Here is a 144179-nt window from a genome sequence, read left to right on the forward strand (position 1 = left end):
AAAGGCATTGGAAAGACCTACTATGGATAGCCGAATATGCCTATAACAATTCTTTGCATTCAAGCACGGGACAAAAACACCCTTCTACACCCTTTATGGCAGACATCCACGTACCTCTGAACTAGACCTTCCAGCCAGCTTGGAAATGCCAGCAGTAAAGACTCTACACAAAACCATTACTCAGGCTTTCAAAAGGGCTAAGGAACATCTTATTCATGCCAAAGAAAAACAAAAGAGATTCGCTGACCAACACCGGAAAAAAGCCCATGATTATCAAGTAGGAGACAAAGTTTGGTTAGCTGCTAAATTCGTACCCATCAAGGGAACCCGGACCTTTCATCCCAGATTCTTAGGACCCTATACCATTAAGGCAATTATCAACCCAGTAGCCGTGAAACTGGATTTACCACCTAATCTACAAATCCACCCGGTATTTCATGTGTCCCTCCTGAAACCAATGCAACCCGGCACACGGATTGGGACAACACCTAAGCACCTACTTGTTGACGGAGAACCAGAATTCGAAGTCAAAGATATCTTGGACTCTAAATACTCTAGGACCAAGCTATATTATCTCGTTGTTTGGAAAGGATTTGGACCACAAGATAGATCCTGGGAGCCCAGTGAGAATATCCACGCACCACGTCTAATCAGGAAATTCCATCGGAACTTCCCAACCAACCTGGGCCAGACAGACGGAACACCATGGAAGGGGCCTTAGGGGGGAATGCTGTCACAACCCTCGCCCAAAACCCCCTCTGGCAAACCCATTGGCCAGGTGGAGTCAGGACTCGGGCTCTAGAGCCTGACATCCTCTTCCAAAATCCTCTTGGGCCAGTCCTGGCACCTGTGGCGCCAGGCTCATACACCATGAAAAACAATGTGCTTGGGAACTACTTTATTGTGTTGTCAGCCAACATGGAGGCATCCACATAGCTTGGTTACTCGGAACCAAGCTATGCGGTCTAGTGTTTTGGGTGTGGTAGCCTTGGGACTACTTTACCTGGACTATTTTGTTGGGGCTATTTAAACCACACCTGAGCAAGACAACACGCTTCGCGTTATTTTGCAGCTTGCAACGTGACGCTCACCGTGTAAAGCTATACTCCCGAACCTCGGAGAAGCAGAACCGGCATGGAGACAAAAGGAACTCATTAGCAGGAGCATCTTACCTGCAGTCTTCATCTTTAGTTACTCGCAGCTCCTGAGAACAGCTTTCCTTGGATCTGCACGCCTCCCAGACTGCACGACCTGAAAGAGGAAGATAGAGGCAACATTAAGAAAGCAGAAGAGACATTGCAAATCACAAACTGCTCAAAAGGCTTACCTGGCTGGTCGCCTCTCGGCTGGCACCACTCTGGAAAATTCCACATGCGCTGAAGAACACTGCAACCTGCAAGGAAAGAAGACAAAATAGGTTGGCAAAGGCAAGCCATCGCAGCGCTGCTCATAGCGCTCATAGCGCTTACTTACCGCATCATAGCGCCATCATTTACCATCGGGGCTCAACCAAGCCAGTTCGCCGCGCTGACGCTCCGCATACCTAAGAGAGAAAAAGAGACATTATTAAACAAGAGAGGCATGCAGGATAGCAAGAATACTAAAGAACAGCACATACCTGAGCGATATCAAACGGGCCGGTGTCAGTGAAGTAACTGGACCGCACACGCCCATGAAAGACAACGCACCCCTGCAAAGAAGGCAGGACGGAGAGCACGACTAACTCTACCACAAGGTGAGGAGAGGGCCCCTGAGGGGCTGAAATCATACGGGGGTGGAGAGAGGATACTTCCTCCGGTTGGCCAGTCTTGAACACAGTCTCCTGTATTTTCAGGCAGAACCTTCCCCGCAGACCACATCTGAGCAAAACTGAGAAGCATACCAGCGAGTAACCCGGCTGGGTGGTGTCCCTGTTGATACCAGGTGAGCGTAACAGGAATGTAGTCCTGCAGCCGCGGGCGGTGCCAACCCAACAAGGACGGTGGCTCCTTGGGCCCCACAGGTGTCAAGCCCAGCAATGCGGGGTGGCCGCGTGCCACTCGGGTATACTGAGTGGTAGCAAGCCATGGTTGCCAATTCCAAACACCAGGGGGCAGCAATTGATAACATCACTGAGAGCATGGAATGTGTGGCCCAATCCGTCCTCCCCCCTGCTAGGCAGGTGGATCTCCAGCAGCTGGCGGCACAGTCCATGGCCCGCTAGATCAGGCTGGGCATGGCGGCCTCAGACAGGGCACGCCGGGCTGAAATGGTGTCTTTGCGTCAAGCAATTCTTGCTCACGCAGAGGCACACATGGAGGCCATGAGGGTTGACTATGAATCCCTCATATCTACTCTGGGTGTGCTCTTGATGTCCCAGAGGCAGCGCTCAGATGAGAGGTTGCAGCAGCTAGAGAATACCATCTTGGCTGAGCTACGTGCTTGCCGGGAGGTGTATCAGTTGTCCAGCCAGGCCATGCAGGAAGAACTCTGTGTTACATGTGCTACCTTGCAAGAGGAAGCAAGCGTATCACGTGAAGTTCTGCATGCTGACCTACGTGTCATCGGCACACAGAACCAGGCTCACCCGTCCCGCAGACTTGCTGCCGACAAGGGGCAAGCTGCTAATAGGTGTGGTCAGGGTACTGTGCCACGTATACCATTTCAGCCAGAGGGTGAGGAGGACGACAACTTATCTCCCACACAGGTCGGGCTGTGCAGGTGTTGAGCCCATGGAGGTTTTTTTTTTATCTCAACATCATCCCATGTGGGTGTTGAGGTGCACCCTGTACCTTCCCCCTCCTGGGTGCCTTCCCCCTCGGGGTCCTATGTGGCTATTTTTGATTTTTATAGTTAGTTTAATTAGTTAATATGATTTTTTATAGTTAGTTTAATTAGTTAAAATGGTATTCTATAGTTAGTTTAATTAGTTAATATAGTTTGAAATTGCTAGTCTATTGTGCATATGTGTGACGGTGTGGTGCTTTGAGGCTTTTATAAGCATCCACTGTCTTTTCCAGATGGGCCCTTCAAGCTTGATTTGTGTATGTGTTTGCAGCTTGGGGTCCTGACTCACATATGCCACTCCTGCTTCCTCTATCCATGGGCTCGCAAGGATGGTTCGGTGTAACACAAGGGCATTGGACTTTCGTCATATCTGTGGCCTGTCTGCTGCTGTATTACTTGTGTTAACACCCCTAGTGGGGATTTAGTAGGATTTTCTCCACGGCATATCTGCAATCAATTTTGGTGAGTGCATGATTGATATGTCCATTTATTGATCTTGATTGTGATGTATCTTCTTTTCTTGCCTGTATATGTGCGTGATGCACTTCATGCTGTATACAGGAGCCTGCACCCTTTGGCTGTCAAAGTCACACTGATGGTGGGAGGAGTTTGGATGTAGGTCTCAAACATGGCCCAGTGACAACCAGCATGCAGACACACACACACAGGGAACTTTCCAGCCTTATTAATATCTTGTATGCCCTTTCTGCAGGAAAATGAGCATCCAGACTACCTTTCCCAGCAGACACGGGGCCAAGAACTACTGAAACCTGGCCACGTTGGGTGGTGCACGCGTGCACATGCGTGCACAAGCAGAAGCACAGGGCTTGTGCTCAGATGTCCGACAGAAGCAGACGTGTTTCCAGGAGCACCAAGCAAGGTGAGCAGCACAAGGGGCCACACCCCAGCCAACCTTCCACTAGGCCCCTTGCACATGCATGCTAAGTAACGCCACTGCTGGGGAGCTTGGCTAGGCATTGGGGAAGAAGCGCACAGTACAGCTAAGACGCGTTGAGGAACAAATGCCAAGTAGCTTTACAAGTTGTCAGTGCCACACGCAGGGGACGTCGTCCATATCCTCGAGTCCCACCTGCTCCATAAAAGCTGAGTTATTAGCGCTGTAGCGTTCCTAGCCAGAAACTGATAAAGCAGAAGGGGGCACCCAGCGAGGCACAGACTCGAGTGCAATGCATATCATTTGCATGTGCAAATTGCCATGTGCACTACCTATTGAAGCCCCGTGGCTGCCGGAACACGACTTGTACTGAAGTCGCACCTCGCCATACACGTCTTGCAGCTCACCCAGGGACCATTCTATCATGTGTGATTCTTGACACACTGGTCTTCCATTTACCGTGCGGCCATGTGCGCCTGCCTTACTGCATTAACAGTGTATGAACCATCACGGGGGCAAGCTAAAGCATATGAACAAAGCAGTAGACAAGAGTGTTTGTTTGGAGATAAGTCACTTAGTTTGAGGCATGAATTGTGTTGTGTGTGTGTGTTGAAGACACACACAGATTAGTAACTCTCGCTGTCTTTGCAGCATTGAACTGCTCCTGTTACCAGACCTGAGAGTGTGCAGGCAGGAGGCCAGCACTCAACCCAGAGATACGTCTCTCTTTGGCTTGCATTTGACTCATTTTGTACAATGTGCATGTAGAACATGTTTTCTCTGATTGAGTAAGTGTTATTGTCAATAGTTGTATTTTGTATTTTGCATACTTTCCCTTGACCATCCAACTCCCCTCTCCTGCCCCTCTTTCCGGTTATCCTGAATACCAATGCCTATCCAAACAACGGATGCCTGCCCTTCTTTTCCTGCCGGGGTCTCGGAGGCCTGTGTAAGTTTTACCTTGCAGGCGCCCAGACCACTGAGGGGGTGGTTGGTTCATGCCACTCCTGCGCCTGTAGACCGGAGCTGTGACACTACCCATCAGTTGTAGCATCCTCATTATGTATTGTATACTGAAATTGGTACCCATCCTGTTGGACCATTCTGCTTGGACATGTGCTTGGACATTTTGTGCAACTTCAAGTCATCTACTGGAGACGCTTCCAGGGTTTTTTGGTGGCTACAGCCTTTTTCCCTGGTTTGAGGGTTTGGCTCCTTGGAGTTCTCTGCGATTTGGTATTTTTACCAGTCAAGGTGGCCTCTGAGGAGGCTGGACCCTATGTACATGCAAGGTGGAACATGGAGTCCAAGGGGTAGGGCGATCCTGTAGCCAGGTAGACTAGAAGGAAGAAGGCTACATACCCCAGACACAGTTGTTCAGAAGGTCATGGTGATGTGTAAATGAAGGAGGGCCTTTTGTTGTTGGACAGTAAGCTTGGGCTACAGTGTGTGGGCACTCTCTGGCATTGTCATTGTGGAGTACTATGTACATGATGTGTTCTGCTGGTCAATGGCTGTTCCTGTGTTGTGTTTACTTTTCAGGTGTCAGGGAGGGATTGTTGTGGTTTGATATGCTGAGGTGTACACATGGGCACTGTTCGCATGTGATGTGTACAGGAAACTGAGGGTCACTTGATTTCATATGCATATATTGAGGGCATGTCCCTACTGACACACACAGTTACACAATGCTCCACCACATGTAGAACCACCCTTCCATGACCACATGTGCACACAGATTGCCTTCTCTGGCACTTTGTGTCCCTGCAGTGCATGATCAATTACCATTCGGGGATCGTGTACATGCGTCAATAGGTTATTCTTTTGGTTTGTCCTTTTTATGTGATGCTCAAGGTGTATCCCCAAAACAATGGCTGCTCACTGTGCTATGTGCTGAGCAGCGTGTTGCAGGAGACACACACAACACACGGGTTAGAGAGTAGCGAATTTGTCTTGGCCAATGTGCATGTGAACAGGCATCCAGTCTTTTGATGATGCTACCACTGGTGGAAAGCATTTGAGTATGACTTTATATGTGTGGGAGGTTGTGGGTCAGTCATTTCATCTGATTCCATGTCAGGCATGATTGTCTCGGGCCTCTTTCCATTTATAACATGTCACTTTGTATGTAATTGGCCATGTGTTGGGCTTTTGCTGTTGCATGCCATGTCATGGTGTGGCCGACAAGGGTGATGTGGGTTGGGAGGGTTGGGGTGACATACCAGTGATTGTCATGGCCTGCTTTGCAGGGGGTGGTGTGATACACACCTTGTATGTGTTCCTTTTGGTCACACAGGATTGGTTATGTTTAAGTAGCTAGGGATGCACACAATGTAGCGCTTCTGTGGCAACATTCTCAGGGTGGTAAGGTTGTGACAGATGACTGTCTCTTTGTCATCATCGATTGTCACTTGGTATGTGCCAGGTCTGTGTGCACTCCGCAGGGGTGGGAGTTTAGGTGAAAAATGTGACCACAAGCTGGGGCTGGGCTGCCTTGCCACGTGCCCTTTCCCCTCCCATGGGCAGCGCTTGTACATGTGGTTAGGGATGTGGGGGCACCACCCTGTCCACTGGTACGTCCCGCCTGTTGCAACATTGTGCATAACACATGCTGCCACAATGATCCTGCACACTACTGGGGGTGCATACAGTAGCTGGCCGCCAGAGCGGTAAAGGGAACGGAAGCGTGACTTGAGCACTCCAAATGTGTGCTCCACTATGCTCCTGGTTGCAATACGGGCAGCGTTGTATCTTACCTGGGCTGGTGTGGTAGGGTTCCGGATTGGCATCATCATGTGGTTGCTCAGAGGGTAGGCACTGTCCCCCGGGGAGGTATAATGGTTGTGATTAGTTGGGTTTGTGTATTTGTCTGTGTGTGACATGCATGCATGTGCACAGGCATTTGTACTCATCTAGGATCCATGTGTTGCCAAGCTTCCAGCTTCCAGGGCCCGGCTCAGGGCGGACATTCTGTATATGAAACTGTCATGGGTAGACCCAGGGTAGTTTGCATAGACAGAGGTGATGATTCCCTTGGCATCGCATCCAACCTGAATGTTGATGGAATGCCAGTGCTTGTGGTTTCGATAGATGTGCTCAGTGGCCGTAGGTGGACGTAGCGCCACATGGGTGCAATCTATAACACCAAGCACTTTGGGGAAGTGTACCACCTTGTAAAAGTCCTGCACCACTGCCTTCCTTTCTGCAAGTGTTCTGGGCATATATATGTGCCTGCGGACTGAGGGGTGCGCAGCCATGATTGCCAACACCTGGTGTAGGCAGCGTGACTGCATGGCCTGTGAGAGCCCCCTGACTATGGCAGTTGTCTGCTGAAATGACCCAGTGGCCAAAAAATGCAGGACATTGAGCACCTTCTCCAAGGGGCTCAATGCTTGGGAGCACAGGGTGGGTGATGTAAGGTCCTCTTCCCACTCCCTGACCAGGTCTAGGATGATACGAGATGGAAACCTATGCCTGCTATGGACCTGGTCGTCAGGCATCCCAAAAAGGCTGGCCGGGGCAAAAAAATGTGGGGCCTGGCTATTCTGCTCCTCCTGCGGTATCCCACGATCAGTGCTGCGACAAATGGGGCATTCATCGTAGCTGTATATACGTGTTTGTTGTTTGCGCAAACTTTTATACTGCGCGCGGGGACACTTTCGCCTGCCTTCATGTGGCGGATGTGTTGATGCCTGTGCGCATCTTTTAGCATGCACGTGTTTCCGTTATTCGATTCCATGAATACGTGTTGTTCGCGTGCGTGTGGGCGTTCCGTGTATTTCCCTACAGTACTTCCCCAGTTATGCCTTCTTTTTCACGCGTTGTTCCCCATTCCGCCTTTTCCACCCATGTCCGCCCCTTTTTTGGTGTGTGCGCCGACGTTGTGCGCTTTCGCTGTGCACGTCGCGCACGGCATCCGGGATGTTGCTGTGACATGTGCCAAGCTCGGATTTGGTGGACATCCCAGTGTAAACATGCGCAGGCCCTTCCACTTGCTTTTTCACGCTTGCGCCAGCGTGCACCAAGATTTTCGGCGCACATTTGTTCCATGAATCGGCCCCAAATTGTATTAACTATGCAATACCATGTGTTTTATGAGATTGGTGACAATTGGGAGGCCGATTATGTGTTTGAGGCATACCCAAGGGATTGATGAGGATAAGAGTAGTGACACTGCCCCCATTTGACCTTCCTTTGGTTTATTCAGTATATGTATTTTCTGACTTTAGGAAGGTAGTGTACCCCTTAGTGAGTCCAGCAGTGGTAAGATTGGTGCAGGTAGATTATACACCCATGTCCTCAGAAGGGCATGGGGCATACTCCACTCTTTTTGATTTGATGTTAATTGGCATGACTGCCATAAATAATTGTCATCGTCATTAAGGATACATGGATGACAGCCATATGATGTACCAGTGAGTTCATGTTGCCCTATGGTAATATCAGTCTCATACAGTATATTACACCTGTTATGACAGTGTAAAATGGTACCAAAGTGCAGTAGCGTGAATTCTAGTCTGCAATATTTTCCGGGACTGCCTCTCATCCCTGCTTGCACACGCCTGGTGATGCTGAATCATGGAAAGACTGTACCAGTTGAAGATGAAATTGAAACTGCACCACACTAAAATAAGTCATTTAAAAATATATTATTAATACCAACTGCGAACGTCCACCATTTCTGGCATCTTTACCCTCGGGAAAGTGGTCAAAGGTTCAGCTATTTACGGTCTTGTGAACATGTATTTAATACAAATTGCAACATATCTCACACCAAAGTCATGTGACCATAGAAGAGGTTGGTATCTGCCATCTTGTAGTCGACAGTCTGGAATTCTACAAAAGAAGGTGTAAGAACGGATATCTGACCCAGAAGTGTCTTTATGGATATTTATTAGAAGTGCTCTTGTACAGACCCCCCAGCACTGCCTCTCTATTTGCTGAGCAGACAACCGCTGAGATCAGGATCATTTCAACAGATAACAATTCTAAATCGAATATTAGCTACATCACACTACCACATCACATCCTAGTACAATTCCAGTATACACAGGACACAATATAACACATCTCCCATCCTTATCCAATACAACCCCTGCAATCTTGTTCTTGTTCCAAACGTGAACACCACTTACTCTCACAACACCCTTCATAACAGCAATCACATGCACGAGATCAGAAAATAACAAATCTCCCTTCCTCTTAGCCAAACCCTGTTTTGTTCTCACGCATTCACCAAGTTCCACCCTGAGCTCTTTCTTACCCCTTCTCCCATTTTCTCTCATCACCCATTTCCCTTTCTTCTTCTTCAACTTCCTTCTCAATTCATCGATCATGCAATCTGACTCTCTTTCTCTTCACAAACAGGGAGGGCTCACTTAGTACTTGATTTACGCCCCCTCATAAGTTTAAATGGTGTCACCTCCATTGTGACATGTGGAGACATTCTCAAGGCGTACACTCTTTCCTGAATCACTACCCTTCTATCCATCCCTCACACCTCAACCATTCGAACCACCTCCATGATACACCTATTCATTCTCTCAACCAACCCGTTTCCTTCAGGATAATACAGTGCCAACCTCTTGTGTCTCATGCCACACTTCTTTGCATACTCCTTGAAACATCCACCGGTAAATTGTGTACCATTGTCTGTCAATATGCTACCAGGAATTACTTCCCTCGCAAAAATATTTTGTAGGAACTCAACAACAATCTCTCCACTTATCTCTTTAACAATTTTGAACTCACACCACCGCAACAACAAATCTACCTTTATGAGCCAGTTCAATTATCCTTATCTTAATAGATTCAGGAACAACTGCTCATTCCCACCGGAAGATGAACCCATCCACTATATTTAATTCATCAGGCCCCTCCCAAAATGCCTTTTCATTCTGCTGCAATTCTCCCTTCTTGGGCCATCCCAACTCTATAAACAATGTCACCTTCCCTAACACATCATCCGTTTTGGTGGCATCCATCCACTCTTCCTTGCTTACAATGCGCTCATAGTTCACAAAAACTAATTCTGAAGGTCAATCTTCTCTTTTATCATATTAAATTCTATCTCACATTCTTCATTCCAACTAAACTGTCTTGTTTTTTCAATAGCCTTCTCATCTCACCAACCTTATCAGCATAACTCTTCACAAATGTTTGGTTAAATTCCAACATCCCTAAAAATAAATGTAGTTCTCCCTTTGATTTCGGCCTCTGGACCGCCTTATGGTTCTAACCATGGCACTTTTGAGCTTCACTACCTGCGGCGATATTTCATGGCCCAGATACACAACTTTACTCGCCCTGAATACACATTTTTCTTCCGATAAGGTTTAGCCCTTTGACTCTAAAATCTTAAGGACTGCATCTTGCACTATGTCATGTTCACTCTCATTTTCACTACGTACCAGGACATCGTCCTGGAAACAGAACACCACATGCATTCCATGAAACAGTTGGTCCATTATCTTTTGGAAAACAGATGAGGCTGACCAAGTCCAAATGCAATTCTCTGAAATTGGAATACACCTTCATGTGTCACAAACGCTGTTCATTTTCTGCAACTCTCCTCCAACTCCACCTCGTGGCATGCAGATGCCATGTCCAATTTTGAAAACACTTGCCTGCGACCATTCACAGCAAACATCTCTCCCACAATGGGCGAAGGATGGCGGTTTACTAATACACATCTGTTTAACTCGCGTAAATCTACGCACAAGAGCAAGTCACCAGATGGATCTTCACCAGCACCAACGACAATGTCCATTCAACGCCACCCGCCCTCTCAATGATGCCGATTTGTAACAACTCCTTCAGCTCTTTCTTCACCCCTTCTCTTAAAGCAAGTGGTACAGGCCGCAATTTGGCAGCAACTGGAACACTCCCTTTTTTAGAATGATTTGGTGCTGCATACCCTTAACCTTACTAATTCCTTTTTTAAATAGATTTCTGTGCCTATCACCAAATGTTGAGCTCACATATAACACTTGGTCCTCCTTATTAGGATCAAGTTTAACCCTCAGACTCTTTTGATCGCGCAAACCTAGAAGAGTCATTCCCATCTTTGTGATATATACCTTCCCTTGAGCACACCTCCCTTTGAGTTCAAATTTTGTCTCAAAATAACCTAATAAATCAATCTTATCCTGTTTATAGCCCCCAGGATTTATGTCTGGTTCTAGTAGATTACGGAATGTCCCCGTCCATATCATGTTCAAACATCACACTGGACATCAATGATATCTTCAACCCTGAATCTGCCATTATTGGAATCATTTTTCCATTCACACATACATCTGCTTACGGATGTCCACATTCATCCTCATCTGCATCCTGAATAACGTTTACAGTAATGTTCATCAGAGGACCTATGATGATCCTCATTGTTAATGTATAAAATCTTCTTTTGACTAAATTGATAGTTCTTGCAACAGTTTGCAAAGTGGCCTCTTCGTTTGCACTTGGCACACACAGCCCTTCTGCCCGGACATGCCAGTGATCAGGCAAAATGTGCATTGCTGGCACATCTAAAACATAGTAGTTTGCGGTCGTCCCTCCTTTCTCCTCTCCACTTATTGTTCCTGAAATCACTTTTCTCCTTCGTCAGCGGTTTCTCTTTCTTCTTTTGTTCACCCTCAGCCACACTCAAAACCTCGACTTTACTTTCATTGTGATCTTTTTCTGTTATCTTTGCCCCACAAAGGCCAATGAGTGTTTAACTATTTTTGCTATATTCTGAACTTCCTCCAATGTTGGTTCGTCCTTCAGCCACAATTCTTCCCTTACCTTGTTGCTACTGCAGTGAATCATAAACTGATCCCGAATATGTTTGTCAACTGACTCCCTGAATTTACACGACAAGGCCAAATGTCTCAAAGTAGTAACATATTCCTCAATGCTTTCTCCCTGTTCTTGGATACGAATACCAAAGTTATATCTCTCTAAATGGTGCTCGTCTTGGGATTGAAGTGTAAATCTAGCTTTCTTAGAGCATTCTCGAGTTCATTTATGTGCATCAATAAAGACACCTTTCTATCCATGGGATACGAATTTACGCATGCTGACTTAATGTAAAGAACAAAACCTTGTTTCCATTGGGCTCACTTTACCTTAGCTGGGCCTGAAAATGCCATGAATACAGGTGGGCCAAGTTATCCTGTCATTGCCATTGTGGCACGTGTGTAACCCCCCTTTTTTTGATGCTGGTTTGAAGGAACTAGTTTGGCATTCTACTACTTCCCTTGTGGGCTACAAACGCGTAACCTGTACTGGTACTTAAACACTTGTGTCGTATACCCGATGTTTAGTTTCAAATTACCTTGGTAAGAGATTTTGAGTCTCGCTTTAATTTCCTAATTTCACGCAGGCGTGGAATACTAATGTCCCACTCTTGTTGATCATGCAGCTTAATGCGCATGCGTGTTTCTCTGATGCTCCTTTATATGAGTTGAATGCGAGTGCTATTTTCGGATGTCCCTTTCCTGTTCCCTTTGCTCGCCGCTCCTGGTACATAAAAAGGACACACAGTGCAGATACTGATGGATCCCGTGGCTAGAGGAGCGATGCGCCGGCGGTATCAGAATCTGGCACTAACCACCAGTGATTGCGAGCTGCATCCGACGTTGGTTCCTTTCAAAGGAGGAACCGGAATGCTTCCTGGGCTCAAGGTAAGCCCAATTTCTCCCTCGTTTACCGCTACAACGCCCCGGGGCAGATGGGGCAGATTAGCTCATTTTCCATTGCCCGCTACAACATCAAGTTGGCAGAGCGGCTTAGGTAGGGCTGTGCAGCAGAGGCAAATTTACCACCACTGGGCGCCCGGGGTCTGCGCCATCCTCGTCGCCACATGTAAGAACGGATATCGAACCTAGAAGTGTCTTTTTGGATATTTATTAGAAGTGCTCTTGTACAGACACCCAGCACTACCTCTCTCTTTGCTGAGCAGACAACCGCTGAGTTCAGAATCATTTCAACAGATAATAATTCTAAATAGAATATTAGCTACATCACACTACAATATCCTAGCACAATTCCAGTATACACAAGACAAAATACAACAGAAGGATTCATTTATTCTTTGATTGACTCCACCGTTTGCAAGCACAGTTTAATGTCAACACAGTGCTATACTGGGGCTGAGTGGTAAGTGATAAAAATAATATAGAGTATTTATTTACTGGGATAATGGTGTCATTCACTATTTATTCTGATATCATACCTGTTTACTAATGGCAATGAAAACCACAGCAAGCGACAGATGATAGTTTTACAAGATGGCACGTGTGGATATTTGATTTTCCCAAGACATGGCACAAATGAAAAATAGCCACTCGGCCCTGAATGTCAGAATGGTGGTGCAGAATAAAACGTTAATGGGGAGTGATTTCCAAAGAAGTCACTGTAGCAACTCTGATTTACAAATCGGTTACCAGGTACACACACTTACTCTTGGGCAGAGAAGTGTCAATCAGGAGTAAGTCAGCATTACCATGGTAACTTCTTTGTGAATCCAATAGTCTTTCTACAGGAGAATTTTACAGTTACTCCCAGGAACTCCTTTGTGAATCAGTCCAATATTTTCTTACAGTAGCCCCATATCTTCTCATTGGAATAGTAACTACCCACACAAATGCTTAAATTTCCCATAAAACCCATAAACAAATGATAAGGCATTAATACAACGGGCCTCCTTACAATTGGTTCATAATAAGGGGCAGTAAGTGTTACCAGTCACCGTAATTCCTCCAAATCTCCCATGCAGTACAGAAATGGGGATTAGTTCTGCCATTGCCCCACTTGTAATCTGGTGGCAAATCCAGCTGACCACGTGGCGGTTAATGGATATCTTGTGGAAATGGCGCCAATCTCACAATGAGTGCACATTTCTTTGAAATGTCCATTTCATTACAACAGGTCGATTGTCTGATAGTAGAAGCACAAGTTTGGGGAAACATGTTTACAGAGCGCCAGACTGAAGGACTTTCCTGCCAAAAGCGACCACAGTTGATAGACTGTGAATCAGCTTACAATGTAAAACGAGAGTGGTGGGACCAGGTCAAGGCACAGCTTTGCAAATATCTTCCGGAGAAGCCTCAGTCCTTCCTGCTTGGGAAAGTGAAATCCTTCCGTCTGTTGACCTCCTTTTATAGACGATTCTTTCCACTCCCAGAACGTTTGGGCAAGTCAAAGTAAGCAGAGATGAGCTTAGCGAAGCCTGGTGCAAACAACAATGAATGGAGTGCGCGACCATATAACCTCAAGAATGTAAGGCCGCCTCTGATATTACCTCTTAACATGTATGTTATTTTGTTTAAGCACAACCCTTTTCGCAAGTTTGATAAGGCCCATACATGCCGCTCAAAGGATTCAACGGATTCAATGATCTAAAGTTACTTTCAGATCGGTTTCCTGTTTTGCTGTGACTAAAATGGATGAATGCATCACAAGAGTCAAATATTCTCATGCAGGGGCTATGAACGTGCAATACTAATCGCATGTCAGGCATGCTAAGCCGGTCCTGCGCATCATGTCACACTTCTGCATGGAACCTTTGATCAACAGCCGGGCAAGGACACTGGCAGAGCTGGCCTTAGGGGTGGGTGGCCCGGGCGACTGCCCGGGGTGCCCTGCCATTAGCCCCCCAGCACGCCAGCTCTGGGGAGTCTTCCATGGTCTCCCCCGAGCTGGCGTGGTGGGAGAAGGCATGGCAGGCGCCCTATTGCAATTAAATGCACACCGCTCTCAGTAGCAGAGCGCATTTGATAACAATAGGGAGCAGCACCTATTGAAAAAGTTGGCACCCCCCGCATGACATGGGTCGCACATTTTTGTTTTATCGGGCAGTGGCGCTGCGGCCACTAAGGCTGGTGTCATCAGCTTCTCTTCATAATGCCCAAGGCATGTCTTCACGACGGAGCATCATCTGCCAATATGATGTAACTCATATGTTGAACTAATATAATGAAGTAATGTAGTCACTGAGAGCTTTAAGATACCCCTATGTAACCTTTGCAAACTACTTCCGTTTACACAGGAAGGCTGGAGGAGTGCGCCGGCTACCAACTATGTAAAGGGTGTGCAATGTCTCTGAAGTCTGAAAAGCCTGGTTAGGATGCCTTGAAAAACATTTCAGGGTGCGGGACACCCTTGGGAAGACAGGGCATAGGATTAACGTTGGCTTGCAGAATTCGTCTACTGCTCTTCCTTACTCTCTGGCTGGTCTCTCAGAGTCTCAGAGTGCTGGCAGGGTGAAGCAGGCACCCCTGGATTCAGAAGTTGGCACTTACACCAGCTCACCAGCGGGGCACTGCCTGGACCTTCTACACAAAGCTACTCAACAAAGAGGGGAACCCGCGCCCTTCAGTCAGAGCAAGAAGAGGACCTCTTGGCTGCCCGGTTGAAACACACCTCCCTCTATTCTGGTAAAAAGGGCAAACTGTGCACGGCCACCCATGGTTGTTGCGTACTCCTTCCCCAGAAGTCCAGGCACAGTCTTTAGAATCCTGCTGCAGTGCAGCAGTGTGGGTTCTGACCATGCACTGCAGAGGAGAAATTCATACATTGGGGCCCTTTCTTTCCATTAGCATCCCAGGGCAACATGGGAAATGGCATACCCTGGCCACAGAGGTCAATACAGGTTCCAAAGTGTAAATCACAATGGTCCCATGGAGCCAGTTTCACATTCAAGATGGAGCAATGAAATCCAAAATGAAGAGGGTGGCACTAAAACCTGCTCCATTGGACAGGGTTCAGGGGTTTCCTTGTACAGAAGATGGGTAGTCCAAATGATAAACACCTGTCTGACAGTTCTTATTTTCATTTTACCAATGTACTCGGTTCCATATCGCATTTGGTTTGTTCATCCGTTCTGGTTCTTCCATTCATCTATGGTCTGCAAGTCTTCCCCATGGTTGTCTAGGCTAAGTTCCTGTCTTAGAGAGACCACCTACTCATGGTATCACTGATGGAAGACTTTGGTTTCTTTCACGGGTTTGTATCTCTGTAGGATGACGTCTTATGTGGCACTTTTGAACTGATCTCTTTTGTAATCGCTCATTGCACGGTGGTCATTAAGCAAAATGTTTCCATTACTCTGATGTGTCCCTTTGCTTATGAGGCATTTTCGCAGGGAGGCACTTCTAGGCTTCTATCATGCCACTTGGGAGAGGCCCAAGAGCTGCCTTAGTCTGGTACCTACAACCTCCCCATCCCTTGCACACCCATCTTCTCCCAGCTCTGCTCTTTGAAGCCCTCATTTGGGGGCTGCCCCCCCCCACTCCCCACCTCAACTCCTCCACTACAAACAGAACCTCTTTCCACAAACCCATTCTCCACACTGCCTTCCCTTCTGCCCTCTCACTCACTGCTAACCTGCACGCATTGCCTTCTCTTGGGAGTCGATTTTGCCTCCAGTGAAACGCTGCTGCCTTCTGGAAGTCATATAATTTTAGTTCTCATGTTGTCAGATTTTCTTTTTCATCCTCCATGTCCATAACCTGGTCCCATTCATCATTCTTCCAGTACCTTTTGCTGAGGTGCCACCACCCATACATGCCAATTCAGGGATTGTGCAATATTTTGTCTCTGCACGCATGAGACTGATGCTTGTTTTTAGGTTCTTGGAATTCAGGTGGTTTACCTAATTAGGTATTATGGTGACGTGCCTGTAGAGAGATACAATTAGATTGAGTCTGCCTTCGATATTCACCAACATATGAGCAGACCTATGGGTCTGCGGAAGAGGGAACATCTCTAAAAGACTGGAAAGAGGACATCCTGCTGACACAGAAGGTCACTCACAAAGAGCACCCACTGCCTTCCAGTGGGAGAGCTTGATATCTGCAGAACTGTGAGCAGGACCGTCCCAATACACCAACAAAGCTCCTCCGTATACCAGAGGGATTTGCCACTTGATGTCCGTTACCAAAGCCATCATCATTGATAGGTAGAGAGAATCTGTGAAAGCAGGAGAACGGCAAAGGGAGAATGCTAAGCATCCAAGAAATAGGCGAGGATCCTCCAACTTCTCTATCAAAGAAGCTTCACTCTACATCCTGGAATTTGTGGTTAATGTTCCCAAGCATGCCACAGTAGGAACATTGTGTCAGATTGAGAAACCTTGTGCTGCAGCCTGAAACATGTGGTGAAGGTTACCAAGCACCCAGCAAAAGTGAGCACTGCGTGTGTGTTTGAGTGAGAGAGCGAGACAGAGAGAGGGAGAGCTAGAGAGAGAGCTAGACAGAGAGAGAATCGAATATGGAACCTTGAGTGAAGCTTCCCAAGAGTTCAACATCAGAAATGAAGAATGAGAGAGAGAAAACTTGGCTATATCCTGGAAATTAAGGTGATAGTTACCATGTGAGCAACATTACAAACAGCAGATATTTTGAGGGAGAATAGAAACTTCACCTTGCATCTTGAAATTTTGGGGACATTCCCAAAAGCACAACTATTGCAACAGTGAACTTTATCAGAGTTAGTTAAACACTCTATGGATCATGAGACATAGAATAAAGTTTCCAAGTGTGCAACACCAACTGTGAACTCAAAACATAGATCCTGGACGAAAGGTTCCCCTGCAGTCCGGGGAAAATTGAACATTAATTAAAGCACAGATACTGTAAGAGCATTTCCCATCTGCTTGATTGAAAATATGAGAATCTGGATTTCCCCATTTCAAGTAAACAAATAGAAAATGTGTATGACTAATCCACACATGGTGTTTAAAGAGGCATAACTTTGATTTGACAATGTCCAACCCATCAAGGAAAAAACAACTACCAAGGTGAAAAGAAGGTGTGGCAGAAGTTGTTTGAATTTCCCAAGCATGACTGGATCGAATGATGTGAGACTCATAACTCTGAAATGTGTGAAGAAAACACCGCTAGCATTCAACAAAGGGAATTTGTAACATGACTAGATTAGTTTAATATAGCGCCTACTGTTCTCACATACTAGTCTGAGACCAATTGCTGGTACATTTTTTTTTTCAAATCACTAAATCACCCTGCTGCTTGGGATGAATTGCACTCCCTATAGTCAGATTTAGCTCTCCATAATATTATTGATGTGAAAGGTGGAGTAATTGATGAAAACAATGGTGGAAATGTGGTGTCATGTTCTTTAATTCCAAAGAAGTAGCTCTTGATGCACAGACAGGCAGCAGCATGTTTATATGGGAACAGGTTGGTTACCTATAGTTACAAGAGGTGGATATGCTGAAGTTCAACAAGCATGGGAAAAATGTTTTCAGCTCCAATGAAGTTGGGTAAAAAACCCATGTAAGACCATCTCAATCTCAGGCTTCAAACCGCCTCCTTTATCACCCACAAAATATTAATATTTTCTGACTATTCAAAGAAATGGTCCCCTTATTAAACATCCTTTGTTTAAAGCCCCACCATTAAGAGGAACAGAAAAAAACAGTCTCCTTCTTGGAACAAAGAGGTTTATTATTTGTATTGGAACCAACCCCAAAAGGCGACAGACTTCTTTAAACACAGTTATTTGTACCAAAAACATTTCAGAAATATGGAATGGATCTGGCTCATGCCAACCTCACAGATGTGCATTTGTGAATAGTAAAATTAGATCGTGTCTTTTTATTGTATTACTTTATTATCCCATTTGGGGTTTTGTAACACTGGTTAAAGGACACCAACATGTCTATCACTCTGTATATAAGGTACCTTTAGGGAAGATACAGCAGTGTCTTTGGAACCCACTGACAAAGCAGCTGGGGTTTCAAAGAGGGATTCACCACCTGCTGTCCAATACCACAACTATCAGTGGTAGCAGTGGTGGAGAATCCATGAAAGGGGAAGGGGAGAACATCATCGGATCCCTCTGAAGTGGGAGAGTGGCAGATCAGTTCAACTAGTTCAGGTGAAAAGGAGGCCACGGAGTAGCTACAACCCAGGGAGGGAATCATACAACAAGAACAGCACTGCTGAAGTAGTGAAAGGTGATACAAACATGAGGATGGAAGAGGAGGAAGGAGGGTGATGGAAGACAACCAAGAGGTAGGTGAGCAGGCCAACATCGCCACTGAGTGGCAGTTGTAGGAGCAAATGCAGCGCTGATAGTTATCTTAAAGTGAACTGGTGCCAGTCATAAAATGATGACTCCTGTTGGACTGGGCACATTGTTCACTGCCATGATGAAAAGCATGTCCCTGTAAAATCGAGATGTAAATAAATGTACGCGCACTCAAAAACACTTATCAACTAAGTAAATAAAACTTTCAAAAACTGCAACCATTTCTATGCCCTCTTTAAATGATTGCAGAGACTTGCTTGTCAATGCTAAATACATGCCGAGAGCTGTGATCATAAACAATGACTGAGGCTTGATTCCGTCCTTAAAGACACAAATGTACATTAAGTATTTAATCAACTGTTGCCTTATCTTTTTTATTAATTTATTAGTGTTTTGAAATGAAATTAAATGAAGTGATATTTTATTTATGTCGCGCTTGTACACAAGTGTTTCAGAGCGCGACCAGCCAAAAGGGAGGGGAAGAAGGGAGGAAAATAAAAAATAAAAAAATAATAAAAAACTTGGATCTTACTAGGACCAGTGACATTAAACAAGCGCACATGCATGGAAAAGGAAAAAGGGGGAAAGTGCATGGAAGGGGGGAGAAGTGGAGAGTGCAGAACAGAGGAGAGTACAGAATAAATACTAAATAAAATAGATGAATAAATAAAGGCGATAAACCATGGCAGTGCAACCAGCAGGTGGCAGGTGATGGTTTAGTCAGATATGGTATATCTGATAAGTACATAAGAAAAGTTTGAGGGAGAATGTATGGGTACAGAATACCGAACCCCAGTGCAATGGGTGGCCCGGAGGCAGTGCAGGAGGGTGGCAGGGTGAGCAGGTACCTGGGCCCGAATGACAGAGGGTGGCCAGGTGCAAAATTCCAAGAGAGAAAACAGATCAACAGGGGAGAAAGGGGGCAAGGGCAGAGGCAAAGAGGAGGGTCTTGAGGTGCTTCCAGAACCGGAGATGGTTCTTCTCAAGTTTCAAGGTGGCCAGAAGGCTGTTCCAAAGGGAGGCCCCAGCTGAAGACAGAGATCTACCTCCAGCTTGTTTCTTTGCAAAACGACTCAACCTGAGGGAGTTAGAAGTAGAGGAGCGAAGAGCTCGAGAGGGGAGGTATTTACGGAGGAATAGTTGAAGGTATTTTGGACGCAGGCCCCAGAAAGTCTTGTGGGCAATGCAGAGGGTTTTACATGTAATCCTTGCATCCACTGGGAGCCAATGGAGGGATTTCAGGGCTGGAGAGATACGATCCCAGGTCTTCAGGCCAAGGACAAGTCTTGCAGTGCTGTTCTTGATTAGTTGTAAAGGGCGGAGAGTGGAGGCAGGTGGATTTAGAAAGAGGCTGTTACAGTAATCTAGCCTAGAGAGAACCAGAGCTTGGGAGACAGTGAGCTTTTGAGGGAAGGAGAGGAAAGGCAGGGTACCTCTAAGGAGGTTTTGGCTTGGTTTTAAAATAAACCTTTTCACTATATAAAATAATACAAAAACATTTACATTTTCAAATGCATTTTATACAACAAGGCCAAAAACAATGCAAATAGAAAAAAAAGTATAGATCAATGAAACAAACAAAACTATTTAAATAGTTGCCTTATGGCCTATATCAAACACTCTAAAACATGTCCCTTTATAATTGAACATTCAGCATTTCAAACACATCTAAAATAATCCAATAGAGATGAAGCACTTTTGCTATGATGTTGCCCCTCGTTTGGTTTGCCCAGAGGACATGATCTCCTTCCAAAGTCCTTAGGTCCTTAAGGAATTAAACATTATGATATTTTAAGTGAACAGTTGCTTCACAAGACAGAACCAGATGTTGTGTGGTTTCTTTCAAATTGGCACACTTACACAATCTGCATATTCTGTTCCATTATCAATAATCTGGGCCCCATGATTTCTAGGATCGGGAGAAGATTCAGTCTAAATATCATATAAACTGATTGTGCTTTATAGCACACGGGCACAACTATATATATTTCACAAGTGACCTTCTCTTCCTCGGAAAGTGACCATACTTTTATACAAAGAATAGGCATCCAATCGATTGAACGTCAGACACCAATGTAACCCAAAACGTTTACTCTTCCCCGTATCAGGAGTTTACATTTAATTGATTTCTTCCAAGCTTAATGTCTGAAGTATGGATTTCATACCCATGCCAAAGGTGTTTCATGATGCAATGCTCTTTTCATTAAGAATGGCGTGTAGGAACTCGAAGAGGGAATTAGGGGGAGGAACTACTATCTTATAATATAGGCACAATTCGGACCAGGAGACCCTGGCCGCCAAATATACCAGCCCAAACCTGAAGTCAATTACACCGTTTGGAGCGCAGAGGGACCTAGCAGAGAGACCTACCCCCTTCTTCCAAATGGTACCCTCCAAAGAATTCAAAAATGTACCATGATCATATATGGAACATTCCAAACTTTAAATTAAACAAGGCACAACCTTAGTCAAATAATACTCATGAAACAGAAGCAAAGAAAAACCACACATGGAGATGCATAGTCTCTTAAACTGAGCAATAAAGGATTTTGATTTTACTCTGAAGAATTCTTCAACTTCCCCTCGTTGCCCCTTCTATGTTAGACTGAAGCCCAAGTATCTTATTGAGGAGGTCAAGGCCAAGGGAACATACCACACCCTATCCCATTACTTTAGGTTTGCATTTTTTGGAAAAGATTACTATTCTTGACTTGCTAGCATTGATGGTAAGATTTTTCTCTACTGCATAGTTAGTAAAATCTGTCAACCTATGTTGAAGCCCAACAGGAGTCAAGTCAAAGAATAGTAAATTGTTGGAACAAGCCAACCAATTAATTTTTAGAGATCCAAGTCTGATGGGATGGGAATTTATAGAGTCCCATAAATTGTCTATGTCTGATAAATATATGTTGAAAAGAAAAGGGGCTAGCAGGCATCCCTGTCTCAGGCCCAACATGGTGTTAATAGGACGGGACAAAGAAACATCTTTTGAGAGCCTAATCTATAAAGATATATTGTCATGGAGTCAAAATAACAATTTTAACAATGGAAGGGAAAACCTCTTCTTTAGGAACTTGTGCCAGAGTAGGTATCTACTCACTGCATCAAAGGCACTCGTGAGATCTAATGAGGCAATGTAGACAGTGCCAACAGAGCCTTTCACGTAGTCCAAATGTGGGAAAGAATAGTTCCATTGAGAATGGTTCCCACATTTCTCTTGTAACCAATTTGGCTTGGAAACAGAATTTTATGTTTTTCAACCCAAAGATCTAACTCCTTCAAAACCACTGCCACAAAGGTTTTGCCGGTGGCATCTAAAAGGGTGATAGTTCTATAGTTGGACGGGTTAGACATGGGGCCCTTTTTTAATACATGGGAAGTATATATGCTACACGCCACGTAGCCGGAGTCAACCCTGTTTCCAGAATTTCCTTAAACAAATTAGCTAGAATGGGGGCCCAGAATACTGAATCATGCTTTAGGGTAATCAGGGCCAAGTTATCAAGTCCTGGCGCCTTCAACCCTTTACTTTTCTATATAAACAGATCGATATCTTCTGGGTCAAAAGCTGTCTGTGAGATGGCCTGTGATATGTCGCTAGGTAAGTCAGGCATCCCGATTGTCTCAGAGTCCTTGAAAGTGACAGCATAATATGCTATACAATTATGCTCACTTATAATGGACACTTCCCGCGCTAGGCCTCTTTCTCAACACATTTGGTAGAGAATTTCCAAAATTGCGTTACGTCTTGTTTTAATAGATGTTCAACTGCCAACTGGCCATCTTTAACGTGCAATTGGAATTTCATACTTTTGACAAAATTCCTATATCACTGCTTAATTTTCTTTTTTCAGTGAAAACATCTTCCTTTGATAGATTACAGTAGCAAATATTACAAAGTTGGACAATTGTTTATTTGTTTGGCTTTTGTTGGTCTTGCATCATACTAATGTACGTGATTATTCTGATTAAATATTGGTCCCCTCGGCATCAATCGAGCCAAGCACTCAGCCACTATAGAATAAATATTCTTCCAGGAGAAGGAATCCTGCATACTAGATCTTCCTGAAGCCTCCCTTATTTATAAGGTAAATCTATTTAATAGGCAGGTATTCGATCTCACGCGTAATACTTTGTTGCATATTACTAAGAAAGGAAACCAGGGATTGGATTCTATTTTTTTTAGGGCAAATGCTAGCCCAATGGATTGGGGTTGTTTATCACTGTAGTACAATTTAAGTATATATAATGATGAGCAATGAGAGGCCAGTGATGAGGACATGAAAATATGGTTTAACTATGAAGTTGATACTCCCCTTGACGACGTATACAATGATTATCTTTCTTCCTCTGCCTTAGGGACCACCAGAGAGAGGTCCCAGATCCCCAAAAATTCACACCAGGGTTCCCCCATTGTCTAGACTCCATATTCTTTTTTTTCAACACTGGGCTTTTTAAATTGCAAAATTCAACTGCACACTTAACATTAAAATTCCCCCCCCCCAGCTATGATATTTTGAGCCTGACCAGAGCCCAGCAAAAATTCTAATATTAACAACAGTTCCTCTTGATATTTAGTGAGCTTCCAGTATAAATTTAGAAGCTAAAATTCCATGTTGGTTTTAGGTATTTTTACACCAATGTCCAGAATCCCAGTAGAAATATCACTATATCGAAAAGCCTGTAAATCCAAGCTCATATCGATAATGACATATCAAGGGTCATGGGAGACCCTCACTAGGTCTCCCATGAGGGGACTTATTTGCTGTTTGAGGGAAGCCTGAAAACCATTAACAAAGATAGGTAAGGAGGCCATTGTTTACTGAAACATGGACCCAGGATTAGACAGTTCTTGCAAATTATTAAATCCTCAACAATTCCAAGACATAATACTTAAAGGTTGAGCATTAAAGATTAGGCTGGATTCCTTGGAGCTTGATATTCTTATACATTGCCTCCAATAATCAAGAACAATCTCCCGTGGATCCATTCGCCTGGCCAACACCCGCTACTGAAATAGTGACAGAATTAACCAGCCCTGCCCCCAAATTAAAACCCTCAAGATGTTTGTTGCGTCCATGATCTTTCAAATATTTGCCTTCTTTCAAACGTATCGATCTGCGCTTGATTCTGAAAGTGGATTACGGTGAAGCCCATTGATATTAAAATGTCAGCCTGGACCCACATCAATTTTGCAACCAGTCCGAGTAAAAATGCACTGTTAATCTGTTCAATCCCAAAAGCGGGATTGCAATGAAATCAATGTATCCCGAGTGAAGGGATCTTAAAGCTGGAAATTTCTGAAAAAATCGCCAAAAGCTTTACTCGATTTAAGTGGACAGGCCCATTAATTTGAAGCATAGTCTTGAGCACAAGAACACAGCAGTCAAAGTCGGACAATGTTCTTCATATCTGTGGGGACCCTGTCTCCTTGGTCCACCAAATTACCCATCCTTCTAAATTGATATTTTGAAGTATTAGTCACATTAGATTTTATTGACCCAACATTTAGACCATCACTGTGCTCTTCAAGATTGATGATATGAATGGTGGAAGGGCCATGACTCACAGCTGACAGCTCTTGCATTTGTTTCATGTGTCAAGCCATTGCCTCCTTTTGCAGTTTTTCTGAAGTGGGAAGAAAATCTGTAATTTTTTGTTGTGCCAAACAGGCTGCTTTTTCATCATTGATTTCTTAGTTTTTGGGTCAATTGTTTTGTCGGTCCCTACCATGCTGAAATGGAATCAGATGAATCATGCTCAATGTCTTCAATATTTTCCTGGATTCTTGTCAATGATCTCAAGAATTTTCTTGAAAATGTTCTCCTTGAGCCTTTACTCTTAGGGAGGTTTTTTGTTTTAGGGCAGTCACTGGTTGCAACTTTATAACCACCGTCGGACTGTCCCTTGTTTCTTGATGACCAGAATTTAGCAGGAGTTCTTCATTTTGAGGCTCAAAAAGCCTGGGGGGATGCACTAAATCAAGAATTATTTATCAAAGAAGGCCTATTAGTGAAATTAAAGGCCAGAATTAAGTGGTCATCTTCAGTTGTCTCTAGATCGAATGCCCTTGTAGGTGAAGTCAAGGGCCTATAACTCACATATATAGCTATTTTGTTTTGCTCCATCATAGCCCAAATAATTTTTAGAAAATCTGTGTTATGCAAAACAGATTCCCTAATATTATCATATAGTCTGATAATGGATTCCAGTAGTAGGTGGAGTGGTCACACCGACAAGGGCCCCAGGGCATTCAAATTGGGCAGTGTCTCCATATTCCTTAATGCCCTGTTGCCAGGCGGAGTTACAAATGCCCCTCGACCTCCCAATTCAATCTGCGCGGCATTCAGAGTATTGGCACTTGTCACTGCAGCTCTCCCTGTATAGTGCCCGAGATCTCAATGTTCCAAGTCAAGAGGTCTTCAGACATTTCCAGACAGAGGCGGAGTAAGGAGGCATCCAACACAATGGAAACTGATTGGTCGAAGTATAAAGCATTATATGCACCCTCTAGTGTAATAGATGGTTTTCCAACATTTGTAATTGTTTGTTTTTCAGTGAGGGCTTGAGAGTAGTATCTTTATTTAAATTCATGGCTCCCGGGGTGGAAGCCAGCGTCCGATTGTTACCCTATCAGGGGGTTCCTGCACAATCATAGATGGTAGCTCAACATCTACATTGTTAGAATTTGGGGGCCACAAAGCACTATGTAGATTTGAATGTGACGTGGTCAGAACTCCTTTCACTAAATGGGTAAACACAACCCATATCGTCCCAGGAGGATAGCTCAGCGGCAACGTGCTCGCCATGGAAACAAGCAGGTTCGATCCCCAGGTCCACACTTAGAAACCTCTGGGTATTGAGCACTTTATAAATACGCAACTAAGAGACATATTCCTGTTACAGCGCCTCGATGCCCCCGGGCTGTGTGAGTGCTTTACAAATGCAAATAAAATAAAATGTATAAATAAAAATATATAACAGCTCGCAGGAGACAACAACAAGCTTCAATCTACAATTGGAGGATGGAACATTATGGGTGGAACGTTACTCAGGCCAGTGGCTCTGCTTTGACCCAATTCACACAAAAACAATCCACTAGCAATAGGCAATCAATGCAGGCTCTTACTGGAACCAATGTCACTTGCACAGAGAAGAGCTTCTGATGTTCCGAGCTAGGGTTGACCTAATTGCAAAAATCAGATTTGTCAGTCAGATTTCTTGTCCTCACTCCCCTGAACTATCAAACTGCAGAAGACTTTCACCAGACTTCCCAACAGAGCACGCACGCCAGAGTGGCACGTGCCAGTGCTTGAGGCTGAAGTTTTTTATAATGCTGATGTGAGACAGGTGTGATCAGCACAGAAGACACGGCAAGTGCAAAGGTTGAATAAAGCAGTGAGGCCCCCTGCCAAACTTCAGAAGACCACACTTCCCACCAGAACGCGTGTGTCAGAGCGTGAAGCTCAAGTCTTTATAATGCTGATGACAGATAGGTGTGATCAGCACACACAACACAGCAATTGCAATAGTTGAATAAAGCAGGGAGGCTGCCTGCCAAACTGCAGAAATCTTCTCCAGACTTTGCGCCAGAGTGCGAGGCTGAAGTCTTTTATAATGCTGATGAGAGGCAGGTGTGATTAGCACATGAGACACGACAAGTGCAAAAGTTGAATAAAGCAGTGAGGCGCCCAGCCAAACTGGAGAAGACTTCACCAGACTTCCCACCAGAGTGCGCACGACAGATTACAAGGCTGAAGTTTTTTATAATGCTGATGAGAGGCAGGTGTGATCAGCACACAAGACATGATAAGTGGAAAAGTTGAATAAAGCAGCGAGTATCCCAGCCAAACTAAAGAAGACTTCACCATACTTCCCACCAGAGCGAAAAACCGAATGCTGTAAAGTCCTATCTAAGCAAAGTTTCTATGTAATAAGTGCATTGCACAACTATTATCAGTTGTGGCTCTTGACGTCTTGTCAATCACATTCTGCACAACAGTAAGCAGAAGCATTCCCTAGAACACCAGCCCTTTGTAAGCCCTGCATGCTACTCCATTTGGTAACCCCTGCTTGCTGTTTCCTCTGCGGTGCACTATAGCATGGCACTGAAGGTAAACTGCCCCCTTGTAATCAATACAGTGTCATTTTGCGACAACCATTCACAGTAACCAAACAAAACTGTTACCTTATCAATATACAAAGACATGTGGAAAAATGCACAAGGAAGTTAGAATTGTACATGAGTATAAAAGTGTATTTGCTGTCAAAAGAGTTTGGCAGTCTGCAGAGCATTTCTCTGTGCTTCATCACATAAATGGAACATTGTAGGATTTTCATCAAAGCGCTATGTTCATTGATCCCAAGTAAAGAAGAAAAATCCACTTGTGCATTATGATAATTTGATTTGTTTTCAATGACTGCTTGTTGACCAAAATTATGCAAAATGTAATGAAGAATTGAATCATTATGCAAACTACCATTGCAGTTCGCCATATTTTCACTGTGCTTTGAATAATGCTGTGATTTATTGAACTCGAAATGAGACTTTATTGAGCAAATTGTGGGAAGTAACTTGAACTGAATGAAAATGCTCCATCTTAAAGCCCAACCCGAGTTCAGGAATTCACAATAGAAAACAGGCCACACAAGCTCGGATCTATCGTGCTGAAACTGTTTATACATTAAACCCATAGACACTGCTGGATGGATGGCCAATGTGAAGCTCGCCTCAAAGGAATCTATCATTCCAGGCCCCTCCTAAAATCCATTAGTGAAGGCACGAGAAACAGCCTCATTACAAGTTTGGTGGTATGTGGCCAGTAAATGTTTTACCGTTACCACCACTTGGTCCGGTGGTATCACCGCTGGATTACAAGTGGTGGGAGGTGGTTGTAGTCCTCATTTATTTGAGTTCATTGAGCTCAAAGGGGTTTTCAGCAGAATTACTGCAGCGGTAATTCCATCATGGTAATTCTGCCAAAATTGGGTGGAAAGTTGGTGGATTTACTTCAAGCTCATAGCTGGAGGTGAATCCTCCAAGTTTCTGCCAAACTCAGATTTGGGAAGTGTGGTAATGCGGCAGTATACGGTAATACCACCGGATTTAACCCACACTGCCCAACTTGTAATGAGGCCGACATGTATTCATATGATGAAAAAGAGTGTACAAAGGATGTGTCAAAAGCAACATCTGTTGAACTAAGCCAGCATTTCTACATTTGCAAACTGAATAGGAGAGTTACATGTTGATTTTCAAATAAGAAATATAATCATTTGAAAAATCATCTCAACGATGGGTGGTCCTATCAACTTCGGACCAGTTGTAAATCATAGACAATAAATATGTCTTTCAGTCAATCAAAAATGTGCCTGAAGTATAATGGAAAAATGTGGAGATAAATATGCATCACAGAGTGACAGATGCTGCATGTGAACATGCTCACTGATCTACAGAATATGGTGATCTATATTTTATTATGCTCTCACATTTAATTAAACAAGTAGAAATGCCTCTCCATAAGTTAGGGGTGAGTTCCCCTCCCATCAGCTGTCAAGTAACTAGTAGAAGCCAGACCCCAGTCAAAAAACTGGGGGAGGAGTGAACATATATAAAATAGCATGTGCACAGCAGGATGGTTAATATTGGTAGATGACTATTGAAGAATATTTATGGATACATCTGGAAGGAGAAGCCCAGGTGGAATGGAACTGAACCCATATGGATGGCTGATTCACATGTAGACTAGAGAGAGAAGCCATTGAGAGAGGGATGACTAGCCCATTTTGGACATTGGTTTCCATACAGCCAGCTGAAAAGAGAGCTGGCTGACAGAGTAATTCCAGACTGACTAGGTCCCAGCTGATTCTCCAGCAATGAGATTCCACATTTAAAATGTAGGAAGAATTTTGAGCTAACTCCAAATTGTTCTTATGCAGAGTGTCCACAGTAACAATCTTGGGAATTAAGGAGCTGGGAATCAAGAGGAATATTCATTTGACAAAGACTCAGGTACAGGGTAAATAAAAAGCCATGTGACTCCCATTTACATTGAGTACCAAGTGACATGTAATTTCCTTAAAGCCCAAGGCATTTATGTATTTAGAGGCGCTATTTTAAACTGAATGCAATTTTGGTGCAACTTAATGTATATTGCTTTTGTAAAAATAAGCACCATTTTGAACAGAATCCCAGGCAACATGTGCCACTTGTCATGATGAAGACCATGGCTATGGTGCAACATGAACAGTGGTCAAGGCAGAAGGCCATGGCTAGTGGGCCCAAAAGAAACTATAGTATAACAAAACCCTTGCAATCCAGTGACAAAATGTAGTTAAGAGAGAGTTAAGGTGATCAGATTTAACGTGAAAAATGAGAGCAACATTACCTTTCAAATTCACTGGAAAAAAATGTCAGTTTGAAAACGTTAAGGTGAATAATACACTGCAAGAACACCTTTCAAATTAAGTGAAAGAACCTTAGTTAAAGAGACGCTAAGGTGAAAATGTAACACAACAAAACCCATGAAATTAACAGACAATTCAGGCAAAGCCACCTTAGCAACCTAACTACACATTGGACCAATAGATTTCCTTGGGGCCCACTAGCCATGGACTTTGGCCTTGACCTTGGCACTATCTATGTTGCACCATTTTCATTCCTTATCATTCCTTATCATTCCTTGGGGCCCACTAGCCATGGCCTTTTGGCTGCACCGGTTTCTTCGGGCCTGCTGGTCATGGCCTTGGCCACTGTACATATTGCAGCAATAGGTATCTTTGCAGTCACTAGCCATTGCCACTAATTAGAACACACATGACATTGCTGATGACATCACTGAAACAAATATATTTACTAGATATTAGTAGTACAATTGCCATATCTATAAGTATTTCTTTCTAAACTTCATTTCTTTTCTATAAATGTAATTATGTAGTATATGTAACTGATTTATTTTTGTATATTAACCAAATCTTTAATTCTTAGATTCTATATTATCACAATGTACATGGGCACATAAATTCTATTACGTGTGATTATTTATTTATAGAACTTGACATTTAGAAAGTAATGTGTTCAAGTAATGTTATTACCTTAAGGAGAACTGTACATTTAAATGTGTACATTTACTAGTTTCATAACATTTACTATTAAACATGTTTCTACTTCTATCTATTCATTTTTCTTACTAATACATACACTTAAATTATATTTGAAATGCCTGAAAGAGACTTACTGAATCGGGTACATTCTCTGCAATGAAGTACTGTAATTGCTTATTAATAGATAACATTCAAACCATTTCTATGAAGTTACATATTTTTTATTTTAAATTGTATAAGTTGTTAAGCACTACAAATTAATTCTCCATACATAATCATATGATAGTTCTTAATTAGTGTTTTGTTACATGATATGTTGTCATTATTGTTAAGTTTAATAACATAAACAATTTGTATCAAAAGAAATGAGAAAAGATATTCTAACTTATATAATCAATAATGACATATGTGATGTAATTTTGAAGTCATCAGAGATGTCAGTTCTGATGCCATTAGTGATGCCATCAATGATGTCATCAGTGGTGCCATGTATGATGTAATTATTGATATCACCATTGATATAATATGTGATGTCATCATTGTGGTCATACAATGCTTAACTGGGGGCACATAGTTAAGGTGGACTTTATTGAAATGTGAGTGCTGAATTTCAGGGGGTTCATTCTGTTAAATCCGATCCCCTTAACTAATGTTTTTCACTGAATTTCAAGGGTTTTGTTATAGCACAGTTTCCTCAGGCCCAACAAGTCATGGCCTTCGGCCCTGGCCACTGTACATGTTGTACCAATAGTTTTCTTTTGGGTGCACTGGCCATGGCCTGGAGCATTCCTGGAGCATTAGCCATTGGCCATGGCCAAACATGTTACATAGTTTCTTGAGGTCTCACTAGCAATGGCCTTTTGCCATGGCCTCTGTACATATTGCACCAGTAGCTTTCTTTTGGGTTCACAAGCCCTGCCAACTGGCCCTGTCACACCATTAATTTGTTACCAAATACTCATTACTCATTGCGGATTACCCAGTAGATGTAGGTGCTGAAAACATTGTTAAACCCTTTTTTACTAACTCTTTATTCCTGCTATAATTTCACAGTAAACCAGTAATCATTTCCAATAACAGAAATTCCTGCAGTAGAGTGGTGGTTTGCAATTCATATGATGATGGGAAAAAATGCTTGGGATTAAAATATCTTCCACGTCCTCACAGCCACTCAACATGCGCCCCCCTTCTTTTTCCATGTCCCCTTACTCCACTCAATTGCTTTTTTCCTCGCTAATCCTCAGCCATTACCTAATGTCACTCATTGCTTTGTGTGAATTACATTGTTTTCTTAGCTTGTTTTGCCTGATTTGCCACAGTAATCTTGTGATTACTCAACAAATAAATGAAACATGTTCTACCCGTAAATGGCTCCCCAAACCACCACCGAATCCCCAACTTCACATGGTGTCTTCTTTTCCACTCCAGACCTCTATCTTGATGCAATTGCTGTTGCAATTGCTATTTATATAGCGCCTACAACCATGCCTTCTAAGTGCTGTCATTCAAACAATCATGTTGATCTAGGAGTGAGTACATAAACGAATGTTTTGAATCATTTTCTGAAGTCGAAAAGGTTATTATACTCTGTAAATTCATGGGAGAGTTCATTCCAAAACATGATGGCATCCAAATAGCGTTTTGAGTTCTGTCATTTTCGCCTTCTCCCGGTATTCTCCCTGTATTCTTGTGGGAATCGCTCACATCAAGCAAAAGAAAATGTTGGATTTTCATTTCTGAAAAACCTCTCAGCCTCTCTGCTGCAAAGCACCAAGGCCAATACATATAAAGGTTTTAAGGAGCAGGGGGCACCCCATGTCTCTGCAGAATATTTAAAAATATACTGAATGGTTTTACCCCAAACCAGTCAAGGAAATTAAGCGCCCAAATTGTTATTCATTCAGTCCAAATTTGCACAGCGGTTTTTGCACTACAGCTGTTAAACACAGCTATTTTTCTGTGTGGCAAAATTAATGGGAGTAGGCTGAAAACTGTGATTTTATGATTTCTTCATAACATTTTCATTTTTTACCAAATTGTTCCCAAAATGTCCAGTTAGTTGGGGCACTTGAAAAACTTTTTGTTTGAACAATGCCATCCCAATCCATACTTGCTACTGATAAGAAGGTTTTAAGGAACAGTGGGCTGCCCCTTATCTGTCGAATATTTAAAAACTACTGGATGGGTTTACCCCGAACCAGTCAAGGAGATTAAGTCAATGCTTTGTGCCCAAGTTGTTTCTTTTTTTGGTCCAAATCTGCATGGCGGTTATTGCGGTATGGCTGTTAAAAAAATACACTTCTCTATGGGAAAATTAATGGAAGTATGTTGAAAACAAAACTTGTTTTTTGTTTTCTTAATAACTTTTTGTAACGTATTGCTCCCAAAATGTTGGGTTTTTGAAGGCCCCAGGCAAATGTTTTGTTTGGAAAATGTCATCCAAATCCACCCAGCAAGTCAAAAGGTATTAGCAATAGAATCTTGGGAGAAAAGGGCATCTTTTAATTTCTAAATAGTTGCTCTCTACAATGCATCATGGGCGATATGACTAACTGTTTGGGTACAGGGAAACCCTGCTCTACACCAATTTAATTAAAAAAAACACTTGATGGATTTGCACCAAAACTAGTTGGGCACTTTGTTCTGTACTTGCTTCTTATTTTGTGGAAATACATCCAGCTGGTTGCGCTGTGTGTGTGAGCAAAAATGTATGTTTCTAATGTGTTCTCAGTTCGGTTGACTTCATATGTCAGCGGTATGGCGAGGTACCACAGAGCTTGGAGCTTTATTTTGGCATGGAAAGAGGAAATGGGAGATAGCCCAGCAGCCATCTTGGAGTGGCAAATACACAGCAAGAATCACATAGGAGTCCACTGGCAATATCCATATCTGCAAGTCATTCCAGAGATAATTAATTAAAGAAAGTGCTTTAAGAAGACCTGCATCAAAAGGTGGATCAATCACAATCTAATTGAGTCTTGTAACAAGGGGTGTAGCCCAATAGTTAAATATGGATGCACCTACATTAATGCCCTGCTAATCTCTACTGAATCCAGCTCAGTGAAGCCTTCAGTTCTGGAGAGCTGACTCTTGCTGTACTTGTTAGGAGTCTGGACTACATCTGATTCCTTGGCGGTTGGTTTTGCTTTCAAATTTGCCACAGTTTCATGTTCCACTGTCCTCACATAACTGCACTGGACAGGTGTTTGCTGTCTTATACTAGAGCGGGGCAACTGATTAACCCTATCGCTTTCAAGGGGGCCATGTTAACCTTTCTCCCAGCCCCTCCATTAGTCTGCTGAAGTGCTCGCCAAGCAGCATGTCATCTTTTGGCTCACTACAATGTGCTCAGGGCATCTGGTTCGGTGTTGGAGCCCCCAAGCTGTTTCTGTGCAGAACTCTGGGCCTGGTGAGGATCATTGCAGTACTGTAATATTTCTGTGCCTTGGGGACTCTATTCACTTACCCAGACATCCCTCTCATGCACCTGACTCATTTGCACCTGTCTTGCTGCTAGGATGCCTGGAACAGAGTCACCAACCTGCTGCCTCTAAAGCCTGGCACCTCGCGTTTCCCTTACCATCAGGAGTCGCTGTGGATCACTTCCACCCTCATGTCCGCATTTGGAGCGACCACTATCTGGTATCTGCCAATCTAAAACTGCCTATTTACGTACATCAGCACAATCCCCATATCCAAGTAGTTAATAGAAACTTCAAAAATCTAAACAGGGCACAGATTAAGTCATGCGCTGATGAAATACTGTGTTCCTTTCAGGATCTCGACTCATGCGCAATCCTCTTAGACAAATACAATAAGCACGTTCTTGAGCTGGTGGAGGCAGAGGCCCCTCTCAAATCTAAATTAGCCAGAAAAAACAACAACTGCCAAAAATGGTTTACTAAGGAGCTCCACACTTTAAAAAAGGAAAAACGTACACTGGAGAGGAAATGGATCCTAGAAAAATCAGTGGATAGTAAAAATAATTGGAAAACAAAGGACAAGGAATATAGAGACAAAATAAAGTCAGCTAAGGCTAACTTCTTTAATTCAGAGATTGAACTTGCTGACAACAAGACTAGTAAACTTTTCGACATACTAAAGAGCATTGAAAAACCTGCTAGTCTCACACCCCCGTTTACGCCCACAGAGGAGGATTGTAATATTGTCTCTAAGGCTTTTCAAGCTAAAACTGATAAAGCACGACAAAACATTATCAAGGCTAGAACCTCTGTGAACCAGGAGATACAATCTATAGAAGCAGAGATAACCACAAGAGAACAGATTTTCAAATTTGACCCCATCACTGTAGCAGATTTGTTAGAGGTACTGAACAATATGAAACCCACCACCTGTGCAGAAGATATTCTACCACCTAGCATTATTCTGCAACATAAAGACATTTTTGCCCCCATTCTCCTGAGAATAGTGAATGCCTCGTTCCAGGAGGGTGTAGTGCCAAAGGAACTTAAGAAGGTCACCATCACCCCTCTTGTCAAAAAAGCCGGCCTGGATCCAAAGGACCCTGCTAACCTGCGCCCAATTACAAATTCCAACTTTGTTCTTAAATTACTGGACAAGGTCGCAACGCAGCAACTACAGAAATTTGTAGAGAATCAGGAAGCCTTGCACCAGCAACAATCTGGCTTCAGAGCATCTCATAGCACTGAAACAGCCATGCTGGACCTACAGAATCAGATGTTGAGCTTGCTTGACAAAAATAAGTTAGGGATGCTGATGCTTCTTGATTTAAGCGCTGCCTTCGATCTGGTAGATCATCAACTCCTCATCAAGGCACTCATTGAGAACGTGGGCTGCTCCGAAGGAGCTATTGACTGGTTATTGTCATTTCTATCGAACCGCCAAGCCAGAGTCCACTGGGGCAGCAACTTTTCTGATCCCTGCGATATCCTCTTCGGAGTGCCCCAAGGGGCCAGTTTGTCACCAATGCTGTTCAACATATACATGCGCACTTTGTGCAGCATACTGGTGAATGCAGGCGTGTCGTTTACGAATTACGCAGATGACACTCAACTTATTTTGGAACTGGGGGGCAGCCAGCACGCCGCTGACAGCGAAGTGATTGCAAGGGTTTATAAGACAATAGACGATTGGATGCAGGCTAACTGGATGTGCCTGAATGATTCAAAAACCGAACTGATGCTGTTTGGTTCCAGTCGTCAGTTGGCTAATCTAGGGGCAGAGTACAAATCCTTCCAAATTAAGGAAGCCATCATCTCTGTGGCCCCTAAAGTGAAAACCTTGGGCATGATGGTTAACTCTGCGGTAGATTCTCATGCCCAGACCAGCTATCTCCAAAAAAACACGGCTTATTATCTCAGGCTAATGAGATATATCAAGCCCTTCCTAAATGAATGTAACCTGGCGACCATTGCCAGAGCTATTATTTTATCACGGCTCGACTATGGCAATGCACTGCTGTTAGGGGCCTCGTCTAAGGACTTAGCGAGATGTCAGGTGATCCAGAACAGTGCGGTTAGGCTAGTAAAAAATCTGAAGAAGAAAGATCATGTCACCCCCGATAGGATTTCCCTTCATTGGCTAAGAGTAGAGGAACGTATAAAGTTTAAGGCTCTTTCTTTGGTCCACAAGTGCCTCTATGGTAAAGCACCAGAGTATTTGAAAAACAGCCTAGTCCTCTACACACCCAGGAGAAGACTACGATCGGAAGGAAAGTGCCTCATGGTCGTACCCAATTTCAAGCTGAAATCGGGGTTGGGTAGATCTTTTCTGGTACTGGCACCTAAATTGTGGAACAGCCTTCCCGATTCACTGAGGTCAGAAGCAAACCACCTTGTATTTAGGAAACGGATGAAGACACCCCTCTTCAGATAAGATCTCTAACGCTAGTGGCTGTCAGGTCTTCCATGCCAACTGTTTTGCGTCTCTTTATGCCTGCTTTCTTCTCTTCTATGTTGTAATGTTCAAGCGCCCTGATGCCCTCGGGCTACCGGCGCTTTATAAAAATATATACATACATACATACATACATGTCTGTGCCTTGGAGTATTCCCCCTCTCACTGCAGGAGCAGTGTGACACCCCATTTTTGGTGACCTGGGGACATTGTACACCTCACTCGTGTGCACCTGTATTGCTTTAAAGCCACCTGGTGAGTTCATCGTGCCTTGTGCAGTTTTGCAGTTTCTCCATATGTCCCTCTCCCACTCCATCTCTCTATCCTACCACTCTTTCAAAGCCTAGAAGGAAAAAGTTCAAGAAAGATCTGCTGGTCTCCAATGCAGGCCTGCCCATTGCTGACACCTATGTCAATGCTTCTTCCAGGCAGACTATCACTGATATCCTCTTGGTCACCCCTCTCCGGACATATGGATTCCCCATATGGTCTCAGTCCTCTCCCCTTTCTCTTCTTCACCATTAATGGTGGAACCAGATGGGAAGTACTCTTTACACACTTCCCATCCTCTAGGTGCATCCTTAATGTCTACCAGAATGGCACTGTCATGGCCCAGGGCTCTCAGCCCAACCTCCTCCTTCTTGATAGGCGTCTTCCATCTCTCATCCACTACCACCCTTCTCCTGCCACTCCTATTTTGTCACCCCACTGGCCACCTTGCCACCACCGATGGGTGAACAACATTCCAGAACCCCTTATAGGAAGACTTTCAAAGGTGGCAACCAGCTTCACTTAGCTACCCTCAACTTTCGCTCTGCCATCAAACACTCCTCTGACATCTGTCCACTCCTTGAAGACTTTCACGTTGACAACCTCGCTCTCACTCAGAGTGGTTAGACCTCTCCTGCTCTCTCCTGGTCTCCACCTCCAAGCTTCTCTTCCTCAGAGACTTCAATACTCACCTTGAGTATCCTTATGCAGTCACTGGACTCTCCTGCAGCCTCTGTGACTCTCTTTCTCTCACCATTTCTGGCTCCGGCTCAACGCACTCAGCCGGACACACCCTGGATGCCCTCATCTCAGCAGACATCCCCATCTCCAATCCTCTCATTAAACCTCTCTCCTGGTCTGACCATGCTCTCTTGTCCACTCATCTGGATCACTTGGGTCCCCGGGCTAAGCCTCTGCCCGCTCTGCCAGTCTCCTTCTCCGTCATTCGACCGATGAAGTGAGGGTCAGTTGCTGCTTTTGCCGCTACTTTCATTACCCATCCCACTCCAGCCACTGACTCTCACTCTGACACAGCCCTTGCCAACTTTCACCTCTCCATCTCCAACGCCCTGGACATCCTTGCCCCTGTCATGAGGATCCACATGAAGCCTGCCTCCAAGTGCAACACCTGGTATTATTCTTGCCTTGCCTCTCTGAAACTGAAGTGCAGAGTTGCTGAACAGAAGTGGTGGGCTTCAACCACATCCACTGACAGACTGGCCTGCTACCTGTTCCAAAGGCAATACAGATGCTCCATCCGCTTGAATAAAAGGGCCCATATCCAAGCCTGCATCTCTGGGACCGCCAACAACTCGGCTGAACAGTTCAAAATCTGCAAGGAACTCACCAATCCTTCTGCAGTCTCCACTTCTCCTCGTCCATCCCCGGTCCTCTGCACTGGCCTCCCACTTCACAAGCACAAATAAGGACATCCTATCCTCACTCTCTTCTACTCCCCGCCCTCCTCCCTCATTGGCTGACAGGCCTCCCTTGGCACCCCTCTCATCTTCCCTCCTATACTCCTTCTTCTCACCTATAGCACCTGATGACGTGTCTAAACTAGTCCTCTCTATAAAAGCCTCCTCCAAATAGGTGCTCCCATGCTCCTCCAGAACTATCAAAGACACTATTGCCTCCCTTGCTCCAGCCGTCACTGATTTCTGAAATTACTCCTTTGCCACTTGTTCCTTCCCACTACCCCTCAAGCACTCCCTTGTGCACCCTCTCCTTAGAAAGCCTTCTGCCGACCCATCCTGCCTGGCTAATTACAGTTGTAGCTCCCATACCCCCTTCTTTGGCAAACTCTTGGAGAAATTGGTCATCTCCCAACTAATCCACCACACTGAATCTGTTGGTTGTCTCCATTACCATCAATCTGGCTTCAGAGCAGCCAGAGGCATGGAAACTGCTTTCCTGAACACCTGTGAAAACTTGATCTCAAATCTCATCTCCAACTCACCCTCCACTCTCATCCTTCTCAATCTTTCCTCTGCCTTTGACATGGTCATTAATGACACCATTATAAATCGACTCTGTGATACCCTCGGCATCAGGGACCTCCTTCCTATCTGACTGACCATCCCAGGTTCAACTGGGCCCTTTCCTCTCCTTCACCACACTCTCCACTTACAGCGTTCCTCAGGGCTCTATCTCTCATTGTGGGTCTTCAACATATACCTTGCCCCGCTGGCCCATCTGATCTCCACCTTCTCTCCATATGTCCAGTGTTATGCGGATGACACACAACTCTCCTTCAAGCTTCCCTTCACTTCTGTCTCTTCTTCCTCTGACTGTTTGTCTGCTATTCATTTATGGTGTGCTGCTGAATATCTCTGTCTTAATGCCAGTAAGAAATCCTTCTAATTGGGACCCCTGCTCCCTCCTTCCCTCATACTCTCTGGCCAACCTCCCTGGGTCCTCTCCCCTCACCCTCTTGTGAGGATAAAAACCTTGGTGTCATCTTTGCCTCCTCTCTCTCCTCCTCTCCTCACATCACGGACCTTGCCAAGAAGGCCCACGGTCAGCTGCACCTTCTCAGAGGCATTCTCCCTTTCCTCACCTTCCCCTAAAAACTCAATGTCTACCGAGCTCTGGTCCTCTCTAAGCTGTATTACTGAAACAGCCTCTTCCTAAATCTACATGTATCCTCCCTTAGCCCCCTTTAACTAATCCAGAATAGGACTGCAAGACTTATCCTTGGCCTCAAGTCCAGGGAGTGCATCTCTCCAACCCTAAAATCTCCCCACTGGTTCCCAGTGGCTGTGAGGATCAAGTTCCAGACCCTCCTGTTCTCTTCTCCCTTCCCTCTCTCCCTCCGCTGCTAATGTCTCCCTCTGCCACATTGACCGGCTGCCTGGATCCTTATGAGTCCTACAGGGCACCAGGCCCTTCTCACCCAGTCTACCCAAGCACCCTGATCCACCCCCCTCTAATTTGTAGTTGCCCTTTTAGGCCCCCTTCCCCTCACTGGCCTTGCTAGGTCTACATCCCTACTGAGCCCGGTCCACCCTCGTCCTCACACTTAGCAGGTGCACCCTCACTCTGCATTCTTTGCATTCGCTGGCACTTTCCCACCTGGCCTTCCCTCAGCACTCGCCTAGCCCCAGGGGCCCTCTTCTTCCACTTCTCCACCTTCAACCCAGTACTTGCATGCTCTGTACTCTGCTCCATTCCCACCCCAGTTTTTCCCATACCATTCCAACCGGCACTCCCTGTTAAGATGGATTTCTAAACTCTGACCTGGGCAGACATTAAGGAGGGCACCCCAGTTTAGTGGGACAGGGGAAACATCTGGACAAGCCGTAACAATCACAGTAGCTTGGCAGGTAGTCAAGACTAAGTCTCAGGAGAGATGAGAGTGATCAGAAGCCCACAATGAGCATACACAGTAAACCTCCACAGAATACACTTAGACAAGTGTATATAAAAAATAGATATACATTTATTATAGGCCTTAATAATTAAACACGAATAAACCACAGTGATATAAAACAGTTACCACACATGCCTTTTACTATTTAACATATATAAAGTTAAGTTTCGTCTAATGTGGTAAAGGGGCAGAAGGGAGTTGGGGGAGCCAAAAAGGCTCTTTTCAGAGCCACATTACACTGTTCAAAAATAGATTTTCAATGAAAGCAGGCAGGCGGTGCCGCAGCCTATAAACATCCCGTACAGGGTGACGAACAATGGGTGGCGTGACTCAGTCAAAAACATTGTATGCATTCCCTAAACAAAGTGGTGGCTCTGAAAAGAGCCTTTGTGTGCTGTTTGTGTGTGTAAGGTTGGAAGTGGTGAACACCCACTGGGGAAATGCTTGTTAAACTTGCAGGAAGTGCTGCACTGCATTTTGGATATAACACAGAAACAGCTCATTGCCAGCATCAGTCAGATGAACTCCATCTGACCGAAATATTTTGTTACTACGAAACGTAATGTTGTCATTGTGGAAGGAGAACATGCCAATGTCTCGCAAATAGGCGCAAACAGCCTTGTTCACATTGCACCACGCTTTCTCCATTTGTGGGCCACATGAGGAAGAACACAGCCACATCTGTCTCTGGGCAACGCGAGAAAAATCATGTGCAAATTTGAAAACATTGCCATCATTTTCCGAAATGTCTCCTTCATCGCAAACTGCAGTGGGATGCCGCTAACATGTCCTAAACTGTTCCCTCCACAATGAACAGTAATAATGTCTGGATGATCGAGCGTCACCAAACTGCCACAAAGAGAACCCAAATGCAGCCACATCATCACACGTATTCAGTACCAGTGGACATCGACATTATGGAACCCATGGTGTGGAGCCAGTGCACAGCGTTCGGCGAAAACCTTTAACCATTGTATCCAGGAGTCGCCCAAAAGCCATATAGTTTGCCTACGAAACACCACACCCATACCCATAGCCATGTGCACTCCTACTTGCAAACACACCTTCTGGCACAATCTGTTGTTACACATCATGACCAGGAAATCTAATTGACCAATCCCAACTCCTGCACAGTCCCATTTCCATGCTAGCCACTTAGAAAAAACATGGCTGTAGCACATGCACACCTCCAAATACTGCAGCTTTCGCAAACATATTGTCCTGTGTGGGGGTGTGCGCAAGCACATTTGAAGCAGGATACAGAATCACCTCTTTGTTGGTAGCTGTGAAAAGTTTTTTTTTGGTAAAGCGACTTTGTTGTTTGGTATTTGTTGGGGATTGCTCTCTACTTTTCCACCTTACATTATTACCCGATCTTCTGCAAACTGCATTTTACATTGTAGAACACAAGACGGGGAAAAGGGAAATTATCACCACCACTGACAAATGTCACATTAGAAGCACTAAGGATCGCATGGGCACACAAGAACATCCCAGCATGGAACAGAAAAGCAGACATACACCTGATTGGATAATCCGTAGTCCCATTTCCATGGAAAGCATATTAAGAAGCACAGCATGTGGCACGTGTGCTTTCCCAACTACCGCGAGGGCCTCGCCCCAGTAAAGCAAGGGCAGTCCTTCTTCCCTTTCCAGTACTGTGTTTCCAGCACACCCTCATTGGCTACTGTTAAACTGTCATAGACACATCCATCAATTACATCCAAGAATTCTGCATGTAATGCTATCATCTCTGCTGAACAGTCCATACTAACCGTTAAATGCGCAGAGTTTAAGTGTCCATTGAATCAAAAGCACCTGCAATGGAAAGTATTGTAAAACGATCTACGGGTTGTGCATCCACATTCATCGGCATCACCACTTGTTATATGGAAACGGTTACTCTGTTCTTTCATTCCGTCAATTTTACGATGCTTTGCCCCAATAACGCACCTGCTATGAAATTTGTAAAAATCGCACAGAAAACGATCAGTCAGCGTATCCCACCAAACTAAGCCAAGTCCATACATTGCATGCATTACAACAGTTTCCTTCCACTTACCTTTCACACTTTATACTTTGCAACATTTCTTGAAAAAGGAATTTTTTTATGTTTGCATTGACAACAGAAACATTCATAAATGCGCAAAATGAAATTAAACAATCGAAACAATGACTCCACTCATGTAGCAAACATATATATGTACAAAAGTACATGCAAATGCACACAAACATATATTATGATTTGCAGTCTGTACATCTTTCCGAACCTTTTTGCCATCCTTCCGCAATACGAAGTACTCCATTCTCAAAGTGATTAGTCTTACACTAATACACACACATGCTAAATAAGAGGGCATACAATCTACTTGCAAATAACCCTACCCCTTCAACAAACATGCTTATGCTCCCAAATCCCCATTCATATAGTTAAGGCATCCATTTATAAACACACATTTTCTCTTCCTGCCAAGACATCACCCTACACTTTTAAAGAATGTATTGTACAAATGCAATGACTATGCCATTAGCCAAAATATGTTCTTACCATCTTCTTATACATGTGTAATACCCACCTCTCTCCTAAAAGCCACTGGCGTGTGCACTTCAAAATACAACCTGCAATAAACCTACTCACACCCAGCAACAAAGTTAGTACAATACCATATTAGTGTTTTACGTCTTACTGGGAAAGTGCACTATTCTTGTATTGTAGAATATAGATTTGAGGCAACCCACCAGTATGTACTTCATTGTTACTCATGCCACCTCAACAGGTGCTCAGAGTTTATTATCTTGCCACCATAGACTAATCCCCACATAGTAAGATACTGTCCCCAACCGAAAGTTAGAGGCCAAAACACAGTGACACACTGCCATTTATATGCCTACCCTCATATCGAACCACTCATGCACATTGCACACATATACATGTGAAAATCTGCACACCCACACTTCCCTTTCTTCTCCAACAGCTACAACACAATCCCTACCAAACGGCAACTCTGTAGAAAGCAATGCAGAAATAGAGCCACACAACCTAAAAGCACAGAAAGTAGCCATCCACTGCAAGCAGAACTTCTACAGAAAGTTGAAACAGAAAAGTGAATACAGTAATTAACCAAAATAGATGAACCTACCAGTAAAGAAAGTGTAATTCGTCTGTCAAAATGTGACAATGAAAAGAAAAACACTAAAAAGACTCCCACTACTACTAACAGACCACGTACAAATGCTAATGTAACCACAAGCAAGCATTCCAAAAGATTACTTTAACAAAATAATTTCCACCACAGAGTCCTTCGGAACCTTATAAAAAGAGGGGAGAAATCACTCTTAACCATCAAAACTTACTGCAGAAAAGTATTCCTGGAAGCTCTTGTAGACAGTGCAATTATCGTGAAAAGGAAATCATTTATAGTAATTTTAAACAGAATGAAACCTCTAACAGCATTAATTGGTAAACTAAAAGCAGTACTTCGAAACAAACGAAATAGATACCTTTGGCACCATCTGTACAGGTGAGTAGAGTCACACCACCAACTCAGAGCCATACTTCAATGAAGAATCATACAAACAAGAGCAAACAAGCCAAATTGCCTTACATTGGAGTGGACGAGGGTATGAAAATATACACAATACCATAATGGAAGAAGAAACACTGCTTTCAGAAATATCCCCATCAAACTTAGATGTCACTCTCCGTTCCACCAAACCAACACACCTCACCTACAAATAGCCTTGCACATCAATGTGTGACATTCTCCAATGTTTAATCAAATCTTTGCAGCAGTGCCTCAATCACTATGGGAAAGGCAATGAGAAAAGACAAATTAAAATACTGCAAACCATGGACTACTGTCCAGTGCGCAACTACACAGGAATATGAGGACATTCCTTAGCCTGTATTTCTTGACCTGCTTGCAAAAACAACTTCCACCGTATCTAAATGTTAGCAAACAACCATTCAACTGTCAGAAATCTAGTTTACAAACTGTACTATGCATAAAGTCCAGCTTTAGCACTTCAACATTTAAATGATATTCTCCTATATGGTACAACCAAACAAGTGCTCGAAGAAATAGAGCACATCCAAAGGAAATATTGTCGAACTGAAGAGCACTTACAAAGTCCAGCATTTTCAGACAACAGTACTGACAACATTGCAGATGTCAACTTTTTATGTCACACATACAAAAAGGAAATACAAAGTTCAAAAGCACATCTTCTGAAATGCCAAACCAAGTATGTGTGTGTTGTGGTAGAACTTTCTATACAAAGAGCACCAAGAATATAGATATAATGCAGAAAATAGAAGACAATGAGGGATCCCAATGGTTTCAATTAGCTCTGTACCTTATAGTTGAAAACACATACGAAATTACTAACACCTGCATACTGTGCACATACTGCACTGCAAAACTTGACAATAACCAAATGCCTTCACGGGAGATCAGCAATAATTTTGAAGTATTTCCACTGCCAAATGCACTGCAGCATCTTAATTTGTATGAGAGCATTATAATCCAAACAGTGTACCCATTTCAAGCAATAAAACGACTTCAACTGAAAACTGCAACATTGCCTCCCATCAAATTATTGAGAGGCATTTGTGGGAAAGTAGTCTATTTACCATTAGATTGAAAGAAAATTTAGACACTGTACGAGTGCAAAGGCCAATACAAGAATACTTGATTATCCTGTTAAAATGGTGTACCTACAAAAGACAAAAGAAATTGGCAGCAACTAGTGGACTTAAACAAAGTTAGGGAAGCCTTGCAATATCTTAAAAAAACAATGATTACTACAAGGAAATAAATGTTGAAGAAAACCTGAGAGAAACCACTAAAAATAATTCCGGACTGCTCAACAACTGGCCAATTAGAATTTCTAGATCCTACTACAGCCTCCAATAATTTAGATCACTATACAATTCTCCCACTGCACTCCAAAGACACTATAGACAATGCACTAGAAACATATCAAGTGCAGCAAGCCAAAGGAGCACCAATCAGTATATGGGAAAAAAATGTGGAAGCACAAGCCTTTCCTCTACTCTTTCCAACTGGAAAAGGTGGAAGATATGATGAAAGATGCACACAAATAATAGCATCAGAATACAGCAGTTTACAAATGTATTCTGAAGACCCTGGATTTAGACAGAACGTGGAGTACAAATTCCACCTCCTCTTTGAAAGTGAACTGGCGATGCTATGTTATGGAGTTGTACACACATTGAAAACATGTTCCCATTTTTAAGACATGTCTGCTACACAGCTACTTCAAAAGGTACAAGACAATGACAAAGTTGTACAGTCAAGTATTACAGATCTCTTGGCAAACTTGCATGGTACAAAAGGGTACTGGTTTCGATGGCAAGCAGATGTACGGTGTATGCTACGCAACCTTGGTCCACCCACATAGTTTGTCACTTTAAGTTGTGCAGAGTATGCATGGAAAAACGTCCACACTTTCCCACGCGTAGCAAACAAAAACAAAACAGGTATAGACATGAAAACACCAGGAGAACTTTGCTCTCTTGATCCGGTAAATGTTTCACAGTATTTTCATCATCGCTTCCTTGCCATGCTGTACTTCATTTGCAATAAAGCACTTCCTCCCCGAAGAGAAGTGGAACACTTCTTTTGGAGAAAAGAATATCAAGCCAGAGGAGCATCATACATCTGCATGTTTTTGTGGATTAAAAATGGTCCTGAATTTGGTGAGGAGAGTGATGAAACTGTTTTGAAGTTCATTCACAAGTATCTCACTTGCGAAATCTCTTCAGAAAGCACACATAGGGACCTATACACACACATTTTGCAATTCCCAAGACACAAGTGTGGCGAGTATTGTCGCTGCAAATTTAAGAACAGAGGCAAATACTACACCAAATGCTGCATTGGTTTCCCTAGACTGGTTTCAGCAACAGGACAAGTAAACAGCGTAATGTCTTCGGTTCGACACAGTGTGAAAGGTAAATCTCCTAAGAACACATACTGCATAAAAAGGAGTGAAGCATCAAAGTACATAAATGATTACAATGCAATAATACGCTCCTATGGAATGCTAATGTTGATGTACTATACATTGCAGACAATTCCACTGCAGTTGCACGATATGTCACAGCCCACTTAACCAAAGCAGACAAAACAGAGCTCAAAGACCCCTGGGATGACATATCATCCGACAAAACACTGGCACAAAAATTGTACAGCTTTGGCATAAAAATGCTGTTCCACAGAGAATGTGGCTGCTACGAAGTTGCAGACCGTTTAACCGGCACCACCTTAGATGGGGAATCTGACAACATAGTGTGGCTAAGCCTTGGTCCTGCTGCATCCAGAAAAAGAGTACTGAAATCTTACGAAGACATACAAACAATAGCCAAAAATGATCCAAACAGCCAGGACATTTTGAAGAACAACTTATTGGACACGTACTACCCAAACAGGAGTATTACTTTAGAAGCCATGTGCCTGTACCAGATAGCCCAAAACCATCATACAAAAACAACATTTGTTTGTTTGTTTATGTTTGTTTGTTTATTTATTTGGCAATGCGCACCAAGCCCTTGGGCAGACGGGCGCAGCAGAAACAAGAAATCTTAAAAGTTAGTTACAGAGCAAAGGTAGCAATACATAGAGCAGTGATTGCAATAGGAGCATAGTACAAAGGTACAAGATACATCAAATGGTAAGTCAAGTCAAGGGGCGTTAACATAGATATCAGTATATGCGCATATATATATACACATAAGTATATGCAGCCTTGCATGTCTACATTGAACCAGATGAGAAAAAAGGTAGATACAGAGTGGAATGTTGTGAAGGCAGCCTGCTGAAACTTACCAAATGCAGCCTAGTTAATCATATTAATTTGTCATTAAAACTCAAAGAACTGTACTACATGGCCCTTCTGCAACTTTTCAAACCATGGAGAAAAGAAGAAGATTTACTAGGCACCCACGCCTCCTATGAAGATGCATTGAAAGCAAGTAAAGGTACAATTACAGTGGCAACTTTAAACGGTACAAATCCATATTAGACAATGATCACCAACAAGAAGACAGACTTCAAGCACAACTAAATGTAGACACTTCTGAGAGCACTGAACCTTCTCTAACAGACAGCCAAGAACCACTTGGACAGCCAATCATAGCAAATGAGGCAGCATTAGCCATGACAGAAGTAACCACCACCATTTTTCAGTATGAGCAATCTGCAGAAGAGTTGGCTGTACTGAAATCCCAAATAAACAATGAGCAGCATACCATTTTTATAGAAGTAAGTGAAAACATTGAACATGGTATACAGCACGAAAGTAAAACTTGTACCTGTGACAACTACAAACCTATACTGCTATATGTAAGTGGTGAAGCAAGGTCAGGGAAAACATTCTTAATAAAAATGATCAGTAAACACCTCCAACAATTAACAAACAACAACCTTTCAGCTGTTGTAACCGCCCCACAGTTTTACCTGCCTACAACATAGGTGGAGTCACTCTACACCGATTGCTACTCCTTCCAGTAGAACACCAAAAGAAATTAGAGTACTATAAACTTTCAGCAGAAGCTGCTATGGCGCTAAGCAGAGTTTTGAAACAAATGAAAATGCTCCTAATAGATGAGGTGAGCATGGTTTCTAACCTAATGTTAGCTTTGATTCACCTCAGATTGCAAGAGATCCTCAAAACAGACTATGAAGAACTGGAGGAACATATGCCATTGTTTTCGGAGATCTCCTTCAATTAACACCAGTGAAAGGTGAACCTATCTTCAAAACCTTAGGACACAAAGTCTCCCATAAAAGTCTTAGAAGCATTGGGAATGTAAATCTCTGGCAACATTTCCAATACAGAGAACTAACTCAAAACATGCATCAGTCTGCAAACCTCACCTATGCCAACATTTAAAAAAAACATACGGATTGGTGTACTATCAAAGGAGGCCCAGTCTTCCCTCAATACTAGATGCAACCATGAGCTGTACGGGCATCACACATGTGCTGCTGATGTCATGGAACAATTAGCTCACACAAATGTCACCTGTATGTCCGTAATGCTAACTCTAGCAAGCTGTACACAATTCAATGCAACAATGCTGAAAAAAGAAAAACAACCACTAGTGGAAATTCATGCCACAGACAAACTGGACGTGCACGGTATGACAATACCTATGTGTCAACAAGCAATAGCACAACTAAATTCCTTAGAAAACTCTATCTCCAACACAGCTGGTTTGGAGAAAATGTTAACATTATGTGTGAACTGTAGAGTAATGCTAAAGCGTAACCTTGACATAGAGCAGGACTTAGTTATGGAGCACTTGGTACAGTTGGTGGCTTCCAAAGATACGCACGGGACAACAGCATTCAGTTTGTCAACATCCACTTTGACAAACTTTCAGAAGTTAAAAAAATAGGATGCACAAAGGCGCGATTCCTTCTTTTCAAAGACATGTATGTACTCAGAGAACAGTTTTCTCTGTCACTAGCATATGCAGTAACTATTCATACATAGCACGCTCTAACCTTAGGTCAAGCATTGGTTGATATTGGCAGCACCGTCTTTAAAGAAGGCATGAGTTACGTAGCACTGTCAAGGCTACGTACACTGGAAGGACTATTTCTTGTGAATTTTGATGCAACTGCAGTCAGCGCAGACATTCCTTGCATCATAGAGTACAATAGACTACGTGCACTCTATACACCCCATCTGAACATGTACCCTGTTCCTCAGAAACCCAAAGGTTTCAAAAGAAAGCTCATTCAATCATAACTTTTACATTTTTTGCCAACAGTACCACCAAAGCAATTGAAATCAGCTCATACTCCATCAACTACCAAAAGCACAGATAAAAGGACTAAAAAAGACAAGACATAACCAACTCCGTACACAAAAAAGTGCCTCTTCAAACAAACCATGTGCCCTTCCATCAAAGTACTCAGACACAGAAGTACCTGGTCCATTCAAATGTTCTAATACAACAGGTGTTAACTGCTATGCAAATGTAACAATGAATGTTTTATTCCAAATGCCAGTTTATAAAATGCTCGTCTTTCACAGAAATGCAGTAAGTAATCATGACAACATTTAGAGTGTCTCAGGAGTAAGGCAAGAATTGGACTAGTGTGCTGGAATGGTAAAATTCACATTAAACAGACAAGAAGAGCCACAGGAATATCTCATGTACTTACTACAGATACTGGAAAGGAAAAACACTCATAAATGAAATCTTTCATATTTCCTACATGTGGAAACATACTGCGTGCACAACCATGCCTTTCAGGAACAGGTCCCTAATGAATGCTTGGTGTATGTATCAATACCTAACTGTGACTCCATTCCATTTCAGCAACTAGTGCAAAATGCCAACCATAGCATATTGTGTACGTCGTGCAATTCCGATAATCGTTCAGCGCTACATATACACTCACATAGTCAATACGTAATTGAAATGCTCTTAAGATACAATGCAGATGGAACCAAAAACGATGGCAAACTGACTGCCTTCACACATGGGCAGGTATCACTTGGCAAGAAAACCTTCACAACAGTAGCCATAATCTACCACACAGGTGACACAACCAGTGCAGGCCACTATACCGCAAACATTAGAAAGCAATGGTCATGGTGGGAATGCAATGATACTTCCATCATTCAAAAGCAAAGATTACCTGCAAATCTTGCAAAAGCCTTCTTAATCTTCTTGAAGCCAAAATGTAGTCATTGATGTACAAACCTGCTATACCCTACTCCCCAGCACCTACCGGTACCTTGGTAATTGCAGAAAAAAAGAATTACCTTCCACAATGTGGACCTAAAGCAAATTAGCATACAGCAAGTATTCAAGAAATGCATTACAGTGTGTGTTGGACAATTTTATCCCAAATGAACCCAATGACTACACTCAGACAACCAATACGTGTACACAAATGACAGCAGCAGAATTTTCCACATTATACTTAAAAGGGAAAGTACTAAGTCTGAGGGATCAAAACTATCCTCAGTAACCTTTGAAACCACCCAGTATACATATGGAACTATCACTATGTAAACCGTAGTGGTACACCACCACTTCAGAATGTACACAGATGTTAAAGTAGCAACATGCATGCAAGAGCTTGTAATCCTACCCCACAGGAATGGGACACTGTAAACAGTTAGAATATGCCACCTGGTATGTACCCTAAACCAATGTAGTACAATGTTATTTGCCGCATTCGAACAGCACAACGCAAACCTTCAACAACCACTGTGCTACAAACATATCTTCAAACACTTCCAAAGTATGAGCAGTTACAGTACGCCAACAGGTACGTAACTACCATCACAATTCTGCAGTAGCACAGTACAATGCCACAATACTTGGAAAACACCAGCAACAACCAAACGCATAAAGAAAGTGGGCTACAAAAAGGAAGCAGGTAAACATTTACAAAACACCAACAGCTATACAACGCCACCCATCCTACCAACATGTATAGGCCAGAAATCGTAAACCATTACATTTCCTCCTACTTCAAGAGCAAACCTTAAGAATTACTATAACCACTGCAAACATTACTGTAATTCATTGTGCACCATAGCAGCAAAGATATTTGTAAGTCTTTTTTTTTTAATCCAGCATGGATTTTATTTCCCCACAGACCCAATGATTATGCAAAGAAACACAGGAACTGCGCACATTGCACAGTACACTGGTTCAAAACATAGTACTTTTGAAGTACTAGTTATGAGGGTTCACAAAGTAAAAAAATAATTGCAATGTTGTGGACTGCAAATTAACAAATTACCTGCTCTAACATGTTCAGTTCTCTTTTCCCACAGATAATGCAGCAACGATTACTACAACATTTCACATTCCATACACAAAAAACAGCACAGGCCCTCCCCAATCCAAACAGTAAGTATGAAATTATTGGTATCGACTTCTCTACAGGACTATCTGGAACAAGACACGCTGCTGCAGGGATTCAAGTCCATGACCGGAAAAACAAAGTTATTCGAAGTCAAACCAAAGTTTAATTTAGGAAATAAAAGATCTGAACAGAAACCATTAGCCCTGATTCAAAAATACGATGTGTTCCTCGAAACACATTTTATCACAAAGGGCACAGTGAAGAGCACAACAAAATGTTTAAATAAAAGGTACCAATCTTTTAGAAAAACAAAGAGAAGGATGGTCTTTTGTTTTTCTTCTTCTCGAACAGCAAGGGCGCATGAGAGAAATAGTAACCAAAAAGGTTTTTTGCATGTATAGGACATTACCTGTAACTCCTTCACTGTTCTGAAGTTGGTTTTCATTTTGTTCTGTGTAGGTCCTGGTATGTTAATGAAATTTATCTGGTTTCATGTTTTAGACACTGAGGACTCAGAAGGCTTCAGACACTGATGACTCAGAAGGCTTCAATCTACTGGTTGCTATGGCTTTATTGACATATCTTCTTGGTAGAATTATTCATAAGCCATAAGTATGCATTCAGATATAAAGGCAGGATACCATCACTGACCACCCTTTCTAAGTCTAGCTCAGCCCCAAATGCCACACACATAGAACATTGGGCCTCAATATAAGTGTGGTGGTATCTCTGCGGTCAATCCACTGAGATACCACCAACGGATTTGCCGCTACCGCCACTTGGTCCAGGGGAATTACAAGTGGCGGTATGGCGATGTTAGTCCCCATTTATGAACTTGGGCAGAATTATCACTGGTGGCAATTACGCCAAAGTGGATGGTTTTTGGCTGTACATGGAGGAATAATTACAGCATTTTGCTGGAGGTTTTTCCTCCACCTTAATTCTAAACCCATAGTTCGGTGGTGCAGTAACGCAGCGATAATGAAGTGGTAACTCTGTTATTTCAACTTCTGGAGGGCATCAGTCTTGCTTTAAGTGCAGCCTCTCCATTTTACACATACCGTATAGATATATATATATTTTTTAAAGCGCTACTGGAGCTGAGCTCTTCCATTCCACCTCCCCTCTGCTCTTGACTCACACCCCCGCCGCTCTTCCTGCTTCCTAACTTGGTATGGCTGCCAGAAGACCCAGAAGGCAGACCAAGGACTAGGCCAGCTTCCACCATGCCCTCCAGTGCCACAACACACAAAACGGGGTAAGTTCTGCATCCACATCTGGTGCTGTATTTCTGTTTCTGGAGGGCATCCACTCACTTTAAGAGCAGCCTCTCCATTTTGTACGAACCGCATATTTTCTTTTTAAAGCGCTGCTGGTGCTGAGCTTACCATTCCACCTCCCCTCCCCTTTTGGCTCACAGCCCCTCCCCTCTTCCCACCTCCCAATGCAGAATTGACTGCATGAAGACAGGGGAGGGAGCACATCCCCAACTACCAGGGCAGCCTTTCCCAGGCAGCTGGTGAAGAGCAGAGGATGAGGGCAATGTTTCCTATTCGCCTTGCGCCCAGCCCTGCAGGCCCCCATCAACCCAGAGGATCACCTACAGATGACGCAACATCTGTCATGATGCATACCCCCGGAGCACCAGGCCAGGCCCAGCACCCCCGGGAGCAGGCATCACGCCACCGGGTAAAAGCCCAGCGGCCCTTTATAGGGGCTCTTTGGACTCTCTCCTGGCGCCGTTGGCACCAGGCTCATGTTGGACATCAGTCCTGGAGCCATAGGCGCCAGGCTCATAAGGGGAAGTGTTTGGTGCATTTACCTGAAGCAGACCATGCTTCACACTCACCTGATGCAGACCATGTTGCATGAAGAACCAAGCCAAATGAGGCTTAGGAGAGACTATTTTTCTGAAGGAACTATTGTGTTACTTGAGTGGGGCTGTGGAAGAATACTCACCTGGAACTTCTTCCAAGGCTATTTAAGCCACGCCCGGACAGACACACGTGCTTCGCGTTGTTCTGCATCCCAGCAGCTGAACGCTCACCGTGTCTGCTTATGGACAGCCACGCCCGCCTCGAACCTGCAACACCTGTAAGGAAAGAAGAGAAGAGAAAGGTGAAAACCAAGAACTTATTCAACCTTCTTACCTGCATCCGGAATCTTCACGCCAGCATTCCTGAAGGAAGACTTCCATTTAAAAGCACCGCGTTGCTCGCTGCAGCGCCGCGCTTCACTCACCAGTTCCCGAGATGCCGCCCGGCTCCATCGCGGCTCTCAGCACCGGTCGTCACATCTCTGCACCTAGGGGAGAGAAGAAGAGACAAAAGGTGAGCAAGGGAACATAAGAGGAAAGCCGAATTTTCAGCCATATTACTTACCGGCTTTTCTTGGTGAACCATTCCACATCTCGGGTCGGCGCCGCATCTTTGGCAGGTACCGCACCCCGGCCCCTATGGGGAAAGGACAAAAGACATTACTGGGGAATTATAAAGACATTTAGAGGGGTCGGCCTCATCACTAAATCACCTGATTTTACCACCGGCAATTTAACCCCTCAACGCATCGCCTTTGTTCTGCACCTGAAATAAAGGACAGATCACAGGTTAGGAAAAACAACATAAAAGGAGGCTCACACTTGAACTTTTGCATATTCATACTTCCAGCGTATCGCTCAGAAAAGTCAAGTGGATTTGCCAGCGCCATTCTGAAAACCAGTGAAGTAACTGAACCAGAAGCAGGATGGAGAGTTCATCCTTCCAAACCATAAGGTGAGCTTAAACCGGGGGTTTTGGAGGAAGTCAGAGAAGAACGAAGGGGGAAACGGGGGTGCAAGCACACTATTCAGCAGACAGTTAATCCCCTTTCTCATCTGTAGAAGGATATTCCTACGGGCCAGACAAGCAAGATTTGGGGGTCCTGTTCAATCGGTGGTCCGAATTCTGCGCATCACGCTTGAAGAGGCCACAGCAACCCAGACCAGAACACCGCCTCCGTGGGAGCCAGGTGAGCGTTACAGAACGCGAAGCCTTCCTACAAATTCCCACCCAGGCGCTATGGAAACTTCTGAGACTGACCAGTTGGCCCAACTACTGTGGGAATTACGGGCCGAAGTACACGCCGCTCGTCAAGAGACTAATGCTCTCAGGAGGGAAGTGATTGTAACAAAGGAAAGAGCTGATGACCTGGCTAGACAGCTTTTGCAAGGTCAAGCTGGAAAAACTCCTTTACCCGGTTCCGGAGGGAACCCCGCTCCTGTGCTTTTCAGTAACCCTGTGCAAATGAATCTACCTGGAAACATGCTGCTGGCCCCACCCAAACGCTTTCCTGGGGACCCCAAACGATTCGCCGTATTCATGAATCAGTGTCGTTTGCATTTCCTGTGCAGACCTGGGGCCTTCCCTAATGACCAGACCAAGGTAGCCTTTGTATTGTCATATCTCAGCGGCAGTGCTGCCGATTGGTCAGTTCCACTGGTAACTCAAGATGACCCGATTCTTCGTGATTTTCAAGGATTTCAAGCAAGCATGGAAAGGTTATTTGCTCGTCACTCCCAGGGGCAGGCTCTAGATGACGAACTTCTATCTCTGCGACAGGGCAATCAAGACCTCCTTTCCTACATTGCAACCTTTAATAGACTAATTGTGGAAACTGGGTGGCCAGAGGATAAAAGAATCACGTTATTTTATTGAGGTCTACGCAGAGAACTTAAAGATGTCCTGGCCCAAGTTGTAAATCCGCCCCAAGAATGCTCAGAATATATAGACTTAGTGGTCCAATTGGATCACAGACTGCAAAACAGAAAAGCAGATCGGTCCAAATTTGAGACCCGGGTGTTAGTCAAGACCCACGCTAACCTCAAGGGGGCTGAAGCCTCGGAGCCAATGCAAATCGGAGGAGTTAAAGGACCTTTAACTCAAAAGGAACGTGAAAGAAGACGGCAGATGCACTTATGTCTTTATTGTGGTTCCTCTGGACACTTTCTACGAGATTGCCCGGCAAGGCCTCCCAGGAAGGTGGTAGGAGCCGCTGATAAAATCCATGAAACCTCTGTATCGGGAAACGACCCCGCCCGACAAGCATAGGGGTCCGCTTGCCGAGCTTGAAAACAAACTCTCAGACCTCGCATTTCATTGTGCCAATGGTCCTCGTAGATCCGGAACAGCCTAAGCGGTTGCATGCAATAAAGGCATACATCAATAGTGGGGCTATAGGAAACTACGTGGATCGTGAATTGGTCTCCAGGATTAGCCTCCCTTTGCGTCCTAAAACCAGCAAAGATGTCATCACCACAGTTGATGGTACCGAAATTTCCTCGGGACCGGTAACACATTCCACAGCTGAGGTGACACTTGTAGGTCCGGACGGCCATCGGGAGGCAGTTGTGTTTGATGTAATCAAGGCTCCACAGTTTCAGGTTATTCTCGGAATCCCTTGGTTAGAGACACATAATCCTCTAATTGATTGGCGAGCGAAGAGAATAACCTTTCCGGAGTGTGCACGAAACCAGAAAATCTGAAGATCAGTCTAGCATCAGTAACCTCTGTCTCCATACAACTAACTCCAGAATACCAAGACTTTCAGGACGTCTTCCAAAAGGAACAGGCCAACACGTTACCTCCTCACAGATTGTACGATTGCCAAATCGATCTGGTGCCCGGTGCACAACCCCCTTGTAGCAGGATTTATGCCCTTACTGAGCCGGAGAATCTGCATTTGAGACAATATTTAGATCAATACCTAGCCAATGGTTTCATTCGCCCGTCAAAGTCTCCGGCATCCTCGGCTTTGTTCTTCGTGCCAAAAAAAGAAGGCGACCTTAGAACTTGTATCGATTACCGCGCATTGAACCAGATAACTGTTAAAAATCGTTACCCTCTGCCTTTGATCCCTGAACTCCTTGACCAGGTGAAGGACGCTTGCATATACACCAAGTTAGATCTCCGGGGGGCTTATCATCTGGTACGAGTAAAAGAAGGCGACGAATGGAAAACGGCCTTCCGTACAAAATATGGACTATTCGAATACCAGGTGATGCCTTTCGGGTTGTGCAACGCGCCTGCTGCCTTCCAATTCTTCATGAACGATGTCCTTCGGGAACTCATCGATGTCTGTGTTGTCGTGTATATCGATGACATTCTGGTGTACTCCTCTTCGGAATCAGATCACAGAAAACATGTCAGGGCCGTCCTTGAGAAATTGCGCCAGCACAAACTGTTTGCAAAACCGGAAAAATACGTTTTCCATACCACCGAGGTTGAGTTTCTTGGATTCATCCTGACACCTAAAGGGGTCCGAATGGACTCACGGAAAGTGGATGCCATCCTCAAATGGCCATCACCTAGTTCGGTGAAAGGTGTCCAAAGCATGCTTGGTTTTGCCAATTTTTATCGCAGGTTTATCCCGTAATTTTCACGGGTGGTGCAACCCATCACTGCACTCTTGCGGAAGAATAAACATTTTGAATGGACCGAGGAAGCTGAACAGGCCTTTCAGGAATTAAAAGCTAAATTTACGTCCGCACCTATTTTGAAACACCCGCGTCCTGATCTCCCATATATAGTCGAAACCGACGCATCCAGCTTAGCCATAGGAGCTGTCCTGTCTCAGAGAGACCCCGAAACCAACCAACTGCACCCGTAGCATTTTGGTCCAGAAAGTTCTCGCCGCCGGAGATAAATTATGCAATCACCGATAAGGAATTATTAGCCATTAAGTCTGCCTTTAAGGCTTGGCGGCATTATCTTCTTGGCGCCAGGCATACCATCACCGTGATCACTGATCACTGAAATTTACAATATTAAAAAACTGCCAAGGCTCAGTCCTCACGACAGCTCCGATGGGCTTTATTCTTTGCTGAGTTCGATTTTGTAATCACTTACCGTCCCGGCTGTAAGAATGGCAAAGCGGACGCGCTATCTCGAATTGGAATGGGAGAAATGGACACAAACTCAGAACCTGTGCCGATAATTCCCGAACAAAGAATCTTGGGGATAACCACTTTACAAACCCTTGAAGACATTGAAGCACGTGTAAAACTATTCCTGGACTCTTCAGCTTTGCAGGATTGGATCAAAAGGGGGTCTGACTTTTCAATCAACGATGGCTTACCTTACTTCCAAGGATGTTTATTTTTGCCAGAAAAGGAATTGCAAGAACTGGTTATTTCCCCTCATCACAATACTCTGATGGAAGGACATCCTGGCATTGCCAAAACAGAGGAAAAAATTAAACGACAATTCTGGTGGCCGTCCTGGCGAAAGGATATTAAATCTTTCGTGACGTCCTGTGGAGTTTGCGCCCAAAACAAAGGTCAAAAAACAAAACCCGCCGGTCTTCTTCAACCCTTAGACATTCCACCAGCACCTTGGCACACCGTGTCACTAGATTTTATCACAGACCTGCCCTCTTGTAATGGATACAATACTATTCTGGTTGTGGTGGATTTATTTTCCAAGATGGCCCATTTTATTCCGTTGAAAGGATTACCTTCAGCTTTTGTTCTTGTCAAGGAATTCCTCGAAAATATCATCCGTCTGCATGGATTCCCGTCCATACTAATCTCCGATCGGGGAAGCCAGTTTATTTCTCATTTTTGGAAAAAGTGTTGTCAACTGGCACAAATCGACGTAAGACTCTCAACCAGCCACCACCCACAGACCGATGGTCAGACGGAGAGAACGAACCAGACCCTTGAACAATATCTACGATGTATGTTGCACCAATCGGAGGGTAATTGGAAGGATATTTTATGGGTGGCTGGATATGCATACAATAACTCGATACACCCTGGAACTGGTCAGAGCCCCTTTTATACCCTATATGGACATCACCCTCGTACTTCAGACTTGGACTCACCTTTGAGCCTCGAAATGCCCGCAGTGGACCATTTGCATTCTACGATTACTCAAGCCTTCAAGGATGCTACTGCACACTTACAACATGCGAAAGGGAAATACAAAAAGAATGCAGATCTGCATCGAAAGGAGGCGCCTCCATACCAAATAGGGGATCAAGTATGGTTGGCTACCAAACACGTATCGCTCAAGGGACCTCGGACTTTTAATCCAAGGTATTTAGGCCCTTACTCGATCAAAGCTATAATTAACCCAGTGGCAGTCAAGCTAGATCTACCAGCTAACATGCGGATTCACCCCGTTTTTCATGTGTCGCTTTTGAAACCAGTGCAACCCGGAACCAGATTAATAAAGCCACCAGAACCAATCCAGATAGATGGGGAGCCTGAATTCGAGGTGAAGAACATTTTGGACTCTAAGATCTCAAAATCAAAACTTTTCTATCTAATTGATTGGAAGGGGTACGGGCCTCAGGAAAGATCTTGGGAACCCAGCGATCACGTACATGCACCTCGGCTAGTAAAAAGGTTCCATCGGAATTTCCCGAACAAACCGAAACCTCCTGAGGGAACGACCTTGAGAGGGGCCTTGGGGGGGAGTGCTGTCATGATGCCTACCCCCGGAGCACCAGGCCAGCCCCAGCACCCCCGGGAGCAGGCATCACGCCCCCGGGTAAAAGCCCAGCGGCCCTTTATAGGGGCTCTTTGGACTCTGTCCTGGCGCCGTTGGCGCCAGGCTCATGTTGGACATCAGTCCTGCGCCATAGGCGCCAGGCTCATAAGGGGAAGTGTGTGGTGCACTTACCTGAAGCAGACCATGCTGCACACTCACCTGATGCAGACCATGCTGCATGAAGAACCAAGCCAAATGAGGCTTAGGAGGGACTATTTTTCTGAAGGAACTATTTTGTTACTTGGGTGGGGCTGTGGAAGAATACTCACCTGGAACTTCTTCCAAGGCTATTTAAGCCACGCCCGGACAGCCACACGTGCTTCGCGTTGTTCTGCATCCCAGCAGCTGAACGCTCACCGTGTCTGCTCCTGCACCTGGACTCCAGCCACGCCCGCCTCGGACCTGGAACACCTGTAAGGAAAGAAGAGAAGAGAAAGGTGAAAACCAAGAACTTATTCAACCTTCTTACCTGCATCCGGAATCTTCACGCCAGCATTCCTGTAGGAAGACTTCCATTTAAAAGCACCGCGTTGCTCGCTGCAGCGCCGCGCTTCACTCACCAGTTCCCCAGATGCCACCCAGCTCCATCGCGGCTCTCAGCACCGGTCGCCACATCTCTGTACCTAGGGGAGAGAAGAAGAGACAAAAGGTGAGCAAGGGAACACAAGAGGAAAGCTGAATTTTCAGCCATATTACTTACCGGCTTTGCTTGGTGAACCATTCCACATCTCGGGTCGGCGCCGCATCTTTGGCAGGTACCGCACCCCGGCCCCTATGGGGAAAGGACAAAAGACATTACTGGGGAATAATAAAGACATTGAGAGGGGTCGCCCTCATCGCTAACTTACCTGATTTTACCACTGGCAATTTAACCCCTCAACGCATCGCCTTTGTTCTGCACCTGAAATAAAGGACAGATCACAGGTTAGGAAAAACAACATAAAAGGAGGCGCACACTTGAACTTTTGCATCTTCATACTTACGGCGTATCGCTCAGAAAAGTCAAGTCGATTTGCCAGCGCCATTCTGAAAACCAGTGAAGTAACTGGACAAACGCGCACACCTGCACCAGAAGCGGGATGGAGAGTTCATCCTTCCAAACCATAAGGTGAGCTTAAACCAGGGGTTTTGGAGGAAGTCAGAGAAGAACGAAGGGGAAAAGGGGGGAGCAAGCACACTATTCAGCAGACAGTTAATCCCCTTTCTCATCTGCAGAAGGATATTCCTACGGGCCAGACAAGCAAGATTTGGGGGTCCTGTTCAATCGGTGGTCCGAATTCTGCGCATCACGCTTGAAGAGGCCACAGCAACCGAGACCAGACCAGCGCCTCTGTGGGAGCCAGGTGAGCGTTACACATCCCACTGTTCTTATACTACTACTTCCAAATCTCTCTACCTATAACTTCTGCAGTTTTGAAATTGGCCACCTTGATTGCTGCTACAGTAAGATCCCACAACATTTGAATTGTTGCCACTGCATTGTTGCACCACTTTTGAATTTTGATACTCTTGGGGTTTCACCACATTTGAATTTTTATACTGTTGGGGTGTCACCTCATTTGAATTTTCCTGTTTCTGGGTTGCACTACATTTCAGCTTTGCCCATTACACTAGATTTGAATTTTTATACTGTTGGGGTTGCACCACGTTTGAAATTGCTTTTGCGTGGGTTTCCCCACTGTTGAATCTTGATTCTATTGAGGTTGCACCACATTTGAACTTGCTACTGTGTGGGTTGCACCACTTTAGAATGTTGCTACTGCTGGGACACACCACTTTGAAATTTCGAGACTTTTGTGGTTGCACCACATTAGATTCTGCTGCTCTGTGGGTTACACCACATTAAAATTGTGTTCAATACACCACATTTGAATTTTGATACTGTTGGGGTTACATAACATTGGAATTTTGCTGCTGCAGTGTTACACCACATTTGAATGTTGCTGCTGCAGGGTGTGAAATCCGAAGGGCTTTTCCCTATTGACCCCCTTGGTATCCTCTTCGGGGGTGGCTAGGGAGGGGTTATTACTGATGGGTCCGGACCCGGTGAGTGGACCAGAGAGGGAGGAGGAGTCCGAAGGTGAGACATGGTGTCTCCTTTTCCTTTACACCTCCCTATACGACATTCACTCTTTCACCAAACACCATTTTGAATCCTATACCGTTGCCCCCTCCTCAATTCCAACAGGTACCAACACAAAAGGGAGGTGTAGGAGAACCAGAAAAAAAGAACACACACACAACACCCCATATTTTACAACAACAAAATTGTTCCCCTTCTCCTGAGAATATTTGTCCTCTTTTTTTCTACCACCACTCAGGAATACTACAACTCCCATCGTTCCTCCCCACTGTTTTTGCCCAAAACCACTGGGAGGATGAGGAGGCAGACTGGAGCTACGGTGATTACCTATAGGAACCGTTTCACCATGGATTCCTATGGGCAGCCTCCATTGTGTCCCGTTAACAAGGTCTGGCAGAGTCAGGCAGAGCTGGACAACCACTCACACCTGATTCCTGTTATTTCTCCCAGCCAGTATAAAAGGTGGGTCACAATTTGAGTGAGCCGGGGATGCTGGAGGAATCACAGAGGCCAGGAGGATGGAACTGCAGCTTGAGGAACACTGGAAGGCCTGGAGGAAGAAGTTATGCCAAAATACTGAGCCTGTGAGTACAGGTAAGGCTGCAGTATGGCGACGGAGCTCTGTCTACAGGGAGCCAAACCTGGGGACCTGGGGTTACCCGGCAATGCCCAAGCCAGAGCTCCTCCCCTGGATTATAGACTAAAGCCCATTTCTTTGGGGGGCAGGTGGTGAGACCCTGATTTCAGGAAACATCCTTTTTAAAACCTGCAGCTCCCAAAACCATCAGAATGCTGTTCTAGTGGAACTGGGTAAAGTGGGAGCGAAATAAGAACATTGCATTATGGGACTTGAAGACCAGAGACATTTCTTATGGTAGCACTTTTTGTCCAAAGCAAGAAGGTCTGAGCCTGGCTAAGGGAGACTCGATTGCAAAGTAAGAGGAAGGTCCGAGCCTGGCTGAGGCAGACTTGTTTGAGAAGTAGAGGAGGGTTCCGAGCCTGGTTGAGAAGTAAAGGATGGGTCTGAGCATGGCTGAGGGAGACCCATGTGAGAAATAAAAGAGGGGTCCAAGCCCGACCAAGGGAGAACCATGGGAAGTTAAGTGAATGAACTGTGATGTTAAAGATACCAGCCACCCTCCTGGGTGAACGGCAGAGTTGGGGAGGTGCAGCAGCAGTTGTGGTATCAGCCTTGACTTCAGGATCAAAGCCGCAAAAGTTGAAAATTAATTAACACAGCTGGTGAGTTGATGAAAGCAATGAAAGTCTGGTCTGTGTTAAATACAACTTGTCAGCAACAGTATCCAATGGGTGAAGATTACGGGTGTGCTGATAAGACACGAGAGAAAGACAAGTATTGTAAAGAACTGTAAATTAAAGATCCAAAGTAACAGAGTGATCCGGCAAAAGAAGATCGAATGTCTCTGAAATATCTGATGCCGTAGAAACGACAGGAAGAGAAAGAAACTGAGATGAAAGATTTGAACTATTGTTAGGTTTGATCCCGGCAGAGGGAAACCTGGATGTGAGAGATATCTTTGAACTTTGAAATAAGTGCTGTGCTCGAAACTAGATTTACCAAGATTGGTGTTGGAGAGGAACAATGACGTTTGAGGAAAGAAGGTTGAAGTGGTCATGCTGAGGTAAGAGCAAAAGCCTCACACTTTAGAAAGTCTAAGAGAGCGGAAGGAAAGTGAAAGGAGGCTTGAGCCAGACTGAGGGAAGCCTATGGAGGTGTGATTGAAACTTCGGGAAGGGAACCTCACACATTGTGATTGAAAGTTTTGACCTTGGTGGAGGGAAACCTTTACTGAATTGTGGTAACCAGAAGGAAAGACACTTTTCTTGAACTGTGTAGTGACTTTTCTTACAAGGCCAAGTGGACCCGGGTCCACAAAACAAACTGCTTCCTTGTGTCACAAGGTCCATGTGTGCCACCTGACGCTGTGCTACAAAATGTGGCAGAGTGAGTTTGCTCAGTCATACTGACATTTCTTTTGAACACTGATTTTCTTTTTTGTATTACACATTCCCTTTACACATTTATTGTATATGAAAGAGGGCAGGCATTAGGTTTTTTAGTATAGGCCATTTTATTTTTACTAAGAACTGACTATAACTGTATTTTCTTTTTTGTTTGATGGTTAAGAATACTCCCATCTTAGTTATAGAGCAAGATAGGAGTTTTCCAACCCGTTATAAACCATTAATTTAGATTTTGAAACTGCAACTCTTGTGTCAGTGTCTACTTGTGACACCATGCCTCTCTCACAGGGGTTACACCACATTTGAATTTTGCTACTACTGGGTTGTACCACTCTTGAAATGTGCTGCAGCTGGGTTACACCAGTTTTAAATCTTGATACTATTGGAGTTGCACCGCTATTGAATTTTGATACTGTTGGAGTGGCACCTCATTTGAATTCTGCTCCTGCCTGGGTCACAAGATATCTGAATTTAGCTACTGCTGGGTTGCACGACTTTTGAATTTTCGATGCTGTTGTGGTTGCACCACATTTGAATTCTGCTGCTGAGTCGGGTACACCACATTTGAATTTTGATACTACTGGGTTGCACCACTTTTAATTTCATCACTGTTGGGGTTGAATCACATTTGAATTCTGCTGCTGCGTGGATTACACCACATCTGATTTTTGCTCAATACACCACATTTGAATTTTGATACTGTTGGAGGTTGCACGACATTTGAATTTTGCTGCTGCAGGGTTACACCATATTAGAATGTTGCTACTGCTGGGTTGCACCACTATTGCATTTTTCTAATACTGGACTGCACCACTTTTGAGTTTTGATACTATTGGGGTTGCACCTCATTTGAATTCTACTGCTGTGTGGGTTACGCCACATTGAACTCTGCTGCACCGCGGTTTGCACCACCTTTGAATTTTGCTATCGTGGGATTGCACTACATTTGAACTTTGTTGTTGCAGAGTTTCACCACATTCAAGATTTGCTCAATACACCACATTGAGCTACTACTGGGTTGGACGTCCTGTGCATTTTGATACTGTTAGGATTGCACCGCATTACAATTTTCCTGCTGCGTGGGTTATACCACATTTGAATTTCACTGCTGCTGGACTGAACCACGTTTAAATCTTGATATGGTTGGGGTTATACCACATTTGAACTCTGCTGCTGCATGGTTTGCACCACCTTTGAATGTTGCTACTGTGAGATTGCACTACACTTGAACTTTGTTGTTGCAGAGTTTTACCTCATTCAAGATTTGCTCAATACACCACACTTAGCTATTACTGGGTTGCACGTCCTATGAATTTTGATACTGTTAGGATTGCACCGCATTTGAATTTTCCTGCTGCGTGGGTTATACCACATGTTCATTTTACTGCTGTGTGGGTTGCACAAATTTTGAATTTTGATAGTATTGAGGTTATACCACATTTGAAATATGCTGCTGAGTAGTTTGCACCACCTTTGAATTTTGGTATGCAGGATCACGCTACATTTTAACTTTGCTGTTAACTTTGCATTCAGGTTTTGCTCAATACACCACGTTTGAACTTAGCTACTACTGGGTTGCACCCCCTTTGAAATTTTGATGCTGTTAGGGTTGCACCACATTTGAATTTTGCTGTTGCGTGGGTTACACCACATGTGCATTTTACTCCTGCGTGGGTTGCACCACACTTGGATTTCGCTGCTTCTGGGTTGCACCACCATGGAATTTTGATACTGTTGGGGTTGCACCACATTTGAATTTTGCTGTTGCAGGGTTGCAACTCACTAGAGATTTGCTTAATACACCACTGTTGAATGTTGATACTGTGGGTTTCCACCACATTTGAATCCCATCGCCTTGTGTATACCAACCCAAACCTCAACACTATGGGCCTCATTACGACTCAGGCGGTAAGGGGTTTACGGCGGCGTAAACAGCGCCGACCCTTACCGCCTGATTCCGAGGTCCCTTAGCGCCATGGAGGTTTTAACACTAGGTGTTAAAATCCATGGCGCTAAGGGACCTTGATGTTAATTACGCCACCGTAATTTACGGTGGCGTAATTAACGCCTTCCCCACTCCCATTATGCCCTATGGGGCAAAAATGGGAATGGGGAAGGGTAAATGGGGATTGGGGACTTACCGCCCCGCCAACCTCGGAATGGGGCGGTAAGTCCGCCAACCACCATGGCGTAAACATAGTTTACGCCATGGTGGTAAAGGTACGACCCAGGCGGTAACTTACCGCCTGGGTCGTAATGAGGCCCTATGACTCGGATATCCACTCAAACAAAACCCACTTGGAATTCTACCACTCAGAACCATAATCCACTGGAATGTTCTCTACCAAACCCCACCAACACCTAAATCCCAAGACACCAAACCAAATTATTAATACAACCATGAGACAAGTTCCACAGGGAGGCTTCCATGCTTGGAAGCCCTCGACTGCTTCCTATTTCAGTACACCAATCCATGAAACCCAAATCACTAATACAACCATGAGACAAGTTCTACAGGGAGGTCTCTGCCCCTGGGAGCCCCCCCCCACTTCCCCAAGACACTGGGCCTCATTACAACCCTGGCGTTAAGGGGTTAACGGCGCCGTAAAAGGCTGCGGCGCCGTTAAACCCTTAACGACAGATTCACACTTTAACGCCTGCTTTTTGCAGGCGTTAAAGTCCAACCCGCTAAGGGACCTTGGTGCTAATTACGGCAACGTAATTTACGGTGCCGTAATTACCACCTTCCCCATTCCCATTGAGCCCTATGGGCCAAAAATGGGAATGGGGAAGGGGCCATGGTGAATGGGGATTTACCGCCCCGCCAACCTTGGAATGGGGTGGTAAATCCGCCATCCACCATGGCGGAATCCGGCATGGACCATGGTGCTAATAGCACCATGGTCCAACGCCAGGGTTGTAATGAGGCCCACTGTCTATCTCAGTAACAAGCCACCACCAACCCCAAAGAAATCCCTGACAGTAAGGATTATCAACTTTGCAACAGACTACACAAAGAACTCCCCCCGGAGAAATCTGAAAAACCCATATCTAAGATTCAAAGAAAAAGCAAGCCACCTCACTGCTACAACCACAGCAAGGCAGATGCCACTGTTTGTTGCAGGACATTGATCTATCCTTGAGACCAAGAAATAAATAAACCCAGGAGGGCATTTGCCCCTGGAACATATGACAAGCTGAATCTGAAACTGCAGAGAAAAAGCAAGCCACCACAATTCTACAACTAGAATGAGGCACACGTCACTGTGTGTTGCAGCACATCGATCTATCCGTGTGACCAAGAAAGAAGTCATCCCAGGAGGTCCTTGCCCCAAGTAAATTGACAATTCCGAAACACCTGGGACAAACCAAACCAACAAAGGCCTATAACCACAGGGAGATATCCACCACTGCATGTAAACCTACCAGTCTATCAAGCCAGAAATCATCTAACACCACGACTAACCTACCCTGATCAAAACCAACAAGAACCAGCAACATCAGAGAGCTGTCCAAGTGGGGAGCCTACCACCAAAACAACCAAAACAAACAACCAAACCTGCCGTACAACACTAGGCCAAAACAGTCCTGACACACCATGACTACAAACATGCCGCATTATAAGAAGAACAAGGAAACAAGATTTGAAGAAAAAACTAGAAAGAAGAATGAAACCACACCCCCATCAAATGAAAAATTACCTACCAAAACGTGCAACTCCTCAAAATCCCCACCAAAAACCACTAAGCAAATTAAAGATACGGACATAGACAAGAACAAAAAGAGCACACATCTTCCATTGCCTCTCAACCTACAACCCTACCACAGTGGAAAACAAACAACCCATAACTAGGTTACCCAATGAATCCTAGAGTGGACCTTGTCAAACCAAACCTCACACCACAACATCAGAACCCAGCAATGTTAAAAACAACTTCGGAAAAACGTCCACAAAAATCAAAGCTAAGCTAGAATCCCTAACCACTCACATCCCATACATAACCAGACATTAGAAAAAAGAACACACAGACAACCAAGCACCCCACTTCCACGAATCGGGAAAAAAGAAACCCATCACGCAACTTACTGGAACTCCTCAACGAAGGGAAAGAGGCTCCAACTGCACAACCAGCAAATAGCAGGCTCACCCAAGAGAGATTAGAAAATCTGTCAGTCACAGTCCAAATTGAAATGTGAGAAATGATACTTAACAAAGAACAAGAGAAAACACACTCTACACTGCAGCCTACCAAACATACGGTTTATGGCAAAGCACAAAACTGAAATTGTTGACCTCTTAAGCGAAGGCGGCACAGACACGCTCTTCCTCACAGAAACATGGCTAATGGACAACTACAAAGTAATTGCCCACAAAGCCATAACGACAACTTTAAACTAGTACAGTCTAACAGAGAAATCTGAATAGGAGAAGAATTGCACTTGCGCACAAAAAACACATCTGCTCCACTCCACTCCGCTCAACTGACATAGAAGATTGCAAAGCACTCCTAACCAACATCAAGCTCAATGACCAATCCAACTTAGTGTTCCTCCTGATATACAGGCCACCCTCCTACAACCCCAACTTTACCACAAATCTCACTGATGCCATTGCCAACCTCTCCACATACCATGACAAAATAGTTGTTCTGGGGGACTTCAACATTTGGTTCAAATGAGAAAATGAAACCACAGCAATCTCCCTCAGCAGATGACTGGAAACCCTCCACTTCAAACAAACAGTGAACTGACCCACCCGTAGTGCTGGACAGACTTTAGAAGCATCTTCTGCAGGGATGTACTATAGACTGCCGCCACACCAGTACCAATAATATGGAGTGACCACCCTATGACTCCATTCACAGTGAAAATCCCAAGCCGCACGATGTACGCAAACATAAAACTCCCAGCGATAACAAAACTATTTGGAAAAGCCTACACCTGGACACTTTAGTAGATATACTGGAATCAACCAAGTCAAAAACCTCCCTGCTAAATAGAATGGGATTGGTTACAGTGGAAGATAAGCTTGACACCAGGATATCAGACGCTCTAGATGAATAAGCACCTGCAAAACTCTTCAAACCCACCCAAAAGAAAATTGCATCGAGATGGTTCAAAGAAGAAATGAGGGAACTGAAAAAACAAACCGCAAACTGGATAAAAACAAATACCGACAGCACATTTGAATTTACAAATAACCAGTACTAATTGCCAAAAAAGCATACTACACTGCAGGAATCCTATCGGCAACAAACCCACAAAAAGAATTGTTCAAAATCATCAAGGAAATCAAAGTCCTAACCTCTTGCGAAATTTGCATCATACCACCGCAATCCCTATATGACAACATCACCATCTAAGAGCAAAAATAAAAGGAACACAGCAACCATCGATGCAGGCTGCACTACCACAAACACCCACCCCCACAACCTTCAGAAACCAGCACTACATCAACCACCACAACACTCAATCGATTCAAACCTATAAGGGAGGAAGATTTCAAACAACTAATAAAAGAAATAAACCTTGCCTGATAGGACAGTGATCCATGCCCACCGGGCATCTACAAATATCTCCCCAACCACAGAACACCAGCTGCATAATTTTGACTACTAATTAACCTATCCCTAAACATGGGAATAGCACCTAAATCATTCAAATCAGCATAGACAAAACCCCTTCTGAAAGACGAAACAGGAAATGCACAAGACCCTACCAACTACACACCAATATCAAATATAGCTTAATCAGGTAATGGATGAGTCAGGTTTATTTGTGTCAAACAAGAGGTTTGTTTATTTCCTTAGTTAATCAGCACTAAAGAAATACATTATTAGACGTAGAGGTGCCAGTTTTAACATGTTGATACGTTACACAGCTGACGCGCGTTTCAACCTTAGTCTTTTTCAAGGCCAATTGAGTTATTTGGTGAGCTTCAAAGTACGGTGGGCTGGTCCTACCCATGTATGGGTGCCAGGAGGCTGGATAGCCGTTCTGTGGCCAGTTCTATCCAATCCCACCAGCGCCTACAGGTCCATAGTTTGTCAAACCCCACTAATTGTCTTCACAATCAGGAACCCTGGAGTTGGTCCCTTGACAAACCAGGACTCAGGCTGCAGGTTTGACACAGTAAACAAATTAACAAGAAGTGCGCAGGAGTGAGGGAGTTCCGCCTTTCAAAAACTCCACCCATGCTCAAACTACAATATCAAATCTACCTTACTCAGCGAAACTCTGTGAGAACCAAATCTACAAAGACCTACTCAATCACATAGAAAGCAACGGAATACTTGACCAATCCCAAGTCGGCTTCAGATCCTGAGAAAAACTGAACAAACACTCCTCTCCATATGGGACAACCTAAAAATAAACACATACACACAACCCAATCAGCCCTCATACTACTGGATGAATCAGCCACCTTCGACAAAATTGGATATACAATGCTAATGAATAGTCTGGAGGAATGTTGCATAAAAGCCTCTGCACTTCAATAGCAGACATCTTTCCTCACAAACTGAACAGAAAGAACACACCTACTGCCATTTACATCACACATTATAAACATCACCTGCTGCGTACCACAAGGCTCAGTGATCTTCATGCTTCTCTTCAGCATCTACAAGTCCCCCCTAATGATACTCATTCAAACCCATGGACTGAGAGCCTACAACTATGCAGACAACTCCTAACTCATCTTCAAGATAACTTCCGTCCAAGACCCAGACAACACCCTCATCAAATGCCTCACCGACACATACATACACCTGGATGACAAACAACAATCTCAAGCTAGATCCAGCCAAAACACAAATTACGATCTCCCCAACAGAAGAAAATACAACATAGATATAACTGAGCAGGCCAACAAGAATGGGAATCCAAACGGAGACATTGCCAGGGTCTGTTGTATGTGTTTATTTTTAGGGATAAAAGACCTGGGAATCCTCATGGACTCTCTCTAGAACCACAAGTCAACGCAATAGTAAAACAATGTTTCCACCTCCCACTACTAATAAGAGGGATACTCCCTTACCTCAACTTCCCACACAAAACCCTCGCAATCATCTTCTTGGTACTATCAGGACTAGGGCCCTCATTACGACCCTGGCGGAGGTCCATGGTGCAATTTGCACCATGGACCATGGCGCTAAGCTGCCAACTCCGCCATGGGGGTTGGCGGACTTACCGCCCCATTCCGAGGTTGGCGGGGCGGTAAGTCCCCAATCCCCATTTACCCTTCCCCATTCCCATTTTTGCCCCATAGGGTATAATGGGAGTGGGGAAGGCGTTAATTACGCCACCGTAAATTACGGTGGCGTAATTAACAACAAGTCCCGTAGCGCCATGGATTTTTCCGCCTGCAAAAAGCAGGCGTAAAAATCTCCATGGCGCTACGGAATGTCTTAGTCTGGCGGAGAGGTACGCCATGCATTACGCTGGCGTAAACCCCTCTCCGCCAGGGTCGTAATGAGGGCCTAGGACTACGCAAACAGCCTCTACCTTGGAATGGTAGAACGTTGCAAAAAAGAACTACAACGCATCCAAAATGCTGCAGCAAGACTACTCCTGAGGCTAAATAGGAGAGACCACATCACACTAGCCCAGAAGAAGTGTGGACTGGCTACCAGTAAAAATCTGCATTAAATATAAAGCCCTCTGCATCGCCCACAAATCATTACATGGACAAGAAGCAGAATTTCTCTAAGTTAAAATCGCCCATTACCAACCAGGAAGAAACTTAAGATCGAGCAACAACATCCAAATAGAAACAAGACACTAAGAGAAAAGGAAATTCTGAGGTCTGATAGCCGAAATATGGAACTCGATACCAAATTTAAAAAGAATAACGGAAGACCCTCTAACATTCAAGAAACTACTGAAAACCTGGCTATTCAGTTAATCAAGTCAAGCATAGACAAGCACCCCCACAAACCAGACTCTGGGACAAAAGCAAACAAGGGACTTTAGAGAATGAAGAACCAACAATAAAACTACCTCACACCCAGAGCCCAAAAGAAACCAACTAACCACCCCCTCCTCATTTCCACTCCCTCACACCGCACACGTGTTACACACAGCCAAAAGGGCCAGCAAAACTAAGCATCAAAAGCACACAGACCACACACCCATCCTAATCATGATATAAAACCAAATAGTTGAAAACAACAAACAACTCAGACACTGGATACTACCCTTTCCAGACACAAGCCCAGTGCACACAACAAAGTTCACCCAGAAATTCAGAAATCTCACACATACAGACATCAGTTTCACCTGGTTCTGAAAGCATCCACAGAAGAGCACAACCTCTATCCTATCCCTCTTCCCTCACTAACCAGCCCCATCCACTTTTCTTGCAGAGCCATGTGAGCACCTGGAGACCATGCAAATGGGAGTGGTGCAGGGAATAAATCCTCATAACATAAAATAACAAAGCACCATTCCATTCTCAGGAAAGAGTAAATCTAGAGTGGACAGGCTCAATCAAAACTTCAGCATGAGAGCCATCAAAACTATGCGCTCAGTCATCCATGCTTGCTGGCCAGTCAAACAAGAACACCACTGTTGACCCTATAATACCGAGACAACCCAGAACATGCCACTTAAACCTGCTACTCTGAGGTTCACTGAGCACATGCCTCGACAGTCACATGCCCAAAGCTTTGCTGCAAAAAGGAAAACCTTATAATAGAAACAGTCAGCAGATACCACAGTTAATCCCAAAATGTCAAGATAAGCTACTGTTCACATGTTAATGTCTGATCTGTCACACTTAAACCAGGTCTACCATACTTGCAACCAAATAGTCCCACAATTCAAATCAACTAAGCAAAATATTTCTGCTGAGAGGAGGCTTGGCAACAGTAAAATTCCTACAAAATCAGGCTTACACCATACAGCAGCGATTCCATCCATGCCCCACGCACAGGGCAGATACATTCACTCAACCATGCCCAAGCCTGCCACACTTGGATCAGGCCTGGCACACCTGCACCCATATGGTCACAAAATGCTGGCATAAATAATTAAACAATTAAACAACAAAACAGAGAATTGCTTTTGAGAGTTTCTTTAACTCCTTAAGTGCCAAGGACAAGCTATCTCATCCTTGACATTACGTTTGTGTTGCCAATGACGAGATAGCTCGTCCTTTTTGGCACGTCAGTTTGTGAAATCCCTGTATGGGAGACAGCCCACCAAGGCCAGGGACATTACCCCTGACTATCCCAGAGCAAAGGTCGGGGACCCTGCCGGGGCTCCCTGGACCTGCTGCAGGGCTTGGGGATGGTCAAACCACGTGGGAGACAGCCACCCAAGACCAGGGACATCAACCCCGACCATCCTGAAGCGCTGGCTGGGCTGCGCTACAGAATTTCCCTCGGAGGAGAGAAGGGGACACTGCCGGGGCTCCCTGGAGCTGGTGCTTGTGGATGGTGCACCCACATGGGAAACGGATGCCCAAGGCCAGGGACATCACCTCCAACCATCCTAGAGTTCTGGCTTGGCTGCATTACAGATTTTCCCTTCGGGGAGGTATTGGTACACTGCCAGGGCTCTCTGGTGGGGAAACGCAGGAAAGTAGGACATGTGTTGTTGGCAGTGTGTTTCAGTACTTTCCAGGTGGGAAATGTCTGACTTTTTTTTTTCCTAAATTTGGGACTTTGCCGGGACTTGTGAGAAATAAATTCTGGGGCGATTCATGCAAGTCAGACATCTCTGGATTCCCACTGGTGTCGTCTTTTCAGAAATGCATGGGGTTCCCTGTTTTCCTTGGTGGCTTCGACACCCTAGGCCCAAATCTGTAGGTTATCCACAAAGATAAAATTCCTGCAAAATCTGCTCTGTGGAAAGACTTGGGATTACTAGTGGTTTAGACTTTTCCCTTTGCGTCCAGGTAGGTGCAACCACACATGTGAGGTACCGTTTTCATCGGGACACCTGTGGGAATGTGGGAAGGTAGGACATGTGTTATGTTTGCTTGGATTTCATAACATTTTCATACATTTGCTCCTGCACTTTGTCACACAACCCTTTAATTTCCCAATTGTGACCTACATTTAGTTGCTGCTTTAGGCACTATACACTTTTGTAACCTGCACGAGTTGCCTAACCTTCAAAAGGTCTGCCTGTACTCTTTCAAAATATGTATGCTTGCCATTCCTCACCACATTTGTTTCCCTTACTTACACATGCTAAGTACGTCTGTTTAGGCCATAAGCATAAAAAACTGTGTACCATGGCTCCATTTTTGGCTTGTGGTAGTGCTTGTTTGGAGAAACATTACGAAAAATGTGTGATTTCCTAACTGGAAGAGTCAGGTTAATGTAGCGGGGCATTGCTTTTCTCAAAATTCACAGAAACCATTGCCTTACCAGGCCAACAATGTCCACCACTGTCATTTTTCCAATGTTTCCCCAAACTATGGAAACTTTCCCTACATAGTTGTTGCCTGACCTGCGAAAAGCACCCCTTCCTAAACTTGGAATTCTGTCTACTTTTCATGAATGTATGCCAGTCTGTCTTCCCATTCAGCTTTCCTACCCTGCTCTTCCATTCCGTCCATGGATGTCCTATTGGCAAAAAGGGCAACATCGCCTACCTCTCACAAAATGGATGGTAACCATATAAAAATGTGTTTTGGTTTCCACTCAACCTGTTATTGAAAGCCTCGAAAATGGTGAATTCAGCACAGCAAACCATTTGTTCCTAGCTCTTTCAAGGAAAACACCACAGGCTTCTTTGTACATCATGTTATTGGCATTTTCTGAAAAAACCCAAAATTGTCTCCCTTTTTGGTTATTCTCTCTCACAAACTATGACCGCCTACATGTGGGAAGAAAAGTGGCCAAATTTGTCTAAGATATCTCATGTAACAAAAAAGTTACAAGGGATTGAATGGCGACATACCGAAATCACCAAAAAAGGCCTTTTCACTGGGCGGGAAAACCCTTGGCAGTTAAGGGGTTAAAGGCTTCCAATACTGTTAGAATAAATATCGAACATGCACAGACCCACACAATTGACGCTAATTCTACCAAAATAAGCATAACTACACAGCATTCCTATTTAGATATACAAACTCCAGCTCGCCTTAATGCATTATGTACACTCATCTGGGCAGAGGTCCAGACCACACTCACACCTGGAGTGAAGAAAAATTACCAAACATATTGAGGGTGCAATACACGGACTCAATGGCACAAAGATTCTCACACAATAAGATTCATTTGTGTCACTCCTTTTAACAAAGTCACTGCTTAATGAATTGGGCATGTATAGCAGCGTGGATTTTCGCTGCGAACATATAACAGCATTTATATAGAGAACATCAGAGACCGCGAACAATATATCTAATAACTAACTAGACAACACTACATAATCTTTGCTCGTGAAAGTAACATCTGACCCGAGTGGGCTGTCTTCTTACTGCCATGTTCTATCAGGGCACAACAAAACAGGCACACTTCTAGACAACATCCCTTGACACATGACTCTGCTGTGAAGCTGTGAAGTAAAGATCATTAAAACAGCAGGGGCTTTACAACTACACTACCCTGTGCCTAAAGCACTAACTGGTTTAAGCTGAAATCAGGGTTAACAAAAAGTCACGACACTTACTTAAAACAAAGTAATTCATGGACTCACATACACCAACACCTCTAATTCTAGCTCTAGCAATGTCACTCTCTAGTAAACTATTAAGCTGCAGCGAATTGTAATCCAAACTAAACAGGATCATATTGCATGCTAAATCAGTCAGACATGAAGCAGGCACCTTGTTACCTCCAACAAGCAGCACCACATGCCAGTTCCAATTTGGCATTAAGCTCCTCGCCACATGCCATAGTGGGGTTACACATCACAGTTCATGTTTCCATAAAGATGCTGAGACTAGAGTAAATCATGTCGCAATGCCTATCTTGTGACTTGGTTGTCCACAATCCTATCACATATTACCAACATCTAATCCAAGCACCCACCTCGCAGTCTTAAAACCTCCGGAAAAGTGGTGAGGCCTAGTAATAAAACATGTACGGAGTGGCAGAGAGCCCAGGGAAAGGCATCGTTTTATGGGCAGAACAGTTTTTAGAGGGAACACGAGGGAAGTGATGCAGGGTAGGGAGGGGAATCAAGTTAACTCGAGCAGACGTCCCGTGTCTTTGTCTTATGTGTGCATGTGTGCCTCACCTAACTTCATGCACCCCCTGTGAGGTGCATTACAATATGCATCATCAATCTCATATCAGACCTTCCACTGTGTATCCGCGCCTGTTGCTCCAAGTACTGCCAACTGCAAGATACCCAGTCAATACACTAGTACATCTGCCCTAGGGGTGTAACTCGAAAGTGCCCCCAGCCAGCAATTCTTCAAACAACCTCACACCTTTCCGCTGTACTCTGCCTCTGCCTGAATGCACCCCCTCATTGCTTAGAAGTTCATTCATTGGCGCCCCTTATAGTTTTTATTTTATTTTTATTGGACTCCCTACTGCCCATCATTCTCCAACCCAAACGTTAGGGGAGCAGTCCCTGTGCTCTCTGCTGTTATTAATTCTAACCCTACTTTTCTCCTCTCAAGCTCCCGAATGGTACAAACTCTGAAACCTGAAAACCCTGCTGAGAGACTGAGCCTTAGCAGCCAGTTACTCCTTTTATGTTGCTCACAGAATGCCAGCTCTTCTACATCCGGGCACGTCAGGCGGATGAGGCACGGTCTTCAGCCAGATCATTTCATTTGAATACAGCACAGTTCTCTGCAAAAACCTCACCCACATGTGTCTCCTGTCAAAGGCTTGTCAGACATTCTTGCACTGTGCTCCTTTGGGTGCTTTCAGAAATGTGTCGTTTCGTGATTTAGGCATAGCTGAAACAGGAGGCTGCAGGCTTTATTGATAGGATTACTTAATAGTTTTTCTTTAAACCATAAGTATGCATGAATAAATGTGACAACCACCCGACGCTTTCTCAGCCCATCGCAGCCTCAACTGGCACACAGATAGAACCTTCATTCGCACCTTGGGAAGGGCGCTCAGTCAATTAGGTGGCTGGAACAGCAGGCGACAATATACATTCCCCACCTGCTGTTCCAGCCACCCGAGGCCCTTCCTCGGGTGGGGCCATCTTTATTTGTTTTGTTATTTGGGGAGGCAACTGGGAGCCTCTTCCTGTTTCCTCCCCACCTCCCCACGCCCCACAAATCAATCCCAACCAGTTCCCTACACGGCCCTCTATCCTTTCCCACTTACCTGCACAACTGTACTTATCCCTTTTGCCTATGGCGGAGGCCATCTTTGATTATATATTTTTTCCTTCACAGACTGCCTTCACTTATGGCAGCCAACCTCTGGAGGGAACAATAGAAAGCCATTTGCACCCCGGATGAAGCCTGGGGTGCAAATGGCTTTCACGCCCTGGTGGTAAATGGTAAATGGTAAATCGTGAGGTGTTAATGCTTAAAGGATAGATGTACCTGAGTCCTGATGTCAGCCAGTGTCTATGTGGTTAGTGACAAGGGTACTTGGGTGTGTGTTCCATCCAGAGGGAAGAGCCCAAGATCCATCCAAATAAAATTCAATGCTGAGAGACCAGGTTAGCCACTGCAATGTGGTTGTGTTATAGGACTGGAGGAGTAAGTAGTAGTTCTCTTGGTGTGGTATGTGTCTTATTGGAAAGATTTCATGTGCGCGGAATTATTGGGTGAGTAGTGAAAGGTGGTAACAGATGGCGATGAGAGTGGTTTAGTGAGGTGAAAATGAGAGGGACTGGGTTATCGACAAGGAGCCTTTTCATTACAGATTATTGTTCAAATTGCGCTGAAATTAATTGAATAGTCTCTGGGCGAGTAATTCTTCTCATTCCTGTTCAGTTTAAGGGGAGCTTGGATACTAAACATAACCCCTGAGTAGCACCTGGGCACTAGTCAGAGAGACAATGAATTTAATCTTGATCAGACAGAACCTATTTAAGCCACGAATTAAAAGGTATTCATGATCTTTTGAGATGTTGGGTGATTTTTCTCCTTCCTAATGGCAACCGGAATATAGTTCCAGAGGTGAGATGCTTGAGCCAAGAAGGAGTGATTTCCACATTTAACATGATGGATCCTTATGTATACAGTGAAGTGACTTCAGACTTATTTCTTGAATTCCTCTGCTAGTAATACAGGACATTTCAGTTCATAGGCTCCATGTGTGATAGTGTAATTGTGTAATAGTGAAGGACTTCCAGGAATCAAGGGATGTTTCTAGTAAGTATTTATTTCCATACAATATAGGCCCTCCTGTCTTAGGTAAATCTGTCAGGGGAGAGGGGGGATGTGGTGACTTCCATACATAAACACTCATATGGAACCCTATAAAGGTTCTATGTCTCCTGGGAGACCACACACCATGTTGACCGTGGTTTGGCACATGAATTGCAACCTCAAACATACACAGGTTTGAAAGAGGCCTAAGCTCCTAACCTGTGTATGCATACAGTTCAACAGATACCACAACACGTTTATCTATCACAGTTGCTTCAGATGTTTATGCCCTTATATGGTATTGATATACAAAACATGTTTGCTATTTACAGTGGCTTATAAATATCTCTAAAGACGCGTTTTATTATAACTGGTGTTAATTTCCTTACAAGGTGAACGCCGTATAATACATATTTAAAACTGGATATGTACATTTCATAGAAAAACTTCAGGCAGATATACCAAATACCTACATTTGATACATTCCTTGATAGGGGAGCAATGAAGAGATGCAGAGATTTTCCCTCTCTGGGATGCCCCGAAACAGTTCCAGCAAGTATGGCTCATATGTGTTGAAATCCTAGAACTAGGTCTCTGGGTAAACCATGTGTCCACATGCATGAGGCATGTTCAAAGATCCACCCTGTTTGTAGAGGAGTTGTTTTTGAACCTGCATGCTATTTGGATACTGGCTGCGCTGTTGAAGCATGTGGTGTCCAGATTATTACTCAGTTCCAACACTGGGATGTGACGAGGTTCCCTGCCTGGCCCCTGGGATAGAGAGTGGGATGGCTAAAGGGGGCGGGTGCTGCCACCTGTTAAGTGATGCAGTGCCCGAGGACTGGGAAAGTGCACAGTGGATTCATTACCCAACTTACTATGCCCCAGACATTTGACAGTGACTTGTCACGTTGAACATGGACATGGCCCATCCCATTTAGAGGTACATAAGGCATGGCTAGTGCGTTTAAAACACAAGCACGTTGGTGATACAAACATTCCCAAACTCCGATCCTTATAGTAGTCTCAGGACCCCTCCTTCTGCATGGTGTTGCTGCATGGCATTCTTTAACCCTCACATGATAATATCAGGATTGACATGGAGGAAGTTTTTGCAACGTCATGTTCACAAATGGAAATCTATTCCAGAACCTGGCAAACACAGGATACTCTCTAACAATACTTTGCCCTGCATGCTCATAGCCTGCGCGGGCTAGGACACAGTCATATGGCTGAGCAATGCCTCACGTGAGCAGGGGTCAAAGTGCTCCATGGCAGCAGTCCCGCACCTGATGTTCACAAAGTGAAATCTCAAGATGGCAGCCAGGCTTAATCAAAGCGGGTCCTGCATCTTCTCACATTGAGGGGTGATGCATCAGCAGCAGTCGGCCAACTGGAAACCGCCACTACTTTGCCAATCCGATTCAAAGCCTGATAGAAAATACACACATGAGTGCGGTGAAGTGAGTGCTATTCCTGAGCTTTAAGCTAATCCAGAATATATAATGCCAGCTTTTGGACAACAGTTTGGGTGTTTGGAATTTGAGAAGGAGCCTTGGAGAGAATTGGAGGTGAAGGTAGAAGGAGATTGAAGTGGAGCAGGAGAAACGATCCCAGAGAGAGATGTCCTGATGGAAAGAAAAGAGGGAGGTGAGGGAACAGCGAGAAAGTGGTGAGGAGGAACATCAGAAGGAGCACATTTCAAGGACAAAGCTTGAAGAGTTCAGAAACAAACTCCTCTTGCAATGCACCTTCCCCTGCACCCAGTACAACCAAGCGCTTGGGAATGTCATTGATTTTTAGCATTTCAAAGCAGATCCCATTTGTGGACTTGGGATATACATGGACATGTGCAAAAATGTCGCCATGTTTGCATGAAGGTACAAAGGAAGTGGAAAAGGGCATCTCAATGTGTACTTCCTAGGATGCACGCATTCAGTTGTCATTTGTGGATTGGGCTGCACCTTTGTTTGGCACAAGGTATGTGATGGGCTAGCTCATCTCAACAATTGCACCAACAAGGTTTTGAGAATCTGGCCTATGATCTTAAAATTGATTTGCACTATATATGGTTTTCTATCTCAAGATGCATCAGTATTTGAGCTTGGTTCATTAGGGGAAAAGTGATGGTTTTCTGTCTCACAGTGAACTGCTACTAGCTCTAGACCGGGTGGCGATAATGCTATTAGCCCGGGCTATATCCCGGCAGTAATACTGCTGGGATACCACCCAACTCGTAATGAGGCCCAACAAATGACTTTCAGATAATGAGCCTCATTATGAATGTGGCGGAAAGGCAACAATGGCGCCGGTAGTGATACCGGTGCCGTTGTTACCTCTCTGCCACATTACGAGTTCTGCTTGCCAGTGTCGGACTGCACGCGTGGTCTGTCCAGGCGTGCAGACCGGCACACGCGAGCAGAACTCGTGATTGCACCGGCACCGTTTTTAACGGTGCCAGTGCAACCATGCTCCCGACCCCCATTCTGCCCTACGGGGCAGAACTGGCATCCGGAGGCCGGCCATACCGGCATCCGCGAATGGGCAATTACCAACCATTAATCTCGTAATGGGCTGGTAATGGCCCATTTGCGGGTGCCGGGACTGTAGGGAGTTTGGCGGTAGCCGTGCCCTTTCTAAGGGCACGGCTACCGCCAAACACGTAATGAGGCCCAACGTGTCTAATGTTTATTTTCTGTTATGGCTATTACACCCTGCTCCCTCCTGGATGCTTTCGCCTTCCTATGTTCAGGATGGCTTGTTGACATTGTAATTCAAGGGCATAGGACACAATATATGTAAACCTTATCGGGAGGTCCTAGGATGAATTGTTTATGCTAGATTATGTTTTCACATGCCATATGATTTCTCTGAAGTGTCTATTGTCATTTCCCACAAAAAACATTGGGCCTCATTACAAATCAGGCGGTCCGGAAATAACAGTGGCATTAAACCCGCCGCCACCTTTGTTTCCGGACTGCCTGATTCCGACTCCTGCAGGCGGGAGGTGATGTTCCCGCCAGGTTTGACCTGGTGGGTTTAACACCACCCGCCTGCAGGCGGACGAGGAAACACCGGCAGCATTACGAGATGCTGCCGGTGTTTCCATGATCCCCATTCCCATGAGTCCCATAGGACTCAATGGGAATGGGGATTAACACCATTCCGCCTCCGTGATTCCCGGGAAACCGGGGTTGTAATGCCCCGGTAATTCCGGGAATCACAGAGGCGGAATGGTAATACGAGTCCAGCGGTAACCAGGCAGTTTTACCGCCTCGGTTACCGCCGGACTCGTAATGAGGCCCATTGTCAAAATGTCTAGATCCACATTCCAGAGGGAGATCAACAAAAGATTCCACATGCATGTGTAGGTTTTAATTAATAACTGTAATAATGGCATGAGTCATAGGGCCTCATTACACGGATGGTGGTAAGGGTTTACCGGTACCGGTAAGGGCACCGGTACCGGTAAACCCTTACCGCCTTACTACGAGGTCTCTTTGCGGGTTGGTACTTTAACGCCTGCTCTTTAGCAGGCGTTAAAAACCAACCCGCAAAGGGACCATGGTGCTAATTACGGTACCGCAATTTGCGGCACCGTAATTAGCGCCTTCCCCATTCCCATAGAGCCCTATGGGGCAAAAATGGGAATGGGGAAGGGCAATGGGGGAAGGGGGATTACCACACCGCCAACCTTGGAATAGGGCGGTAATTCCCCTTTCCTCCAAGGCGGAGCTGGTATTTTACATGCATGGACCAAGGTGCTAATAGCACCTTGGTCCTCCGCCTACCGTGTAATGAGGCCCATAGTGTCTTAAAGCTTGGCAGTATTCCCTTTTGGATATACCACCAAATACTGTCACTGCATGTGGTAAGCATGTGGTAAGGCGATACCTGTGTATCATTCAGAATCATGCATACTCTTTAATTAATCTCGAATTTGGAGCCCCATAGTACTCCATGAGGACTACGTATTACTGCAAGTGGTATTTGCTGCATGTGGTAATTACCACATCGAGGAATGGTTTTGTTTGGTTTCAAATTTGGCAGTGCAGTAAAAGTGGCAGTAATTCCATTAATGACACTTTTTATTTGGTTAGCACAAAGCCAAACTCTACATGAGTACACAGTGTTGGATATTCTGTGCTGATAAAGGAATACTAAAGCTTTATGAGGAAAGAAATGAATGTGCCCTCAAATTGTTTGAAGAATTAGGCTTCAAAGCAAACACATTTCTAAGGATTTGATGGCTTATAATGTTTACTTTTCTGATAGGTGTACAAGCAGGTCTAAGTCCCGTCTTCTTTCCAATCTCTGGCCATTTTGCCCCTATATTGAATTGTTTTATTGCTCCAATCTGTCCGTTTTTTAAAATATCCTGCAGAAAGCTGTAACATCTAAATGGAACATGTAAGTTGTCTCTCAGACATAGAAAACTCCATATTTGTCGAATATCCCACATAGAACTCTTGCTTCTCTTGTGGATATTGATGCCCTTTGCTCTAAGTAGGGAGTTCTTCGAACCAAACCTCCTGTCAAACAGTGTTGTCGGTGCACTACACATAGCACTCTTGATCACTCCTTATGTCTTAATGTTCCTCACACTTGCTGTGGAGCGACAGAAACACACCTCCCTTCAGGCATTGTACTTAGGTTGTCAGAGGACCGCACACATTCCTCCTGATTTATTTTTGGGCATTGATGGCCCTCTCGCTAGTCAGGGATTGGAAAGCTACAACTTTCACAAAGCAGGTGTGTAGGGTCTCAGCGCACAACACAGTGCTCTTTTTGTTCATTTGTTAGCGACAGAACAAATCTCTCACAAGTCATGAGGCAATACGCCCAACAGCAGTGCATTTAGACTGTCAGCCAACCACACCTGGACTCTTGGTGACCTTTGGGCATCGGTGCTCTTTTCCTTTGTAGGGAAGTGCTGGCTCTGTGAGCCCAATCAGGCAGTGCTTTCAGGCTGAGAACCCACTACACACTAGCCTCTTGGTTCTCTTAAATCTCACCATAGCCCACACTTATTGGGGAGTGACACAACTACAACTCCCGTTAGGCACTTAACTTCATTTGGGTTGTTTACGTACCACAGACTGCTCTTCTGTCACTTCATTCTACTTTGTAAGCATGTCATGTGCTCCTGTTTCTCTTTAATGCACAGCTCATATCATTCGTTCAGCGATGGATACGAATTCCACTCCAAACAGACACTTCACTCTTGCTGTGGCCTCAGGCTGGTGGCTGGGTAGATTATCTTAGCTGATGCTGATTTGTAACTCTGAAAAATACGGTCTCAGCCTCTTCCTCTTTTTGTGTCCATGGACAGCACTTTATGTTCTTCACTTTCAACGTCTAACTCTGTGGCTTTCCATTCAGTGTATTCCTCTGTTCGTTGCTTCCAACGAGTTACCTCATTGAGTTTGCGCTTATCCGGTATCTACATTGCGTGCTTTCAGCAGATTCCCAAGATGCTATCTCCGTGCATGGATTCTTCGTCTGCCAACATCAGCTTCTCTCAGCATCTGGTTCCACTTCCGGGTGGCCTATGATTCTCGACTTCCTGTGAGTGACGTCAAGAAAACAAATCTCGTCAATCATGAATCCAGTCCATCAGTTGATAAATGGATCTTCTCAGGAAGTGTGTTGCCCATCTTTACTTGTATATCCCGGTTTGCTGTTACTCACTGTCAATTAAGTCGAGCAAAGCAGCTAGGTCAGTTCCTACAATGCCTGGTTCAGGAAGGTTGAGCATTACATCCATCTCGGAGTCCAGATATTTACTGCAAAGGTATTTTGATGACCTTATAAGGTTTTTAACCACCATGGACACGTCCAATGTTTATTCCCCTTTTTGTCATTGTAAATCGGAATGTGAACGTTTGTAAGGATGATTGCTTACTACCTAAGTCCAGCAATCTCTAAGTATATCGTAAACGTGCATGAACCGGTATTGAAAAGCACTTGTCAGTTAGATGTTCCTGGTGTTACTACATACTTGTCTCTTTATCAGATGTCATCCTTTTGGAAGGATTTTGTGTAGGTATGCCATCACATGACTGCACTTCCTCATGGAGGAAGCTTATGTATTTAATCAAGCAGGTCTTAAAACCCTGGTTTTTGTGGAAGCAAAAAAGGACTGAATGTTTTACCCATAACTCTGTCTCATCTAAGAATCTTTTTGGTACCGTTTTAAATGGTCCCATTTCCAATGGTCATTTCTTGGTCATTTTCCATGCAGGGGGGCAGCAAAAGCTTGTGTCGCTACATCCAAATCATCAAATACTGTAAGCCAATGTTGGTCTCCAATGAGCGTTTATTGGCACTTGGTGTCTTGATTTACTGAAATGTCTCCCTAGTGCTCCATTATTTGGAGAATGGATGTGTGTAGTCTTGTCTAGAAAAGGACTAGTGTTCACATAATTATTTCATTTTCGAGTATGGTATGTGTTCTGTCCCGATCTGGCTCTCTGCTGTGAACCCCAAGGGCCTCACACCCAAGCCGGCCACCTTTGCCTTGTCCCTTGGGTTCGATATCAACAGACACCTCACTTTTAAACAGCACATAGCAAGGAAGACCTGAACAGCTTGGTACCAACTTTCTCTTCTGTGGAACACCAAGTCCTTCATCCCAGAAAACATCTTCAGATCTGCTCCTCCTAGCCTTGCTCCTCTCGCACCTGGATGATGCAAATGCTCTTTTGGACGGCTGTCTGGCGACTGCCCAGTCACCCCTCAGATTTGTGCTACAAGCAGCAGTGCAACTCATCAAAGGACTCCGCAAATTCAACCACATCACCCTGAACCTCATCAAACTGTACTGGCTCCCGTTGCAAGCCTGTATTATCTTCAAATCCTGTTGCACCATCTACAAGGCTGTTACCCTGAAGACCCCAAGCTACCTGGTGCAAGAAGGAAAGAGCTAGAAGAAATGGCTTCTCTGCAATGCCCGAAGACTATGGACCTCCACACTGTCAACATAAGACTCACCCTATCGCTTCTACAGGAAAGAGCTGAAGACTTTCCTCTTCAAGGAATGACTCCTCCCTAACACCAAGGTCCACACACTCTCCTCTCCTTACCCTACCTGAGGTTTGGTGATCTGCTCCTCACTGTTTCCTGCCCTGGTTGCTTGTTGATCCCATGCTTTCTTTTGCCAGCCCTCACCTTTTGTTGGCTACCTGCTCACTTTTTCTTTGCTTCCCTCACTGTGTTCTACCCATTGTGATTGTTAAGCACTCCAGTGCTTCCCAAAGCTAGGTTCAAAGCTCAATAGATACCATAACAATAATAATAATAATTCTGTCTTTTCATGGCAAATGCACAAAGGTTTGCCCTATAAAACACATCTGGACGAGACTATGAGAAACTGCTCAAATCAATTTTTTGCAGCATCTTATTCATGTTTGTACCCGGTTGATGCAGCCATTTTGTGGCTGCGTCACAGATGTGATATGCTGTTGGTTGGTTTGCCTGGATGTAACTGAATAGAGTAGTCAAAAACCTTGGAATCCTAATGGACAACAAGCTAAAATTAGAACAGGTCAATACAATAATTAAGAAATGCTTCTTTCATTTGCACACTATCAAAAAGATACTACCCTTATTCTCCTTCATGCACAGAACACTTACCCACTTACCATCATTTCTCGCATCATGTCCATGACAGACTACGCCAACAGCATATACCTTGGAATACCAGAATACTTACTGAGAAAACTGCAACAAATACAGAATGTAGCTGCCAGACTTCTCCTCAAACTCTCCCAAAGAGGCTACATCACACCAGAGCTAAGAATGCTACATTGGCTCCAAGTCAAAAAAAGAACCACCTTCAAAACAACGTGCATAACACACAGAGCAATCGACGGCCAAGGAGCACAAATTCATACAAAAGAAAATCAGCATCTTCAAACCAGCAAGAACACTTAGATCCAGAAACGACATCCGCCTAGAACTGAAACTCTAGGTGAGGAAAAAACGTGAGGATCAGCCTTCTCTTGCATAACTGTAAAACTATGGAACTCCCTCCCCAAAGAAATACGAACTATGGAGGACCATTTTAAATTCAGAAAACCTCTAAACACCTGGCTCTTCAGCACTGAACGGAATGAAAATGACTCAACATCATCTACATACCACGAAATGAACAAATACATGGAAAGGAACCCCTCAAAGCCAGAGACTAACAGATCACACCCGACATAAAGTGAAAATGGCCAAAGGGATCTACCCCCATCAACACAATCCAACACAATAAAGCAATCAAAATCCGACACGAGAAAAAAACCAGTAAAGTGGGGAACCAACCACTAATGTCTTCGAGAAAAACGCTGGACTTTAATCACATGTTATCATATATCAACCAGCAGTTAGCTTTCTTGCATAGGCTAGCCTTATTCAGCATATAGCTTAACTGTGTAGGCTGACCACTTCCACCCTTGGTCTGTATTTATGGGTTGGCCTCACTTTGTATCTGGTCTGGTGGTGTAGCTGGGCCTTGTGCACCCTGCTGTGCTCAGGGACAGGCCCAGTGTGGCTTCTGTGTCATGATGGGTAGATGATAGAGACAGACTGCATGGGGTTGGAGGTGCATCCCACTTGAATGGACTGTTGGAGGCAGGAAGGCTGTCAAACCTGGATGGATTGTTTGGGGGTGAGGAGTGTGTTGCACTGGGACGGGCTGCTAGGGATGGGAGATGCATCCCATGTGGATGGATTGATGAAGATGAGAAGGGTATTGCACTTGGATGAAGTGTTGAGGGTGGGAAATGTGACTCGAAGGGATGGATGGCTAGGAGTGGGAGATATATCACACTTAGATGGAACATCGTGGGTGAGAACTGCGTGGCACTATGAGGGAATGGTTAGGGCAGAAACCGTGCTGCACTAGGATTGAATGCTGGTGACAGGAATGTGTATTACCTGTCTGAATTACTGGGGAAGGTACATGCATCACACTAGAACGAATGGTTGGGGGTGGGAAATGTACCACATTTAGATGGAATGTTGGATGTATTGCCACCATCCAACCGTAATAAAAACTCACCTTTCTGCAAACACACCCTCAAACTCTGAACTAAACACAATCATACCTCTACCCCACCACTAAGCACACACACTTCACAACACCCGACATGAAAACAAACCATACACAAACACACCTCAACACCAACAAACTACTAGATGTGAGAAATTGACATCTAATAACCGCTAATATAAAATAAAAGGACAACCAGAATAGAATGAGTAAAGTAGATCAAAGCAGTGAAGTGGATAATAAGAATAAATCGTACGAAAACAGTAACGAGATTTAAATTAATGAAATGGATGAAATGCATGATGAATGAACGAAGTGAATGGAGTGGATGAAATCGTTAGAATGGATGAAGCGTGTGGAACGGATGAATGCGCTGAGCGGATGAATGCGTTGAGCAGATAAGTGTGTAGATCAGATGAGTGTATAGAATGGATGAGTATGTTGAGCGGATGAGTGTGTAGAGCAGACGAGTGTGTAAAGCGGATGAGTGCATAAGTGCAGAGAAGTGTGTGGAGCGCAGGAGTGCATAGAGCAAATTAATGTGCAGAACGGATGAGTGTAGAGTGGATTAGTGTGTAGAGTGGATGAGGGTGTAGAGCGGATGAGTGCGGAAGTGCAGAAGAGTGTATAGAACGCTGGAGCAGATGAATGTGCAGACCGGATGAGCGTATAGAGCAGATGAGTGTATAGAGCGGATGAGTGTATAGAGCGGATAACTGCGTATGAGCGAATTACTTTGTAAAGCTGATGAGTGCATATAGCAGAGGAACGCATGGAAAGAACAAGTGCATAGAGCGGATGAGTCCAGGGAGCGGATGAGTGAGGGGAATGGATGAGTGCGTGGAGTGGATGAGTGTGTGGAGCGGATGAGTGCATGGAGCGGAGGAGTGTGTAGAGCAGAGGAGTGCGTGGAGCGGATGAGTGCGTGGAGCGGATGAGTGCGGGGCGTGAATGGGTGAGCATATTGGATGGGTGAGCAGAGTGGATGGGTGAGCAGAGTGGAAGAGTGCACAGAGCGGAAGAGTGCACTGAGCAGAAGAGTGCACCAAGCGGAAGAGTGTGCAGAGTGGAGGAGTGTGTAAGAATGGAGGAGTGTGTAGAGCGGATGATTGCGTAGATCAGACTAGTGGGTAGAGCCGACGAGTGTATGGAGCAGACGAGGGCGTATGAGCAAATGAGTGCGTAAGAACGGAGGGGTGCGTAAGAGCGAGTGAGTGCATAGAACGATTGAGTGCGTAGAGCGAGTGAGTGCGTAGAGCGGATGAGTGCATAGAGTGATGAGTGCGTAGAGCGGGTGAGACCATAGAGCGGGTGAGTGCATGGAGTGAGTGAGTGCGTAGAGCGGGTGAGTGAGTAGAGCAGGTGATTATGTAGAGAATGCGAGGGCATAAAGCAGACGAGTGCCTATAGCAGAAGAGTGCCTAGAGCGGACAAGTGCCTAGAGCGGATGAGTGCCAAGTGCGGACGAGTGCCTAGAGCGGATGAGTGCCTAGAGCGGACGAGTTGCATAGAGCGGATGAGTTGTGTAGAGCAGATGAATAAGTAGAGTGGATGAATGCGTAGAGCGTATGAATGCGTAGAGTGGATGAGTGCGTAGAACGGATGAGTGCGTAGAGCGGATGAGTGCGTAGAATGGATGAGTGCGTAGAACGGATGAGTGCGGAGTGCATGTAGAGCGAATGAGTGCCTAGAGCGAAAGAATGCATAGAGCAGATTATTGCATAGAGCGGATGAGTACGTAGAGCTGCTGAATGCATAGAGCGGACGGAATGGGTGAAGTATGTGGATGGAATGGGTAACGTATATGGATAGAACGAGCGCGGTACGTGAATAGAACGGATGATGTATGCCGATCGAATGGGTGACGTATGTGGATGAAACGGGTGACATATGTAGATGGATGATGTATGTGGATGGAATGGGTGATGTATGTGGATGGAACGGGCGACGTATGTGGATGGAACAGGTGACGTATGTAGATGGATGACGTATGTGGATGAAACGGGTGACGTATGTGGATGGAACGGGTGACGTATGTGGATGGAATGGGCGACGTATGTGGGTGGAACGGGTGACGTATGTGGATGGAACAGGTGACATATGTGGATGGAACATGTGAAATATGTGGATGGAATGGACGAAGTACGTAGGTGGTACGGGTGAAATATGTGGATGAAGTGCATAAAACAACTTAGAATACACGGAACGGATCGGAGTAAATAGAACAGATTCGAATGCATGAAACGGATTGGAGTGCGTGAAACGGATTGGAGTGTGTGGAACGGATTGGAGTGTGTGGAACGGATTGGAGTGTGTGGAGCGGATTGGAGCGCGTGGAGAGGACTGGAGTGTGTGGAGCAGACTGGAGTGCATGGGGCAGACCGGAGTGCGTGGGGCAGACTGGAGTGCGTGGGGCAGACTGGAGTGCGTGGGGCAGACTGGAGTACGTAGGGCGTGGGGTGGACTGGAGTGCGTGGGGTGGACTGGAGTGCGTGGGGCAGACTGGAGTGTGTGGGGCGGACTGGAGTGTGTGGGGCAGAAGTGCATGGGGCGGACTGGAGTGCGTGGAGCGGACTGGAGTGTGTGGAGTGGACTTGAGTACGTGGAGTGGACTGGAGTGCATGGCGCGGACTGGAATGCACGGAGCGGACTGGAGTGCATGGAGCAGACTGGAGTGCATGGAGCGGACTGGAGTGCATACAGCGGACTGGAGTGCATGGAACGGATTGGAGCGCATAGAATTGTGTGACATACATGGAATGGTTTGGAGTGCATGGCACGTTTGAAAGAGCATGTAACCCATCATATCACATCACCACGCTTACTCTCTTCTTTACGCCACCATTCAACTAGAACACACAGATACTATGACACCATTCGGTATAACTGTTCTCATACCAACATCTGCCACATACTCCCCATCACTCTATGTAAACACTGCTGGTTACACCCCCCCCCAGGCAGGCGTTCTCCTCAGGCCTAACGCAGCCACATTCAGTCTGGATAAATCCTGCCAGAACCAACACATACTCCTGATCTCTCAACCACCACACCTACCGCTAAGAAGCAGCTATTACACGAATGCCACACCAGCTGCACACATATCCCGTGCGCACACGCACCTTTGACTCTCTCTTCTCTCTCTACTGACTTGAACTCCGGTTCCCAAGGGTGTTCAACCTACCAGCACCTTCCGACCATACCAATGGTACATAAGGCACTATATAAATGCAAAGTAAGATAACATAACATAACCACATGACAGATACCAACCGAAACGCACCAACACTCAGCGACCGGTTTCTCTGAACGGAAGCTGCCAACAGCACAGCAAAACTCTCTTGCTCTTCTCCCTCTCCAACCTACAAACAGACCCCACAACCCTCCTCGCACTGCAGATCCGCCAGTGCCAAGATACCACGCAATTGGGGACAGTGCGCAGTACAAGACCCATTAACATTAACATAATCCCTGTCTATATGTTTTATGTCTGCCCCATTCTTTTAAGAACTGTTCTCTTAAACTCATGAGGTGCTGGTAGTTGACTGCTACTTATCTTTTTTTTCAGATATATATTTTGTATGCACCCCGAGCAGTTTTCATCACCCTGTGTTGTGCATCGTGGACCAACAGTGCAGAGGGTGTAGATTGGAATTATGAGGGACCCATATACAACATAAAGAATAACACTCTCCGTCTCCTCTCAGAAACCCAAAAAGGAAAAAAGAAATCCCTGGCTGAGGACATTCTCTTTCTCCTACCATGAGGTCATAGTACCAGATTATGAATTCCAGCATCATCTACCACGACATCACAGTAGGACACGGGGTCCAGAATGGCAAATAGTTGCGTGTTGCTTCGCATGAAAGCTCACGCAACGCTGTGAAAATGCATGTGTCACAGGAGGATGGGGGAAGGAATCCCGCATTGTGCCGACATTAACCAACTGATAATCCCAAAACACAGGCAGATGAAGCTTGGAACTGTGGTGGTTTGGTTTAATGCTCCAAAAGAAAGCCTGACATTTTCTCCCAGTCAACATTCAGCTTGGGCTCTCCCTAGACCTTCGGTGCAGGGTCCACATAACCACATAACCCACTTCTTCTCTTGCCCATCCACACATCTTTTTATTTCTGTGCTGGCTTCTTTATCCAGTTTTCCTGGCACAGGTTTAGTCTGCATGTTTTAATTCATTCTATTTGTATTATTAATTCTTATGCAAATTGATGCACGTATTCTGAACGAGTTATTTTGCTTTATTTGATTGTGGAGCTGAGTAATGTGTTCTGTCACAGCACCCAGCTCCCCTTCGGACTCGGTCAAATGAATCACATTTTTTTTTTTAATTACGAGTTTGTAATCGCCGAAACGATTTTTACAAGATTTCAAACACAAGGAAACAAAGCGATTTTTACAAGATTTCAAACACAAGGAAACATGGGAGTGGCAAGTGTAGAAGTTGGGTTTCGGATTTAAACTGAACGATCAATGCTTTCATATGTTGTTCGAATAGGTCCATCAAGCAGGTTATTCTGAGGCCTTCTGTGCTAAACTGGCGAAGATTTGGTCTAACATTTTTACCGCTGCAAAGGCCCAAGAAGTCCTTTCTCCTCCAATCAAATGCGACCACCATAGATCTTCTTCAGTGACATGTGCTTTCAAATGAGTAAATTAGTAAATTCTAAAATCACCCCTGTGATCCAGACACTGTTAAAGTGATTTCAATTTCTCAAAAGGCTTATCCATTATGCTTCTGTTTGACGTTTCGCAGCATTATGCCCATACTATGAAGGGTGAATGAGGTGGACCTCAGTAAATACGGACGCAAACTGGTCATATGCATGCAAGAGGACAACGTTATTGAGTGGTTCCTCTTGATATATAGCACAAAAGGGCTTGGCCATTGCACATTTGCATGCCGTGTGTTTACACGTGGTCTATCACAAATGCAACATAACAGGGATGTGAGGATAGCTCAGGGTCCAAGTGTTTGTGTATTGGAAGCAAGAAAACAGATCAACACAGGTTCGAATCTCTGCCCCTTGCGTAGAAACTTGTCTCCGGTTTTAAGTGCAAGTTACAAAATATGAGTTAATGAATTAACCATGATGGCCTGGATTTCCATCATGTTATTTATTTATGTGTGGTACCCCTGCTCTTTGTGCATATGTGTTTTCTGTGTTCAAATGTCTGTGACCCAGCTTGCTGCTTGCGGCAGTTACTATGCCTGTCTACAGACAGAGGGATAATTGACCTCTGTCATCGTTACACTGTATTGACAACAAGCGTGCACATGCCATGAAAGTCACACTTGCCAATCAGCTGCATGACTTCATGGTCTCAAGACTGTAATTCGGCTGCGTGCAGCAACATGTGACTGCAAAGTCTGTCATTCAAGATTTTACCTCTGGTATCGCTGATGATATGTACATGGATGGAATAACAGAGATATGCAAGAAAAGATGGGTATCCCCTTCATCGTGGACATAGGGGAAACTAATGGACTAGAACACACAAGGAGGTTATGTCACGTGGTAGAGAATAGGTTTTTTATCAAACCATCATGTATATTCGACTTCTACTGGTTGATATGCAGGTGGGCCAGGTCAGAGAAACAAGGAAACATATATTCAATTTTTATTAGACATGATACATATAAAAATCCAATACTAAATATCTGTGTTAAAATTCATATAAAACATCTAGTAATGGTTAAAAAACACAAGATATTAGAGGGAACATGGTCCCTAACATCACAGTGCAAAAGAGCTGTGGAATGTATCCTGAGAAAAGGGACATACCACACTCCACGTGATCTGAAAGTTCACGAGGGATGAGGCTGTGACTCTCTAGGATATACAATAAAGTGCAACTCAAGTGCAAAGAGCAATTCAATCAATGCTAAAGTGCATAGGTCAACTACCGGTTAGGGGGAAAAGAAAGAACCTTCAAACTTGTCAAGCAAGTATCCTCTAATTAGTAGTTTCGACGATAAGATTCGGTCTAGTCGTAAAGGACTGACAGTCGTCTTCCTCAGGTCAAAGCACTACAAACCGTTACTAAACAGAAAACACCACATTCAAGTTGATGATCAGTGGTGCTTGCATGTCACAATTGGTTCTCATAACGCAATATTCTTCAAGCAGCAATAGTGTGATGGGATGAGGACATACATTCATGGTCTCAACCCACGTGGGAGCTTGGAAACATGTCTTCTGGATGCCAAGCTTAAACCAAACTCCAGATATAAATGAATATATTGATGTAAATGAATCGGGCAAATCTAATTTTATGAAAAAGCAGACATTATGGTGCAGTTCAATCGTGAGTGATTCCCATCTGTTGTTGGTAAAACATGCTTTCATGTAGGCTCCTCGTGTGAAACCCAAGTTAGTTAATGGTGCTACATGAGGACGGCTCATCTCGATTGCCACACGGAATCTCAAGTCATCCAAACCTTCCCGGAGACTGTAATAAATCCACGTGCGTTTAAGGCACATGGAAAGGACTATGTTTAGTTTATCTAAACTCAAGCCTCGGGAAAAAAATAAGATATATACATTTTTTATTATTTTCTTTTTTTGTAATGTTTAAAGCGCGGACCTAGCTCGAGAGCAGCGGACAGCTGTACAAAGAAAGGGTAGCATGAATTTGGGATGGTATCTTTTAACAGTAGCGCAGCACTGTGAGGTCTGTGTGTCGGTATGTGTCGTCCATTGGAATTAGTCGTTGGTCAAGTGTTGTTAAAGGAGCCATGTTTTGAGAGATTTATGAAATTGGAGAATTGTGGGAGCGTTCCGAGCCGACACCGGGATCGAGTTCCAGAGGGTGGGTGCATGACAAGAGAAGGATTGTTTGTGGGTCCTCTTGTGCGGGCGAGTTGTGATTCAAACCGTTTGGTCGATTTTCTGCATGAGAACCATGTGCCAACAGATATGTCGAGCTTAGCCACCAGGTACGCTGGTTTGCTACTCGTGACTGCTTTGTAGATGGTACACTGTCAGATATTTACATTGGAATGGTGGGAGTAAAGCCAAATAGGGAGGGCCTAGTGCAAAAGACACATGGGGGTAGAGGCAAAAGTGTGAAATTGCTCTTACAACCATTTCAAGGCGAGTGTGTGCGCACACACACACACACCTGTGGCATGCAACCATACTGCTGCTACATGTATCTTGCTGACTTTTGGCACTCTGCATTTAAAACACTTTTAAAACACGCTTTGCTTTGAAAATGCTTTGAAACAGTTGTTGCTAATTGTATAAGCGTCTAACAAATGACCAATAAAATAAATAAATAAACGGCTCCAGTCAGGTGCAATCAATGCATACGTTTGGTGAACGGTGAGTAAACCAAAGCGGATCCGGGATGTTCACCCTATATTGCATACAAACAGTTATTCCCTAAACATATCACATGTGTAGGGAAAAAGTCTAATATTGCAGCTACGCAGTCAGGCAGTCTCTTTCCCATGGTTTCCCCACAGCAACTAAAAGGATTCTTTGAGGGACATAAGGAAGATTAGACACAACTCCGACATTAGAACAGCAAACATGCTGCGTGAAATAACAGAACACACTGTACTTGGGATTCTATCATTTCATTAATTGAGAAAACTATCTGAAAGTTCAACCTAATTTAGCAATACATGTAGCTATGATGAACTATGTGGGAAATGGGGATGTGGATTTATTTTCCTATCTTTGAATTTACAAAGTATTTGGGAGCTGGATGGCAAAACAGCCGATTTTCAGTTATTCTGGTACCACGAACCATTCTAACGTTTTTGAAGATTGAGGTATTCCAGGGTTAAGAAAATGAGGCCCCTATGAGTGAGGGCAATCCACATGGCCCTATTACGTGCCCCACTGCCCTACTGGGGCCTGGCAGGAACCTGCATTGGACTGGGCCATTTTAAACCTTTTTTTCTATTTCGACTGTATAAATCCCTTTTTGGGAGTTTCCACCGTACTGTCTCGAGCAGCAGGCACCAGCTCCCATTTGTGTGCTGGTCACAGCCCATTCTGTGACATGGAATGTGCGTCCATTCATGTGCCTGCCCTCATTTGCATGGGTACGCACCGACAGAAAATGAGGGAATTCCCTTGTGAATGTCTGCATTCGCTCGAAAGCATTCAGTGTCGAATCGAGTCCTGCGGCGCCAGGCGCCTATGAGGCCGGAACCTACTGCTATGACTGAGTTTGTCCTGAGAGAAGGTGTAAATGCCTGCACCTGAGTTTGTCAGATTCCCTGAAGGCTCTCATGTGGGTGGGTGCAGAACCAGACTGCACACCTCTCTATAGGGTCCTCCAGGGTACTCCATGATTGTGGTGGTGACCACTTGCATACTGCATGCAGCATGATGCACCCAACACGAGGCAGCATAGAACACCATTCCACATATTTTTTTTTGTATTCAGCGTATGCCGTCGGTTTACACACTGGGGCTCATTATGAGTATGGCGGTGCGGGAAAGAATTGGTGGTAATGGAATTACTGCCACTTTCTCTGCTCCGCCATACCACGAGTATGGCCTTGGAGTGGGTGATTTTCCTCCAGCACCATGCTGGGGGTAAATCCTCCCACTTTCCACGAAAAACAGGCAAAGTGGAAGGGATGACTACAGCGGTAAGTCCATCTGTGGTAATTCCACCAAGAATGCCCCCAAAAATTCCCCATAGAGTCCATGGACTCTCAAAAAATGGGGATAAAGTCTGCCACTGCCACTTGTAATCCGGCGGTAATTCAGCCAGACTAAGTGTCGGCAATGGTAATTCCATTGGGCGGTATTCCAGCGGATTAACCACCAGAATACCAACCAGCTCGTAATGAGCCCCACTGTATTAGCTCCGTATTATCCCATGCACAGAGCAGTAGCTTGCATCATTGCCACAGTTATGCATTTATGAAAATGATATGGCAGGCCTAAGTTATCTCATAACTACCGTGATTTGTAGTATCGTAACCCATAAAAATGGCATATGTTCACTTCTTCTGGTTTCAGTTATTTAGTCATTTACAAATCCTAGCCTGCGTTGTGTTCAGAAACGAAAAACATGTTGTAATTATTTGGTTCCAGCAAGGAACAGAATGAGCTTCCACATTTCTTAACAGGGTACAATTAAGGAACTATTGCGATTTGGAAATGACCTTCATTTTTCTTAAAGAAATTTCAATGAGAAAGTAATTTGATTGTAACTGACTGTACTTCATCAACTGAAGAAATCTAAGTATGTTGTATTCGTATATTTACTCCTAATTACATGTCATTAGCTTTGTTTTTGCAAATGGTCTCTGAAATGGGACGGATCATCACAAGACGAAAACCAGTCTTGCACCTTATGTCAATAAAAACCTACCGTAGAGCATTTCATAAATTGTTTAACATATAAATATACAGCCTCATTCATAATAAAGGGGCCTTCCAAGAGGCACTTTACCATGTTTGTAATAGCTACATATTTACTCAAGCTTCTAAATTTGCTTAAGAATGTAGATTTAACTTGAAATCTGGAATATCGGACCAGTTTGTTTCCAACTAGTTTAGTTGAAATATGTTATGTTATGCTATGTTACTTGGCATTTATATAGCGCTCTATATATCATTGGTATGAGCTCAAAGCGCTGGTAGGCTGAACGCCTTCGGGAACTGAAGTTCAGGTCAGTAGAGAGATTTGGTGTCCTAGGGTGAATGGGTGCACCAGTTATGTGTGCAGCTGATGTAATTGTCGGATGGTAGCTGCATTCTAGCATTAGGTGTGGTGGTGAAGATATCAGTTGGATGTGTGTTGTCTGGTGGGTGGACATCCAGACTGGGTTTGGCTGCATTAGACCTGAAGGACGCTTATGTGAGCAATTAAGCCGGAATGTAATGGGATAGCTGCGTTTTATTAGGGTGATGAGGTGTTCATGGGGTAGTGTTCGTATGTGAAGAGCTAGGCTGAATTTATCAGGGGTATAGCTGTTCTCTAGTTGTGTGATGGTGTATAGTAGAGGGTAGGCGTGATATGATATGACATGATGGTTCATCATTAAAATGCCCGAGACCAGGCACGTAAACAGGATGGTAGGGAACACATCAACACACAGACACATAGTGACAGTGGGTTGGTCTTACGGTGACAGGAGGTGGCATACGGATATATAGCAACTGCATGGGGGGACAAGAAAGCAGAGTACACAGTGATACATGGGCAGGGTGGGCACACATGGTTTCGAGAGGGTTGGGTAATACATTGGGATACATAGCGACATCACAGTAACAGGAAATGTTATTCATTTCAGAAGGATAAGTCTGAATTGTCTGTGCAATAGCTGACTACCACACCCCCTGTAACACAAAGATCTCTGCAGCATGATCATTACCTCACAGAGCGATCTTGCCAACTGAAGATAGAAAGGCCAATGGAGGTAACATAATAATCATTTCTCCAGCATTGCATATTTTATAGGTTCACACGATTGAATAATTCCCCATCACCAGTCTGGGAATCGCAGGTACATGTTAATGTTGTGTTGTATGCCGTTTATACTGTGCCACGTTACCACATGGCAGTCTCCGGGCGCTAGGCTTGTCTGTAGGCTGGTGTATTATGTTACTTCTGGGGGTAGCCAGATCTGTGGAAGAAAAAAGGAGCAGTGTACAGCTAAGAATATGAAAAGGATGACACATGTGTCACACACAGAAAGGAGGGGAGAAGCAGCAGGGAGGAGTCTATTTTCTGATAGTGTTAGTGCATGTCAGTCCTGTTAGGTGGACTATAAATGTATGATATATAAAATATGGGACTTTCTTAGAGCATGCAGGGTTAGCTGAATGTATAATAGGGGAGAGTTGCAGCATAGGCTATCTGTACTGTATGTAACATATATGCGTGAGGCACTTGAAATGTGGTTGAATCTGTTAAGGATTTCAATCAGGCAAGACACCCGGGTCTCCGCCTAGCATGCAATGCACAAATGAAATTTTGAGTGATATACCACTCATATCACACCCCTTCTCAAAATATCGCCAGGTCACAATGGACCAGGAATCAGGATGGTTGGTAATGGTAATATTTATTTATTTAAAATTCAAATCAAAAACGAGTTTTAATATATGGGGCAGCAATCACCAATGTGGTGACAATACAATAAGAAGGTAGATAGGGCAGTAGAATTCACTTTTGAGCAGCACAAAAGATAAAACACAGAGAAAGGAGCACTTTTGGCGTGTTGAAAAGATAGCACTTAGGTTAAGATTCCCCCCTGCAAAGTTCTTAATTCAGAAATGAGCAGTTCTACACAGATGTAAGTAAACAGCAGGTATTCAGGAGTAAAGAACAGTGTATAGGGTTTGAATGCAATCTTCCCCCCACCCCCCAAACAAGAGAGAAAACTATTTTGGAACTTTTACACTTTTAAAATGACAGTTGAAAATGGTTTAGCAAAACAATGAAAAGTGTGCAAAAATCCTTAAATTGATATAATTTCCTATGAGAGCAACACTGAACAGGTCCTAGCAAACATAAGATACAATATGAGAGGCAGTACACACTTCAAATCAAAAAGGAAGTTTTGAAATACTTTGAATGGGAAAACACATGTGGAAAACTTTTGCAAAATTGCGAATTCGCTCCTAAATTTCACTATGCGATTTTTAATAATTTGGTTGTGGATGTAGCTCTAGCTATAAAATTGAGGAAGTTATGCAAGTTTGAATGAGAGGTATTTTTGAGAAAAATAGAGCAGAGAAAAGCAGAAATTCGGTTTTAAAATGACAGATTGGTTTTATTTGAACTATATTAATGCTAAGAAAAAGAAGAATGCCACCCGGGAATCTCCACAGTTACGCACGGCCGATTGTAACCCTTCAGGTGGCGGATAATCCGTTTTTCTTTATGGGAATTACTTTATTTAACCCAAATCACTAATGGCTTATGGTCTAGTAAAACAAATGAGAGAAAATCAGCGCTAACACTAGGGATCACAAACAGGGTTGCAAGAATGGTTCTGACACTATTAGAGGTTCCTAAGTTAAAGAATGGGATAGGTTGAGAGATGTGGATAGGACAAGGTAAAACACGATATGCTATGGTTTACTATGATTCCTATTTATACGATTCCTATTTATACTTACAGTTCACTTTAATTTAAGATTGGACCGTCATGTTCTGGTCATCACGGATCAGGTCTATAGGCAGCAGGGCACTTCTGGTGGGATGGTCAGCTGGGCGGTTCTGGTCAATTGGACTGGGACCTCAGACTGGATTGGATTGGATTGGCCCTTCTGGTCACTGGACACTGTAGAACGGCGGGATGGTGATTTTCAACAGGCATGCAAGCATGAATGGTAGCAAGCCAGACTGGATCAGAAGTGTTTCCCTGAAGTTTGGGATGGTTCAGGATTGGGCCTAGCTGAAAAGAGTTCAGCAAATGCTGAGGCCTTGGCTTGGTAAAGAATCTGGAATCAGGACAAGATGAAGAATTCTGGAACAGGATGAAGAAGTCAGGAACAGAGCGTCACGCGAAAATCAGGATGTAGTCAGGAATCCGAATGTTTGTGTGTTGTGAGGTTCCCTTATTTATCATGCCAAGTGACATCACTTAGTTTATAGTAGGGGCAGACTTACAACTCACACCCACACAGCTGTTATAGGTCAAAGGCACTTACCTTTTTCTGGTTGGAAGACAGAAAGGGCTGTCATATTTTATGATGTGACTTGGGAACTCCCACAGTTATTTGGACCAAAATGTAACTTTCCCACAAATACACATTTCTATAATTATGCCCTCTAATAAAATTGGACAGATATATTACATATTTTGTGGGTTACCTTTACCTCCAACTCCCACATCAGTGAGAACTGGCTTTGTCTTTAATCATAAAGAATTGGCCTAAGAATTCCTAATTCAGTACTAATATGTGCAATCACCCCTAGGACACGTGTATACAATATTAGGTTTGCAGTATTAATAGTCTTTGTCCAATTAATGTTTTTGTGTAACTTTGGTTCCTTATGCAATACAGGGTTCAATCACGTCTTCAAAGAAAGAGCATACAATTAGATTTACAACTACCAACTCTTAGATGTATCCTCCTTCTTGTGGCGAAGTTAAAAGTCCTTAAAGCTCAATTACAAATAGGCTTTTAACCACCGAAAGTACTTTTCTTTCAGCTGGCAACAGTTGTCAAATTCCTTTTATCAGGGTGGGGGTTCTCTTCCTTGAGAGGGAAGTTTCCTGCCCCTCCCCTGTGGGGATCAGTGTTAAAGCCTGCCATGTTTGTCTCTGGCTGGGGCCCAGACAAAACTCTGATCAGTTCTTTGTCATGAGTATGCGAAAACCTCCCAGCAGCAATTAGTCCTTTCCTGCCAGCAGTGAGGTGTCACCCATTCCCAGGCTGAGGCTGTCAGATCAGAATTAAATAGTTAATTAACTCAAGACTGGGTTTTAACTGATCGTGGTCCCTGCCGCCATTGGGATACACGAGGTACCCGTCCTCCTGAAGATGGCCGTCCACCCGACGCTCGCTGCCCATTCCACCTGATCTGCCCAAGCAGCCTCTGATTGGCCTACTGGCCTACCTACTCAGCCATTGGGCGCCGGCAGGCGAAGCCGGCCCACTCGTCCCAAGGCCCACGGAGGCAAGGCTGACTTCTGTTTCGAGCCTGTTTGGAGCCGTGAGGACCGTGTGCCAGCCCCCCTGGCCCATCTTATACAAGGTAAACACTCTCCAAGGCCCAGCCGCTGCCCTAACACAGAGGCCAACTTTCCCCTACTGCACGTTTGCACAGAGACCTTGCCTATTGCCTGAGCTGCACAGCAATTGTATCTTGAATATCTGTATCCCTTTGAACACGCCCCCATCGACTGTTGCCTTGTAACGATCCTGCGATGCTCTTATACTCCCTGCGATCTATGCCTAGGGGTCCCGATTGTTAAATTTGATTTTAGGACCCACTGTCACCGCACCCGCTAGCGTCCTACGCCTGGGTGCCTGACTGCTACATATTGAACTCAAGTGACCCATCACCTATGCACCTCACTAGTGCAACCAATGCCTCTTTGTCCCGATTGTTAAAATTGAATCTAGTGGTTCCTCAGCCTCTATACCTTACTAAGTTACCCATGCTTCACACTTAGATGGCGAAACTGAATTTAGATGCCCTATTGCTTTTGCACCACGCCAGAGACCTATGCCCTTGTGCCTTGATTATCAAAATGCTTTGGCATCTGATTGTCTAAACCGTTTCTATATGTCCCTCTGCCTTCGCACCCTGTTAGTGATCTATGCTTTGTGCCTGACTGCTAAAAACTTGTATCTAGGTGTCTCATTGACTGTGCACCCCAGACACTTAGGTTCTTGTGCCTTGACTGCCTAAATCAAATCTAAATGCTCTATACCTGTTTGCTAACTGAACTTTTGCGCCGTGACTGTCTAAATTGAATCCAGATGACCTTGCCTTCACACCCTGGTAGTGAACTATGCTTCATACTTGCTTGTTAACTGAATTAAAGTGCTTGATTGTTAAAAACGATTCTAAATGACCTCTCGCCTTCAATCTGCTGCAAGCGACCGCTGCATTCGTACCGCGACTGTAAAAACTGAATCCAAGTGACTCACTGCCCCCACACTGTGCCTGTGACCTTACCTTTGTGCCTGGACTGTGTGAACTGACCCACGCTACCAGACATTATCACATCGCACCAGTCTACCCTGCCCAACACAACAATGTATATCCACACTCTCTACACAGTGTTACTAAGATTAACATTATACATCTTGAATAGCCAACACCTAACCATGCTATCCAACCTTTCTATACCTGAGCCTGCATACATCCCACACCTATCAACTGAAATGAATTCCACACCTTGCCCTGTTCTCGCAAGAAACCGTAGATTACGCGCCAGGCTCGCAAGACTCTATGACCCACTGTCCAAACTAGCCCACAATACGGTGACCAGGAATCCATCTCTACACCCCCTTCAACTGAATAGCAGACTCCACCGTGAGCCCATCCGTGACCAGAAAAGCACGCACGATGTTATGCCACCACCCCCTAACCTAACAGACCCAGGGACCAAGGGTGCATTAATAAATGCACGTTCCATGGTAGCCCACGCATCAGACATTGCTGACCTGCTACATAATGAAGACCTGGACTTCTTAGCAGTTACCGAATCCTGGCTTCACCCCACGGCAGGCCCTGCAATTATGTTAGCAGTCCCAGACGACTACACGCTATTAAGACTTGATCGCACCACCTCTAGAGGTGGAGGTCTTGCCATTATAGCCAAAACTAAATTTACTATCACAATCGAATCTCCTATCAATGCTAGCTCTTGTGAATCTCTTACAGCTAAGTTAACCCTCTCTAGCACTCAATCCATTTCCATTCACCTCATCTACCGACCACCGGGCCCCTTAGGATCATTCGAAGAAGACCTCACAAACATTGTATCAAACAACCTCAAAAACTCCTCACAACGCATCCTACTAGGAGACTTTAACCTTGGTTTTAGCGACCCTGCAGACGCCAAAGCTAGCACTATTAACAATACCCTAGAGGAACTGGGCTTCACCCAGTTGATTACCGGACCTACCCACATCAAAGGGAGAACTCTGGATTGGCTAGCTGTGCACAACTGCCCAGTCCTGATCTCTGCCATACTCCCACAGCCTTGGACAGACCACTATCTGATCTCGTTTACCCTAAAGACAACCCCAGACAAGCCAGCACTATAGCTCCACCCATCCAATCCCGTAACAAAAAAAACATCACCTTGGAAAACCTGATCCCGCTTATCACACCTACCTTGAATGCCATCCCGGACCACACTGATCCACTCACAATGGTGGATATCTATAATAAAATCATGCTCTCATCCCTCGACACTATAGCCCCTTTGAAGCTAAAAAAGAGCAAACCCCGGAAACACATTAACTCCTGGTTCTCGCCTCATCTCAAAGCCCTCAGACAAGAAAAGCGACGATGTGAGAAAATCTGGCAAGCTTCCCCCTCAGAAAAAAACAAAAAAAACTTGAGTAGCCTAGCCTCCCAATATAAAAAAGAAATTATACTGGCTAAACAATCGTCATTCAGCACGCGGATCTCACAAGCCAAATCTAACACCAGAGAGCTTTTCACAATACTTAAAGAGATCGAATCCCCGATTCAAATACCTGACTTGTGTACTAAAGATAAAAATTGGTGCACAGGCATTCAAAATGCCCTAGTGAACAAAATCTCATCCCTTAAGACTAAAATAAGCACTAAAAAAGAATCTCTACTCTCCTCCACCAAACAGAGTACCGCCTCCCACAAAAAGGTTTACCCGTCTCAATCCCCCCCCCTAGCGATTAACCCATCCTTCTACTTCCACAAAGTATCCACCAAAGAAGTTGAGAATACTATTCTCACCCTCAAACCCTCAAACTGCCATGGAGACTTATGCCCCGCTCAACTAATTAAGGATGCTGCCCGTGATCTCGCACCTTTTATCACCAAGCTAATAAATGCGTCCTTCACGTCAGGCACTGTACCTAACAACTTAAAACAGTCTTGGGTCCTCCCTCTGCTCAAAAAACCGAATCTGGACCCATCCACCCCCACCAACTACCGCCCCATTACCACAGTACCTTTCCTCCTCAAAATCATCGATAAAATAGCATACCAACAGATCCAACACCACCTTGAGCACTTCCAACTCCTAGGCGTCCGTCAATCAGGCTTCAGGCCACAACACGGAACAGAGACCGCACTCATAGATCTCAAGGCACAGATAGATGAGCTGAGAGACCAGGGGAAGACAGCACTATTGCTTCTCCTTGATCTCTCTGCGGCCTTCGATCTGGTCGATCATTAAATCTTGTGCAACCACCTACAAATAGCTGCCCATTTCTCTCAAGATGCCACTAACTGGATCCAATCCTTCCTCAACAACCGCACAATGAGAGTCTTCTCATTAACAGCATCAGCCGACCCTATCCCGATCACATGCGGTGTATCGCAAGGATCGTGCGTCTCCCCTACACTTTATAACATTTTTACGAAGCCCCTTTTCGATGATCTAGACGATCTGGGTATCACCTACACTAACTATGCTGATGATACCCAGATCCTCATCCCGTTATCGGGGGATTATGACAAGGATTTGGCCTTCGTTAATAAAGTGTACCTCATCATCCAGGCATGGATGGCCGCACACGGACTATGCCTGAATGATGACAAGACGGAACTTCTCATTCTAGGCTCCTCACACCTCCTTAACAAATTGGGCCACAAATACTCCTCATTCATAATCGACAACAATAAAATCATGGTAGCTAAGGAGGTTAAAACCCTCAGATTCTATCTAGATTCCACCCTTACCTTCAACAAACAAGTGAACGCATTGGCCTCCTCCACTTCTTACACTTGCAAACTTATCAGGGCAGCCAAACCCTTTCTCTCCCCCACCAACTGCACCACCTTGGCCAGGGCACTGATCCTGTCCAAGTTGGACTATTGCAACGCCTTATATGTAGGCTGTAATAAATACATCTCCAACAAAATCCAAATTCTCCAGAACAATGCCCTAAGAGCGGCCCTTAGCATCCCGAAGAAAGCCCACATCTCAGATTCCAGAAGAATCGCTAATTGGCCATCCACTATGGACAAGATATTCCTTAAATCAGTGTCTTTGATTCACAAATGCCTCCACCAAGCAGCCCCCCAATACCTCATCGCTAGATTTACCAGACCCACCCTCTCCCGCCCCATGAGAACGGCAAATTCCAACCTTCTACTGGTGCCCAGGTTTAAACGTATCACATCTGGGGTAACAGCTTTCCAGTAAAAGCAGCACAATACTGGAACTCCCTCCCTCCGTCGTGCAGGGAGGACCTACCTTACCACCAGTTTAGAGCTAGGACCATCAACTGGCTCAAATCCCTCGACTCACAATGACTCCTAGAGACCCAGATGTGCCTCTACTATGTGGCGCATCACTGAATGTAAATTTGTTTATAGTGCTTGTGGGATGTATTTACCCATGCATCCGAGCCGTACCTCAAAACTGTGCAGTACTGACATGGAAAACATCATAATGGCCAGAGCTCCCCAGAAAATGCACGGGAAAATCCCATTTTGCCTATATTGTGAGTTCAGAGATGCAATGCTGATTGCCAAATGCAACCTAGAATGGTGGGGAATTCATTTCTTAAATCTCAAAAATGGGTGCAGTACCAGTACTCACCACTATCCAAAAGCCGGCAGTTTAAAACCACCCTGTGTTTCTCTGAAGGCAGGCTCAAACTGTCTATTTTAAACATTGCAACACATCTAAAAACTCACTGGACACCAGCAGACATTTGGTAGAATGGAGTTTTGTGTGCCTACAAAATCTGGGAAATGAAGAGCCCAGAACAATGCTTATAACAAAACTGGCTGAGCTATGGAGTCAGCAGTTTAAGTTGCACTGGATTTAAAGACACTAAAATCGAAAATGTTTAGATTAAATGAGTGACCTACGTTTGGTGTCACATGCCTTTGTAACTGTTGAAATGTCATAGTTTTGCACTTAGAATCAGCATTCTAGCTGCATATGTAAAAATGTTTAGTTTTATTTGAATGCAGGAACTGGGGAACAAAAAGTGACATTTTATCTGAAACCTGGCTTAAGGAACTGAATTCTGCCTGGCAACTACCCCCATCAGGAGTGAAACTTGAGTCACAGCTGTGTTCCCAGGCCTAGCTGCCCTTTTGCTGCTCACACTAAGGATATGCCATCTATCTGATAATTGAATTACCTGTGCTCTACAGGAGCTCTGAACAAAGCCCTGTCCTGGCTCAGGCAAAGGTTTTATTGGCAGGAGTCGTAAATGGTCGTAAAAAGTGGCTTCCTCCTGAGGAAAGGGGAGGGGCACTGCCTGTGAGAGCAAGCTGGCTTGGCAGAACTGGATAAACCAGTATTTCTACCTTGTGCTGAGAGGAAACCACACCCCTTTGGAGCCAGAACATAACTTTAAAAAGATGGATCATTCATAGAGCGGACATGTGAACATTTTATAAATGATACCATAATTCTTGTGATTTTTCTGCCCACATTTTAAGAGGTTTTTCGACCCGGTGGCGTGTTCAGGGGGGTTTTAGCGGAAAAGTGGATATTACTCTAAATGTATGCATGTTAAAAATCTGAAACTTCATCAGTTAATGTCCATACTCCCTGCGCACATGTATGTAAAGTTGGGTCAATGTCAGAAAGTGAAAAATCAGTTAAAAAGTCAATTATGTGCCATTTCTGAATGCAAGCTCTTAGAAACAGCAGATTTGGACAGAGACATGGCTAAATTCAGCCACACCATGTATATGTAATTTCAAGCAACTGTGTAACTGTGAAATATGTCTTTTATTATCAAATATAGAATATGTGCAATCTGACAGAGGAGTGTCCTATCTGCAAGCCATAAAATGACATCCCTCTGACTCACAGTTCATTCCCCAATCAAATGATAAATGGAAGTTTGACCAATTAGAAGCTGAGAGAGAGGTAGGGTCAGTGATGCTAGAACACACCCACATTCTAAACACATAAAAGCAGAGAGTCAGGACAGATAGGGACCTTCAATTCCATCTGCAGCGGGACGCTCTGCCGGAAAAATCCATACTTTACCTCCATCAAACCACCAGAGAGCCAAACTAGAGACTTCAATCTATCCAGAACTAGAGACCCAGACCAGAGAACCAGAGAGAGCTGACCCAGATCACTGTGAAGTGCAGAGACCAGAGGCGAGTTTAAAACCTGACCAGATCCATGGCGAGGCCCATTTCACTCAAGAATATAGTGTGAGTACCTAGAAAACTGTGCAGAACCAATCTCCTAGTTAAAATAATATAATTCAATCCTATTTTAATCTAAGTAGAACTGTCTCCTAACTGTCACCTGTCATTTGTAAAGCTGTCACTTGTCATTTTCTAGTTGCAAGCTGCACTTGTCTTTTGGAACTTTAAAATTTCAAATCTGAAAAACGACCTTTATTTAATCGCTCATATCTCCGCGACCGTTTGTGCTAGAGACTTGCAGTAACTTTCATTTGGAAGCCGAGATCCTAGGCTTTCCTAGGACCCCAAAATGATAGAGATAGTCCTTGTGGTTCCTCTGTAATAGCGCTCGGCGCATCCGCGAATTTTACCGCGATTTGCAAATTTCTTCACATGTAAAAACTGCTGCTGCTTGCCTTCCATTTGCCAGAAATTCGTTTAACCTGCTAATCATTCCTGAATCATTGCTAGTGTGAGCCTGGACTAATATTAACTAGATACCACTCACCCTGAACCTCTGAAAGGGAATTAAAAGCATTTCCAGCATATTTCTCATCCATTGCTAGCACATATAAAAGCATTTGGGCCTGTGTTTTCAAAACTCCTATCTGTTTTCTTTAAGCTTGCTGGGGATTGAACTGAATTACATTGAATTGCATTTCTGAGAATTGTGTGCCTTCCTTCCATTTCCTTGCCTTGCATCAAGGGGGGGAGGGGATTGCCAGAGAAAAGTGATTACATTGTTTGGTTGAAATCATATTGAGTATTTTCTGTACTGCATTCATTGAATATTGCATCCACCTGAGCTTACATAAAGCATCCTCTACCACATTATACTTTTGTTCCTATTTACCAGTGTGCTACCTTATCCATTTCATGTCAACTCATTAGTGATTATAAGAAGTGTGCTAGTGCCAGATTCTCCGTTGTTAATCTTTATCATATCAGATTAAGTGTGATATTCAATTATTAATTTATTATAAAGCGTGATATATATATATATTTTAAATTATCAAATAAACCTTTTAAACTTGCAAAACAGAACTACTTCTTGGCTCAGTGGGGTCAGGGGGATTCCAAGAGAGGGGTGTTATATAGGGGTAGTCATCCAGAACGCATGAACTGGACCTAAAGATATATCCATAAGGGTTTTCATTCAGTATTCTAGACTAGGCGTTGACTTAGCTGTAGTGCTGAATTGAATCCTCTTACAAATTGGGGGCTCGAGCCGAGACGTTGGGTTAGATTTACCATTTGTGCAGCTTAATACAGTGCGCTAACTGACGGGATACATACATCCGGTCGGATCACCACGCTGCATTACGCTGTGAAGCATTCCTCAAAAGGGACACTCCAAGAAAAGTTCTGTTCTGCAAAAATAAAATACAAACTTCTGTAAGTCAGGACAGAGACCAATCTCTAGAATGACGACCTTGGTAGATATGAAAATAGCCAGAGAGCACTTCTTACATAAATTATTTGTGAGAGGTGAATGGTCTGAGCAGGGCCAGGATGCCTGGTTGCAGGCCATCACGCGACAGGTCACTGAAACAGGGTCAGACTTATGGAGAGATCAGGGTCCATTACATGTGGCCCTGAGTGAACTATATATGGCTCCTAAAGCCAAAGAGGAACACAATAAGATTGCCAGGACAGCAGCATACCTGTACCTATATATGGGAGACATGCAGGATAGATGTGCTGAAAGCCAAAATCTGGCAAATAGGCAACAGATGGTGTTAGAGAAGGTCCAATCTGACCTGGTCTCTTCTGAGCAGAGGCTGCAGAGGAGCCAGGAGTCAGAAAATGACAGCAAACTGTACATCACTAAAATAAAGAAGGATATGGATGTGCTGCAACAGGAAAAGGTAGAACAGGATACCAGATTTCTGGCCTTGCAGAAGGAATACCAAGAAGGTTTGGACTCCCTACTGCAAAACCAGAAAAAGCTGGAGCAACAACTGGGCTTCAACAGGGTATGTGCTGAGCAGGTAGTCACCCTGCAAGGCCACCTAGATAGAGAGAAGGCAGAGAGCAACAAACTAATTCTGAAAGACCTGGATACCCAGGCAGAGTTTGATCAGGAGCGCCAGAATGCTGGTGCCTTCCAAAGGCAAAGGGACGACCTGGCAGCACAGATGCAGGCTCTCAGTCAGGAAAGGGATACCTTAGGCCAGGAAGTCTGCCATTTAAAAAGAAAAATGGAAGAAAATCACCTGACCCACCAGGGACTGGGTGACCTCCAAAAAGAACACCAGAACTTGCTAGAGCACACCAGGAGGGTGGAGGATGCTCTAGCAAGAAAGGAGCAGGCCAATAGGGACACAGCTCAGGAGGTAACCCTCCTGCAGCAAAGACTGGCCCAGTTCTCCAGGACCAACCAGGAAGCACAGAGGGAAAATGAGGCCCTCTGTCAACACAATGATAGGCTCCAACAACAGGTAGCGATGCAGGAGAGACTGATAGAGTCGAGTAAGGCCTTAACAGAGGAACTGAAAGCACAAATGCAGGCTCTTGCATTGCAACAGGGAGCAGGGGCGGATAGAGATGAGGTCCGCTGGGAAAGAGAGACTCCTGACCATAACCGCAGGAGCCCTAACACCAGGGGCCTTCATCTCCCCCAGTCCCTGGACTCTACCACCCCCATGTCCCCGGGCGCACATGAGCACAGGGCCGCAGGGATGGCAGATTACTATCCAGCTAAGAGTATGGGGCTCATAGGCCAGTACCACTCAGGAATGGAGGGGTGGGCATCCGGGTATGGGCACCCAAGTACAGTACAGTTCAATGGGGAACCCCAGGAGAGTAGGCCCATTAAGGGCATCCTGAAAACCTCTGCCCAGTTAGGTCAGTGGAGGGGGTACCCATCAAATCCTGGCAGCAAGGAGGAATCTGAAGACTCCTCTGAACTGCGCAGGACACAGGAGACCAGGTCCCCACATTCTGCCAGCCATTCCCAGGCTCGCAGAATCCGGGAAAACCTGGAAGAACAGACGGGAACCTATGGGAGCATTGCCTCTGAGTCCGAGGAAGAATTGACAAGGGTTACCCGAACCAAAAAGGCCAATAAGGCAAAAAGGGCCTTGCTTAAGGACCCCTTAAAGCAGATTAAGGCGATCAGGAGCGTCATCACGCCTTACCATAAGAACGCTAAGTATTCTGTTTGGGAGCACTTAGAGTTGTTTGAACAAATGATGGAGACTTTCCATTTGAAGGACAGCCAAAGCTGTATTCAATATGTAAAGTGGACCTTCTCCCCGGAATACTCCAGTTTCTTTGCGGGGCTGGAGGACCAAAATCATTTAAGATGGTCCACCTATAAGGCGGCCATCTTGAAACATTTTTCTGTTCACAGAAATCCTCAAGAGGCTCGCAAGGCAGCCTACAATTTGCAATGTGGGGGGGATCAGGCCCCACAAGAATTTGTGCAGGAGTTAAAGCGTGCTTTTGCACAGACCACAAGAAGGGTGCGCACGGATAGCAGGGAATTTATTAATAGGTTTTTCCATGCCTTGCCCAAATATATCATGACCCAGCTCGTGAGGGATTTTCACGAGAAAAGATCTTTAGACTGGGTCATTGAACAGGCTACCCGGATCTATGAGGTGCAAAAACCGGTAGATAGCAAAAGTAATGCCCAGAAAAACCCCAAAGCCAACAGCACCCCTGCTGCTGCCAAGGTGGCAGAGGTAAAGGTCACCCCCGTTTTGGATTTGGAGATGGGGGGGCCTAAAAACCTACCTGCACCTAATAATGCTAGGCCCAGAAGGTCCTCGGGTCAGTCACAATCAGGGAGCCAAGGAGGCAGCCCCACAAATGGGGTCCCTCGCTCTCCTGATTATGTAAGTCCCCGTTACAAGGGAAATCGACCCATCCTGGGTTATGTGTGGACTCCTCCAGCCCAAGGGGGGGGATCCAGCCAAGCACCTAACCCAGGGAACCTCCCTCCAAACTTCCCTCAGGAGGGCAGAAATTTACCAAACCCTGGGCAGAACTTTTTCCCCAGATATCCACCCGACTTTCAGCCCCAAAACCATCCATCCTTCTTTCCCCAATTCCCTGAGCCCAGACCACTGAATCCGGGAGAGGGGAGGCCAAGGGTGGAGGGGTACCCAAATCTTCCCAACCAGGGGTACTACCAAAGAAGGGATAGCTACCCTTCCCGGGATCAGCCCAGGGGAGAAAACAGGGCCCCGTATCAGCCTGAGCGGGTTTCCCAGTTAGAGCGCCAGGTTCAAAACATGGCGCGGGATCTGGGTCACATACTGAGGGCTCAGCAGAACCCTCAGATCGGCATGCCGGCGCAGAACGCACCCAACTCTGGACCTGGTGCTCCAGAACAATGACGGGGGCAGCACCCCGATAACACACCGGTTCCCAGGGAGGAGGCACAAAGGGAAGGGGGGTGTAAAGCCTTGGAGGAAGCTTCCTTCCTCACTTGTAAACAGCCCCTGGAAACCCAGGAACCGGAAACAAAATCTCTTGCCCCTGAAAGTCTGCCCCCTAAGGAGCAGAGGGGGGGTAGGAGAAACAAAAGACCCAAACAGACTCAGTTTGAGGAGGAGGTACAGATCTTCCAATTTGAGGGAGAGGGATCCTCAGAGGATCCGGGGAAAAGGATCTTCTCCTTCAGAGAGGGGGGAACTCCTCCCAAAGAAAAATGGGTCCCTAAGGATGCAAATCTAGACTGGGGAGATGGGGAGACTGAGCTACCGCCGCCCACCATCTCATCCCAGAACCAACAGCAAGAAAATCCCCTGGTTCAAACCCATCCTGGTGACTGCCTCCAAAAAGGGGCGGGCGGCCCAGAACCGGAACCAGGGGAACCCACAATGGCTCTGATCTCCAGTTGCCAACTTTTTCTTTCAGATTCCCAAGGTTCTCCACAGAATTCTGCCCAAAATTCTTCTCTCGCGATGTCCAAAACCAGAAAGTTAGCCCACCAGTTGTCCAAAAATGTACATTATCTGTGCCCCCTTGAGGAGAAGGAGGGAAGATATTATGCCCCGGTACAAGTACAGGGGCAGGGTACAATCTCGGCACTGGTGGACACGGGATCTCAAGCTACCCTTCTGTCCAGAAGGGCCTTTGACGAACTGAATGCAGGAAGGGGAGAGAATTACCAAATTCCTCTCACCTCTCTTCCTGGACAACTACAGAACTTTGACGGGAAGGAAATTCCCGTCGAGGGGACGGCAGATTTGGACATTAAAATTGGGCGACACAAGTTGAAACACCCGGTCATAGTTGTGACCCCAGAGGGCACCCCTTGTTTACTAGGGAATGACCTCCTGAGAAGGTTGTCACCCCTAATAGATTGCGTAAACAAGGTCCTCTGGACCCAGACTAGCCGACCAATAAAATTAAAACAGAGTGTCAACCATGTTAGTTTAAACGGCACCTGCCACATGGTTGAACAAAAATCTGACCAAGTAGAATTTCACTTCCAGAATAGCCAAATTCCAGACGTGACAGTAATAGCAGTAGGACAAGAGACTGGTGGTGGAGGGTCCTCTCTATTTCTGAAAATCAACCTTCCTTCCAGTCTAAAGTGGTACTCCACGCTGGAAGGAAACACTCTGAAATTCTATACCAATCCACAATCTGAAACTCCCACTCCTATAGTCCAGAAAGATGTGAAATCAGCTCAGAGCCTGGCTGATATTCAGCAAATTGGAGAGCAGTTGTTCATCCCTGTTCAGTTAAATGATGGGAAGGACTCTGTTCTCGCTCGAGTGTGTGTGAACAACGGTAAGAGCTTCATCAGCGAAGCCATGTTCCGCCAACTCCCAAAAGATCCAGCCATTCCCACCTTCAAACTGATAGACAAATGGGAAATGGACCTGGAAGCACCTAATTCCAAACATCTCCTGCCAAGCAGGTGTATGCTCAAAATCTCCATTGGCAACAAGAGCATAGTCCACAATTGTTGGGTCGTGCGAGACGTCCCTGCCGCCTTTTACTTAGGCAGTGACATTCTCAATCGCTTGGCCATTAGTTTGGACCTAATAAACTTCAAAGCTTGGTCCCGATTAGCGGATAATCCCATGGGCTTTGATGATCCAGAAAAAGCATTTAGGTCAGCTCAATTGCTACCGTATGCAGTTGAAATTCAGGTTAAAGAGGAAGTCACCATCCCAGAAAGGACCCGACAATTCTCCCTGGAAGTGAAAGTTAAAAGGGGACAAGAGTTGAAAAACCCTGATGCTTACATACATCTAAACGCTTCTCTCCAACAGCAAGGGTTGGGGGTAAACCCAACTCCATTAGTCAACATAGAACATGACACCATTCTAATAGAGGTGGATAACAGCGACTTAAAGAGTATTACTCTAGCCGCAGGCACCATTATTGGAATGGCGGTTGATGACCGACATTTCTCCATTGATCTTAGAAATGAACTGTTAGGACCAATCCCCAAGGACTGTTTTGACAGTGACAGTGAGGACAATACAACACCAGACAGGATTTTTACCCGGCATGGGGGGAACTTCCTGGTGTACACTTCCTGCCCTTATGGTAAGGAAGATGTGACTTGTGAATTCAGGAGGGATGAGGTGATTTTCCAGGTTCATGAAGGCTGCCTTGCCCACCTGAAGCCTCCGGTCCAAATCAGCACTCTGACCAGGGACTTCTCCACCCAGCTGGAGGAGGCCGCGGAGATAGCCAAACCAGAAGTCTTCCCAGGCTTCAGGCAGATGGTGGAAGAGAGAGTCAACCTAGCTGATGCCTGTGTGACTCTGGAACAAAAGCAAAAGTTGAAACAAGTTTTCTTGGATTTCCAAGATCTCTTTGCGGTAGACTCATATGACTGTGTTCGCACTGACATCCACACAACAACAATCCCCACGGACCCTGGCATGACTCCTGTGTTTGTGAAGCAATATCGCTTGCCTCTCGCATCAATGGAGTCCCTTACTGAAATAATTAAGAACCTTGAGTCCCGGGGAATAATCCGTCCAGTCCACAGCACCTTCAATAATCCAGTGCTGGGAATATTGAAGCCAAACGGCCAGTGGAGACTCTGCGCTGACCTCAGGGAGCTCAACAAACGGGTCCATACTTCCCGATGGCCACTGCCCTACATTGACCAAGGGCTGGCCCAGATCCAGGGGTCACAGGTATTCACTGCAATAGACCTGACCAATGGATACTGGACCGTGCCTGTCAGTAGGGAGGACCAATACAAACTGGCTTTTACCTTTGGGGGCCAGCAGTACACCTGGACCCGGACTCCCTTTGGATACCTTAACTCCGGTAATGAGTTCAATATTTTCCTACATAAGGCCATGCCCGACCTGGGTGCGAGGGGTAACCTGGCTTATGTAGATGATGTCCTCATCAAAAGTTCATCTGTGGAGGAACACATAGCGGAGATCCGTTATGTTCTGACGCAGTTGAGGGCCGCCGGAGCAAAACTTTCCTTTCAGAAAGCACAGTGGTGTAGAACCCGTGTTAATTTCTTGGGGCATGAGATTACTCCTCAGGGTCTCTGTCCCCAGGAAAAGAAAGAGGAAGCACTTCAGAAACTGAAAGACCCCACAACTCTGCGGGAACTAAGGAGCCTCCTTGGACTGACTAATTACAGCAGAAAGTTCATTGAGGGCTACGCAGAGATCACCAGACCCCTGATTCATCTCCTGAAGGGGGGGGTCAAGTGGGAATGGGGTCCAGAACAAGCCGAGGCAGTAAAACAACTCAAAAGAAGCCTCTCACAAGCGCCTTGCCTAGCTTACCCTGTCAGAAACAAGGAGTTCTTCCTGGAGACGGGGTTCTCTAATACGTGCTTGACGGCAGTATTATACCAAAAGCATGACAAGGTCAATAAAGTAATCTCCTATGCGAGCAAAACTTTATCCTCTGTGGAGGAAAAATTCAACGATTGTGAGAAGGCACTCCTGGCAACGGTGTGGGCATTGAAGAATTACCGCCCGTTTATCCAGGGGGAACACATCATAGTGGAGACTCCACACCAGCCTCTGCAATATCTCCAAAGTGACAGAATCCGGGCCGGAAATGTGAGTAATTCCCGAATTACTTCCTGGATTCTGTCAATGCAAGGCTTTCCTGTGGAGGTCCGATATGGCCAAAACAAGAAGAGTCCCCTCGCGCAAGGTCTGGCTGACTTGCATGATTGTGCCAGAGAAAACTGTCTCGAGGACGAAAGTCTAAAAATAAAGGACAACATGGAGGCATACCTTAATTCCCCCCACAAAGTCTTTGAAGAAGACAAGTGTGAGGGAATGCCCACTGTCTATGTGGATGGATGCTCTTACCATGTTGACAACAACGGGGAGAAAGAACCGGTGGCCGGCGTAGGGAATGCATGGGTGAATGAGTCCCCAGAACCCTCCGCTGGATACAAAATTGGTCCCCGAAGTAGTCAGGTGGCAGAATTGATGGCTGTGCATCAGGCCATCCTCACTGCTGTCCAACATCAACTCCACGAACTGGTCATAATCACAGATTCGGATTATGTACGGAACGGGTTCGTGGAGCACCTGGTTAATTGGAAAACCAGAGGCATGTTATGTGCTAACAACAAACCCTTGAAACATGGGAAGTTGATCCAAAACATTGATGATTTGGTCTCCTCGAATGAGATGACCATCTACTGGAAAAAGATTAAGGGCCATTCCAAAGTAGAGGGACCAGACAAAACCGGAAATGACTTAGCTGATCAGCTGGCCAAAACCGGGGCCATCCAAGGGGATCTAATTGAGATTGAGTCCCTGTTGGGGGAAATCCAGGTCACTGCTATCACTAGGTCCCAGACAAATGCTCACAACGACCTTTCAATTGCACAACGGAGTAAGGAGACCCCTGATGATGATTTGATTACTGCTCAGAAGGGGGATCCAATTATTGGTAAATTTTACCAGCACCTTGAGGACCCTGAGAACTTTCCCCTGACGGATACCGATTACATTGGGAAAGAGGACCTAAGAGTGTTGATGAAATGTCCAAAAATGTTCCGAATCCAAGACGGTTTGCTGGTAAGGAAATCCAAAGCTGGCCACGATCAGTGGGTGGTTCCTACCTCATTCCGAAGCCTGATGTTAAGTCACGCCCATGATGCGGCCACTGCCGGTCATAGGGGGTTTCACACAACATTGGAAATCTTAAGAGAGGTTGCATACTGGCCACACATGGGCCAGGACCTCAACCAATATTTGAAGGGTTGTCTTGTGTGTGCACAATTTCAGCCGACATCCCTCACACACCGGGCGCCTTTACAAAAGCGGGGGATGACACTGCCATGGTCAGATTTACAAATCGACTTTGTAGGCCCTGTGATTCGCTCGGCTAGGGGGAATAAGTACATGTTGACTGTGACATGCTTGTTTACCAAGTGGGTGGAATGTCTCCCAGCCCCAAATTGCAAGGCAGAAACTGCAGCTGCCTTGATGATTAACCACATCTTTTCCCGTTTTGGTCTACCTCAAAGGATTGAGTCAGACAGAGGTAGCCACTTCACCAGTGAAGTAATGACAAAGATGTGGGAGATACTGGGGGTTAAGAGAAAGCTGCATATTGCTTATAGACCAGCTTCTTCTGGGGCAGTAGAGAGATATAACCGGACAATTGTGAGCATATTAAAGAAGTTTGTGGCAGATTCTGGGCCAAGTTGGGATATCCGATTACCTCTGGTCCTAATGGCTATCAGATCTACCCCTTCATCTGCAACCAAAATGTCACCATTTGAGTTGATGACTGGGCGCAAGATGGTGCTTCCTCAGCATTTGCTCTATAGGACCCAAGAGCAGACACTGATAAATGCCTCCACTACTCATGAGTATGTAGAGAATTTAAGGAAACACCTCCAACATGCTTTTGCTTATGCTCAGCGGAATCTAGAAAGATCAGCTGATAGCATGAAGACCCATTATGACCTGAAAACTTCCAGGAAGGAATATCAGGTGGGAGACCGGGTCTATCTATACAACTTCCAAAGGAACCAGGCCAAGCAGCGCAAATTTTTGCCTACATGGAAGGGACCCTTTGAGATCATCGACAAGATCTCCCCTGTGGCCTACAAAATCCACATCCCCAAAGGTCCTTTGGCAGAGGGAGAAGACAAGTGGGTCCACATAAACCAGTTGAAATGTTGCCATCCCAGGCACACTCTGCAACAACTGGAGGAATCCTCTGGAATCCTAGCGGGTACTGTCTCAGACTAATTCAGTTCCAATCATAAAACATACCACATCTAGTCTCTAAAATATTGTGATTTGCATGAAACTGTCTCTTAGTTATACTGTTTTTTTTTCAAAATAAGAATGTAATGTTTCGTTATGATGAAATGCATATGCTGCCCCACTATCTCAACAGTGGTGGAAAAAGTCTATGAGTAGGTATTGCCGCTCTTCCTTTGTCGTCCTAGGAGAAAGAAAACCTGAAGACGGGCCAAGGAGGATGATACGGAGACCGGGAACGAAGATCCAATGGGCCCAGTGGACCGCCCAATATTCCCATCAGGACCGGCGAGGAGAACCGATCGATCAGTACTGGATGGAGGAAAAGATGCTGAACTGTGCCATCTATTGGAAGAAGATGAGGAAACATCCCAGGTCTTGCGAGTCCCATTCGTGAAATAGAATGGCCATCGCAAGAGGGGGGCTTGTGGGATGTATTTACCCATGCATCCGAGCCGTACCTCAAAACTGTGCAGTACTGACATGGAAAACATCATAATGGCCAGAGCTCCCCAGAAAATGCACGGGAAAATCCCATTTTGCCTATATTGTGAGTACAGAGATGCAATGCTGATTGCCAAATGCAACCTAGAATGGTGGGGAATTCATTTCTTAAATCTCAAAAATGGGTGCAGTACCAGTACTCACCACTATCCAAAAGCCGGCAGTTTAAAACCACCCTGTGTTTCTCTGAAGGCAGGCTCAAACTGTCTATTTTAAACATTGCAACACATCTAAAAACTCACTGGACACCAGCAGACATTTGGTAGAATGGAGTTTTGTGTGCCTACAAAATCTGGGAAATGAAGAGCCCAGAACAATGCTTATAACAAAACTGGCTGAGCTATGGAGTCAGCAGTTTAAGTTGCACTGGATTTAAAGACACTAAAATCGAAAATGTTTAGATTAAATGAGTGACCTACGTTTGGTGTCACATGCCTTTGTAACTGTTGAAATGTCATAGTTTTGCACTTAGAATCAGCATTCTAGCTGCATATGTAAAAATGTTTAGTTTTATTTGAATGCAGGAACTGGGGAACAAAAAGTGACATTTTATCTGAAACCTGGCTTAAGGAACTGAATTCTGCCTGGCAACTACCCCCATCAGGAGTGAAACTTGAGTCACAGCTGTGTTCCCAGGCCTAGCTGCCCTTTTGCTGCTCACACTAAGGATATGCCATCTATCTGATAATTGAATTACCTGTGCTCTACAGGAGCTCTGAACAAAGCCCTGTCCTGGCTCAGGCAAAGGTTTTATTGGCAGGAGTCGTAAATGGTGGTAAAAAGTGGCTTCCTCCTGAGGAAAGGGGAGGGGCACTGCCTCTGAGAGCAAGCTGGCTTGGCAGAACTGGATAAACCAGTATTTCTACCTTGTGCTGAGAGGAAACCACACCCCTTTGGAGCCAGAACATAACTTTAAAAAGATGGATCATTCATAGAGCGGACATGTGAAAATTTTATAAATGATACCATAATTCTTGTGATTTTTCTGCACATATTTTAAGAGGTTTTTCGACCCGGTGGCGTGTTCAGGGGGGTTTTAGCGGAAAAGTGGATATTACTCTAAATGTATGCATGTTAAAAATCTGAAACTTCATCAGTTAATGTCCATACTCCCTGCGCACATGTATGTAAAGTTGGGTCAATGTCAGAAAGTGAAAAATCAGTTAAAAAGCCAATTATGTGCCATTTCTGAATGCAAGCTCTTAGAAACAGCAGATTTGGACAGAGACATGGCTAAATTCAGCCACACCATGTATATGTAATTTCAAGCAACTGTGTAACTGTGAAATATGTCTTTTATTATCAAATATAGAATATGTGCAATCTGACAGAGGAGTGTCCTATTTGCAAGCCATAAAATGACATCCCTCTGACTCACAGTTCATTCCCCAATCAAATGATAAATGGAAGATTGACCAATTAAAAGCTGAGAGAGAGGTAGGGTCAGTGATGCTAGAACACACCCACATTCTAAACACATAAAAGCAGAGAGTCAGGACAGATAGGGACCTTCAATTCCATCTGCAGCGGGACGCTCTGCCGGAAAAATCCATACTTTACCTCCATCAAACCACCAGAGAGCCAAACTAGAGACTTCAATCTATCCAGAACTAGAGACCCAGACCAGAGAACCAGAGAGAGCTGACCCAGATCACTGTGAAGTGCAGAGACCAGAGGCGAGTTTAAAACCTGACCAGATCCATGGCGAGGCCCATTTCACTCAAGAATATAGTGTGAGTACCTAGAAAACTGTGCAGAACCAATCTCCTAGTTAAAATAATATAATTCAATCCTATTTTAATCTAAGTAGAACTGTCTCCTAACTGTCACCTGTCATTTGTAAAGCTGTCACTTGTCATTTTCTAGTTGCAAGCTGCACTTGTCTTTTGGAACTTTAAAATTTCAAATCTGAAAAACGACCTTTATTTAATCGCTCATATCTCCGCGACCGTTTGTGCTAGAGACTTGCAGTAACTTTCATTCGGAAGCCGAGATCCTAGGCTTTCCTAGGACCCCAAAACGATAGAGATAGTCCTTGTGGTTCCTCTGTAATAGCGCTCGGCGCATCCGCGAATTTTACCGTGATTTGCAAATTTCTTCACATGTAAAAACTGCTGCTGCTTGCCTTCCATTTGCCAGAAATTCGTTTAACCTGCTAATCATTCCTGAATCATTGCTAGTGTGAGCCTGGACTAATATTAACTAGATACCACTCACCCTGAACCTCTGAAAGGGAATTAAAAGCATTTCCAGCATATTTCTCATCCATTGCATTTGGGCCTGTGTTTTCAAAACTCCTATCTGTTTTCTTTAAGCTTGCTGGGGATTGAACTGAATTACATTGAATTGCATTTCTGAGAATTGTGTGCCTTCCTTCCATTTCCTTGCCTTGCATCAAGGGGGGGAGGGGATTGCCAGAGAAAAGTGATTACATTGTTTGGTTGAAATCATATTGAGTATTTTCTGTACTGCATTCATTGAATATTGCATCCACCTGAGCTTACATAAAGCATCCTCTACCACATTATACTTTTGTTCCTATTTACCAGTGTGCTACCTTATCCATTTCATGTCAACTCATTAGTGATTATAAGAAGTGTGCTAGTGCCAGATTCTCCGTTGTTAATCTTTATCATATCAGATTAAGTGTGATATTCAATTATTAATTTATTATAAAGCGTGATATATATATATATTTTAAATTATCAAATAAACCTTTTAAACTTGCAAAACAGAACTACTTCTTGGCTCAGTGGGGTCAGGGGGATTCCAAGAGAGGGGTGTTATATAGGGGTAGTCATCCAGAACGCATGAACTGGACCTAAAGATATATCCATAAGGGTTTTCATTCAGTATTCTAGACTAGGCGTTGACTTAGCTGTAGTGCTGAATTGAATCCTCTTACATACTGCCCTAATGCACATGTTATGTTCGTCACCTACGCATTAATTGTAAATATGTTTATAGTACTGCCTTTATTGTACATGCTCTACCCTCTGACTTGCCGTGACATTTCCGGCAATGTATCCCTAGCTGGACCTCGCCACGCCTATGTAACGAAGCTTTGCAACCCTCTTAATGCCTCTGCGCCTGGCTACCTTCGGGTTAGGTGCGCATTACAAATAAATAAATACAAATACAAATACAAAATACAAACTTACCTACATCGTTCATTCGAACATATAAATGGAACACAGTTGGTAGGTGGATTTTGACAGTTAGCAATCCCTTGACATTTCTTACAGAATTAGGCACAAAACATGCTTTTAAACAGGCGATTTTGCCCTTTCTTCCTGAAAAAGCACATTTAAACTGAGCTCTTTAAATCAGACATTCCTCTGCAGCACACACATTTTATTCAGCACCAGTTCTTTCCTTGAGTGCTGGGATTTGTTTTGCAGTCTGGATATATGTATCCAGCCTTTGTTTGAAGTTTCTGCCTGCACAGTTGAAATAGTTACAAGTTCCAATTTCAGCCGCATTTTACCTGTGGAACAGAAAACAAATGTTGTTGAGCTGGTTTTTCATGAGCTATATTTCTTAGCTGCAGTCAGTCAATGAGGCCCGGCTCCTCTCAGCCACACTGGATGATCTGTAACCCTTTTTCTCTCAAGGATTCACTGGAAAATAAATGGATCGAGCACAAAACAGCACTTTGAAGGTTGCAAAAGCTACATTTTACAAGGCATTTTCGATTTGCAGGATAATTATGCTGCCTTGCTCCACGTTGAATGTGGCAAAGCCCACTGGCATGCTCCTGCAGTGATAACTCTGTTTTCACCCCCACTCTGACTGTGTGTGGCAGGGGTGCAGCCTTTCCTTGGTTCTGACCCAAACACAGTTTTGCAGATTTTTGCTCGCACAGGGGTAGCACATCAATTGTTTCCCCATTTGTAGAGTGATGATGTGGAGCACATTGGAATGGGTCAAAATATTCCATAGGTCCTAGGCTTTTTCCTGTACCTGTTTTTAACTAACATCACATGTCAAGCCCCATAAAAAGATTCTAAATAAAATAGTTCAGTTTCTCATGGCAAGCATACCAACCTTGATGGTCCATTGTGGCCTAGTCCAGAACAGACTGTGTAAAATGTTGAATGTGGGGGGATAACAAAGGTTATCGTGGGATTAGCACATTCTAGTTGACTAAGTGTGAATTGACAGCCTGGCACCAGTAACTGAAAAGTTGATTGTTAGGCGATTGTTCTGTGTTCATCATGCGATCTTAAATATTGCTTTAAATCCCAAGAATGAATAGGAGGCCTACACTGTAGAATAGACTGTCAGACTCTGAAACCTGCCACTGGCATGTGGACTCAATTCAGAGAAACGGAGTAGATAGCAAGCAAATAAACAAATAAATACAAATTGAAAATAGCAAAACTCCTTTTAAACCAAAAGTGAAATTTGCACCTTCTGTATCATTACCTAGTCCCTAGCCAAGGTTAAAATAACAACAATTGAGGAAGGCTGGAATGGTCATTACTCAACACCCTGACTCCCCACGTGGGATTCGATGCTACAGTCTTTCAATTGTTTGACCATCGCCAACAGACACCAGCTCATTCTGATGGGTACCAGCAGATCCCAACAATGCCCAGTGACCCAGGGAGTCCTGCAAGACTCCATCACACCTCCTGTCATTTTCAACCTCTACATTGAGCCCCAGGGTCACACTTGGATACATTCAACATCAAAATCGACCAGCATGCTGATAGCACACAGCTCTACTAGAAAGTCAACCACCTCAAAGTCATTCACCAATTGAAACACTGTCTCCGCCTCATTTAAAACTGAATGTCAAGTGCCTACCACAAACTCAGCCCTACTAAATCAGAGTTCATCCACATTGTGGGACAACACCATTTTCACCTAAGTTCCAAACTGGTTGTCACAGGTGACTCTTGATGGCTTCTCCTTCAACTTGCCCATACTGCAAAGTCCCTCAGCTAGTCTAGTGATTTTGACCTCTCCTTTAAAGCACACATCACCAAGATGACATAAATAGCATAGTACCAGCCCTCACCTCTGCGCCAAAACAAATGATCATTCCCCCACACGTCTCAGATTCACTGTGCAGCTCTGGTGCTGCCCCACCTGGATGCTGGCGATGCCCTTCTAGCAGGTGTCACAACCACTGTTCTGGTCCCTATGAAAGCTGCCCCGCATGGCACAGCATGACTCATCTCATGACACGGGAATATCAACCATGTTTCCCCCAATCTCAAGGAGCTTATATAGACTGTACCACCTTCAATGCACAATTGTACTTGTCTGAAAATATAACCATCTCAGGTGGTCAACGCAACACTAGGAGCCAAGATATCTCCAGATTTCAATCCCAGAAGTACAAGAAGGAGAAGGTCAGAAAACAATTCTCCTGCCCCCCCCCCACCTCGACCCCCACTGTGGAACAACATTCCAGCTAACACCAGCTAACACCAGCCTGTCTCTCCCCTTCCCGTTTTTTAGGAAAGATCTAATGACCCTGATCTTCAAGAAACACTTAAATCAGGAATATAGGCCAACAATAATGTTTATGAAATCATTGATTAGAATTCTGCATAAAGTCCTGCTATACATGTCCAGCTCTTATAGTGGTGTATGTACAATAACATCTAAAAGTCAAGCATGAAAACACAATATGTTTTTATTATTTTATTTGAAAGAGAGAAGAAAATAATGTAAGTCTTTCAGTTCAATACGTAGTAGATCATTAACTGTTAATCTATATAATTTTGATTGACAGTGATACATTCATTATCGATTCATATACCTTCTATTGATGGGTTCATATATTGCCTTGCATCTTGCAATGATTTTTCATATTGTTTGGCAATTCCGTATTGGGTTTAACAATGTTCTCCAATATTAGCTTTGAGTCCATACAGTTATTAGATGAATTGATATATTGCTATCGTTTTTACACAATTCTGTATTCATCACTGTAACCTTTCCTCATTTTGACATGTGTTTTTGGTACATTATTTTGTAAATACGTTTTAGTATGTTCATATCTGTCTTGGTATCCACTCCTTAGTCATATTTTCATCTATTCCTTAATCCGACATCGGTTTTTATATAAACAATATTCTTTTAAGTGCTTTCTCATATGTCTTTGCATTCTCTCCTCAACATGCGTTTCGCTATGTAAATAGCTCATCAGGAGCCAATCTTTACTAGAATTATATGTTACATAAAGCATGTTCATGGTTTAAAGTAAACAAATAAGTATTGCTAACCCGTTTTTTTGTACGCGCCTTGGCATTTTTTTGGCAAGGCGATTACAATTTTTGATTAACTCTTAAAGTGACCAGTAATAGTGACCTGTAATATGTACCTAGGCCTGGGAATTATTCAAAAATGTGAATATATGAAAGATACCTACACTGGAAAACTGCAGATACAGGTTTGGAACTCATTCTAATATAGAACACAACAGAAACTGATTATCTCTTGTAATATCTGGTTTTGGCTCATGATTGGTACTAAGTTGCCACTTAGGAGCCAAAACTAATGGCATATGAAGTGTAAACAGGTGGAACTAACATGCCAGGAGTGACTCAGAGTCTGAGGGTATTGTTTGACTATGTGGCCACCCACGAATGTCAAAAGGATATGTAAAGTCCCTCCCACTCCATTTTCATTGTGGGTTTCCTTTATTTTACCTCCATTATAAAGGTACCATGACTCCATATGCTTCTTTGGCCTTTTCTCTCATGTGACCAGAGCAAGCTACATGTTGTGTCCAACAAACAGAGAAAAAAGGAGCAGCAAGAAGGAAGCGTACTCGACTGAGTGATGGTAAGCACTTTTTATTTGTTGGTTGTCTCCCATCATGGGAGCCTCAACGTCTTGTCCTACCAGCCGCTCCTGCTGCAACCGTCCACGCTCACTCCCCATGCCGCGCCACACACAGAGGATTCAAAAGACGCTCACCGCACAACCTGGCACGGGAAGAAGGCAGCGGACTGCGCTCACCGCACAGCCCATGTTATCCTGTCCAGCACTGCACAACACCATTCCAAGATGGTCAGATGTGCACTGGATCTTTCTTGTTTCCTGTTCATGCTCATTGTAAACCTTTCTATTTTTAGTTCCCATTTCACGTCACCTGCATGCTCTCTTTAATGTCTTCCGTGCCTGCTGACACGCAGACAGACATCGATGGTGTGTCCCTGTAAACTCTGCATGGGGCACCTGCTCCCACCAGAAGTGACATGGCCACAAGAGCCAGAGTGCACTATATCTTGGCTTCATAAAATGACCTCTGCACCAGCTTCTTTCTCACTGAGATTCACACGCTCGAGGGCAGTCAGTCTTCAGCAGCAACACAGGCCTTCCACGGGAAGGGGTCAAGGATGGGCATGTACCTTGTGGAACTCCGGCAGCTGCTTCGTAACCCCATGTCTGTGTGTTTTATCACAGCAACTCCCACCCTTCACGTATGTACAGACATTTGACAAATGATCTTATGACACACACACACTTTAGACGCATACTCTTACAACACAGGCCCTTATGACACATGCTCTCATGACAATCACACACTCTTATGACACACACTCTTATAACATACACTCTTATGGCACAAACACACTTACGACACACACACTTCTGACACACACACACACTTCTGACATACACTCTTACACCAGAAACTGTTAGGAAACACGTCATTATGACACACAGTATTTAAACACACACTCTTATGAAACTGGCTTTCATGACGTATGCTCTTAGGACACACACTTACTAAACATAACCTTATGACACACACTCTTAGGACGTATACTCTAACACACACAGACACACACACACACACACACACACACACACTTCTGACAAGTCCTCTTACTACACGTACAATGAAGGCACATACTCTTACAACACATGATATTATGACACATGTCCATGATCAATGTAAATGTTCCATTCGAACAGTGCACGTACATGTAGGAGTTGTACAATGATATTCTTATGAAAACTCACATCAAAATCAGGATTGACTTTAAAGTCATTTCTCAAATGAATATTAAACATATAGAGGATACACTCTGGATAAATGTACAAACTGTTAAAGGTGCATATGCCTCCTAACCATATAAAAATTCACATCAACGTGATACTTCACTTTTATTTTGAGTTTTCAGGCATACAGGAGGTGTATGTATGCATTTCATGTGTCTTTACAATAAACACTCATATGCTCACATGCACACATGCCAGACACATACACACCAAACACTCATAAGCCTTACACAACACATTCTTATAGCACAAGCTCTTACAACACACACACTTAGAACCAGTCACCTATGTGTGGAAGGGCAAAATATACACTAAATGTGCATGTATGAAACGTAGAGTATGTGGAAGGACACTTCCATGTGTATAACAACTTTCAGCAAAGTCATGACTAACTTTGGTGTGAATTTTCCTATGTATATAAGATGTGTACAAGATGTAAACAAATACACTGACAGACTCATATGGCAAACACTTATACTATGTCCGCTTACATGATGTATACTTGTGCTATATGCCATGCTCACCACACAATGCAACTGCAATTAGAAAACACCCTTTAAATAAGAGGCAGTGTGCAGAGTGTTTGGTGAGAGCCAAGAGACCGTAGCACAATATTGCAAGGATTACTGAGGAGAGTCCTCTTTCTATTTTCAACTATTTTCAAAGATGTGCAGCCCACCTTCAAAAATACCAGGTCAAACGAAGGCATAGCAGAGTGTGCAGTGTGTTTGGTGATAGCCAGGAGACCGGAGCACAACTTTCTATTTTCAACTATTTTCAAATACCCGCAGTCCGACCTTCAAAAGCAGCTGGTCAAGCAGAGGCACTGCAGAGTGTGCAGAGTGTTTGGTGTTCAGTGGACCGCGAAAGCTGAAGAAGTGCCGGCTGGTAAACCACAGCCATAGCATAAACAGGGACTTGGGATCGGGTTGTCTGCCTGTGGTAAGACCAGTGTGACTGTTGTTGATAGAGCAGGTGCGTGGTGTGCATTACCTTACGCTCTAATAGGATGCTTGGAAATGATTACGGGCCTTTGAGCCTTTGAGCTCCCCAGCGAAGGCTTTGGAAGTTACATATAATAACTGTAACAACCAATCACTAAACAATAAAGTTTCTTCAGCAAGCCTATTGGAAGAAATCAAAAGGACTTTGAAGGCAATAAAATGGCACCAGCACAAAGCAGGAAAAAACAGTCCACATTAACTGCCTCTTTGCTTCGAAAACAGACTACCAAGCCAAACACATTTAATAAGGCAGTTTCATGGCAGGATATCAAAGATACAATAAAATAAAGATCTTATTACACTGACGGATTCAGGGGGGTGATAAACTAATTAATATTATATGCACTGGCTTAGGTATTACAGAGTTGCAAGAACACGTACCCAGACCTGCAAACTATGAACCGGCACTTGAGGTATCGATACAAGGTCTAAAAAATTAAGGCTTAACAACAGAGGCAGTTACCCCACTACCCTCACAAAAGATCAAGAATATCCATCCCCTATTGAGTGTAAGTACACTTGTGAGGAAATCCATTCCACTGCCACCTCCATGCATGGACCCAGGAAATATGAGCGATATCAGCTTTTTGGAAGGGGCAGGTGGGTTGTGTAATGGAAGCAGTGTTGGGTACTAGCAAGCAGATTCCCGTGATAACTGCAGACCAGGAATCACTACCGGAGAATGACCGGAGGATTTTTGGGCACAATTCCATGGAAAATGACATCATGACTGGCTCGCTGTCGGAGTTGGTAGAGTTGTTATCTCTCAGTAACTTTGCTCAAGGCCCAGAAAGTAGTAGAACTAACTTATTGCACCACACATTAAGAGAAGCTGCTTATTGCAATCAACTATCATCTCCATCAATTTCGGCATTAAATTCTATCTTGAGTGAAGAGGTTGATCTTTATGACAACATTAGGGACAAAGTGCAAGTTTATACATTGTGAAATTGGATATCCTGAGCTCAAGATTTTCCGAACCCAAAATATCATCCCAAAGCACAAGCAAGAAATTGGTGGGTACTGATGATATAGTCATAGGATTGGGTCAAACCTTAGAACATTGACCAAATATGAATGAGGCAGTTCCCCAAAAAATGCCAAAAAAGGTGTTTAAAAATCAATTAATGGCCAGAGAAACTAAGGAAAGACCTGAGGAAATATATTAGAGACATGGTCATTCATTTAAAACAAGATGTAGGAATGGGCCCTAAGAATGACTCTGCGAAGTCAGGCCAAGGAAAAAATCTGGTACCTAAGCCTGCCTCAAAGAAAAAATCAACTCAACACCAATCGTGTATTGACTCTACATCCTAAAGATGATGTCTGGTTCTTTGGAGGCAGTAGAGGATGCGGTTTCAGATACCAATCCGAATGGATCGTCTGTTATTAATTTGACAGTTAACCAGACGATACAACATCCATAGAAAGCTGTTCCAAGTAGGGATCATAATGCTCATCCATTTGCTACCCAAGATTTAAATGGTCATCTGAGGCCGAAGGATGATCAAAGATGTTTGGTCGAAAACGGTGACATACACACAAACTATAAGGTGCAGGAACAGCCATCAGTTGATACAGGGCTTATTGGAAAAAGTACAAAAGTGGTCGCGGGTCAGCAGGAAAGGGAGAAATCAGCCCTATTGCTGGCAAAGGAGAGATGGGCATCCATATTCACTCAGCCACAGGTCATCAAACAATGTAATTGTCTGATAAGATCGGAAGCTGCAAATCCACGACCAGGAGACCTCGAGAGCTGGTGGTCTTTGCTTGTACCACTGATTTGCAGGCAAAAGAGGAGCAATCCTGTGTGCAGAAAGTGGAGGGGAGAAATGCACTGCAAGTTCAAGAGGGCATGGGGGATCACAGGACTGTTAAATCAGTATTTTTGGCCCACCCAGGGCACCAATACAGGACCGAGCTTGGCCTAGACATCAGCAGTAAATTGAGGGGGACTATGGGCTTCCAATCAACATGGTGGTAATGAATTGCGTGGCTGAAAGATAATTCATGAACCTAATGTGCTGTACTTTGAAATGTGCCCTGATATCGATTTAGATAGTGTGCTCAATTGATTAAACATATTAACAGTACTTAGATGAATCAGTAGCTTGGTAAACATTTCAACATGTGATATAATCTTTGTGAGCTTCCCCTTTGAAGAACAATGTGATTTGGCTGAAGTATGCTGGAGATCAGTGTTTGTAAAACGCATTGTATTGGAGGAAAGGGATGAAATCATGAAATTTGTGTGAGCGTGTACAATGAGGCAGGAGGTCAGAAGCCTGTTGTGTAAGAACACCAGTAGCTCAGGGTCTCATGTGGCAACCAGGGGACAGTATTTGGAAAGGGAACTAGAGGATGTAAGAGCTGGTCCTTCAAGTAATGGGATGTCACACATTCAACTCCTTGAATACCATGGGTTCTTCGAGGGGGGTTTGCATCTTTAAAAAAAAGAATTGATGGGAAATCTGGATGCACCAAACGAGCTCTGACAAAGGATAATGCACATTTCTTAGAATGGAATATGCGAGGGTATAACAGTTTCTTGAGGTATGAGGATGTAAATCATATCTTTGATGTTTTTGACCTCATCATATTCCTGGAAATTTGGTTAACAACCAGTCGCTGCCGAGATGGCTTTACAATAATCCTGCATCGAATAGTGGGAACCTATTCTCCATTAACTCACCCACCTTCCTCAGCTGCTACAGACCCTTGAAGAGACCCCGTTTTGCCCATCTGCATTACCGCATGCGCCAGCATTGCAAGTACATTTCAGCAATAGGGTCCACTCTTCTTAGGTATTGGACTGCCTCTTAGATATGAGTGTGTTTGACGCAGAAGGGACTAAAGACTATTTGCACTGCCTGTTTCCTGCCCCTTTTAGGTTGTGGACCCATTTCGTGCATTAACCCTTTAGACCCCATTGGTCTTGTACATATGTATGTAGATAGGATTGTGTTGGCTTATTGGCTTAAAAGTATTACTGTGATTTGTTTTGTGTGTTGAAACTCAAAGGCCTTGAAATAAATGTGTTTGTATTTTTAATATATATACACCTGACTGGAAGTCATTTTTAAGTGTCCTTTACTCTGTGTGCTCATTGAGGGCTTTCAGTCACCCTCACCCCTCCTGAGACCTAGTCTTGACCGCCGTCAAGCTACCTTGATTGGTCTGGCTTGTCCAGAAGGTTACCCTGTTCCAAGAAACTAGGCTGGCCTTCTGAACCTCTGCCCACCAGGTCAGAGTTCAGAAATCCGTCTTAACATGCATGTACAATGAAAGGCAGGAAGTCAGAAGCCTGTTGTGTAAGAACACCAGTAGCTCAGGGTATCAACAGGGGAAAGTATTTGGAAAGGGAATTAGAGGATGTAAGAGCTGGTCCTTCAAGTAATGAGATGTCACACATTCAACCCCTTGAATACCCTGGGTTGTTCGGGGGGGGTTTTGCATCTTTCAAAAAAATTATTGATGGGACATCTGGGTGCACCAAACAAGCTCTGACAAAGGATAATGTATTTATTTATTTATTCAGATTTGTAGAGCGCACGTCAGCCCGGGGGCATCGTGGCGCTTGTTACAGACATATCTTGGTTACAAAAAATACAATACAAATAAAGCAATATTAACAAGGAGTACATTATTTACAGTGGGAAATGGTATTTGTACAGTAGCAAAGCAGTATATTTACATGGATTCGCAGGGTTCACATTATTGTGCAAGGAAAGAGGTCTTCAGTTTCCTACGAAAGATCGGGAGGGAGTTTTCTGCTCGAATGACTGCAGGGAGAGCGTTCCAGGTCTTGGCGGCAATGTAGGGGAAGCTTAGGCCACCAGCTTTGGCTTTTTTGATGCGTGGGATGCAGAGTAGGTTGGTGTATTGCGTCCTGGTCGGACGGGTGGAGGAGGGTTTGGAGATGGTCTCTGATAGATAGGATGGGCCGGAGAGAGAGAGGCATTTGTGGGTGAGGGTGAGGATTTGAGTGTGATCCGTTCTTTGACCGGGAGCCATTGGGCTGAATGTCTAGCATGGGAGATATGCTCTCTTCTTGGGATGCTGAGAGCGGCCCGGAGTGCATTATTCTGTGTGACTTGGAGTCTGTTTAGGTTTTTTGCTGATGTGCCCGCTAGGAGGGCATTGCAATAGTCCAGTTTGGCTCCAATGGTTGCTCTGGCTATGGAGAGGCAGTTGGGTTTGGAGAGGTAAGGCTTGATGGCGTTTATGAGTTTAGTGGTATGGGCGGATGAGGAGGTGATAGCGCTGACTTGTCTGTTCATAGATAGAGAGGAGTCTATGTATACTCCCAGAGTCTTTACCGCTGTTGAGACGGGGATGATGGAGTTGTCAATGGAGAAGTTAGCGTACAGTGGCCCTCATTAGGACCTTGGCGGAGGACCATGGCACAATTTGCACCATGGTCCATGGCGCTAAGCTGCCAACTCCGGCATGGGGGTTGGCGGACTTACCGCCCCATTCCGAGGTTGGCGGGGCGGTAAGTCCCCAATCCCCATTTACCCTTCCCCATTCCCATTTCTGGCCCCATAGGGCATAATGGGAGTGGGGAAGGCGTTAATTACGCCACCGTAAATTACGGTGGCGTAATTAACAACAAGGTCCCTTAGCGCCATGGATTTTAACGCCTGCTAAAAGCAGGCGTTAAAATCACCATGGCGCTAAGGGAACTCGTACTCAGGCGGTAAGGTGCGCCATGGTTTACGCCGGCGTAAACCCCTTACCGCCTGGGTCCTAATGAGGGCCAGTATGTCCAGTTTGTCTAGGGTGCTCTGTTGTCCCAATGTCATGATTTCCGTCTTGTCTCCATTTAGGCAGGGGCCGGTTACTGCCATCCAAGCCTGGATGATGGCGTAGATCGAGTGGAGTGCCTTTGTGTCGTCGTGGTATGAACATGAGAGGGGAAGAAGTACTTGTGTGTCGTCCGCGTAGTTCGTGTATGTAATGCCGTAGGAGTCAAGTTTGTCAAACAGTGGTTTAGTAAACAGGTTGTAGAGTGTGGGAGCCATACAGGACGCTTGAGGGACTCCGCAGTGGATTGTTGTGGGAGTGGCGTTGGCGATGTCCGAGAAGACTTTCATGGCTCTACCCTCTAGGAAGGAGGTGACCCATAGAGCTGATTCTTTAGAGAAGTTGGCAGAGTGTGTGAGGTGTGAGGTGAGGGTCTTGTGATCGACTAGATCAAAAACGGCCAAGAGGTCTTGGAGGAGCAAGAGAGCTGGCTTGCCCTTGTCCATGATTTGGGTGATCTGATTTTTTAGGTCCACCACGGCTGTTTCTGTGCCATGTCCTTTCCGGAAGCCTGATTGCCTAGTTCCAAGGATGGAGTGGGTTTCCAGAAAGTGCTGGATTTGGCAGTGTGCGGCTTTGTCCAGTAATTTCAGGAGGAATGGCACTGTGGTTATTGGTCTTTAGGGGCCTCATTACACGGAAGGCAGTATTGATTTAACGTTACCGGTAATGATTTACCGGTAATGTTAAATCCCTATGTGGATCACGACCCCGCACACCGCTATTAGCGGCACTGCTAATTACGGTGCCACTAATAGCGGACACGCCGCGTGTGCGTGACCCTCCATTCCGTTAATTACGCCATGCCGCTATTAGCACAGCATCACAAGGCCAGTGCACATGCAAATAGCGGCATGGTAAATCCCCCCAAACCCCATACCGCCATGGTGCAAATACCGGCATCACAGACCACCCGTTAAGGGAAATGAGCAGTGTTCCCACCTGCCACAGGCGCACCAAATCAGCACAGGTGAGGGCAATGGAGACTGTGGCAGCTCAAAAGGAGCACACCACACCCCTTCCCACACCCCTCCCCACACCAAGATGGTTCCAATACTGGCAGCATTACATGGCCTGGAGGACCTCATTGCAGCGCAGCTGCTACAACAACAGGCAGCACAAGGAGACGCAGGAGGAGGAGGAGGGCAAGACAGGCACAGCAGGCACCACAACGCCACCTAATCATACCACAGAGGCACCCACCAATACCCAGGATCAGAGCCAGTCCATTCAACCTGACCCCTGAGCAGATACACACCCTGTACCGTCTGGACAGGGCTACCATCACCAGCATCGTGGACATGATCCACGACGACATTGTGAGCCTCATAGACATCAGAACTGCCATTCCCCCGCTACTGAAGGTGGTGAGTGTGCTCCACTTCCTGGCCACAGGCACCTATCAGCATACAGTGGGACAGATGCATGGCATCTCACAACCAGTATTCTCACGCACGCTGAACCAGGTACTCGATGCACTCCTGAAGCATGCACCTGAACACATATCCATGCCACAGACTGCCCAGGAGATTGCAAACACAAAAGTTGGCTTCTATTTACTGGCAGGCATTCCAAGTTGCATCGGGGCCATCGACTGTACCCATGTGGAATTGGTGGTCCCACATCACAATGAAGTAGTCTACCGAAACAGGAAGCAATTCCACTCTATCAATGTCCAAATGGTATGTGACGCCAACAAGATAATCACACATTGCTGTGCCAGATTCCCAGGATCAACACATGATTCCATGGTTCTGCGGAACTCAACTATCCCACGCTACATGGAGCGACACACCGGACAACGTTCGTGGCTACTTGGTGAGTAGCAGGGCAAGCACATGGCTGCGTGATTTGGGGGGGGAGAGATACATACCCCAACTGGGTGTGAAGGGGGGGGGGAGAGATGCATACTCCAACTGGGTGTGAATGGGGGGGGAGAGATGCATACTCCAACTGGGTGTGAATGGGGGGGAGAGATACATACTCCAACTGGGTGTGAATGGGGGGGAGAGATGCATACTCCAACTGGGTGTTGACTGGCGTCCGTAGGGAAAATGGACATACAGATGTACGCCAATGTCCTTCAGGGAAGGCCACGATATACTTGAGAGGAACCCACATGCAATTCGAAGATGCAGAACATTGAGAACAATGCAGGTTGCAAAACATCACACATCCATCCACATTGCACATCATGCCACGCCACATATTACACAAACCTGCAACGGTGTCAAGACCGTAATACAGATTCAGTGCAGCACAACATCAATCCAGCAACGCGCCCTTGAAGGCATGCAAAGGGATCACCCCTAGACATAGCACTGAACCACACACCTATGGCACCACTGAAGTGATGCTTCACAGCATGGCAACATCGGTGTCAGGATGTCAGTACACTAGCAGTGTGTTAACTAATTTGGATGGGCCAGGGACACCTAAGACCTGGCCTCACCCAGGACATGTCAATTACTGTTGGAGGCATGAATGTGGCATTTCTACTTGCAGGGTCGACCTCCGCCTTGCACATTGCTGTCACACAGACCATCTGCATGTATGCTGTCAATTTAGTACGTGAATCACAATGCAATGTCAATTTGTGTGATGTGAACAGGCCGATCTTGAGGTGAACAGTAACAGGACCCCGTTCATTCCCCCATACAGGTGATGCGGGCTATCCCCTGAAGCCCTGGCTCCTCACACCTGTACGGAACCCACAGAACAGGCACGAGGAGGAATACAATCGTGCACATACCCGTACCCGCATCGTGATCGAGCAGACTTTTGGACTATTGAAGTCACGTTTCAGGTGCATTAGCAGGTCTGGTGGTGCTCTCCTGTATGGACATGAGAAGGTGGCCAAGATCACCATGGCATGTGTCATGCTGCACAATATGTGTATCAGACGGAATGTGCCACTGCCCCCTGACGTTGAAATAGAAGCACCTGATGAGGATGATGATGGTGATGAGGACGGAGGTGAAGGGGATGCAGGTGTTGCAAGAGGGGATGGCCAGGAGGGACGTGCTGTGAGACAGCATCTGATGAACCAAATATTCTGAGGAACATGTTTCCGTACTGTCACATGGATATGGGGGGTAATGCACTGGTGTATGTTTTGAAGCACACAATGGACCCTGTCGCCAATGAAGTACACACACACAATGAAGATGTCCAAGCCTGTGTTTTGTTCAGAAACCAGTGTATTGAGTGACATGAAGGTGTAGTAGTACAAGCCCAAAAACATCCCACCACCCTCCCCTCCCAACAGACCCATAACACCCTTCCCACCCCCCCCACAACATCCCACCACCCTTCCCCCCCAACAGACCCATAACACCCTTCCCCCCCAACAGACCCATAACACCCTTCCCCCCCCAACAGACCCATAACACCCTTCCCCCCCCAACAGACCCATGACACCCTTCCCACCACCCCCCACAACAGTCCCTCATGTCTCTGCCATTTCTGCCATGGCCAATGCACACCGGAGTATCCCCATCAACCCCCTAATTGCAATTGTCCTTGGAAGGGTCTTGAGGGTTGCCAGACGTGCGCCTGGTGGTTCTCATCGAGCGCCTGAGGGGGCTTGTTTGAGTCGACCCGGAAGTCGAGGATGGGGCAGACTGGCCTTGTGGGTGAAAGTGGCGGTCCATTGTGCCTGCCATGCGGACAAGCACCTCCCTAAGACTTGCAATTTCATTGCATATCCTGTCTGTGTTGGCGTCTATGCGCTCAGTGGAGTGCCTCGCCGTCTGGACTATCTTCTCGGTGAGATTTGCTGCCTCAGCGACATGCTGCCCAACCAGCACGGTCAGCTCCTGTTGGCGCTGCAGGATGGCGGTGAATTGCTGATCAGTGCCGGGTGACCGTGCATTGGATGCCGTGCCCACAGATGGCTCCAATGCAACAGGTGATGGTAGCATGGGTGACATTATTGCAGGGTTGGTGTCCTCATAAGTCCCATCAGAACCAGAGGTCTGGGATGCCATGGGCTCTGGGCTTCCTGGGGCGCTTGGGGTGTGCATCTCCATGTGCTGGAGTAGGGTGTCCTCTGGATCGGACTGGGGGCCAGTGGCGGCTGCCTCACCAGCAGAGCTTGCCGCAGCTGATGGTGGGCCCTGGGTGTCTGGTTGGTGGTGCAGCTACTGCTGCCCTGGCAGTGGCACTGTGACGTAGGCTGCCACTCTTCAGGTGTGGCCTTCCACCCTTGCCCCTGGATGTTGCAGGGGTTTCCTCCGGCTCCTGTGCCCTTGGCCTCTTTGATGTAGGTGGTGCCTTTGATGCATCTGCAGCATCCTCCCCATCTGTATGTGAGCCTGTCAGGGACGAGAAGGGGAATGGCATTGGTTGCGTTTCAATATACTCAATGTAAATTACAGGGATTATGCAGTTGTGGACATTGTGACTTAGCAGTTGTGGATGCAGGTGATGTGCCAGTTCAGTGCCTCATCCATGCATGGTTGAGTTTGGGACTTGTCTCTGGTGATGTGTGCATGTGTGTGTGTTTGGGTCTGACACTGACATGGTGATGGATGGGTGCATGTGTGGATGTGTGTCCATGCATGAGTGGGGTCTGGGCTCACATATGGGGGTGACTGTGCATTCACACCGCATCCTGTCATGTGTACACTCACCTGCATCAGAAGTGGTAGCCACGCCGACCTCCATGCTGCCCACTCCCTCAATGCTCTCAGTGGCAATCATGTTGGCGCATGTCTCCTCCCATTCCTTCAGGTGTATTGGGGAGCCATCTCTGCCAGCAGTGGCAATGCGGTGGTTCTCCGCCAGGATGCCCCTCACCCGCAGCCTGAGGTCGTCCCACCTCTTCCTGCATTCGCGCACAGTGCGCGTGCTGGTGCCCACGGCACTGACTTTGACTTCCACCTCCTCCCAGATGGCTTTCTTCTTGAGCAAGGTGGCGCGGCGCATATCATTTGCAAAGACGACCTCTGCATGCTCTGCAAGGGTCTGCGTCAACATGACCAGTTCCTCGTTGGTGTACTTTTCCTTCCGCTGCCTGTCACATGTTTTCTTCAGGGCCTTGGGCATGATGCAGGTGTCACGGTTGATTTCACACAGCTCACTACTCCAATATGGTCCAGGGGGCAAAGGATGGCAATGGATTATGTTTTTAAAGATGGCCGCCGTGCTCTTTCCCGTTCCGGTGCGATGACGCTATTTCCGCTTCCGCTATTTAACGGTCGATGCTAATAGCGGTCACCGCTAATAACGGTCATCGCTAATAGCGGTGACCGCAAATAGCATGTACAGTGAGGGCGGAGGTGCTATCAGCACTTTGGGCGGGCCCGGTAAGGTGCTTTAGCGCCATGGCGGTAGGGTCATTTACCGGCATGGCCCTATGCGCGTGTCCGCTTACTCGTAATGGTGCGCTATTGGCGGTCTCCTGTGAGGGCGGACACGCTAATAGCGCCATGCCGGTAAATCCCGTTTTTTAGCACCTACCGTGTAATGAGGCCCTAGTTGTTGGGTTGCAGGGGGTCGGTTTTTTTAGGAGGGGCCGGACCCAAGCCTCTTTGAGGCTAGCAGGATAATACCTGTTTTAAAAGACGCATTGATGAAAGCCGTAAAGAGCGGTGCAAGGCAATCTGCGCAGTCTTTGACGGGTTTTGGTTGGCAGATATCGCCTTTGCAGGGGGAGGGTTTGAGATTTTTTAGTAGATTGATAACTTCTGTTTCAGTGACATCCCTGAAGGAGAAGTCAGGTATGGTGGGCTTGGACAGGGAGGTTGAGGCGGTAGAAGGCTTGTTACTTGTCTGTTTAGGTAGTGCTTTGCAATGGTCTTTGATTTTCTTTTGGAGAAGGTCAATTTTGTGTAGCATGGCCGTTTGAATGATGGCACACCACGCTTCATCTTTGATTATTTCATCTGGGGTATTGGGGGGGAATATGAGCTCATTGAAGATGGCAAAGATCTCTTTAGTGTGCGATTTGGCATTAGAGATTCGTGCGTTGAATGCGTTGGCTTTAGCAGCAGTGATGGCTGGTTTGTATTGCTTGGAGATTAAGTTGAACTCATTTTTGGTGCTGTTTCAAGGGTTGGAGTGCCAGCTTTTTAGAGCTGCTCTTTTGTGGGATCGCATTGAGTGCAGTTCTTCAGTGAACCAGGAGTTGGTGTGTAGTGATTTCTTTTCTTTTTTCCATTTGAGTGGTGCTATTTCATTGATAGCTTTAGTGATGACATATTTGTAGATGTCTGCCAGGATATTGGGGTCGTTTGCGAAGGGGGGGTGCTAGTTTGGGGGTGTTGAGGTATGGGCGCAGGTTGTCCTCTTTGAGTTGTTTAGAGCTTCTGACTTGTGCAGCGATAGCAGGGATCAGAGTTTTGTGATTTTTGGTGATAGGGATAGAGAATTCGATGTAGTTGTGGTCAGTCCATGGCAATGATGAGATCGAGGTGATAGTGGAGAGACAATTATGGTCTGCGACCCAGTCTAGAATATGGCCTTTGGCGTGAGTGGGAGTTTCTACTTTTTGAGTGAAGCCTAGGTCGTTAAGTTCTTTGGAGAGGGCTACTGCAGATTTGTCTTTAGCATCATTAAATCCCAGGTTGAGGTCTCCTAGGAGAAGGGTTTTGGTGGAGCTTTTGATATTATTGCTGAGGATGTGGATGATGCTTTCCTGAGAGTCAGGGGTGGTGCCTGGGGGGCGATATAGTAGGTGAATGTTGATGGTGCTGTTGGGTGACAGTGTGAGTTTGGTCGATAAAATGTCAGAGTTGTTGGTCGAGGAGTGGCTAACAAGTCGGAGCTGAAGATTCTCCTTGTAGATGAAGGCTACTCTGCTTCCTATTCGTTCAGGTCTGTCTTGTCTGAGTATGGTGAAGCCAGGTGGTAGTGCATGAGTGACGGCTGGGCCTGATGCTTCCTGTAACCATGTTTCTGTGATGGCTAGTAGGTCAATGTTGTTATTAGTTATGAGGTCATGAACATCAGATGTGTGAGCTGGGAGGGATCGAACATTGAGGAGGGCACATTTGATGTGAGGTATGATTGTGGAGGTGAGGGTGGTAGATGTGACTGATGTGTTATGTGTTGTTATAATTTGGGGTGTGGTTAGGTTAGTGTGTGGTTGTTTGTGGGTGAGAGGGTGTTCAATGTGAGGGATGTGTTTGGAGAGGATACGGGAGCTCAGTCTGTAGTTTCTGAGTTCAATGGGTGGGGGTTGTGTGCTGAATATTGTTGTCTGTGTGCAAGCTCTGAGTCTATCCAGTCTGTACATTCTAGCGGTGCAGGGGGTGTGTTAGTGCGATGTGAATGAGTTTGTGAGGTATCCGGGGCAGCGGGTTGTATTGGATTGGGGGGTGGGCTGTGTGGCATGAGTGCGAATTGAGGGCGGATTGATGTGTACGGTTGGTGAGCAGTGAGTGTAGCAAGGAGAGTGAGCAGTGTGGTGGTGGTGGCGGCGAGCTTGCAGATGGCTATGGGCATGATTGTGTGCTAGGTGGGGCGCAGGACGATAGCAGGTGGTCAATAAGCGACCATAAGGCACAACAAAAATGCAGGGTGGTCAATAAGCGACCATAAGGCACAACTAGATTGCAGGGTGGTCAATAAGCGACCATGTACGTTGCTCATACTGGAATATGTGAGGGTATAACAGTTTCTTGAGGTATGAGGATGTAAATGATATCTTTGATGTTTTTGAGCTCATCATATTCCAGGGAATTTGGTTAACAACAAGTCGCTGCCGAGATGGCTTTACAATAATCCAACAAAGCTGACAAGGGAACATCGGCAGTAACTCTCTTCAATGAAGTTGAGGGTATTCTGGCTGTAGCTATTAAAATGGTGTGTGTGGACAAATTAAGAAGTTTGCTAGTTGTGAATATATATCGGAACCGCCAATTGGACAGTTTGGATGCATTTATAGATCACATATCATATTAAGATTGAATTCTGAAGGAAGATAATTTACCAGGGTCTTTACTTCTCAGATAGATCATCCACGGATGTTATCAGGTGGACGCTGGCTAAGAGTGACCAGTTAAGGTCTCAAACAACAACCATACAGAGATGTGGAGCCATTTTAACGACGTGATGACCGGGCCCCTAAACAAAAATTGCTGACATTCCTTCAACAAAAGATCAAACCACGTCACCTGTTACCCCTTCGGGTGTCCCCCAGGTCAGAACAACCTAGTACTTTTAACAAATAGGTACTAAGTCAACACACCATTCATATATCACAATTTTAATTACATATAAATCACAAATCATTATATCAATTTATAAAAAGCATTTTCTAAAATTGCAAAAATTCCTAAAAACCTTTTACAAAAATGTCTCATAAAACCTATTACCATACATAAAACAACCTGTGTTGTGCTTAACCCTGTGACATCCTGCCTATACAAAGCTAAATCATTTACAGTGCTTTGAAGGAGAACACTCTGCCTCTAGACACACAATGGTCGGTAGCTAACTGGTTCCTTATTATTAAAGGATACCACTAATAACATCTAGCATCAATTCAGTACATTACTACCCCATTCAGTGCTACCCAGGGGTGAATTCCAACTAAATTTGTACTATTTATCCTGTATCATCACTAAATCACAATACCATTAATTGCCCAACATGTTTCGTTCACCAATATAGTTCAACACAATGTTAAAGAACTTCATCAGGGGGACCATGTGTACCCTTCAACCATCTCTCTTCCTTTCTGGTTGGTTCAATCCTGTCCAACTCCTCACTCTAAGTGATGTTCACAAAATACAACTAACACTACAACATCTGATTCTTGACCTGGGGACACAAAAATGAGGGAACAATAACCAGAGACAACAGTCAGTAATGAACAATTCTCTGTTGTCCTACCTAGACAGTAACTAAGTTTACTGAACTAAGGCTTACCACGTCACTCTTCCACAAAGTCACTTGACAACGGTTACTTAAGGGGAGAGCCCCAACAATTATGTCCGACTACTCAATTCCTGAAAAACACAAAATAAACAGAAAACTAGAACGGTGTTCACTCTGAGCATAAATCTCGTCATATTTCCATAACAGTAATTGTGTATTCATTATTTATTATTTATGTATCCTGGTGTTATAGCAAGGGCTAAACAAGATAACTCAGTTTGCACATAAACCTATGGAGCAACAACCTTAGGTTATGCTGTCACTGTTGGTATGTTGACTGCTGTCACTTATAATTGTTATCCATCGCTATACGTCAATATCTGTAAATGTGTCACTACTAACACTCTCTGCGGGGCACACTATGCAGTATACAGTGCATTTACACAGCATGCTCAAAACTAGACATTGCCTTTACCTGATGTCTATATGGAACTATTCCTCTTGGAATCTCACTGCTGTATTCTTGGAACCGGCTAACTTGCCGCTGTGTTCAGGAAGTAAAGTTTCCCATAGTAAAAATGACACTCCAACTTTGCCGTCCTGTAGGGATCCCTATAGTTAAAGAAACAAATTTAGACCCACCATAGCACACTACCAAGCGTCGCTATTACGCACACTGTCTTTTTCTAACCCGCTCCTAGCGGAGCGGTATGAAATTGACTTACCCTCTCTGCGGCCAATATCGATCCTGTCGCTGTCCTGCTTGAGTGTAACTCTCTCTGTTGGTGCTAATGGAGTATCCTATACGCTTGTTCAAACACGTCACATGAACGCTATTTCTGTCACGTGTGCTACAACACGTCACGTGACCCCTACACTTCTCACGTCTCGCACGTCACGTGTTCCACGTATAGCTCAGATAGCTCGGAGCTTAAACTCCTTCGTGTCTGGTAACAATGTAAATATATCCAGTGCTACGAGGCGCGACGTAGTTTATAAACAAACTCCTCAACGGTAAGTGAAAAAAAATATACGCCTGTGCATATGCCTATCTTGAATAGTCGTTTTTACGTGGCTGAATGTCACGTGACAGTGTCCAATGCGTCACTGTAGTCACAAACAAAATACACCAATGAATAGGTTCAAGGGTACTCATACACGAAAGGCTCCCACAATTGGTTTGAAAAAATGACTCTTCGAAATTATCATAGAGAAAGAGCTCTAGAGGACCTTTTATGTTGTAATTGCATGAGTCAAAAACACAACAACACAATTTACAGAGAGAGAATAGACATCATCAATGGTTTGTTGGACCATAACAGAACATAAACATTAATGCTTTAAAACACCATTTACCACCAATGCTCGGGACAAAGTTGAAAATGGTGTGTGTGCAACAAACCCAACCTCTGTGGAGGTTTGTCAAAACAGACACAGTTCAATTGTGAAACAATTCAAAGCGGAATTCTAAAGACAACGTAAAACAACTAAGAGGCAACAGATAGGATTTTTCATGTGTGAACAGCAATCAATGTGCTGTGAATTCGGGTTGTAGTATGTCTACACCAGGTGTTTCGGCCGTTTAGAATTGGGCTAAATGAGCCTCATCTTTGGGACGGCCATCATCAGGACAAGGTTCTGTACACGGGACGTCTAAGCTGTGGGGAAGGGAGATCACAATCAGGTGGGTGTATGAGCCGCTGAACTAATTTAAATTGACTGAATCAAAAATGTGTAGTCACAAAATAGAAAACACACAGCTTACCTATGTAGCAATTGATAGGCACTGTATTAGAGATCCATACGCCACACTGGGCTGGTCTCTAGGTACTCCTGTTGTGTTAAACAGAAAAAAAGGGGGGGGGGAGTGAGTCTAAACCCCAACCGTTATGTACATAATAAATATAAACGTACACAAAGCATAAAACGTGTCTTACCTTTCACCGAATAACTACAGGTGAAAAGGTCCAATGGCCCTCATTACAACCTTGGCGGAGGACCATCGTGCTATTAGCACGATGGTCCATGCCACTAAGGTTACGATTCCGCCATGGTGGATGGCGGAATTACCGCCCCATTCCAAGGTGAGTGGGGCGGTAATTCCCCATTCACCATTTGCCCTTCCCCATTCCCATGTTCGCCCCCATAGGGCATAATGGGAATGGGGAAGGTGCCGTAATTAGCTCCAATGTCCCTTTGCGGGTTGGATTTTTAACGCCTGCTAAAACCAGGCGTTAAACACCAACCCGCAAAGGGACACTTGTAATCAGGCGTTAAGGGTTAACGGCGCTGACGGCACCGTTAAACCCTTAACGCCTGAGTTGTAATGAGGGCCAATGTGTTGTAAAGCAGTCAGCCATCAAAGGTATGGCTGCAAGTAAACAGAAAGTCACATTTAAGTGTCTGAATGTAACGACTGCTCATGTGGAACTAAAAGTGCCCATGCTGGCGAATTTACCTTTGGTGGTGGGCCAGATGGGCTGTCAAAAGGCTGCGTGCAGAGAGCGCGGCATCTTCGAGTGACTGAAGGAGCACACTGCACAGCATGGGAAAAAGCTGTTGCCAAGGCTGCATAAGTGTTTTATATGGCAGCCATGTTAGGATCAGGCTGAAATCGAGCAGCCAGAGAAAAAATGTATAGCGCTCGAACTGGTGGAGCATAGTGATAATAAATCAATTTAGAGGGCACACGGGATACACATCTGTCTTAAAAATTAATTTAGGAGCTAGAATTAGCCAACTGGTTGTCATGGTAACCGTCATGTGACTCATACAAAAAAATCATGCATCAACAGAGTGTAAGATGACCTCATGGGGATGTTAACAAATTCGTTGAAAAATCGGCGCATGATTAGAAAATGGGCCCAATATGTACAGCTCTTGGAATGCATAGGCAAATAGTAAAGCAATAATAAATACATGGCACATAATGCAGGTACATAATTGCATAGTCATAGAAAGCCGCAAAATGCATTAATAGGTTCAACTCTTGGAATGCATAGGCAATAGTAAAGCAATGATAAATACAAGGCACGTGGTGCAGGTACATAATTGCATAGTCATAGAGAGCCACAGAGTGTACTGATTAAATACCAGCCGTGGGCAAAAGAACATATAAATTGTACCGCTATCCTAAATAGATGGCAAAAGAGAGCCGCAACAAAATTCTCACTAAATGTGCACACAGACATAAGAATTGGACTGGATGGAAACCGATGTATAGAAAACCGAAAAAACAGTGGCATTTTTTGGAAAAGCATTCTAGTAGGCATAGCGGGTACATAATTTGGTCTAGATGTAAAAACTGAATGTTCAAGAAACCAAACCACAACATTTTTGAGAACAGTGTTACAATGGACATTCAAGTGTGTCAAAGATGGTTTAAAGAAAAGACTTCCATTCCACTGAAATGTTTAAGCCAGAATTTATGGTGTTAAGTCTGTGCACCCACCGTTGCTCTAACTGAGTCAATGTTTTATTCAAATCCCAACCCCTACTTGTCGGGTTCACTTTCTGAAGAACAAACCACCTCAAATCTGTGTCTTTGTGATTTTTACAAGTAAAATGTTCTACTAGGGGTTTGTCTGGTATTTTGTTCCTGATGCAGGAACGATGCTCGGAAATGCGCATTTTAATTGCACATACTGTTTTCCCCACGTATAGAAGATTGCATGGACACTGTATGATGTATATAACACCCTTGGTGTTACAATTGGTGAAATCATTCATAGTCCATTGCACCTTATCGTGTTCGAATGATTTCTTTTGTAGGGTCAGAGGGTAGGCGACACACTGACCGCACTTATGGTGTCCAGAGACAGGTGGTAGATCCCAGAGTGTGCGCTGTGGTTGGGAGGGAGGCTCTATGAAAGTATGGACGAGAGCATCTTTTAAACTCCTGTTTTTCTTAAATGGGAAACATGGTACATGCTGCAATGTTCCGGGATGGGTTACCAAGTGCTAATTCTTTTTAATCGTTTTCTGGATCAGTGGACTCAAGGGTCCAAAAGTGGTGACACACACAAGTCTACCCAGGTCTTTTTTTGGTTTTGTGCTCAAACAGATCTAGGAACTGTCCATAGGGTAAGTTATACTTGAGGCCCATTGGATGGTAGCTGGTAAAGTGCAATAAAGTATTGCGGTCTGTTGGCTTGCGAAAGAGCTCAGTTTTTAGTCGGTCTCCCGTTTTATAGATGTGAAGATCAAGGAAGTCTATGTGATGGTGTCCCACTGCATCGTGAAGTTGATGTGGGTATTTTTCAAATTGATCCATGTATGAAAATCTTGTAGTTCAGCAGGTGTCCCTTGCCAGATGATTATTACATCGTCAATGTACCTTTTCCATAGTACGATGTGATCCTGGAAAGGATTTTCTGGTGTTAAGACATAGTTGGCTTCATACCGGGCCATATAGAGATTGGCAATATCGGGGGCAAAAGTAGCGCCCATACTCACGCCCTTCACCTGTTTGTAAATCTGGTCTTGAAACATAAAGAAGTTTTCTGACATTGCAAGTCTAATGCACTCGAGAATGAAATTAGTGGGTGTAGATTCTTGGTCCGCTCTTGTGTTAAAAAAATCACGTATCGTTTCAAGGCCTTCTTGTTGGGGTATGGATGTGTAAAGGGCCTCAACGTCCATTGTGACCAAAAGGGTATCGGTGGTGAGGACAATGTCATCAAGTCAATTGATTGTGCTAGTAGTGTCCTTAAGGTAGGACGGCATCTTCATTACAAATGGTTTCAGAAAAAAATCTGTGTATAAGGACAGGGTTCCAAGAGGGATTCACAGGCTGAAACAATCGGTCTTCCAGGTGGTTGTTTGGAATTGCTCTCACGCAAGGCTGGATATGCGAAGACGAAAAGAGGTTCCTCACAAAACCAGTCCACGTATCCCGGCTTTTTACATTCTTCCCAAGATGCATAAGAATTCCAAACAACCACCTGGAAGACCGATTGTTTCAGCCTGTGAATCCCTCTTGGAACCCTTGTCCTTATACACAGATTTTTTTCTGAAACCATTTGTAATGAAGATGCCGTCCTACCTTAAGGACACTACTAGCACAATCAATTTACTTGATGACATTGTCCTCACCACCGATACCCTTTTGGTCACAATGGACGTTGAGGCCCTTCACACATCCAGACCCCAACAAGAAGGCCTTGAAACGATACGTGATTTTTGAACACAAGAGCGGACCAAGAATCTACACCCACTAATTTCATTCTCGAGTGCATTAGACTTGCAATGTCAGAAAACTTCTTTATGTTTCAAGACCAGATCTACAAACAGGTGAAGGGCGTGAGTATGGGCGCTACTTTTGCCCCCGATATTGCCAATCTCTATATGGCCCGGTATGAAGCCAACTATGTCTTAACACCAGAAAATCCTTTCCAGGATCACATCGTACTATGGAAAAGGTACATTGACGATGTAATTATCATCTGGCAAGGGACACCTGCTGAACTACAAGATTTTCATACATGGATCAATTTGAGAAATACCCACATCAACTTCATGATGCAGTGGGACCACCATCACATAGACCTCCTTGATCTTCACATCTATAAAACGGGAGACCGACTAAAAACTGAGCTCTTTCGCAAGCCAACAGACCGCAATACTTTATTGCCCTTTACCAGCTACCATCCAATGGGCCTCAAGTATAACTTACCCTAAGGACAGTTCCTACGTATTCGTAGAAATTGTTCAGAGTTGGAATAGTTTCATCTACATGCAGAAGGATTAACCCAATGACTCATTGAAAGAGGCTATCCAAAAAAGCCATCAACCAAGTGAAAAAAAGAGCAAGATACATTCCCAGAGAGATCTGTTTGAGCACAAAACTAAAAAAGGACCTGGGTAGACTTGTGTGTGTCACCACTTTTGGACCCTTGAGTCCACTGATCCAGAAAACGATTAAAAAGAATTGGCACTTGGTAAC

Source organism: Ambystoma mexicanum, chromosome 6q, assembly GCF_040938575.1.
Source record: "Ambystoma mexicanum isolate Mex_15411 chromosome 6q, UKY_AmexF1_1, whole genome shotgun sequence".
Classification (NCBI taxonomy): Eukaryota; Metazoa; Chordata; class Amphibia; order Caudata; family Ambystomatidae; genus Ambystoma; species Ambystoma mexicanum.